At 36.2% G+C, this 101454-nt stretch overlaps 2 protein-coding genes across 4 annotated transcripts; one reads left to right on the plus strand and one right to left on the minus strand.

The window, feature by feature from the left end:
- Positions 1 to 29953: 29953 nt before the first annotated feature.
- Positions 29954 to 84973, plus strand: LOC116176159 (5-hydroxytryptamine receptor-like). The gene is made up of 5 exons (XM_031494635.1): positions 29954 to 29983; positions 31016 to 31182; positions 33560 to 33722; positions 83195 to 83304; positions 83361 to 84973. Exons 1-5 carry the CDS (start codon positions 29954 to 29956, stop codon positions 84439 to 84441), a joined length of 1551 nt encoding a protein of 516 aa, XP_031350495.1. The 3' UTR covers positions 84442 to 84973.
- A 6422-nt stretch (positions 84974 to 91395) lies between these two features.
- Positions 91396 to 101316, minus strand: LOC116176875 (cationic amino acid transporter 2-like). 3 transcript variants are annotated; one of them, XM_031495687.1, is made up of 3 exons: positions 101208 to 101316; positions 98827 to 99054; positions 91396 to 91806 (listed from the first exon to the last, which is right to left on the minus strand). In XM_031495687.1, the coding sequence occupies exons 1-3, from the start codon at positions 101293 to 101295 to the stop codon at positions 91607 to 91609; spliced, it is 516 nt and encodes a 171-aa protein (XP_031351547.1). In that variant the 5' UTR covers positions 101296 to 101316; the 3' UTR covers positions 91396 to 91606. The 3 variants fall into 3 exon arrangements, with proteins under 3 accessions (XP_031351547.1, XP_031351549.1, XP_031351548.1); XM_031495689.1 differs by lacking the exon at positions 101208 to 101316 and adding an exon at positions 99106 to 99217 and having other exon boundaries at positions 91398 to 91806; XM_031495688.1 differs by lacking the exon at positions 101208 to 101316 and adding an exon at positions 99247 to 99450 and having other exon boundaries at positions 91399 to 91806.
- Between the last annotated feature and the right edge of the window lie 138 nt (positions 101317 to 101454).

Here is a 101454-nt window from a genome sequence, read left to right on the forward strand (position 1 = left end):
GTGCAATTTTGGACAAATAAAAACATTAATTGGTAAAGATCTGATTTTTGGTATACACATTTATTGGGACTTTCTATTGAACATACTAAAAGTCCCTGTCAAAATCTGTTGCGCTCGAGACGCCATCTTGGAAAAACAGTACACTTTTCCAGTTTTTTGCCCATGTCTCGGCAATTATTACTGATACGAAGAAATAGTTTACATGAAAAATATAGTTTACTAAATTCCCTATAAAAAAGAGTATTTACATTTTTTTGTATCTCCAGTACATTAGCTGTAATCTCACGTTGAATATGTCAGAACGCGTTTAGGCCCCGTATCGTAGTTTTAGAAGGAGGCCGTCTTTTTTATGACTACACCGATAGCTGTAACAGAGCCAAATAATGAACAGAATCGTCGTGCGATACAGCATTCTAGCAATGACATAACATTTTTTTTCAAAAAGATAAGCGAAAATGTGTAAAAGTGTTGGAGCAACGAAATGATTTCTGAAGCTGAAGAACGCCCTTATCTGCATAAGTATAACGTGCCTGCTAGTAAGAGATATTAAAACCGACATCGTTATCAGACCTTCAGAATTACCTTAACTCTGTTCGGACACTGAAGGCTCCCAGTCCACACTCAGTGCTCACATTGAAGATGAAGTTCTATTGAGAGAGAGTTTTATGAGAAACCTTATTAAACGTGTCTCATACCAAGCTTGGGTGCGACGACTTCGCATATATAAGAAATACTGGTAGAATTTTCAATGAATTTAATGATTTGTAAAAAGTTGTAAAAAAATATCTGCGCGACTGTTTCGAGAGCTCAGGCTACTTGATTCCCTATTCGATATCGGATTATAGCTAAAGTATTGGACATACAAAAAAATGTTAATATGCTTTTTTATGGGCAATTTAATAAACTATATTTTTTATCTGAACTATTTTTCCGTATCAATAATTGTTGCCGATATATAGGCAATAAACTGAAGAAGTGCTCCTCTTTTCCAGGATGGCGCCTCGAGCGCAACATATTTTGACGGGGACTTTTAGTATGTCCAATAGGGAACACTAATGAACATGTGTACCAAAATTCAGATCTTTACCGATTAATGTTTTTATTTTTTTCTATTTGACTCGGACTATAGGGCATACTAATATGACACATTTACATCTACTGGGGAAAAGCAGAGAGCGCAGATGCACGAACTGTGACATACAACTTTCAGTCAACCATGTTTTGCTAGAATGTCCGTTATATGTAGAAGTAAGGCAGGAACTGGGTATGGCTCGTGAGTTGCAAACACTATTTCTAGATGACCCGATCTTCATCGGAAAACTGCTTAATTTCTTGAAAAAGACTGATTTATTAAAAGAAATATAGAAATAGTATGTAAAACTTAACAAATAGCTAATGGCCACAGTAGCCGACGCTATATAAATAAATAAAAAAAAAATAAGTCGTCACCTGTCATTTCAACCGCAAAAGCAAAAATTATGTTCCCCCATTCGCATTCGTACCTGCACTCCCCTAACGCACCCAGCAATCAGACACTCAAACTGTGGATATATTCAACGCAAAAACAGAACGTAACATGCTTCGTTTAATTCATCGATCGATACTTCGCACAAAACGGAAATAATAAAGATTATGCCAGCGCCTTATATTCATTGAAGTTCGTTACCACGAAGTAACTTGCTCATCTCAAATTTCATTTGCGTATTGTAACATGAGGGTCTCTTGGCCGTTTTCAAAAATTTGGTTTTGAATTTGTCTTTTGGTCCGCACAGGGAAATTTTCACATTTAGCGATCGTGAATTGCTGAAAGTACCACGCTTGGGATCTAAAAGTTTCTTTCCGTTCTGTTTAAAGCCGAGCACGTAAGAACACGATATGAAGAATCGCTTACGATTTTCAGTAGGGGAAGTTTTTACCACCCCGATCGCATTTGGTAATCAGGCTTTTAATCCTGCTCATATTCAATAGCACTGACCCTTGAACTCATAGAAATCGATTGGCGAAGGTTTCACATCGCGGTCTTTTTTCGTTCTCGAGTTAGGCGAGGGACAGATGGATACAATCATCACATACGGGGAACTCTTTATTTCGAAAAATTCCCCTAAAAATTCAGATTTACTATTAGTCTAAAAGTTGCGTTCAGAAAGGAAGGCCCGCGTAGGTATTTTTACCGAACGAGATTCAGCGAAAGAAGGATTCTTGCTTAAGTTCGCGAGGCGAAGCGTACTAGTAGTGGTCGATTATTTTTAGGAATTTACATACTTAATAATTTTGTTTGAAGCAATTTTAATATTCCTAAAGAATCGACCCATGAGTATCATTTCCATGAAACAGATTTTGTGTTTTATTTATTGAAAAGAATCGAATCCAAACAAAGGATTTGGGGTGTTTTGTTTCATTGATTGGAAATTTGCAATTTTTTAGCATTCAGAGTTGGGTGTATATTTTTGACGGTACGAGGCATTTATTATGTATAAAAAATTGACAGTTGAAACAAAGATTGTTTCTATTATTGCCACGTGATCTTGAGCCATTGCATTTTTACTAGCTGCACGTTAGAGTGCATTGGAGTACAAAATGACCCCCCACTTTTTGACGGAAATACACGTTTTGAAGCTCCAGGAATCCAAATCAAACATGTGATTATGTCGGTACGTCTGTCGGTCCGTCTGTACTCTCATTTCCGGCTAAACGGCTCAACCGATTGAAACCAAATTTGGTGCACATATTCTTAGACATAAAAGGGCAAAATCGCGCATGCGCAGGTGGTGGTATCTTTGCTTCTTACAGCAAATTTGTTTGTATTTCCTTTTATGCATTAAACCAATGATATCCAGGCACGTGTTAAGAAAAATGGAAATGGATCGCCTTTGTTTTTATTAACTCTCTGAACTTTTGTATATTTGTTGTTTGTCAGAAAAATACCACACGCAGCAATTCTAAAACAAGGCGCTGCTTAATTGAATGGCCATTTTTAAATTGACAGTGGTCGATTTGTCACACGGCTCTCGGTATCTAAATATCATGTAAATTCATTTCCACGCACTATTTTTTTATGATGTCGTCGTCGGTCCTCTTATTCCCGCGCTATTGTTATCAGTTTAAAATGGTACCTACTGTATTTATGGTCATAGATGCTATGATTAATGTACTTTGAATATATTTATAGTCAAATTGTTAAGTCGAAAGTGAGGTACTTACCTCACTTTCGACTTAACAATTTGATCCAATCATACGGAACCTAATATATAAAAATAAGAAGAAATGCTACAAAACCTATAACGGCAATGTATTTGATATTAGCAACTGGCACATTTTAGATTTGAATGATGATGGACTGAGCATTTTGAGAGACCGCGGAATAGCATTATAAATTTTTACCACGTTATACGAAAACGATTTTTCAAAATAACGGGTACTGTGGGTGGGAATATCTAACAGACCCCTATGTCGTAAAAACAAATTATGCACATCCGTGCGGTAACTTAAACGGTCAAGCAAGTATCCAGGAGTTTGGAAATAAAATAATTTATGATAGAACACAGATGAATGCAATATTCTCCTTTGATGCATATTAAGCCACCCTGCTTCCACAATTTTGTGAGAGATGTGATCCCTACGTCCGATACCGTAAACAAATCTTAAGCATGCATTTTGCTCTCTTTGGATCCTCGTCGCCGTGACTTGTTCAATACATGCCCCATAGACTACATCACAAAAATTAAAATGGGACAAAATCACAGAATTAGACAAATGCAATTTAATTTTAGGAGTAAGAATATTTCTATTGGGGTACAGTTTTCTTAGAGTCCCAAACGCTTTGCTCACACAGGCACTGACATGCTGTGTAAATTTAAGATCTGCATCCATGTTTAGACCCAAATTACGTGACATGTTCATTACAGGCAGCAGCACATTTCGGAGATGAATTTTAATAAAAGGTTCCCTAGCTAATTTACGACCGAAAATAACAACCGCAGATTTTGTCGAGTTAATGTGCAAATTGTGGTCTAGAGCAATATCAGCCAAAGTATTTATCTCCTTGTTCACTATTTCAACGGCTTCGTTCAATTTAGCAGGATTAAAACTATGATAAATCTGCGTATCATCCGCATATTGATGGTACAGATTACTACAAATGGAATTAGAATAAATAATATATAAAAATGGTCCCAATACGGAACCCTGCGGAACACCCCGTCGTATGTCAAGTGAAGAGGAACGAGTATTATTCACAAGAACGCTCTGCCGCCTACCTTGAACATAAGAAGAGATTAATTGTATAGCCGTAGAATGAAAACCGTAGTGATGTAGTATTCTAAGGAGTAGTTTATGGTCGATAGTGTCAAATGCCTTTGAGAAATCGAGTAAAACTGCTATTGTGAGCTTCCCTGAGTCAGTTGCCCGTATGATATCATCCGTGATATTTAGTAGTGCAGAAGTACAGCTGTGACCTTCTCGAAATCCAGATTGGAACTTAGACAATAAACGGTTGTTTTTGAAGTAATCACTAATTTGAGCCTTCATTACCTTTTCCAGGACCTTGGATAAAGTCGGCAAAATACTTATTGGTCGAAGGTCCTTGTAGTCTTTAGGGCATCGATTTTTAGGAATGGGTCTCACAAGTGCAGTTTTCCAAGCTGTAGGGAAAATATTAGAGGATAGGCAGACATTGACAATGTGGGTTATATAAGGAACCATGGACGGACAACACATCTGAATCATTTGAATATTGATGCCATCAGAACCAAAAGCTTTAGACTTAATCCCATTGAGTATAGTTAACACTGTTGTATCATCAATAGGAGTGAATGTAAATATGGTGGTGACATTAGGATGAATGGAGTTATAACCATTAGACGAGGTATGTATGTTATTCGAAGGAACAGAGTTAATGAAATAGAAGTTTATGTCATCGGGATTACTTAAGTGATGTGAATCGCATACGATTCTTTGTATCTTGTTATATGTACACCTAATTTCCTCGCAATTAGGTGCAAAAAGGCAATTTAAATTGAAAATACTGAAAGCCATTACAGTATCTGTCGCCACTGCGTTGTATGGTGCTTTATTATGAAAAGGCAAATTAAATCGATTGAGTACTCGCCGAAGAACCACGTTTGAAAATAATCATAAAAGCTTTTGCGCGAACATTTTTAGGAGAAAGTTTCATTTTGTCACAGAACCACTTTCCTTAAATGCTGTGTAACAAAAACTAGTTTACTTAAATGAAAACTGTAAACTGACATAACTGAAAAGTGACCCATTTTACTTGTATAACAGTTAAAACAGCACCCTACATCTCCAAAACAAAAAAGCATTTGGTTATGGATTGTATCATGATTGCAACTAATTTACCCACACTGTCATTTACACACACCATACTGTGTATTTAGTTTATCTTGGCGCTATAATGTGCAAAAATCGCTCCATTAAATTGCAACAATTCAAGCATACTGTCTTAAGCAGTGGGAACATTACCACAAATCATAAAATGCAACATTCAATTAATAAGTTATGTTGAAAGGAATAAAAAGCTATACGCTATAAGGAGTAGCAGTTTTAGATTTCCTCGCCGGTAGTAAGAAGTGTAATTTATGATAAAAAAAAAGTCGGTAAATCTGCACATGGCTCATATATCATCTTTTAAAATAAATGGTCTAAATATTAGAGAGCTAGGTCATATAGAGAAGACAAATTACGTTACATTTTATGATTACGTAGTGTTTTATATTAAGTTTGGGAAGTATACTCCTCCGCCTCGATTTTAAACTGGAAGCTATCAATTTATGTCGCATTTATGTACTTACTTCAGTTTCCACTGGGGAGTTTTAAGACTAGGAAACTCCACCATAAAATTTTAAATTAGTCCATTTGTGTAATAAGGAAGAAAACAATTTCTTATCTGTTCCGAACTTCCGATAAATAGAAATTTCTACAAGTCCGCCATGTTATTAGCGTAATAAAACACGGTTACACTAAGAAGACACTCGCAATAAAGTTGTATCGTGCGCTGTAAACATAACGTAAGATGGTTCAAATTTTAAAATGAAACTGGAGACCAATACGGCACAGACGTGCTACTGCTTGAAGATGTAGATTTATCTCATATACTTTAGTTACGCATAATTTAGCATAGTTTAAATGTCTTGTGGGGCTAGTGCTGTATATCTAACTAATTGCCTTTTATTTAGAAATATTTTCAGTAATATTACCCCATAAATTTGCTCTCCTTAACTCTTGGCAATATTCCTTGGGCACATTTGTATCTAATGCGGCCTTAATTGCGCATACTTTTAACTTAAAAATTGATTTACGACTTACTAAAGGCCGGGATGTACCGCATTTGAAATTTAATTCGGGGGGATGGCAGCTCAACGAAATTTATAAATTATATCAGTCTAATATGCGATATTAGGTTTGAAGCTTCTCGAATTGGGAGAGATGATACAACATGTATTGGTATAATCGAATTTTGACAGCTGCCTTTCAAAGTCTCGCGTCGCGGTGTTTGCTAAAATTGAAATAAATTCAAATCAGTTCCAGTTTATGCGCTTGAAAAGTATTTGAGGGTAATGCGCGGCACGCTAGGCACTGCTAAAGGATTTTTTGGCGTTATTGGAAAATGTGATTCCATCCCTTTTGCAATAACCAACAATAAGTCTCAGCAAGTTATTAAAAAAAAATGGCGACTGCTCTACCATCGGATCAAAATTTAGTCCACGGATATATATTAATAGCCAACTATTTCTGCGTGCGGATGTATGAAATTGAAAATTGTTTTTTCAACTTTAGAAAATATACAGGGTGCCCATTATGTATGGAATATCGTATATATATCGGTAAAAATCGAATATATACAACATTTTTCTATATGAAAGTTGTTTAACATTTTATTTCCCATAATAAGGCTGCATTCAGTTGTTTTTATTTCAGAAAACAAATGAGTAACGAAAAACAATTGAATTTATTTAAATGGCACTAATGGCACTGCACCTTTTCATTGAGCTCATTTGATAGTGATTTTTTTTCTTTTCGATGTAGTACCCTTATTTAAAAAAAATTTTCAAAAACATTTATTATAAAAAATTGCCTGAAATCGATCGGAAAAAAAGATTTTCTTATAGAATGTGGCCTGTAGAATCCATAATTTCAAACAGTTCCAAGATTGGGCTACTGGTTCAAAAGTTACAGCCCTTTGAATTTTCATTCGAAATTGGTTTCTAGTCCATAACTTTTGATTGAGAAGTCTAATCGAAAAAGTACGAATCGTTTTGGATTCCACGCCCCAAAATTAATAAGAAAAAGTGTTTTCCCGAGAAATTTTGGTGCGGTCGATTGTTGGTAAAAAAGGAAGGTTATATATACACTGCCTTTTTTTGAGACCCGAAAAAAAATTTGTCTGAGATCGACCGGGAAAAAAGATTTTCTTATAGAATGTGGCCTGTAGAATCCATAATTTCAAACAGTTCCAAGATTGGGCTAGTAGTTCAAAAGTTACAGCCCTTTGAATTTTTCTTTCGAAATTGGTTTCTAGTCCATAACTTTTGATTGAGAAGTCTAATCCAAAAAGTACGAATCGTTTTGGATTCTACGCCCCAAAATTAATAAGAAAAAGTGTTTTCCCGAGAAATTCTGGTGCAGTCGATTTTTGGTAAAAAAGGAAGGTTATAACTGCCTTTTTTTGAGACCCGAAAAAAAAATTGTCTCAGATCGACCGGAAAAAAGATTTTCTTATAGAATGTGGCCTGTAGAATCCATAATTTCAAACAGTTCCAAGATAGGGCTACTAGTTCAAAAGTTATAGCCCTTTGAATTTTCTTTCGAAATTGGTTTCTAGTCCATAACTTTTGATTGAGAAGTCTAATCGAAAAAGTACGAATCGTTTTGGATTCTACGCCCCAAAATTAATAAGAAAAAGTGTTTTCCCGAGAAATTTTGGTGCAGTCGATTTTTGGTACCCTCTTCCGATAATCCGTTCTGGAGATATAAGGGAATATATCCGATCATGGTAAGGGGTCGAGGAGGAGGGCTATGGTTGGTAGAAATTAATTCCTTTCGTTGAGACCTTTCATTAGATTACCATGAAGGATAAGAACCAGTTCCACCCCCCCTCTCCACCCCGTCTTTTGATAAGAGAACAGAAAGAAGGGCTTAGTAGAAAACGGTTCCTTTCGTTGAGACCTTTAATTAGAGTACCATGAAAGATAAAATTAATTTCTAACATAATAGCACATTTTTTCATTCATAAAAAAAATGCGCTAAAAATAATTTGGTGTTATTAAGCGGTAGAGCAAAGCGATGCCAGCTGTATAGGGGAGTCAATGCTGTCTGTCTGTCCGTGAACACGATATCTGGCAAACACTTGGCTCGATTCGGTTTAAACTTTCCACAGTTGACTTACATTCCACATGTAACAAGCCTATGGAAAATGGGTCAAATCCACTGACCCCGTACATCGAGTAGGAGGAGGACATCGAGGTGCTCTGCTCCTTTTTTATAATCCGCTTTAGAGGTTTATTATACATTACGTATATAAAATAATATGTATTTGGTACATTATTTTATTAGGTGATTATAATATAACATGCGGGATAACGTAGGATATACCTATATCTATCATATAATTATTGGTAATGTCGCTCTGTCTGTCGGTCCGTCTCTACTCTCATTTTCGGCTAAACGGCTGAACCGATTAGAACCAAATTTAAGTACTGAACATGTGTAAACATGCATTATTCGAGCATTTTATTTGCTTTCAGTAGGTACCTATAGTAATATTGGACCATCCTGTCTTTTTATTTTATTTTATTTAGAATTATTTATGTTTTGTTGTGTAATTTTGTTTAAATAATCGCCCTTTAATTTATTCATTTTGTTGTTCCGATGAATTCGCGTGACAATTTTATTTCATGTTATCTCCGGTCTTTGCGATAAGAATGTTATCATTGTGTGAACTAATTAAGTTTGTGGGTAAGCGGGATAAGGTGTTTAGTTTATTCGAAGACGCAGTTGGGAGTGGAACGAAAAGGTAAGAAGGTTTGGAGGAAGACATTAATCGTGACTTTTATGGTGATGGTTTTTTCTTGCCTGATCTAATTTCACCGAAGGTTCTCGTGGCTGTTGTCAAAACTAAAAACGGTAGTGTTTTTCCTGAACTAATGTCACTGAAGATCAAACCCGAGTTCTGGGTGCTCCCTTTAAGGTCGAAGACATTACTTGATCGTAAATGTGCTCGACGTCACTGAAGAGCAAACCCGAAGGTGAAATAAAGAGCAGAATTGAAGACGAAATAGAGGGAAATATTGAAAATGAAATAGAGGGCAGATTTGAAGGTGAAACAGAGGCTAACAAAAATTTTATTCTTTAAATTTTAACCAAATCATTTACACAAAACAAGTTTATTCCATAAAAATCAATCAATAAACCGGCAAGAAAAAATGCAATAAGAGCCTACAGACAATGCACCACGCACATCCAATCGATTGAAACAATTAAATATTTAAAAGAAAATCCTTTTTATCTCAATAAGTTAAGAGTCCGGCTGTAGCTACAATTATTTTTAGTCACGCACAGGAAAAAACACAAACACCAACTGGAGATATTTGAAATCTTCACTTCTTTTAATTTCAGTTAATTCTCGATTTACACGAATTCGCTTCGTTGTAATTACAGATAAGTGAGTGACTTTTTGGTGGTGAAACTCTTTAGAAAGTGGCAAGTAGCTGAGAGCTTAAAAGGAAGTTAAAATTGCCAAAAATACGGTTTAGGAAGCTACACGACAACTCAGCCACAAAATATTATGTAAATATGAGGGAAATAGATTTATTTCGAGACATATATTTTATATTATAGATATCATAAGATTGAGGAGCAGCAGGAAGACGGAATAGTTTAGGAATGCAGTTATTTATGTTGAAAGTTTAATATCGTGCGCTTAGTTTTTTTTAGATTAATTTGGTTATGAATTATTTGATAAAAGACACCGTTTAATTTACGAGAGCTCGCATGTTTGTGAATGTTCCGCTTTTACTTTATTTCTGCGATTCCCTTGTTGAGCTTTTTTTGAGTACAGACGCTGCCATGAATAGTAAGTAGGAGAATGCAGTATACTAAAATGCATTACGTGTTTTAGCGTTGTTTGTCGGTGAATTATTTCTAAGATTTAATTCGTTGTTAGTTTTTTATTTGTTCCTATGGATTGGAGTGCTTTCAACATTCTTCTTGCTGGTGAAATGAGTGCTTCAACACAACATTTCTTATTATATCTATCATGTTTACTTAGAAGTACCAGTTTGATTACTTTTTAAAGTAAAATGAAGGAGCAGGCGTTTTATCTCATTTTAATTCTTTCATTAAACCTACCTTACTTTTATTTTAGCAAGTGCTGCTTCAATGAACATATAAAGGAGTGTAGTTGAAAAATTTTCACTCAAGCTTGACCGGATTTAGTTCCTTTTAAAGGAGGTAACAAGAAGGAATATAAAATGATAAAGTTAATTTGCCACTTTATACTTGCTTCATTCGTAAGGCGATGGCGAGATGCTCTTCTGCCTTGAAAACCTATAACTATGCTTAATTTAAATTTAGCGCATTTAATTATTAATCGACAGAAAAGAACAATTAAGTCAAGCTTATGTTCAGAGTCGTCCTGTACGAATTTTTTATAATTTATATCAACATTACATATAAGCTTATCAAGTCAAATTTAACATAAAAACCATAATCACCATAAAATTTAGAGTTCGATTTAACACAAAATTGTTCATTGACACAATAAAATTAACAAAGCTAAAGAGAGAGAGAGAGAGAGGCCTGTTTACAGATACCACGCACGCAGACGTTCGACAGACAATAATTAAATAAAAATAATCTTAATTACTTACAGTTTTCAATAATCTCTTCGTTAACTGCAATTTTCTGGCGCACGAAGGACTAACACTCGCTGACCATCAAACAGTCAAACATTTTTATTTTAACAAAAAGAGAACCTTTCCAACAAGCCTTCGCTGTGCAATCAACCCTTGGTCGGCAGATACACTCGAACTATTAATTTTTCAGAATACAGACGAAACGATTTAATTTTCTCACGAACGTTAATAACTCACCTTGTGACGTTTGTCAGAAAATATATAAGTGGTAACATCATAATTTTATTTGTAAACATCCTATAGTATGTGTTGTAAAATTCGTCCGTTAGATGTCACCTGTTGTCGTCTCTATCTTTGAAATTAAATCCTGTCTCAATCTCCCACCTGTTTTGTGCTTCTCCTTGTCCCTATAAAAGTGTGATTGTTAAGACCTCGAGGAACTTATTTCCTGCATCTCTTACCGACCAGAAACTAAAACCAGATACCATACCCGAGCATTATTACTTTTATTATTTATTTATTTATTTATTTAACCAGAAACCATACAGAATAAAAATTCCAATTACATGGTACTGGGGCTCTGAACAAATATTAGGACTAGGATCTAATTTTATTTATTATTGAATTTAGGGGATCGTGAAAAAAGTCGATATCATTAACTGAGGATAACTTATTTAAAGCGATCAAGATCTTAATAAGTGGGGAAGTTGTGTTGTTAACTACAAAAATAGTATTATTTTGCCTTAGCTTAACAAATGGTACCTTAAGCTTAATTTCTTGAAGTAATTCGGAAGAGTATAACAAGTTGTGTAAAATTTTGAAGACAAAAATTGTGGAGGCAATGTACCGTCGGGTTTCTAACCTCGTTATATCTAAGCCGAAAGTACTATTTAAGTAATTAAGCTGGGTACCGTAAGAGATCAAATGTGGATAATTTTGGGTTGACCTAAAAAACATTACTCGGATGAACTTTTTCTGCACTTTTTCGATCATGTCTGAGTATTTGAGAGTTTGAGGAGACCAGATACATGCAGCATACTCAAGCTTGGATCTAATAAACGCATTATATAAGGTTAGCATTGTCTGTATATTCGTGAAATTGAGTGTATGCCTGATAACGAAACCAAGAAGTTTGTAACACTCATTTGTTAGGTATTCAATGTGTAAGTTAAAGTTAAGGTTGGTATTGAAAAACACGCCCAGGTCCTTAACGGAGGTGACTCGTAGTAAGACCTTTCCATTCATCTTATAGTCAAAAAGTAAGGGATTTTTCGATCTAGTAAAAGTAAGGACTTTACACTTATTGATATTTAGTTTTAGTTTATTTTTGATACACCACTTAATTACTGAGTTAATGTCCTCTTGAATATTTAAACAGTCACTTGGGGATTGGACTTTATTAAAAAGTTTTAGGTCGTCCGCAAATAGTAGTGCTTTCGAGTTTTTTATCACTCGCGGTAAATCATTTATGTATAAGAGAAACAGAAAAGGACCAAGAAGTGTTCCCTGGGGAACGCCTGATGAGGGATAAAATTCGGCTGAATTCACACCATTGAATTTCACTCTTGTTTTACGGAGAGATAAATATGATTTTAAGAATTTGACGGTCGGATTACTTACGCAATTTAAAACAAGTTTACGGAGCAAGACTTGATGGGATACTGTATCAAATGCCTTCGCAAAATCTGTATAAACACAGTCAACCTGGGCTCTCTCATCCAAGGCTCCTGCTGAGAAATGCGTAAACTGCATTAAATTTGTAATCGTTGATCTGTTCCGCGTGAAACCGTGCTGCTGATCTGCAATTATACTGCTGAGATGGGAATAAAGTCTAGTATAGATCACTCTTTCGAAAATTTTCGCTATTGCTGGTATAATTGCAATTGGGCGATAATTCTCAACTAATTTTCGGCTTCCACTTTTGTGAATTGGTGTTATTCTGGTGCATTTCCAAGCTTCAGGGAATGTACATGTTTGCAAAGCTAAATTAAATAGATGTTGTAAGGGGGTTACCAATAAAGATGCACATCCTTTCACGATGTAGGGTGGGATTCCATCTTCGCCTATAATAGCCGACCTCGGTTTCAATTTTTTAATTGCTTCCAGTATCTCGGATTCATGTAACTGAGTCAAGTGCAATTTGGATAGCACCAGGTCCGATTCCACGTCATCTTCCGGGTCATCGTTCCTCTCCATAGTGTAGACTGACTCGAAGAAGGATGCAAAGGCGTCCGCAATGCTTCTGGCGTCCGTTAACGAGGTGTCTTTGTACTCAAAAACTCCAGGTAGTTGACTATTCTTCCTCAACGACTTGATGTAGTTCCAGAATTTATTGGAATTCTTCCGCAGATCCATTTCAATTTGATTAATGTACCTCTTATGAGCAATGTGGATCATTCTTTTGAGTTCTTTTCTGGCTTCAATGAAGTCTTCCGATGGGCCCTGTAACCGAAACTTATTTTTCTGTTTGATTTTCTTAATAATGTCTATATTAAACCAGCTAGGATACTTATTGGCACTCCTAATTGTAACTTTGGGGACACATTCATCGAAAATGTTCATTACCGTTTGATTAAAGCTAGTTACTGCATCATCTACCGATTTGAAATTCTTCAGGATAAGAGACTCCTTCCAATTAATATCGCGAAAAAGGACGTACATTTTAAGAAAATCTGCTTTTTTGAAATTGAAGTTGGTTAATTTGGTAATTCGCTTAGCTGGTCTATGGACTTTGTAGACTATTTCTAGTGCAGGATGAAGTGGATTAATTTTATCCAGTGAGTCGACAGCAGATTTAATTTCCGCGTTTAAGTTAGTTAAAATTAGGTCAAGGGTTCTATTATTGCAGTTTTTAAGTTTAACCGTATTAATGAGTTTTAAGTTGTACATCGAAGCTATATTTTTAATTACTTTGCATTTAGCACTCGCGTTTTCGAAATTATACGTGGCGTCAACAATTTGTGGTAGGTTAAAATCGCCTGCTATTAACACTTCCGATGAATGCAACATGTTTTCAATTGTTTCTAAACTTTTGGTAAAACTCACGTACTTATCAATACCAGATTTCGGTTGAAAGTAGACAACACCAATAATGTATGAAGTATTATTAATTTTAAGTTTGACCCATATTTCATTTAGATCACTTTGAAATTCCAATTTTTCAGCATTCAAATCGGTCTTGACTGCGATTAAAACTCCGCCTCCCATGGTGCACTTCATTTCTTCGTAATTACGGTCATTGCGAAAGACCGCATATTGATTGTTTAAATACTCAGCGTCATGAAAATTTTCCGTTAACCAGGTCTCAGTCAGTAGAATAATGTCGTAATTTGTAATTGCCAATTTATTTTTGAAAGATTGCGCTTTCGTTCGCATTCCACTTACGTTCTGGTAATAGATTGAGAGCGTTGATCCGTACCTATTTCCTTGCTTGATTAGTGTTGGGGATGGCCTAAAAAATCAATTCTGCTTCTTTCTTGATCGAGTCGTTTTTTGTAGACTGGGCAATCAACACTCCAGGCCGGGTGCTGTACATCCAGTTTCATTTTTAGTTTCTCAACGGCGTTGGCACAGTTACTGCATTTGATTTCCGCGTCCGAAGCTTTACAGCTCGCTAGGTCATGGGCTCCCGCACATTTGGGGCAGGTAGTAGTTTTGCTACAGTCAGTTGCCTTATGTCCGAACCCATTGCATTTGTAGCATCTTCTAGTTGTCACAGCATCATAAATTCTGCAACGGTCCCATCCTATGTTAAGCTTTTGTTCACTTAGAATTTTCCGGTAACTATTACCGTCAACCTCAGCGTAAGCCAAATACCTGTTAGGATTTCTTTTATCTTCCGTTATGTGTACGACGTTTATGTACGCGGCTTCGTCGAGGAATTGATTCTGCGCGAGAATCATTTCCTTCATTTGGGTACTCCCGATCTTGTCATTGAGGCCTACGATTTTAATCTTCGGCATCTTCTGTTTTGGTAAGGAAAGAATGTAGTCGGATCCCAGTTTCGTTTCGGCTTCCTCCTTAAGTTTGGCTGCAGCTTCTTTATTTTTACATTCAACAACAATGGTTCCTCTACGTAGAGTTTTCATTCCGGTAACTTCTCGGGTAATTGGATCCGATATTTTCTTTGAGGGTGGTGAAGGTTTGCTTGGAGGGTTGGTTCGCGTCCTTGGGCTTAACAATGATAACTGGGTCATAGGTTTTCTGTTTCAACTTGTCCGCATAAGTAAGCTTCACTTCAGATTGAGTTTGGAGAACTTGCGCTAGATCCTTGCTGATGCTGACATTTTGGGTATTTACCTGGTCTAAAGTATCCTTTAATAGCTTCTCGTGGTTCATCAGTTTCTCGTGCTGACTTTCCATAACTCTATCCCAGTTCATCGTCACTTTGTTGATGTTAGTCAAGATATTCCTGAGGCTGTGTGATTCGTGGATAGCGCAGGGGTCACAGAACCAATTAAAGTTCTTTTTTGAGTTAATAAATTTAACTTCATCGTCACTGACTTTAACGCACTTCGTGTGAAAGTAAGTTTGGCACCAACTAGCACAAAGAATAACTTTATCTGTACGATTAAGATCCACCCGACAAACACCACAGATTGCAGTTGGCATTGCGGCGGCAAGTATGGGTGGTACTCACCCTCACGATTTGGTTTATATTAACAAATTAGTTCTATTCTTAATTGACACTTATAATCGCGATCGACCACTCGTTACGACGGCGCGCACTCGAATTACATCCGCGATTAAAAAACCCAGAATTCATTATTAATTTACTTCCGTTTTGTTTTCATTCACCGAGAGCTTTTCTTTTCATTTTACTATTATTCCCCAGACCTGTGAACTTGATAGCCAGGTTTGTTTTTCTGTCTTACCAGGTCATTATTCGCTGTAGGGCTAAAAACCCTAAGGGAATTAGGCTACCTGACACAGCACGGGTATCTTGCGGTCAGTAGATCGGACTTGAATTCAAGTATCAACATTTTGAGGACGAGTCGCTTGAGCGGGAGGAGTTTCCTTTAAGAGCCGTCGCCGTCGCCAGGTAAATCCTTACCGACCTTATCTGGGAACAGAGAGCTAATATTCTTTTCCGTAAACTAGGGTCTGTTGTATGTGCACTTGTGCCAGGGGCCATTTGGGCCAGTAAAAACCTGAAATTTACTACACCATTTTCTACACTACTTGCACTTGCACCACCTAAAGTTGGGATGTGAGGGTTTTGTCATTTCTTTTCGCCGACTGAGCCCTTAATTTTCAGAGTACTTACCAACGAGCGATAAATGACAGTACTCGAGATCCAAAGTCCACCGGAACGCGGAACTGGAGTTAGGGGATGCAATGTCCTGCATTTTACCGAACCAAAATTTGAAAGCTCATTTTTGGCCACAGCAACAGTTCCAGTAACATTTTCTGTGGTTCACAGAATCAAAGTCGAGGCTCTTTTTTGGTGTGACTGTCAACTGTAGTTAATCTTTACAACTGCCCTAATGCAGTTGAAAATTAATTAAACTAACTCTATGAATCAATAAATCAAGTTTTACAAGAGCAGCAAGGAAAACCAAACGGATTAATTTTAATTACTCCCAATAGATTGCAACATAACATCACAATGTCTAAATTAATTATTCCTGACCCTAAATCACGCCTCATCGCTAACATTTGTATTATGATTATAAAGGGTACTTCCAAAATATCTCTAATTCAATTGATTAATATTAATTGAAAAGAATTACATTCTAGTGAAGTATTCCGACTCATTATACGACGAAATTGCACCTTTCTTTTAGTAAATAAGTTGCCCGTTTCGACATCTTTCCTCTCTCAACCAACGGATATCTTTCACTGCCTCCTGAACGCTTTCTTAACAAGTTAAATATTCATTCCTTAAGAACAACGTAAAACAATACTAGGCATGGTAGAAATTAAAATTTTTCGCCTTTATTGCTTTAGTTTTATATCCGAATTCTGTTTATGCCCCACGTCATAAATTATTAGTCTATGTGTGTAAGATCGTAAGCGCTAAATCTGATTTGTTAAAAAAAGTTGCTTATACGTATATTACGCATTAGAAGTAATGAGGGTCTAACGTAAATTGACGTCTTAAATATCTTCTACAAGTTACAAAGCGCGTAGGCATTCGATATTTCTATTTTAAAGTTAAAGTTAAAGTTAAAGATTCTTACTGCCTAACCCTAATTTACAGGTCTGGGGTGGATTGCACCCCACAGCCACTTTCAATGTCCATAAGTTTTTTTTCTTTCAATATTTTGGCCTGGGAGCTCGAGTACCTTCCAAGTTTAGTCTTTTCTATCGTTTTTGGCGTTCTTAGGATTTGAGTTTTTATTTTATCACTACTTTTAGAAAAACTTTCAAGTTTACAGGTCTGGGGTGGATCGCACCCCACAGCCACTTTCAATGTCCATAAGTTTTTTTTCTGAGATTATGCATGGAAACACAGCGCGCAGGTGGCGACAGTTATAGTGGGATTCGTTCCACCCCACGCCCGTAAACTTGAAAGTTTTAGTGACCAGTAAACTAGGGTTAATTTGGGTGCGTAGAATCCAAATCAATTCGTACTTTTTCGATCAGACTTCTCAATCAAAAGTTATAGACTAGAAACCAATTTCGAAAAAAAATTCAAAGGGTTGTAACTTTTGAACTAGTAGCCCAATCTTGGAACTGTTTGAAATTATGGATTCTACAGGCCACACTCTATAAGAAATTTTTTTTCCGGTTCGATCTGAGGCAATTTTTTTTCGGGGCTCAAAAAAAGGCAGTGTATAACCTTCGTTTTTTACCAAAAATCGACTACACCAAAATTTCTCGGGAAAACACTTTTTCTTATTAATTTGGGTGCGTAAAATCCAAATCAATTCGTACTTTTTCGATCAGACTTCTCAATCAAAAGTTATAGACTAGAAACCAATTTCGAAAAAACATTCAAAGGGCTGTAACTTTTGAACTAGTAGCCCAATCTTGGAACTGTTTGAAATTATGGATTCTACAGGCCACATTCTATAAGAAAATTTTTTTCCGGGTCGATCTGAGACAATTTTTTTTTCGGGCTCAAAAAAAGGCAGTGTATAACCTTCCTTTTTTACCAAAAATCGACTGCACCAAAATTTCTCGGGAAAACACTTTTTCTTATTAATTTGGGTGCGTAGAATCCAAATCAATTCGTACTTTTTCGATCAGACTTCTCAATCAAAAGTTATAGACTAGAAACCAATTTCGAAAAAAAATTCAAAGGGCTGTAACTTTTGAACTAGTAGCCCAATCTTGGAACTGTTTGAAATTATGGATTCTACAGGCCACATTCTATAAGAAAATTTTTTTTCCGGGTCGATTTGAGACAATTTTTTTTTCGGGGCTCAAAAAAAGGCAGTGTATAACCTTCCTTTTTTACCAAAAATCGACTACACCAAAATTTCTCGGGAAAACCCTTTTTCTTATTAATTTTGGTGCGTAGAATCCAAAACAATTCGTACTTTTTCGATCAGACTTCTCAATCAAAAGTTATAGACTAGAAACCAATTTCGAAATAAAATTCAAAGGGCCGTAACTTTTGAACTAGTAGCCCAATCTTGGAACTGTTTGAAATTATGGATTCTACAGGCCACATTCTATAAGAAAATTTTTTTCCGGGTCGATCTGAGACATTTTTTTTTAGGGGCTCAAAAAAAGGCAGTGTATAACCTTCCTTTTTTACCAAAAATCGACTACACCAAAATTTCTCGGGAAAACACTTTTCCTTATTAATTTTGGTGCGTAGAATCCAAAACAATTCGTACTTTTTCGATCAGACTTCTCAATCAAAAGTTATAGACTAGAAACCAATTTCGAAAGAAAATTCAAAGGCCTGTAACTTTTGAACTAGTAGCCCAATCTTGGAACTGTTTGAAATTATGGATTCTACAGGCCACATTCTATAAGAAAATTTTCTTCCGGGTCGATCTGAGACAATTTTTTCTTCGGGGCTCAAAAAAAGGCAGTGTAACCTTCCTTTTTTACCAAAAATCGACTACACCAAAATTTCTCAGGAAAACACTTTTTTTATTAATTTGGGTGCGTAGAATCCAAATCAATTCGTACTTTTTCGATCAGACTTCTCAATCAAAAGTTATAGACTAGAAACCAATTTCGAAAAAAAAAATTCAAAGGGCTGTAACTTTTGAACTAGTAGCCCAATCTTGGAACTGTTTGAAATTATGGATTCTACAGGCCACATTCTATAAGAAAATTTTTTTCCGGATCGATCAGAGACACTTTTTTTTCGGGGCTCAAAAGAAGGCAGTGTATAACCTTCCTTTTTTACCAAAAATCGACTGCACCAAAATTTCTCGGGAAAACACCTTTTCTTATTAATTTTGGTGCGTAGAATCCAAAACGATTCGTACTTTTTCGATTAGACGTCTCAATCAAAAGTTATGGGCAAAAAACCAATTTCGACAAAAAATTCAAAGGGTTGTCACTTTTGAACTAGTAGCCCAATCTTGGAACTGTTTGAAATTATGGATTCTACAGGCCACATTCTATAAGAAAATTTTTTTTCGGGTCGGTCTGAGACAATTTTTTTTTCGGGGCTCAAAAAAGGCAGTGTATAACCTTCCTTTTTTACCAAAAATCGACTGCACCAAAATTTCTCGGGAAAACACTTTTTCTTATTAATTTGGTGCGTAGAATCCAAAACAATTCGTACTTTTTCGATCAGACTTCTCAATCAAAAGTTATAGACTAGAAACCAATTTCGAAAAAAAATTCAAAGGGCTGTAACTTTTGAACTAGTAGCCCAATCTTGGAACTGTTTGAAATTATGGATTCTACAGGCCACATTCTATAAGAAAATTTTTTTCCGGGTCGATCTGAGACAATTTTTTTTTCGGGGCTCAAAAAAAGGCAGTGTATAACCTTCCTTTTTTACCAAAAATCGACTACACCAAAATTTCTCGGGAAAACACTTTTTCTTATTAATTTGGGTGCGTAGAATCCAAATCAATTCGTACTTTTTCGATCAGACTTCTCAATCAAAAGTTATAGACTAGAAACCAATTTCGAAAAAAAATTCAAAGGGCTGTAACTTTTGAACTAGTAGCCCAATCTTGGAACTGTTGCAAATTATGGATTCTACAGGTCACATTCTATAAGAAATTTTTTTTTCCGGGTCGATCAGAGAAAATTTTTTTTTTGGGTCGATCTGAGACAATTTTTTCTTCGGGGCTCAAATAAAGGCAGTGTAAAAACGGTAGAAGAAGTGAGAATGAAAGTTAATGACACTCTAGTTCAATTCGACCAATGGTGCTCGCGGAACGGACTGTTAATCAACTACAACAAAACGACAATAAATTATCGAAATACTTCCCCCTGGTTTAAGCGCAAACTATCTCCAATTTAAATTAAAAAACAATTCGATCCCTAAAGTGCATAAGGCAAAATATCTAGGCATAATAGTCGATGAAAAACTGACATGGGTGGACCAGATTTCAGAAGTATGTAAAAAGCTAAATAAGTGCTACTACGTACTACTAAATCTAAAAAGCACCTTAAGACAAGATGCAATGTTAAACGCATATTATGCACTAGCATATTCGATCTTAAATTATAACATCATTATGGAGAAACTCTGTTTACTTAGACCGAGTATTCGTACTACAGAAGAGGTTACTTCGGCTGATATTTAACTTATCATACAATCACACGTGCCGCAATGTATTCCGTGACCACAACATACTGACCGTGTTTTCAATATATTTACACAACTGCCTTATCTACACGCAGCAAAACAAATCACACTATGACCTGCACAGTGATATTCACAATCATGATACGCGGAACAAAAATAAAATTTATTTGCTCAAACCGAAACACTCTTTTTTTAAAAAATCACCGACATACCGCAGTATATTATACTATAACTTATTACCCCAAACAATAAAAAGTAGCCGATCACTGAAGAGGTTCAAAACTAAAATACGACGTTTCCTAGCGGTCAATGTTATTTACAATGAGGGCGAGTACCTCTCTGTATGTGAAAATGTTATTGTCCATTAAATGTTTGTTAGTCTGACGTTGTAATACAATTGTGCATTGTTTTTTACAAAAATAAAAAATGAAATGAAATGAAATGAAATATAACCTTCCTTTTTTACCAAAAATCGACTACACCAAAATTTCTCGGGAAAACACTTTTTCTTATTAATTTGGGTGCGTAGAATCCAAACCAATTCGTACTTTTTCGATCAGACTTCTCAATCAAAAGTTATAGACTAGAAACCAATTTCGAAAGAAAATTCAAAGGGCTTTAACTTTTGAACTAGTAGCCCAATCTTGGAACTGTTTGAAATTATGGATTCTACAGGCCACATTCTATAAGAAAATTTTTTTTTCCGGGTCGATCTGAGACAATTTTTTTTTCGGGGCTCAAAAAAAGGCAGTGTATAACCTTCCTTTTTTTTACCAAAAATCGACTACACCAAAATTTCTCGGGAAAACACTTTTTCTTATTAATTTGGGTGCATAGAATCCAAAACGATTCGTACTTTTTCGATTAGACGTCTCAATCAAAAGTTATGGGCAAAAAACCAATTTCGAAAAAAAATTCAAAGGGTTGTAACTTTTGAACTAGTAGCCCACCACCAAGCACGTGCCGGTTAAAAGCCCCGAGATATTTTTTTCCGTTATCGCCAATGAATGTATAAACTTTCGTATTAAGTTACTGCACCGTGAGTGAAATAAGGGGATTTGAACTCCGTGTTTGGAATACGTAACCCTATAGTGATATCAATGCCCGCAATTAGAAAAGAAAACATTAATAAAAGTTAGAAGGGAATAATGTGCCGTTTAGAAAATAAATTTCTTCTTTTCCTCTAAATACGCACACTTATAGTTTCTCGCTCATTATTGAAGCTCCGATATTCTGAGATTTTGGACATTTGTAACCATTATTTTTATCAATATATTTGAAACCTTACGGAAATGTTATGTTTAATTTGGCAAGCAAGCTATTTAAGAACAAAATAACCATATTTGAAGTAAACTTCAGATAAAATAAGAAAAGGGAGAAGTTTTTCGGTAAGTGAGTAATTGTGCAATTTGCATTAAGGACTAACCGTGATTTATATACATTTATAATAAATCTCCATGTAAAAATCTCTATTTTAATGGAAAGAACCTCCTATACGCAAAGCCCATTGCAAATCCAAATACAGCAAGTCTAAAAGGGATACGATAAACTTACTTGAACATGGGGGAATACCCAAAATATTGTTTTTGTAAGAGTTGAGTGCCCTGGGGAAATAATTACATATCCATTTTAAGAGAAGGACAACACGAAAGAAAGTAAAAACTTTCTTCTTGATATGTGAGATTTATGTCCCAAACGTCATTACGATTAACATGTTAAACGACGCAACATGGACACCTTGTCAAACTTTGTGGCGAGCCAATAACTCGAAAATTTAATAAGTTGTTCGAAGTCTTCGGTTAGGGCACATCAAATAATAACACCTTAATTGACAACTAGAATGGCGTGTCTTCAAAGCTAATAACACCTTACTGAATAAGAAAAACGAAATGAACTCAATTTCATAGATCTTCTCTCTTTTAAATAAATTTCCGATTAGATAACGCAAGCAGCTTCTGCATAAATCTCCAGGTAATTTCTTCGCGATGTTTGGTTTGTAAACTACATTTGTCCAATTTTCCACGTTCATCTGTTTACACATTTTCCTCTTGATATGATTTAAAATGGGGAAATAAACGGTTGATGTTTACGATTTTTCGCTCGAGCAGTACTTTTTCGCTGTAAGGGGGTTGAAATAAACCTCGAACAATAAATTTTGAAAAATGCCGCAGCCGACTTGTTTGTGAATGCAAAACCTCCCTCTATACTGAATGGAAATGTTTGCTACACTACCATCGTACAACATAAATGGCTCTACTTCGCGCTTACTTTCGAAAATAAATTATAAATTATACTCGGTCGATTTCCTTTCGAGTGTGATTTGCATCGACGAGCTCGGCTGTCTTAATTTAGACACATCAATTTTTATGCGAGATAAGGTATTCCCTCTTCATGCCATATTTTGAAGTGGCTCGCTTTAAAAACAAGCAGCGTCTGACATTTGCATGCATAGTATCCATTTCATTTAGGGTAAAATATGGGAAAGAAAAGGCTATATATTGATATTATGCAAAGTTTATTTACATTTTATGATTTCATCACCACCGGCCCTTTATGTAGATACAGAACGATTTATGCTGTATCAAGTTAATAAAGTGATTCCAAATTTTTGAATTAAACGAGGTATGTATGCAATGTGTCTGATGCCATAGGAATATCTGATACTTATTCCTAAGGTTCTTATGCACAAAATTGACACTTTCTATAGCCTTTTATTAATCAAATTTGGAGGCAGTATTTTTATTTAAAAAAACTTTGTTGGTGCAACACCATGGTTAGGCTTGAAAAAAAATCCCCCATCTATATTCATGCCGAAACAGCTTCGTAAACCACTTCAAGTGTAATCTGTGTCAAAAGCTCTTTAAGGTGACTCAAATGGGAGCGAAAGTAGGCGATCCGGCTTAAGGCACTTACTACAAGAAGTACAGAAATACCAAAAAAACCTAGATTATTTATGTGAAATGTTTTAAAATTTTTCTTTTTCTTTGGTTGACGTCAAGCCAGATGGCTTTTGAATTTCTTCTGATCCACTACATTCAAGCCCGAGCTCAGTCGAGCTCTTAAGCAAGGTAATCAGTTACCAATTAGTTTTCCAGCAGGAAAATGCTCCTGAGATTTAAACTACTTTAGTAATTGCGAGTATGTGCAATAGTCTAATACTGTTAAACTCTTATTTTCAATTTTAAGCAATAAATGATTGTCCTGCTAGTAATCTAGCGATTACAAAAAAAGGCACAACTCATTCGCACACAATAATTAAGCAATAAGAATCTTTAACTTTAACTGGAATTTTAAAATCGAAATGTCGAATGTGTACTCACTTTGTACTTTGTAGACGAAAGTTATTTAAGACGTCAATTTATGTTGGCCCTTGTTATTACTAATATGCGTAACGTGCCTTTTCCGTATAAACAAGTTTTTTTAACAAATCAGATTTAGCGCTTATGATCTTACTACTAGACTAATAATGTATGACGTGGAGCATAAACAGAATTCGGTTATGAAACTAAAGCAAGGCGAAAAATTTACATTTCTAGCATGCCTAATTGATTTATGTAAGGAATGTATATTTAACTTGTTAAGAAATCGTTCGTGGGGTAGTCAAAGATATCCGTTAACAGATGAAAGATGTCGAAACGGGCAACATACTTAGTAAAAGAAATGTGCAATTTCGTCGTATAAAGAATCTGAATACTTCACTACATTCTTTGCAATTAACATTAATCAATTGAATTATAATTGAGGTATAATATTTGCAAGTAGCCTTTATAATGATAATAAAAATGTTAGCGATGGAGCGTGATTTAGGGACAGGCATAATTAATTAATTTTATTATTTATTGATTCATAGAGTTTTTTTAATTAATTTTCAACTGCATTAGGACAGTTGTAAAGATTAACTACAATTGACAGTGTAACCAGAAAAGAGCCTTGCCTTTGGTTTATTTTACTCAAAGTGTTAGTGAGACCAAAAATTAGCCTTCAAATGTGGGTTCTGTAAAGTGCAGGATGTCGCATCCCCTAATACCAGTTCCTTGTTCACGTGGACTGTCGATCTCGAAGACTGTCATTTGTTGCTCGTTCGTAAGTAGACCGAAAATTAAGGGCTCAGTTAGCGATTTATTTTAATACAGAAGTTAACCGCACAGAATTGCTTACTTGCCAATTTATTTAAAGTTTTGCGGGATCCCGCAAATGCCGCGATCCCGCGGGATTGACATCTAACAATCCCGCAAATACCGGGATTGAGATTTTGATGCGGGATTGCATTCCCTAGTAGTATGCATAGTCTAAATGGAGGGTTCGGATTATCCATTCGGCATTTCAGTACCTTCTGTTGGCAATCTACTAGCTCAGGTTTAATGAAAAATCGGGGCTGGACTTTACGGGTATTAAATTTCATCGTCAGCAAATGATCAATGTTAATGCCACTTGGCCAGCTCAGAAAATAAAGTCAAATTTTGTATATAAATGGCAATTTACTATTTCGTTTACTTATAAAATACAATCAAACGACAAAGTATTGCTGTGTGCAATAGCGTGAGGTCAACTACACCACCCACAAAACACCTGTCCAGATACCTCAAATAAATCAAAAATTGAAACTTCGAATTTTTTATTATCTCTCCTCGTACATCTCCGGCATTTGTTATAAAGCAAAATCCTAATAATGACTCAAAATTAATAATTTAGAAGACTTAGTAGCCTTCGAAAGTTCTCAAGAAATCAATTACACACCTGAGATCTTAGACACAAAGAGAAAAAATCTGAACACGAGATCTCTATCTGGATCAATAGCGTGAGGTCAAAGAAAGACACAATTAATTATTTGACAAAGACAAATTTATTCCGAAACTACGCAATAAATACTCAATCAAGAAAAACCTGAAATGAAGAGTGGCACGAGCCCGTTATATTTACTCCGCACCCAGGTGGTCAACTCAACACACATAAACAAATCTTAGATGTACGTTTTTCAAATAACAATCCCATAATCTGTCGTGCGAAATTTCGGCGCACTGACACAAAAACACTAACTGAAAGTTTCATGAAACGTCACCACTTTTTTTGCTACATTGAAACAATGATAACACTGGCACAGTTTCTAATTTTCAATGCTATGGCTGTTCAAACGGGAAAACGCTCTGACTTTTATTATACAAAAGAACCTTATAATAGTATTTCGTTATACACTACAAACTGCTTTTTCAAGAACAATGTAATTTCTTCCGTAAATGAACAAACCACATTATTTTCTCACAAGCCTTTAATTGCTTCTGCTTTTGTACTGTTCTTAAACAAACAGAAATAACAATTACAGCAGTGCTTACTTTGACAGTCGGCAGACTCCATATGGGCACGCTTAAACATTAATTGGTTAATGCTTTTGAATACGACCAATCCCAAACGGTTTTTTGCGAGACGAAGCGGCATCATTTAGCGTTGCTTTCATAACCTGAACAGTGACAACTAGGGAATGCAATACCGGGATTGCGGGATCCCGAAATACCGGGATCCCGCAGCATTTTTGCGGGATTAATCCTGCACATAAATGGAGCGGGATCCCGCGGGATTTGCGGGACTGAGGAGTTTGTCGATCAAGGGGGCGACTCGGTTTGCTTTGTTAATGAGAAGCATAAGGGAGAAATTATTTTTTAAATAATTGTTAAACTTTTTTCGTTAAAAATGTACTATGATTTTTGAGGCACTTTAGAAGTTCACCCTTTTGTGCTTTACAGGTGATTTTTTTGAGTTCTAAATTAGGCTGAAGGTACTTTTTTGTTGAATATTGTGATAATTAGCGATTTATTTTAATACAGAAGTTAACCGCACAAAATTGATTATTTGCCAGTTTATTTAAAATTTTGGGGGATCCCGCAAATACCGGGATCCCGTGGGATTAACATCTAACGATCCCGCAAATACCGGGATTGGGATTTTGCTGCGAGATTGCATTCCCTAGTGACAACCCTAATAAAAATCATGAAATCCGATACTAATTCGACACGTTGGGATTTTTCATATTCACATGAGACGGTACTATTTTTCCACTTGGGCTAATAATGATGATTTCAAAAAGCTTGCTAACTGGACCACGAAGTCGCTCTGAATTTGCTTAAACGATTTTCTAATCTCTCTGAAGTCATTTTTTTAACGCCTATTCGATGGCGGAATAGTAGTTGCGGCGATATTTTATTAATTTTCATTGGTTCAACCACCTTTCAGAACTGTATAGTGACATTCGCTTTTTACCAAGCTGTGCTTATTTTGCAAAGTTGCAGAAGTAACAACATGACCTATTTCAAGCGTGTAGTTCAAAACCAAAACCAGACAATGGGCCGACAGTTAAAGCAATTAATCCACTGACACACGTATCTCTGCTATTACAATCGACAAAATAGAAACTTAACTTGAGTAATATTTGTTTGGGAGAATGTTCTTGAAACCTCGACTACTTTTTAAACTTTCTCATAATTCAAAGGGAAAAATCGCAAAAATTCTACCCAAATGCTCTCGTTACACCGGGCGAATGTCTCCACCCCAATCTCGGACACCAATTTGAGAAAAGTTACCTGCGAAACCAGCCCTCGCCCAGTGATGTAAACACCCTTTAAGATTGAAAATCGCTTATAGTGTCATGGAAATAAGCCAACCGACACTGAAAAGAACAAAAAATGCATATAGGGACGCCACTTCCTTAATACCTAACAGGAAGTGCTGAACTAAAAACGAAGGTTGCAGCCCTTCCAATGTTACAAAGAATTGGCGAGAAGCGGCAGTACCAGAGGAATCTAAGCGGTATAAAGTGAATAGTCAAAATCAATGTTAATGTGTAATGTTTTTGTACCTTGAAATTCATGTATAAAACAACAACAAACAACCCGCCGATATAAAGGGGATCACTCGTTCGAAAAGGACAGACCTCAAAATATACAGGAATGCCTTTGATTAGCGGACTTTTATACCGCAAGCGGTGGAAATATTCTCTCTCTACACAGGGTTCGACTGAAAACGAAAAATTTAGTTATGGCCTCATACACGTATGTACCTAAGCTGACCTATGCAGTCTTTCCGTTGCAATAATAATAGTAAGATTTGTTAAACCAGATCAATTCGTGAGTAAAATACTACGGGCGAGAAGACTCACTGGGTTTGTGTTTCTATTGCAAATAGTGTGAACGATACGTAAAATGCATATGTCAACATTGTTAACTATGCAAACGGATCAATACAAGTTCCACCTGCCAATGATATTAAATAATAAAATTATGACGGTGCAGAATACAATTTTACGTTCAGACCGTTAACGTTCTCGTGCAATTTAAACCGTTTATTGATTTATGGCAGTAGGATATGTTAATAAAATGATAAAGATACGGCAAAATCTAAAATAAATAACATAAACGATTCAATAAGCATTACAATCTATTTTCAATCGCATAAAACACAACCGGCAAACAGAATTCAATTTCGAATAACATGATTACAATCTATATATCATTTTATCAATACCCTTTCTCAATAGAAAATGCCATAATAAAGAAGATCATGCAAATTTAAGAACTGAGAAAGGGCCAGATATCCCCACTTCATATTTAATTCTTTTAAGCATGTTTTCAGCACAAACATTTACTTTGTATACAGTGTACGTATTCTCCACCCGATGGTAAATTAGGTCAAATATTTCGGCGAAAGTTAAAATTTTGAAGCTGCAAGCGTGTTTAGTTTAAATGCAAATTTGATATACATCGCGAATGCACCTCGCTAGTTTATCAAATCTGCATATTATATACCTAGCCGTATTCGGTAACAATTACAATTAGTAGCAAACTCTAATGAAACTTGCAAGAACCCTTTGCGATGCCGACGTTTGCCCTTTTTGTGTATTCAGCTGGAATAACAGAAGCCAATTGTCTATTAACTCTGTTTCCATTTGTTTATGAGGGAAATTCTCAAAGAAAAGTTGCAAATTGTTCGCAGGTAAAACGTGGTTCGATTATAAATTTCCCCTTTGATTAATTTAATCGTTTCAAGGCGGTACGTTGATTGCCCTTTTATAGTTTCCCCTCGTCACGACGTGGAAAATCGGTGATTTTTTGTATTAACGAGCGGAGTTGTGTGCGTATGTGTGTTAATAGAAACACTAACAACCAATAACCCTGTAATTCATACTCCGTTTCTGCTAAATTATTATCCCACACCAATCTGCTCATTTGGTTTCGCTTACATTATATACAAGGAAGAAGAGGTATTTAATTACCTACACTTACGATCTTGCAACACAAATTTAGGGTAAGGAGGGGCGTTATCTCATCCCTTAACCAAAGATTGTCGGCTGAACTATTAAAACCTTTCAAAGGAAGGAAGATTCGTATTTGCTCTTTTATTGAAAAAGATTGTGGATTCTGGATGTCATTTTCAAATTCAGTGAGGAAATTCGTTTACGGCATCTCTATTGATAGTGTCACCTTCTTTCTATATACAATAAATAATATAAAGGATTTGGGGTATTGCAGGTTTCAAAACCTTTAAGTTTCGGAAGGGATGGTTATAAAGGGAAGATCAATTTATTTTGCACTCTTCAGTATCAAGTATAGACTGAAATCTTCTTCCTACTTTGTTCTAGAAACCCCACGAATTTTCTTTGTTTGTAGACACTTGACACAAAAGATTGAATAGTGACTGATTATATGGGCCTCGGGTACTGCCCGGGCTAAAAAAATTATAACGGATAGAACCCTAGCTACCCTGCGTTTCCTCAAACTCGCCGCATAAACGGCCTACTACCAAAACGAGCATTTTGCGGCGCTACGATTTGTGGATATCGGTGGTCGGCACAGCTTAGGCGTTAGTTGAGAACGGAATTTTAATTGCCATCATCCATATTTTATTAATCTCTAGCAATTGGATTAATTAAAGTGGAGATTCTAGAATAATTAGTGAACGGATTCGCCTAAAAACTCTAATAGGGAGGATATAATTGCGTTTTTCTTCTTTGTTGTTCGCCATCTGCATAAACAAAATAAGTGCTTGAGAATCCTCCACAGCGATAGATCGTTCTGGATAAAATGATCTTTGTTGCACCTACCAATTGTAGAGCGCCGCTCAATTTCGAACTTAATTCTCGCCATATGAAATTGATACGAGGGTAGTAAAAACAGTAAAACACAATTTAGGTACGAAAGGAAATACTGGTGTGTTCACACCAAATATCAAATCAAAAATAAACTCCACAGTAGGATAGCGAATTACCGAATTTTAACACAACTTTCTACAAATAAATTGATACTCCGGGCAAAAATTCGCACGTATAGGGCCAAGTATAAGTAAACATGTAAGATCCCGTTCATGACCCGGTGACTCAATTCCAGAAATTGGCCGCTCGTTGTCACAGGTGGAAAATATGTCTAAGGTGCTGGCAATCGCAGGCAAGGTGAGCTTAATCCAAGGTTATAAACTCCAAACTCGTCCGCACTTAAGCTGGTCAATTAAAACTAGATTTTGAACTAACACTTGAACCCTACGATTAAGACCCTAAAAGAAAATCAGTCTTTCTTAATAAACTAAAATGTACATATCTCTTTAATAAGATAGCTAATTATAACGGGCGATCAAAAATGAGTTGCTATCGAGTCGCCTTTGGAAGCTCAAGTTAAATACGACTTTCCATGTAAACAAAAATTTCCCAAGCGACTCGACGGCAACTCATTTTTGATCGCATCATCTAGAATGCAACAATAGTCGATGGAAATTGTATCAGCCGACACCTAAAGAAAAGGTACACTTCAATTACGGAAAATGCAGATGGCGAACGATAAAGATGAAAAACGCAATTATATCCTCCCTATTAGAGTTTTTAGTCTAATCCGTTCACTAATTATTCTAGAATCCCCAATTTAATTAATCGATTTGTCAGAGATTAATAAAGTAGGGATGATGCCAATTAAAATTCCATGCGTTCTCAACTAACACCTAAGCTGTGTGGACCGCCAATAACCACAAATCGCAGCGCAGCTCACTAAAATTGCGTGGTTGAAATTCCACCAATAGATTCAAAAGTTGCGACAATATTTCAAGAAGTGCCTATAAAAATATTGACTGCTCGTAATGGAGAAAGTAAATCGTTACAAATTACTTCATTGTGCTTTTGCATAGTACTTAGTTGAAGTAAATTTACTTCTTACCTTTTTATGACACAAATTTGACTTTAAAATTCATTTGTTCGCTTTTAATGAAAAAAACCTGGAAGACGAGCTCTCTCATTACAGACTTCTTTTAGTGCAGACATACTGGGAACCGAACGGTATTAGCTGCAATAGATGCCTCCTGCGTCAAATTGTTAGCGGAGGCTCGCACCCTGGCGGGACTTGTTCTTCGTTGCCATTCACGGCAATGTGCGACGACTTCAAAAACATTTTCCGTGTACTCCTCAAACACGTTAAATCCAGCACCCGATTTTTTGTAGATTACTGGAGTCGGCGTGTCCGTCCTTTCCGTCACCAATGCGCGACATCGCCAAATGGGACATATGTCAAACGCAATCGGTTATCACGTTGATACTTTCTTCAAACCGCACGAAGTTGCCGGTTTTCTGGATTTTCGTATACCATCAGAAACCAAATCTATTGGTCGGTAATTAACGGACCAAAAACTTAATGAGAATGATTATCTCTCTTCTTTCCCGGCAGGAGAGTTATTATATAAAAGGTTTTATGTGGTTGTTTTGCTATCAGGAATTTCTATCAATCAAATTTTAATTAAGGCAGGTGTTATCGCTCTTAAGAGATGCAGATGATGTGTGCATGATTTCGGTGTAAATGGTGACGTTCTTACGAAGCCGACATTATCAATTCTAATTGTGGTTCGTGCTTTTTTTGAAAATCCGGAAGGAGGAGCTTAATCTTATAGCGGATGTGGCGTTTCCTTATCGACGCGTAAATGTCGCTGTTGGTTTCGCAACGGTAAAAAAGGGTGTACGTTTTTTTGCGCTCAATTAAGGTCAGCCCTATTTGTTTTGTTAAAGACGCAGTTCGCCGGTTTCGAATGAAAGGGCGCAAAAGAAGTTAAGCAATCTTAATAAAAGGTTTAAGTTATCGTCAAGTGAAGTAGTCAAAGTTTGTGGATACTTTTTGTCCGTTGAAAAGGTTAGTTAGAGTGTGAATAAACAAAGCAGTTGTCTGCTTAGTGAAAGTTTTCTAAAAGTTTCTACCGCTCGAGCAGCTACCGAAGTTTTATTATCAAGTCAGTTCGAGATATTAAGTTCAGTTTAACAAAGAAGTGAAGTTTCCTGAAGCTTTCAGCGAGTGTTTTTGGGTCTTTGACAAATGCGCCTGAATATCGCAAACCTTTCACAACCAGATTATGTGTTTTGGAATAAATTTTTGTCATTGTCAATCAATTAATTCTGTTTACTCGAACCCATTGTGAGACCCAAATAGAGTTTATTACCTATTTATTACGTAGACACACTGTAGTAAGGTCTCTTTTTTAAGCAGATCCTGAAAACAGCAGTTGCGCACTTTATTTCGCAGCTGGCGTTAATAAGATTTGGTTTTGATAGGCTGTTTGGTTACGAGATCTTACAGACAAATTTTAAAAATTGAACACAGGAGATCCTTTAAATACGAGAAGACCGTGTCCTTTAATTTTATAGTGAATTGGTGTCTTGAAGAAAGTTCGTTGATTTAATTTGCTACGTCATTACGCGAATTAATAGTTTCGAATTAAAGTGTTTCAGTCATATACGGAAAAATAATGGTGTTTTTCAACCAAATTCAACAAAGGCAGTTCGTCTTATCAAGATCAGTTGTTGAAGCTGCCAGCAAATGTTTGTTTAGTTCTTTGCGCGCCAGAAAATCTCAGTTAAAAATCAGATTGCTGGTTTATTTAAAACTGTAAGTAATTAAGGTTTGTCTATCGATCACTTGCATGCGTGGTATACATACCTAAGGGCCTCTACATCTTTCAGCTTTGACAATTTGCATATATCCCTAATAAATGTTACCTTATTTATCAAGGGACAATTTTGTGTTTAATCGAACCCTAAATTTTGCGACCCTGGATTAGAGTTCTCTTGTTAAATTTGATATTCGTGGCCAGTAAATTTGTTTAAGTAATTCCTTGGAGTTGTTGATGGCTGAGAACTGCCGAACGTGCCTTGAGAAAGTTTATTTGAATGAGTTAGCTTGAGAGGTATTTTGTAGTTGGCTTAGTCACCGTTTGCACACAGCAGTACTAACGACTAATGTGCAAATTAAGTGAAAATTGCACTTATAACGACTAAAAGCTAGTTCCATGAATATCGTGTTCATGGTTACATTTTAAGATGGATTATTAGTTATTTTAAGACAGAGTGTTCCAATACTAAAATAACACTTGCAATAGGTCATCCTCATTACTTCACAATCTGCCAAAACTATCAAGACAGATTCGATTATACAACAAAAATTATGGTCTCTAGGTTTGACGTCGGTACACAGAAGAGACGTTTCATCAAAATGATATTATCCCAACCTGCAGTCTTTGCTTAAAACGGACAAAGCTCAAAGTACCACTCAATATGTACTTACACTTACGAAAATGGCCGTTAACATTATAGCATAGATAGAAAATTTTCTCATTTACCTTATCCGTAATTTTAGTCTGTTAGCGATGTTAATTAATACTAGCGTATTGTGGTGGGTATACAATTAGCGCTCGTATCGTATTAATAAAACTTTTAAGTGGCATTATAAAAATTATATTTAGCAACAAGCGCGGAAAAGTTGATTCGGTATGTGCTACAATTTCATTTTGAGTAACTTGCAAACAACCGAAAATAGCGCAGGGGTAGTTAAAATGTTTTCCGTATAAATATTTGCAGACTTGTTGGACGCTAACGTAATCTACACAATTGAGTACGATTTTCATTTACGGTTCGAAAAATACGTTCGAATCAATATTAAAATTCTGTTCTCGTTCCTAGTCAATTATTGCTGAAATGTGCTATTCGTATCATCGCATTTTGAAGTAACGCGAATTTTTTTCTGTTGTTTTCAGGAAACGTTTTCGTTATAGCCGCCATTTTACTAGAAAGAAATCTGCAAAATGTCGCCAATTATTTGATCGTGTCGTTGGCTGTCGCTGATCTTATGGTTGCTTGTTTGGTAATGCCTCTGGGAGCAGTTTACGTGGTAAGTTTTATACTTAAAATTCATGAATGCCGTATGAATCGATTCGGTTTCATAATCCGCAACGAATTGTCCGCCCCCAAATAAGGGGGATTTTAGTTATTTTGCATGACATGTAGAGAATGTGCAGTAATGTATATTATACAAGTTAAGTTGTACAAGTGTGTGCTTGACAAAGCTTTTAGGATTAACTGTCATTAGGATGAACCAAAGTTAAGAGATTTAGCAAATCTCACCACTCCATCATTGTTTTGCCATCTGTTACCGCCACCCTTTGCAATTGTGGTACGGCTAAAGTAATAAAAATGCTGCCACTTTTTTAATAAAGGGAAATTTAGGTAGGTGTCGTTGTAAAACGTTGACTTTTTGTTCAGTTTGCGCACTTTATCGACGGTTCTGCGGTGTTGTGGGCGCAATAATTTTCAGGCTTAAATTCGCAAGACCACTTGATTAAGTTCAGGGTCGACTTACGATTAAATGGAATGTAACCCTAAACGTTTAAATTTTGATTTTTAAGGGCACGTTTCTCTAACAAATTCGCCGGTACTAAATAAATCCTACAAGAGCACTCGCACCATGCATTTTTAAAATGAAATGAATGTTAGTGTAAATTTTATAAACCAATCTATATGCGTTCATTTAAATGCAAAGCAGTTATTCCTATAAAGTGCAATTATGGTAATTCCTGAAAGGTTCGCCACGGCAAAATTATGATTAATCTATTTTGGAAAATAATCACTCTCCCAGGGCACAGAAGAAATAACCACAATCGACCGGCATAGATTGTATTTTTCAGTCAAGTGGAAAGTTGGAAGTACGTTTCCCTATTCCATTTATTTCTACTTTCTGAGATTAAATTGAATTCGCGTTTAGGAGTGTGTAACGCGAGAGACGACGAAGAAAACTCTTCCTTTGACTAGCAATTACCGAATAATGCGTGCTTCCTGAAAGTGTAAGGATGTAAATCGCTTTTAGTCGATTCCATTGTAGAAAGCCTTCATATTTGATATCCTTTCAAATGTAATCACTTGTCAACTAGGACTCAATATCGTTATTGCTCTGAAAGGGCTATTATCATAAATAATTTCAAGAATAAGATTTGCCTTTAATTTTCTTTACCTAAAATCGTCCTGAAAATCACCTTCATTTTCTTGCCTACTTTCTACCAGGAACTTTTAGTTTCCATGAAAGAGGCAGAGCAGACTATACATTTCCGGCCGCTTGCCACGCTTGTTAAAGTTCTCAATTTTAATGTGTGTAATCTTGAAAGGAAATGGCATTTTTTCAATTAACATTAACAGTTAGCACTGGCGATAAGAGTTGGACTGGGTCACAGTGTCACTGGGTCAACTTGGTCACTGGGTCACTTCATACTCTCTTCAGTTGCTCAGATTGACCCATTTTCACCCTGTGACCCAGTTTGACATACAGTGACCCAATTTTACCCAGTAATCCAGTGACCCAATTTGACATAGTTGGCAGTAAGCTAATTTTATCCAATAATCCAGTTTTAGTCAGTGACCTCCTCGGTTTAAGTATACCGGGTGACCCAGGGAGTGACCCAAAAAGACTGTTCCTCGGCCATATCTCGGGAACCGTTCGTCGTATGAGTAAAAAAAAATTATTGGGTAAATCGGTCATGAAGAATCGGTGGAAAATATTTTCAAGTTCTAAAAATGGCCACCAGAGGGCGTAACTGCCATCTTAAATTTTAAAATTGCATTTTCTTTGAATTTCGCATAATAAACTAAACATTTTTTTTCACATTTTTAAAGAGAACCAGTTTATCTATCATTTTCATAAAACATAACTCAGTTATGTCAAAAACAAAGATGGTGTGTGGCGTATCAATTGTTTTTGCAATAACCTGCTTTAACTTCTTAACGGTTTGACCGATTTTAACAAATTTGGTATCGTTGAAAAGAGCATTCCTTGGGCAATAAGAATCAATTATAGTTAACTTAATTGAATCCTTCTCCGCCAGGGGGCTAGTAATTTATTTGAATCCTTATCCGCCAGGGAGCTAATTTTAACTCCATGATACCTATTTTTATAAAGTTTAGTATACTTTATTTTACAGTCAAATTATAAACACCACATGTTTTTTTTACATTTGTTGCTATTTTGGGCTACACCCCTACCATATCAACTCACATCAAGCCCTTACTCCCCCGGATTTCGACCGAAGGATAGATTTTGCCACATGGTAGCAGAAAATCCTCAATTTCTTTCAAATCTGTTGTGGACTGACGAAGCCACCTTCAGTAGCGATGGGCAATTAAACTTAATATGCACTTTTGGGCCCGAAATAATCCTCGCTGACTTGGAGAAGTCCAGCATCCATGAAGGGAGATATAGTGTAAATGTTTGGTGTGGGATAATTGGAGGGTGGCTTGTTAGTCTATTTATTTTGAACGGCGCACATACCTACATTTCTTAGAAAATATTTTTCCAATTTCAATGGAAGATATTCCACTGGGCGTCCGCCAAAATGTTTTTCCAGCATGATTTGTCCCGCCCATTATGCCCTTGCTGTTCGCCAGTATTTAGATGCCATCTTCCTTAACCGTTGGATCGCAAGAGGAAGCCCTTGGCCTCCAAGCCAAGTATTTAACACAAGAATCTTTAGATGTTGTCTTTTGGAATGATTCTGTTCATAATTCCGCACATATGAAAACTTAATGAATATTTACAGGTCTCCCGATTTAACCTGCCTTGATTTTTATCTCTGGGCAAGGATTAAGGATGTTGTCTTTGCAACAAGGCCAACTCCCGGCGAGGATATGATTGCAAGAATTACGAATGCCATCTTGAACATCCCAAGACCAGAAATAAAGACGGCTGTTCTTTCAACTCAGCAGCGTCTTCAGATGTGCATCCAAAATAACGGAGGCCATTTTGAACACCTGGTTCGTCATTCGATCACTTTCTTTTTCCTTTCATGGGCTTTATTATAAAAAGAATTCAGTAAACTAACTATAATATACCCTCGATTATACCTATAATATTAAAGTGACTGAATAAGTTCAGGATGCCCCTTGGGAGCAACATGAATGTTCTGATGATATATAATAATGATTTATAATTTTTAAATTCACAATTTCCTCTTTAACATCTTGTTCATTTTGTAGCTAAATTTTTAGTAGTTTTAGGAAATTTACCGCGTGATCCTTGGCCTTCAAAGATCCATTAATCTCATTTTCCCAATATTTGAGGTTAGGAACGAGATTTTGAAAAACGGTTTTTACCGGTCTCTTTGGATGTTATTTGGCTACTTTTTCATAAAGAAAAAGTCATATCATTCCATTTCATTTTTTGATTTTTTTAGGATTTTGGGACATGGTGTCAAGACTAGCTCTCTGGCGGAGAAGGATTCAACTAAAGTAACTATAATTTGGTTGATTCTCATTGCCCAAGGAATTTTCTTTTCAAAGATACCAAATTTGTTAAAAATCGGTCAAACCGTTAAGAAGCTAAAGCAGGTTATTGCAAAAACAATTGAACACCCCACCCCATCACTGTTTTTGAAATAGGTAACTGATTTTTTTAAGAAAATGAACTGGTTCTCTTTAAAAATGTGAAAAAAATTTTTTAGCTTATTATCTCATTTATTATGCGAAATTTAAAGAAAATGCAATTTTAAAAATTAAGATGGCAGTTACGCTCTCTGGTGATCATTTTTAGAACTTGAAAATATTTTCCAGCGATTCTTCATGACCGATTTACCCAATAATTATAGTGAGCGGAGTGTTAGCAATTTGTTACTCTTCCCACTCAATACACACTATACAATCACAAATAGCCATGCCTTACCTGAGATTCGAACCCAGGACCCTTGTAGCCAAAGTTAGAGCTACTAGCGTAAGCTCATCTGATCTACGCAGGTCGGCAATTTGGCAGCATCGGATACATTGAATGCCTTCATTGTCGCGTCCACCTCTCGCCCCCAGGACACTTAAAAGGTATCGCTAGTATGTACCAAGAGGAAAACAACTGCAGAATTCTGGTGTACAACCTCTTGGATTTCATGGAATTCTCATCGAATTCATGGAACCCGTATGTAATTCATGGAATTATTTTGGAATTCATCTGTATGTTTTGCACGGGACTAAATTCATTTCATCCCACACGAGACACTATGTGGAACGGCGTTTTTTTAAAGCGCATTTGAACGGAAATGTATTAAAATCGTCGATGTTTTTTTAAATTGACTAATGCACATGTTTAAAGGGTAATTTCTTGACTAGAAAATATTTTCCAGCGATTCTTCATGACCGATTTACCCAATAATTTTTGTTTACCCCTAAGTTATATGACGAACGGTTCCTGAGATATGGCCGAGGAACAGTCTTATTGGGTCACCCGGTACAGATATATTATAGAATAAATAAAATTGCTGAAAATAATACTCGGTTGCTTGACAAGTGCCATATCTGTGACATTAACGTAAAGAAACTATTCCATTTTCTTACAAGAACGGATAGAGCGCGCCTACGCCCTGAAGATCCCTAATGTGTCAATGTCCATATACATTATCGTGTAATTTGTGTGGAGCTGGAAAGAAACTATCTCTATTGTGTATTGTGTTTGACATGAGACACGAACTACTTATTTCGTATTGTTTCCATTGGACTGATTTTGACTCCTAGGTAATAAATTACACCAAACTTATAATTTAAACTGGGTCTAGTGTTTGAGAACCTTATAATCTCACAAGGATCTGATCCTTTAAGAGGTTTCATTTCCTTTTCAGAAAAAAAACCCGTCAATAATGTGAATATCAATAGCTTTCTAGACTGTGTCAATGTCCTTAAAAGGTCTCTAAGAGGATAGAGGATTTTACAAAACTTTAGGAATTCACTAAAGGTTCCTAGTTTTTAAGGGCTTTTATGAGTGTTTAAAAATCTTTGGGATTCATAGGTTTTCAAGTGTGTTCCAAGGGCCACCATGAGTCTTTTGAGAATACCTTGTTGTTTGTCTTCATCCCATATAAATGTTATGTATAAATAGTGCATATCCCATTGTAAATACCCTGGTGAATATTTAATCTCTGATATAACTGAGAATGACACTGCCTTCTGCTGGACTGCATTCTTTGTACTTCAACTGCAGTAATTAAAAAATGACCATGTAGGGGCCGGGGGGGGGGGGGTTATGCAACTTTTCAGAAATCAACGGTAAAATTCACAAATTTGTCTTCTATTTCGATTTCGAAGTTTTTTCTTTTCCAATTTTTTCAAAACTTTCCGTCCTGCTTTAATACCCACTCGACAGTCGAATTATTTTGCCAGTAACATGCCAATGACACCTTTTTAATAAGTAAAAGTTAATTTCTATGTGCCCTAATCATCTCATTCAACAGAAATTAAGTATACTTAGATAAAGTCTAGGACCAAAATGTCCTAGGCACAGATCACTAAAATAGACGTATATTATGTGCTTTTTGATCTTGGTTACTAAACGATTGATACTTAACTTTAGCTTTTATTGAGGTTCTGTGGCTTTATTGAAGTTTAACTAACGTCACCTCCCGACTTTCTTTCGTGTTAGCGTGCGCAAATCTCCAGTGGAATATTTTATGATTTTAACGCGGTAGTTCCATTGATCTGCGGGTAGCTATCCTTCTGATTGCAACCTTAGTGCATATTTTTTATTCTTGGATTTACGGTCACAAGTAATAATATACATTGACCCTTCAGGAAATAATTATTTAACCACGGTTTTAATATCAATTATTTTCTTTGCGGTTTGGTTTTAAAAACAGTTTTCAGACTCGAAAATGTTCCTTAGCGTAAATTTTACCACTCTTAAATAAATGGACTTATTAGGAATCAGACTGCTAAACAGTTTTTCTTCGTCCCGGAATTTACTGTAATTCGTCATAAAAATTGCGGGTTCGGAATTTGTATCAAGCCAGAATTTTTTTAAACTTTTCTTCACAACTTATTCGACCTTTCGGAGTGTTTAGTACTTAATATATTTTTACCCGAAGTTAAACTGTTAATGACAATGTTCACTCAATCAATGCACGTTTTGGTCCCTTAATTTCGACCGCAAATCTTCACAGATATGTCAAATAAATTCTCTTTCGTACACAAAATGGTTCGCGCGTGCTTTTAGAACTTCGCTGAGCATTCAATTTCAACGCACTTAAAATGGTACGCGATGGTTTGCGAAAATCAACTTAGAATAAATTTCTAACTATAGAAAAATTCATAAACGGTATATACGTGATCGCGCATTAATCTACAAATACCTCGCTCTCTCAAGAGAAAAACGTCCTTGGCTTTAAACGGAACGAAACTGTTACTCGTATTTACCAAGAGATCATGGCAACTACGCTCACTTAATCGCAATTCGTTTCTTGTTATCGCTTGGTAGCGCCAGACACACTTTCGTTCACGTTCGCTATGAAGCGATACACATGTGGAAATTTTCCTGTGTTGAATGAAATACAAATTCGAAAAGATACTTTTTGAAAACGACTGAACGACCACCTGGTACACTTTACATTTGCTCCGCCTTACTCAAACCATACAAGGCGTTAATGTCAAGGAATTTAGTGTGAGCGTTTGATTCTCATTTAAGCAAATTTACTCCACATTCGTATTCAGCTAAATTCGCCTAGAAATTCGCCCTACACTTTCACAGACACTACGCATCTCTCTGCTTGCTGTGCGCTTCTTCATTTATATTACGCCATAACGGAACCAACGAAATTGCTTCGGGGCGTCCCTCTTAAACCAATAGTAGACCAGCATCTTTTGTTTAGACTGCAGTTTTGTTTCGACTAAAATGGAACCACCGCATCGGTGAGCTTCGCTGCTACCTTGGTATTCACGCGTTCTAGATGCGTACTTTTATCGTTAATACTTAACCCGCGCCACTTATTACCCCTACGAAGCGGTACACGTGCAACTTTACTCATCTCTTCCTCCAAATCCATTGGTGAATGAAATTGTACGTTTTTTACACATATTAATCTTGAAACAAAGTATTTTTTCCAAACAACCAAATTGAGAGCAACAAGTTCGGAAGAGTTAAAAAAACGCACAACGGGTGGCTAATTAAATTACATACGCACAATATAGAAGAAAAAAAATCAAACTGAAAAAGTAAAAATTAACAAAGTAAACTAAACCACAATCGTTTCGTATTTATCTTTTAGAGAAGTTTCCTAACCGTCCAGATCAATGCTGATAATGTAACACTTCTTCTGTTTTAAAAGTCCATTTAGTTAATGGAATATACTGGCAAGGCACCGAGTCGATACCTATAATTTTCTGCCGGTTCCTGCATTATACATCAGTTTACTGATTCTTTGTTTAACCCGGATTGTGTGTATTTAGGTCAATAAGGTTCTTGTAAATTTTAGATAAGGCTAACGCATACTCTTATGGAACCTGGCAAAACGCTGTTTTAGGAAATGGGCGGGTTGGAATTGTGTGTTTAAAACTCCCTATAGCTCGTCAGCCCAAAGGGAAGTTTCTTGCTGAACGTGTATTATAAGAAGCGCGTCCGATAATAAGTTACGTGTGTAGAAAGCACGAAGGATTAAAGGGCGGTAAAAAACACGACAGCCGGAAGGCACGTCCATCCTTAATATTAAAATAAAGGAGTTGACACGTGATAATATTTTCTATCCGAATCCAATCCAATTTGCACTTAAATTCTGACCGGAAAGTAAAAACCGCTGCAATTTTCCGTCTCTTGGGAGGCACCTGAAATAACAACTTTACTACGAGTTTACGGCATTTCGATTCCCTTGCACGTCAGCTTCGAGGTACTAAATTGTGTCAATGAAATTAAAAATGAGTTAGTCAACTGTATTTCTAAGTCACATTTTTAGTTAACAAAAAATACAGGGCTTTTATATCTAAACAAGACACCTTGTATTTTTCGTAATTTTGATTAAGGGAGTCAAGTTGAATATGTCCAATTTGACAGAATCAGATACATTTAATGTCTTCATTGTTTCGTCCACCTCTCGCCCCCCAGGACACTTGAAAGGTAGAGCTAGTATGTACCAAAGGGAAAACAACTGTGGAATTCTGGTATACAATCTCTTGGATTTCATAGAATTCTCATAGAACTCTCATCGAATTCATGGAACCCATTGCCTTATTTATTCAATAAAAAGGTTTTAAACAATTTTTAAACAATCAAAGTTAGCTTTATATCGGTTATTTTGAAGTCCCCTGTACAGCTTTTATGGTAGTATGCCGGTTAATTAATAACTGTTTTGAACAACCTCGTACAAATGATCGAAAATAATGTAACGAGTGTAAAATTGTTGTATGTATAATCCAAAAACTGAGTTTTTTTGGCACTGCACCAAAAATCCAAAGGCTGTAAATAACCGAGTTCGAAAAACCGCGCAAATCACATAACGGAAGTGTACGTAACGCATTTTGAAATAAATCGGGGAAAAACCCGCTTTAGTGATAAAGTGTACGGAATGTCAATTTTGCTTATTTAAGGCTGTTATATAAGTATACCAGCGTGCAATAGTTTGGGTGATTAATACTATCAAAAAAATTATAATAGTACGAGTGGACTTTTTCGGCGAATAAACCAGGAGTTTAGACTAACAGTTTCAACAATTGAAAAATTCCACTTCGAAACCGAAAGTTTAAAGAAACAAATTACATCAGCTTCGGCATGGTTTCTAATGAATTGCACTACGAGAGCAGGAAGTTGGTTGAAAGTAGACGATGAAAACCGACGGTTCAATTGCCGATCAATTGCACAATTAGAGGTAATCGTGCAAAAAAATAGAAAAACTTGATCAGTATTCCTTCCGAAGATTTAGGTTTCGTTCTATAAGTATATGCTTTGAAAGACCATCTCTTTGAGAAAGGCACTATCGATTTGTACCATAGGGAAACCGTAAATTCAAGAATCAAGAGCGATCTGTGGGATTTACACCAGGGGAGACTCCGTGAAACCTAAACCTGGACCAAACGGCGCCAACGCATCAGACATAATCTTGCGATCAGCGATTGTAATTATACCTGGCCGTAAAGAACCAGCGACGCGTGCTCACCGGACCTTTGTGCCGACAACGACAGGATCAACGAAATCGTCTTCAGAACTTCGGCTCGACACAAAATCGTCTGGACCGGCGCGAGTGCCCTAAGAATATTTAGCAAGTCGCAGAGGACGCTGGACAGGAGCAACAGACTTGGAAATCTCGATGATGCATGTCTTGCGGGAACCGAAAGTCGACCAAGGCCAGCTGGCCATTGCGGACACTTGTCGATCGCCATCAACGAGGCAAGGTTGTTGGCAGCCACGTGGTTCTGCGAAACAAATTCATGTCTGACGAATCCTTGGACAGAGGGAAAGTAGGAGGCCCCCGAAGGGGTTTCGCGAAGCGCTACGAGACATCATCGGGGTCGAGTTTGGAAGCTCCGCCTGAAAAGAGGCCAGGCGATAAGGTGTGTTTGCTGTAGAAGTGGCTCTGGATCGCTAGAAGCTGCACCAAACCCTACAGCAGATCGGCGCGATTGCATCGGAGTCAGACCCCTCTATCTTTCGTATAGGAGCCGGGAGATATGTGACACTAATTGAAGGGTACATAGTCGATATCTTGATCGTACAAAGGCAATGTATGTTAATCGCAGGATAACAATAATCACTTCCCTTTGTGTGATTTTGCGATTTGCCATCTCAACAATAACAAAGGTAACGTAATTTTTTGATTTGTTCTCAAAATAGCTGTCGGTTCTCTGTAAGATAAAAATGCGAAAAATTAACAGTTTGTTATTACCAAGTAAAATTCATCCGATCTTTTTGAAAATCCGTATTTTTCTTTTGATAAGAAAACAATTTGACAAACCCGATCCCCGTAGGTTTAATAGTTATTGATTAATTAAATAAACAAGTAAAAAAAGGGATGCTTTGTCTTTCAAACTGGGTGACTACAAGAGCGTTCCCAATTTTTTTGTAAATAGTTTAACCCTAAAACAATCTTTTCCAATAATTATTGTCCCGATGATTCATGCAAATCGACGGACTGTAGAATTTTTTTTCGGAATTCGAAGAATTTTCTTAGTTAACAAATGGAACTCGAAATGGAATAACTCACTCAATATAACAAAAAATATAACTCTATAATAGGAAAGCTCTCGAAAGACGTACATTAAAAAAATACGTCCAAATACGATTAATAGTTCATGAGCACCAAAATGAACGATTTTTATTAATTCGAGTGCCAAGGGCCGATTATAGAGTTACTTTTCTTGTTAAATCTCGGAAGCTATTCAATTTGTTAGTTAATTAAAAAAATACCACAGTTCGTTGATTTGAAAAAATGATCTAGACAAGTATTGGAAAAGATTATTTTACGGTTCAACTATCGGGTTTGTCATATTGTTTTGTTATCAAAAGAAGTTACTAAATACTGATTTTCAAAAAGATCGGATGAATTTTACTTGGTAATAACAAATTGTTAATTTTAGAGATTAATTTTTCACATTTTTCCATAAAAAACAATAACAATTGAAACTCAACGTTCCGGACCAACTGTGTCTTATAGAAAATTTTATTCTAAACAAGTTCATTTCTGTTCATCCTTTCCCTCAGAGCAATAGTTAATGATGTCAAATGCAAAAAAACACGACATTTTCTCGTTTTTTGTTAATAACAGTATGTTCCGGCCGTTTCCGGCCAGGGGGACTATGATTTTCGGATTCAGCGGATCTTTTTACATAGGGTACGCTTGGTTACGTTGAGTGAAGTGACAACATCCAGCCCAAACCGTAATTTGACTGGACTATTATAAAGGAATCAATCAATAATTGTGTTTGAACTTTGGAAATTTGGAATGAATTTTCTTTTTTTCTTTGGAAATTGTCTTTTCAGTTAAAATCATTCATATAAATAAGTGTATATTTGTGAGCTATAATGTGATGTTCTTTTTCTTTCTATAAAATTGCCACGTTTATCACCGTATTTATCTATCATTTTTATTGAGAGTTAAATAGGGGTAAGTTCGAAAAGAAACGTGGTCACGGTATAGTGTACATTTGCATCTATACTCTGCAGTCAATCACCCCAAACGAGTTGCCAAGTTTTACATTTTCAGGACTAAAAGAAAGGGGCCAAACTTCCGTAAAGTAATTGCGTTAGGATTTTTTATTTGAGCTAGTCGGTAAAATAGTACTCTTTAGTCATGATTACAGTCAAAAGTTTATTGTAAATAGTACGAAGAAGGGTTTTCATCTTCTGTACTGTAACAAACAGTTACAACGGTACTTGGGTTTTTTAATATCCAACACGACTTTCGCTGGCGTTAATTAATAGGGTTTTTTAGATCATAAAACCTTTACGCTATGTTAGACTTCCGATGTAAATTTCTCCACGTCAAATTTGCGGTTTTACTTGCAATTTGAGTAGTAAGTATCAATTGTAGGGAAAGTGAAGACCTTTCCGAATTATTTTTAAGGTACTCTAGCCGCAGTAAAGTAAATAATGATGACTTTACTGTGACTGTGTCAATTTATACGGCAACGCGATGCTTTCAATGCCCATTGGTGTGCTAGCACAGAATTGATTAGAAATTTAAAAACACACTAGGAATATGTGAATCCATCTTGTGTGTTTTTCGAAAACGCAATTAGGATCATCTAATAAAGGTATCGGAGCAATATTACTTGGTGAAAGCTATGTTAAGCATATTAACAATATTCCTTTGGCGAATCGATCGACTAATTGTCAATATATCTGCTGATGTTGAGCAACAATTTGAACCTCAGCTTATTATAAAGTTATTTGTTATCAACTTGATAAAGCAACTTACTACAAGAGTGAACAGCAAATTGATTGGCTACATTAGATTCTGCCGCGGCGCTACAGTGTATGTGAACTATCATTGTTTTTGGGGCATAATTAATCGAGAAGTATCGAATCCAACTCCCTGAAGTCAGCTTATAGAACCCAGTTTAGGAGGCGTATTTTAATTTCAATTTTGACTTACAGTGTCCCTTTTGGCAAGTTGGCGCGTCCCTGAGCAGTAAGTTTCGTCGCTTTCGAACTATGATTATGGAATTTACAGCGAAAATCGCGTATTTTACTTTTAGCGACATTTTTGTGTGCAACATAATATGTCTTATCGAGTCCTCAACGGGACTTTAACTAATCGAAAACACCAAACAGTTCTAAGTATCAGAAACCGAAAATTAAATTAAAAATCCCGCGATTTCCGTAGATTAAAAAATTTACCACAATTCAATTGGCAATAAAAGCCAACATTTCGACTCGTCTTTTGTTTAAATTTTTGATATTCGCAACGAAAACGTTGATTGAATGGAAATAATAACCGCCTGAAAATTTCTAAGGAGCGTCGAGTTTTCAGATTTAAATTAAAATGCATTTCTACGTTGCCTCGTCGATTCATTTTTTATCGCGTTTGCAATATATCCCGCGACCGAATTTCCGACTAATTTATGACAGCCATATTGGAAAATAAATCGCAGTCTGTTTACGCGTACCATAATTTATATTTGACTGGATCAGGTATCTCTCACACGCTATGGTGGCTAATTTATGGATTTTGTTGCATCGCGTATTTTGCTCATTAGTATGCGTTTTCGGACATTATTGGGATATTTCTCATTGTAACGGGCATCGTATTAATCACAACTGAAAATAAAACAAATTGTTATTATTTACGTGCTTAACTAGTTTGGTCAACTGGTTACAAATTTAGGTTACTCTTATTTAGGTAGTTACCGAGCCACGTGGCGCAGTGGTTGCGCTAACTGATGCTGTTCAGGAGGTTGTGGGTTCGAATCTGGAAATTACTAATCTGTTCACAATGCACAATATGCAAAAGCGTTACGGAGAAATTATTTTCAAAGGAAAAGAGAACTCACATGAGATTGTAAAAATGCAAAAGATTAGGCTACGGTGCGGCCAATTAGCACCTAGCCTAATTGTAATTTTCCAGCGCAACAACTGTCGTTGTCTACACCCCGGCATGTCTGCAAGACTGATAACGTGTAAACAACTCAATTTGGAACTCGTTTCTAACCTAGTTTTCGCTTAGGTATTATGGGAATCTAAACTGCTTAATAATTAATTAACGGCGCTGAAATTTTAAAATATTAATTGACGTGCTTAGCGGCAGTACAATAAACACAAACTTGCTCCTCGAACAAATAATTAACTTCAGAAACCCCTTAGTAACGAAGCGCCAAACTTACAATGCTTCTCGATACCGGGCGTTCAACAAAGCTGGACGACTTCACAAATGTACGGTGCGGTCATAACTTCGGGTATGAACTTCGGGGCGGAAAACGGGTGCTTCCTTACACCATAAAATAAGAAAATACGAATCATTACAACAGGTTAGATCACGGAATAAATTAAACAAATTCTGCATCTTTGATACTGCACATTTTATGCCATCTCTCTTTGGATTAGATCTAGATTACGTTGGTAGAGCAAAATCTTCATTTATCCATTTCGTCGGAAAAACGAGAAAAACATGGTGAAAAACTAAAACAAATGCGCATTCTGCCACAAAAATAAAAATCAGTGCTTGTACTGTTTATTACTCACGTACTTATCCATTGATATACTCCATGTATACAGAATGTAACCCCGTAAGAGGAGCATGCCACGCCTGTTGAGTATTGAGTCGCGCTAGCAAATATAAATACATTTATATAATATACAGTAGAATAAAATGTACAACTCATAACTCAAAATGCTTTTAAAAGACTTTTAAAGCTTTATTTAATTAGAACTCAATTAGTACAAATAATTGGCACAAAAACGATTCTGCTTCATTTCCCTCCATTCCAATTAGCGAAGTTACATAAAGAAAGTAAAACTATCTTCGAAATCCCATCTTCCTTAAAAGTTTCAGTTTTAGAGCGGCATAATTACGTGAGATTTTAGAATCACCAATGAAAATGTGCATGTACGCTCGAGAAAACTAATTTGTGGGCTTAACAAATTTAATAACCACCGTATACTGCCTTAGATGAACTCTTGTTAGTCGGTTCATCTTTCAAATTAATTATGTAATAAGTTTATAACCTTAATTATAGATTACGCCCCGTAAACATTAATTAGCAATTTATACATTAGGGATATATGTAATTTCAGTTGCGCGTTGACGCCCGATCTCACCGCCCTCGTGAGTTATTTTAAATAATTAACTCGGGAATAGTTTTTATTCCCCACCATTTATTTTCGAACTCATGTTTCAAGCGTAATTATTTCGGAATGTTTCGTAAAACGCTAATCGTGTGCAATTTGTTTCTATACAAAGGTTCCTTTGTAGCGACGCTACAAGAAATGAGATAGGGGGATAAAGAATTAATGCCTTCGTTTTACTTTTTTTGTAAGGGTTTAATTAAACGCATTGTGTTTTCCTATCACAGACTGATTCGAACACAAGCTTTGTCTCGTTGCCAGCATTAATTAGAAGCATTACGAGGCGAAGCTTTAATACTGGAGCTTGTAACTATTGACGGATAATGCTAATGCATTTCGGCACAACGTGCATGTGCTCAGAAATTTAGCTAATTGATTTCTTTTTCAAAGCATCGTATTCCCGTGCAAGTTAGTACAATCTTGACGAGCTCACATGCGCCGGCTTTTAGTACTTTGCAATTATAATCTCCAAATTTACACACGGTGTAATGGGCATCATTGACCGAGACATTTTCGCTAAAATTGCAGTGGATATACTTATTCCTTATTCATCATCGGTGGAAGAACTGAATTTTGGCTCATCTTCGGAAGACACTGTGTTTGGGGTGGGGATACACTAATCTCCGTGTTACATTCAAACTATCTGAAGAGCTTCGTCAGCGCATGTTGAAATCTGAATCAATATTCACATATCCGCGAGCATGTTCTCACTAAGTCTTTCAAACTATAGTTTCTACTTCCAGAAGATTGTGATTGACCACTTGACATCCGCTTTTTATTTCTAAGGTTTTCAACCGTTCACTTGTGAAATCCTGCTAATAATAAATAACAATTAAGTAAAAAGGTCATCGAAGCAGGAACTCTATAACGAGGAGAAGCTTAAAATCACAAAAAAATTCAATGAATTGCGCTAGACATTTTCATGGAAAAAGTAAATACGAATTCCCGTAATTATGCTGCTGTCCATGTTAATACAAATTTAAACCTCTTCAACAGACTGCGAACGGTATTTGAAAACCATTTTCTTTTCACGAGAGATCTGATTTGCAGGGGATGTCGGTAGCTGGAACGGCTTGCTTAACCCAACTATCTTTATCCTTAATTTCTCCTTATATATCTAGGTTATCTCTCTTTAATACCCGCAAGTTAGAAGTGACAGTTGATGTCATTAAACATTCAGTTTGTTAGAACTGTAGGCGACGCAAAGCAGACAGTCAGTTGTGAGCCTCGCATATACGTTCACCACGTAAAGGAAAGTCTTTAAACACTCACTACCTTTCTTCTACCCAACTTCTACAAACAATTAAACAAAGCAGACTGTGACGTCCACCACCAAAAAAAGCTTGAGCGAAAGGCCACGATTAACGCCCGGTTCACTTATTTAAAATAATTTTTCTTTCTTTTCTACTTTCTTCACTATCTCTTCCTTCTTATGAGATTAATCTGCTCACTTCGGCGATAACACGTGCTTGAAACTAATTAGCTTACGGGGCGATAACAAAACTTGTTATCTACTAATGGAGATAAACATGACCAATTGCAACCCAAATAGTTCCTAACTTGATAAATCTAGTCCTTTAACACGGAATTTAAATTTGCAATTACCAAAACAAAATAAACAAATAAAGTATTCAAACAAAAACGAACATCAAGTGCTCGAATTCAACTGATATGATCGAGATTGTGCTTAATCCCACCGTTACTAGATATACAATGTCGTATCTGGACCAGTTCAAGGTTTCTTTGTGGTGCCACATACGCCAAGTTTAAAGTAGGGCAAATTGAAACACTGGTCCGTGATCCCCTGATCATTTCCCCCTCTAAGATACCACATGGTGGTTTCGGAAAATGAATGATCAGTCGTTGACCGTAAATTTGTCCCCCAATTGATAATATTTCATTTTCTAATTCCGTATTTCCATCCATCTTCTCGACCCGACAAATCGTTATGATTTTTATTTGGTTTTCAATGTTCTACGGTCGTTAATCTTTAGACTATTTAGTTTTTTAAAGTTAACTTCAAATGACATTGACACTAGAAAATCGCCTTATGGGATTTTACGTGGAGTTGAGTTAAGACCGGCCCTATGTGGCCTACAAACAGTGAGTATTACTGTTGAAAATAAAATATAATACGATATAACACGAAAGGAGTCACTTACTTCCAACATGAAATATGACACAAGGGACATCGACCCTTAATAATTCTAGAAATGGAATATGCCACCACAAGAAATTGAGGTCATGGAACTTTGATGCATTGTAACTACAAAACCGGGGCCATTGGCTTCTGGTTGCCTTAAAAATGATATATGACAACAAAATGGCGTCTTCAACGCCGACCAACTTTTGGACTTGAAGCAGTGAGCAAACTTTGGACTTTGAATGTCGACCAACCTTTGAACTTTGAATGGCGACCAACCTTTGAACTTTGAACGACGAGCAAGCTTTGAACTTCCTGGTCAGGAATCATACATGGAGATGATTTATAATATCCCTATATCTGTTTCTTTGGTCATAAGTGATCAGCATAAGCTATCCATGACGTTTTGGTGCGCATAAATGCAAGGGCTGTATTATGGCCGAGTAGTTCTCCAAGGTCATTATTTAAAGGGCACATAGTGAAAATTTAACGGTCCTTTGTATCTTAACGGTCTTAGCGTAATTACTTAAATAACCAGAAATATTTGATGCGCCTTAAAAAATGACAACCCTAACACTGGACAACTGCCAAGAAAGATTGCATTTTTAACTTAAAAAATTCGTAATTTACAAACGACTAGGGGCTGCATTTTTATAACCACTTATATAGGGTTGTTGTTAACCCTTTTAGCGTAATTACTTAAAAATACAGAAATATTTGATGCGCCTTTAAAAATGACATATGTACCTCATCAGTAACAAAAATAGAGTTTGTTGTGCAATTTCTCAATCAAAGGTGAAAACTTTACAAGAAAGTAATTACTATGATTTTAAGTTTTGGTTTTGAACAATACCAGCCAATTTACTGGCAACGGCGATAACAGCGCGAAAATCGAAATTTTGCGATAAATTTATCGCGGTGTTGCGCGCAAGAAGGACGAACTATCAAACAATGCAAAATGGTACTACGGTAAAAATTAATTTACACCTTGACAAAAATTAAGATTCACATCCGGCTCGAAGAACCATAAAAATGTATTTTTAAGTTAATTTTTTCTTATTCACTGGAATGAAGGACTATACGTTATATAAATTTTTGGTTAAATGGTAATTTTTGGTCGAGTCATACAAATACAATTCCGCGAAATCCACAGTTGGGATTGAAAAAAATATCCGCTCGGATCACTTTGTGCAAATGAAAAAGGTGTCTTTGGATCGTATCCTTTGCGGGAAGCTTTCACAAACGCACGTGGTTTAGAGTAGGTACCTATGCTGCCAAATCTGTTCCACTTTCTAATCGCAATATTGATTGAAGTTTTGAATGAATGCAGCGAAGGGTAGAAGATTTAAATACCTACCTTTGACATCTCCTTCATATATGACGATGCATTTAAGACCTTGTTTGAAAGATTCTTCCTATTAATCCACGCCAACAGTTTTTCATATATTCTTTATAATAGGCTTTTGCATTTGGATCTGACAGGTTCTTCTGCCACTGAATAGACGATGTATTGTCTTCTTCAACCGAAGTCATTTCATTTACAAAGAAGGTGATTTTTATTATACGCAATCGTCAAGTGACATTTCTATGGAAATCATGGAATGACAGAATCAGCCCACTTAATTAGAAATGTATTCGAGTATAACGCCAATATGATTTCATTTTATTTTCCTTATTTTTAAATCATATTGCAGGTATAATAAAAAATATTCCGCTGCGCGTCGTGCCCTTAAACTCGTTGCGCGTGCTTTAAAGACTTACTTAACACTTGCTTCTTAATATACTATTTCCATTTACGTGCGTTATTTAAACGTTTATTTGGAATAAATAAATAATCTCGGAATTCTTTTGACAGACCTTGAAAAGAACTTTAAAAGAAAAGCTAAAGAGAAAAATGTCATGCAAACTCTAGATTCTTAGAGAACTTCAGTTCAGAGTATTGTCAAAGGGTTTCTATATATGACTATGAACAAATTTATATACACAAATCACCTAAATATTTCAACTTCACAGACACAGCACCCCCGCAGATAATAAATTTGTTGACATCATTTTTTTTGCCTAAAATTTGCATGGCGGCAGATGTTCACGAAGAGTTTTTTATCGCCAATCGGTGAGGTTGTCACTCTGAATTATGCTATAGATAATCAGCATTCTACCAATATAACGGAAGCATATCGTTTTTGTTGTACAAGTGAAACCAATTGCTCTAGAGTTATTCTCCAATGTGTGTTTTTAACACAGAAATAATCGCAAATCATCAATTGAGTAAGGTAAAAAAATACAAACCTTCATTTGAAAAAAATGAGATAAATCGTTTTAGCGTAAAAGTGTCGGACAACAAACCAAACGTGATTAGATATTTAGACTGATAGACCAAGTCAATTTATCAGTGTTTAACTTTCTTATAAAGCGGAACTATGTAACACTCACTCTTCTCGATATTTTTCCCATTTCATTTCGTATATTTTATCTGGCATCTCATTTATCTATCTCTCTTTTTATAGCCATAGTTAACCCCAATTTATCACAAACTTTAACATACATTTTTGGAGTATTTTTTCGCCCGTTATCGTGCATAAATCGCGCAACGCACGAGGCTGATTAAAGAGGCGCAATAAATTCTGGCCATGAATTGGTAATAACCAAACAGGGGAGAAACGTTATCAATTAGAGGGGGCTATCGACTCCTAGGCTCGCTTTAAAATTTCAAAACCGCCGTTTCATTTAGCTCGTCTCTTTGTGCGGCGCTGTCAGATTTGTTAGGTTGGAAAAGGTATCTTTGAAAGCTACCACACTCCACTTTCGTCTAATTAGGTTTAATTGGACATACGAGGTCTTGCTTTGTTCCGCGTTACATCTACCCATTTTCGAAGGAATGACATTTATCTTTTTTACTATATAGGTCTGAAATAAAAGCTACGGACTGCGCCTCCGGAACGTGCAAACTAATTGAATAAGATGCTCACCGGTAGCTGATTGAGGAATGCGTGTGAAAAGTTTCACACTAGGCGAGCATTGTCGAAAGAATAATTCAGTGACAGGTCCCATAACTCAAAACTGATCTCCAGGGTTTTATTTTCAATAAATTTTTTGTCATACATTTATCTACATGGCCCTGCAATTCCTTCCATTTTTAACAGCACATCATTAGCGTGCCAACTTTTCATATAATCCTTTGATTAGAAAACGCAGTGTGTGTGAAATTTATTACGTTCAGTTTGTGCAGTGGGGCTCCTCTCCAACAAATGATGTTATGTAGTGTAATAAATGGTTTTTTATATGTATTTCTAATGTAATATCGAGGAAAAAAGTAATAAAACTGCCGACGGGGGCTTTGAATAATTAAACGATCATAATACTCTTTGGACAGTTCTGTGAAACTCTTTAATCTCCTGTCGAAAGGAAACTTTGCAAACATTAATGTAGATACGAAGTAAGGCACGTGGATCGTGGCGTTATTAGGAAATCCGTTCCAAATAGACAATGCTCTATTTGAAAAATTTCGAACAATGTACCTAAGCGTGCTTACGTCACGAACTCACTCAATTAGTAAAGATTCAAATTAATTTTTAAGTAAATTTGTAGTTTCAATTATGCAAAACTGCTTTCCATTCAATGCACGTTAGTAATTTAGTGCACTTTGGAATTGCGACTAGGGAAAATTCAATACTCCTTCGGGGTTAAAATCGTCAAAATCTGAAAAGAAAAGAAAAAATCAGAACTACCGGATTTGACGCTTGGTACCCCCCATTTTTAGGAACAAAGTTACTGGATTGATTCTTCTTGTGTTATATTTTGAAAGTATGTCAGGCGGCCTTTAGCTGCTTATGTGTATAGAGCCCCCTCTGGCCTCTCCATTAATCATTTACCAAGAAACATCGATAAATATAATAGCATATAGGTATGTCAACTTTTCTCTAACAATTTTAAAATGCAAGGGTTCATTCAAAAATTCATATCTCTTAAACTAATAGCGCAATATCCACCCGATGTAGGCACACAGAATGTTCATAAAAGTGGCCATAAAATTTACCTCTACACTCGTTGCTGGCGTTGGAAATAGTAGTTGCAACTTGCAATTTGAAAAATTGAAGTTATTGACATTTTTGGTAAATTTAAAAAATCGTAGCAGCTCTGAAAACTTTTTCAAGACTTTCGGCGGTTACTCAAAAAATTCCTTAGATTTTAAGGATTTGAGTATTAAATAGGACGATCACTTATGTTAAACGGTTTAAGAGATGAATTTCCGAATGGACCCTTGCATCTTCAAATTTTTTGAGAAAATTTGACATATGTCAAAAACTATGACAGATAGGTAGGGTAAAGGTAGTTAAATTTTAATTTCGTTGAATTCAGAATAAACTAACGCATTTACAAAAAAAAATAGAAAATGTGGAGGGGGCAATTTTTTACCCCAATTACTTACTGACGTGCGGGTGGTAAAAAGTGTAGACGCACCCCCTTCCGATGAAAGGATGTACATCATATAACTTTTTTCCTTTCTACCATCTAATCTACAAAGTTTAATAGGTCCCTGCGAGGCTCGAATAAATCCCTACTTAGCATCTTGGGCTCCCCTACTACAAGTCATCAAGCGAAATGGAAACGAAGATCTACTGGTCAAACGAAATAAACACGCTTTATAATTAACCAAAGGAAAATATCAAACGCTTGCCTTTAGAAGTAATCGGCTCGGTAACAGAAATCGACGAAATCCTAAGAAAGCGCCCAAAAATTAAAACTTTTTGAATTAATTTCTCGGGTTCCGTTCATAAAAATCTAAGACTAGCCTTAAAATTCATATTAATTAAGCGCACTTCATTTGACATCAAACGTATGTCAAACGGATGGTGCATACTACAACACATTTAATTAACCACGGTTAATTATACTCACTTAAACTAAAATTAGTTAATAATAAATGAATGGATCTGAAATCATAAAATAATAATTCTCTCAACCTCTGACACTCGAACCTTTTGGATACTGCAAATCTAAATATCTCCACGGGAACGGTTACAAACGTTAAATTAGTTACAGCATCTGTATTTCCTTAACGGTGGCTTAAACACGACGCTAGAAATCAAAGCAAATACCTTTACCTTCGCCTCACAAAGAACTACATAGGTTCAGAAGCTACAGTGAAGTGCCCCAAATTTATATCACGTGTTTCTATACCGTGCACTCATGTACCGGGTGGTCATCAAAGCTGGTTTATCTCATAGCGGATAGTGGGTGCTTCCTTACAAGTGTGAACCATTCCGCACAGAATGTTGGGTCATTAACTAAACACTTTCTGTTTTACGCGCAATTGATCGTGGTTCTCGCTTACATGGACTATAGTTTCTCGCGCAACCTATTTTTTGGGTCGGGCTTTGCACTTTTCGCCTTTTTGTCTTCGCGTACAGTCCCCGGAATGCCCGAAAAACTTTAATTTTTAACCACGAACTTGACATACTCATAGTTCGCGCTGCATTTTTAATTTTATTTATTAAGTTCAGGACATAAGTTGATATAAACTATTCTCCTTACACCCGAGGATTCGCACCCTGTATTATCGGCACTCAATTAATTAACACCCTGTATAGCAAATTGAAGCGTGTCTAATGACAGTTCCAAAATCGATACCGAAGTTATTAGTCTTGAAATTTCTCTCCTTAATAATTAATTGTAAATAAATAAATCACGTAATTAATTTTACGTTACAATAATATGTCTATTGCCTTAACAAGCATTAACATACTTAATTTATATGTCAATTTTTGTGCTTAACTTAAGAGTAATGTAAAACAGCTACAATGGTTAAAAACGGTAGCGTTAAGATATACGCACAAACCACCACGGTAAACCCGTGAGGACGTAACCAAACAAAAAACAAACCAGCATTTAGGGGTAATCATATAATAGATATAAAACTAAGATTCATTTAAAATCGAGGTTTCCAAAAATCAATACCTTAACACATACAAATGATAAATTAACAGAAAGGCAACTAACAAAAACAGAATTCGTGGGCAAACTTAAAACTGTAACAGAATAGAAATGCAATTGAAATATTAATTTATATGGCAATAAACACGTTATTGTTTTGAGTAATAAACTTCCATTTTCTTTTCTTGGTCTTTCCAATATTATATGCTACGTAATACGTTTCTGTTCACCTTAGATGAGAAAAATAAGTGATACGTTACGCATGTTTGTAAGCGGTCGACACATTCGCATGCAATTCATCCTACCCACAGCTATTTCGGAATGCGAACACACTTTAATCACGATTGCAAGGGTACTCGGCTTGCAACCTGGAGGCTCGGGTTCGATTCTTTGCATGAACAGTTTTTTTTCACAAAAATGCGCTCCCCATTCAGCGGAGTTGGCTTAATATTACCTTCTCTATTTTATTTGAAAACCAAACTTGTACAAAGATGCTGTGTAGTTTTCCGATAACGCGTCTGCCATTTACTAATATGGGGACGGTACGGTCTCAAAAAGTCGTGCAATATCACTTAAGTAATTACTTAATAAAAATAAATGTACACTACACCATTAAATAATTGGTACAAGCCTGCAGCTGGAACAAATGCGGTTATATTATCGATCCGTATAAATGCCCCCTGGTAACGCGTAATAAATATCCCGGATTGCCTTATTTCGGCCGAATTGATTGCCACCAATAAAATTAAAATACATTTCGGTTTTGTTCTCTTAAAACAAAAACGCTTTTCAGCTTTCCCCTCCCCTTCCCTTTCTTTCCTGGAGGATATAGGCATCGATTACCTATTGTAGGTCAGTATTGTTATGAACCCTTGATAATTCCTATATAAAAACTCATGGCGGCTCGAAGTTCTTCAGATTATGATCGAAATTGCCGTCTTTCGAGTGTTTCCCGTTTCCCTGTAAAATTGAATTAAAACGGCATTTCGTTTATGTTCGATACACACTTGCAGATACACGCACGCTGTAATTAAAATTTGATCTCGGTGTTATTAAATTGACGTAAATTTTTATTCGGTATAAAAGGACTTTAAATTGATAAATTTATGTGGTGCTTTCAACGTACAGCGCAGATAAAATAAATTTTATCCACTTAGATATAATATTTTTGCTATTACGGTCGTTGTGGCTTTAACAGTGTTGCAAATTGCAAATTTTTATAAATCAGCCAGCGTTTCCTTTTGACAAGAGATGACCCCTTTGGCACGTAAAGTACACTCATTCTCGTTGTCGATCAGCGAAAGCAAATTGAATTTGCGATATTTGTTTGGATAATCTAATCACGTTGTATTGCACCATTATCAAAGTTTAAATTAACAATGCCATCCTATGTATGACAATGTTTCTGCAAATCAAATTATGCGAAAATACAATCCGTTGGTCCATTTATGTTTAATTAACATATCGTGGCACAAAGACAAAATTACTCGCGTGAAAATAATTTCGAACGGATGTTTACTATACACAATTTAGTTTTAACTACTGTCCCTTCCAACCTACCGTGTATAAACGTAATCATCAAATATTTGGAGAGACTTCCGTCTCTGTACCGAACTCTAATACATTAATTTAAAAAATCCATCGAATAATTACTAATAACGTCTATCTTCGCCAGGACCAGTCAACGTAGACGTTCAGCCTGAATCATTCATGTCTGTTATATATTCATTTAGTTTAAAACGTTTTTCATAGCTTACATAAATAAACAAAATGGGGAAAATAGTGACAAACCGAAGGAAATTGCAGAATTATTCAATGAGCATTTTGCAAGTATAGGAAAGACACTCGCATCGCAAATAAGTAGCACAAAACAAGATTGAGGAAGAGGATAGAGATTCAATTTTTCTAGATCCAACATATATAAACGAAATAAAAGATGTAGTTCGAGGTTTAAGAAACAACTGGACCAGATGGCATAAGTAAGAAAGATCTCACCTTTCTATTTGAACTTAGTGAACCTAAAATTGTTGAAATGGTAAACAATACAATAGAAAATGACATTTTTCCAGATGAAAATGAAGAGGAAATAGAGAACACATTAAATGCTGATCTAGGGAGATACTATGAGAGGTTGTGCACACACATAAACTTAGTATTAACATACAAAAAACAGTGTATATGACATTAAAACAGAAAGGGAAAAAACCTCGTAAATCAGTAAATAATCTCTGTATGAAACCATAGAGTCTTGGTCTCAATTTATCAAATAACCTGACTTGGAGTACACACATTAATTCCATAGGTATGTATAAAAAATTACCCCAATCAATGGAGCTGCAAAGGCTACTGCTATAATATAACAGTGTGATCTAACCCCACCTAAGATACCTTATACCCTGCTGGGGCAACACAATTAGATCGATTTCAGCTCAAGTATCTACAGAGAGCACAAAATAAAGCCATAAAGACTACTATTCGTCAATTGCCTTTCTGCCTTAAGATTAAAATCCTTTGAACAAACAATAGTTATTTGTGCAACCACTTATTTTATTTTTGATGTATATTTTTTATTTACTTATTTATTTCTCCCTCTCTTGTTCTTGGGCCTCAACAGGCTTGCGCCCAATTACAGAGTGGCCCTCACAACGCCTTTTTAGAGGTACATCTGCAGAAGCTCTTAAGTTGTTCTATACTACTCCGGTATTTATCTCACGAATTGGGAAAACTACAGGAACACCTAATTCGGAGTAGCCGTCAGAATGCTCGAAACTGTCTAACCACTTGCAAAAAGAACTGTTAGAACTATAAGAAAAACTGTGCTCAGATAAAGCGTCAAATTTAAATATTCCATCATGATTAGGCATGGGAATTTTTTTCGATATATCGATAGGTATCGATAGTTATCGATATATCGAATAACAATAGGTAGAGCTAAAAAAATCGATATATCGATAGATCGATAACTATCGATATATCGATACTTATCGATAAGTATCGATATATCGATAAGTATCGATATATCGATACCTATCGATATGTCGATAACTATTGATATATCGATATGTCGATAACTATTGATATATCGATATGTCGATAACTATCGATATATCGATATGTCGATAACTATTGATATACCGATATGTCGATAATTATCGACTATATCGATATGTCGATAACTATCGATATATCGATATGTCGATAATTATCGATGTATCGATATATTGATAACTATTGATATATCGATATGTCGATAACTATTGGTACGATAAAATTATGTTATTGTTGAGATTTCAACGAGCGCTACTATTTTTATTAATAAAATCCATTTTCGGGTTTACTCTCGTGTAAATTTACTATTTTTAGTTGCTCGACGTTTCGGAAACTTAACTTTGCTCCCTTTCTCAAGAGAAGCGCTACGTCACATCATCATCCATGCCAAATAAACGCAGTAATAAAATCTTTAGAAAATAGATCTTTTCGTCTTACTGACGATTGCTCAAAAAAAGAAGCACTTCAAAAACTTGAACAAAATGTTGCATCAAAATGGCTACTCTTTAGATAAAATAAAGAAGACAATCAAAGGGTGTAATCATGGCCTATGTATCGGTATCTGATCTGATTGATGGTTACAGAGGACCAGTCACAAAAAAAACAGAAAAAGCTAAGAACACTTCAAATTTAGATATACAGTTTCAATTGATTGACATTTACGAAATCTAACAAAAAAACTCTTGATAAAGGTAGCAAAGAAACGTCGAGTAACTATTAATAGTCACTTTACACGAGAATAAACCGGAAAATGGATTTTATTAATAAAACTCGATAAGATAACTATCCCTGTCGATAACTATCGATACGTCGAATATTTCTCTCAAATGAGACGTGCAATTACCGCTTAATTACAGGGGTAATTGCATTGCAGAAAGCTAAAGAGCCCTGCGATAATTGCACAGTTAATATGGTAACTCCATTAAAGTTGCAAGAACTGCATTCGGTTATTTTCATATTTTGTTAAAAGAGCCCTCTTGTCTTGTCGGGCTCTTTCGCCAAAATGTAAAAGTAAACTCATGCAGTTTTTAGACACGCTTTCAAAAAAATTATCGGTAATATTATATCGATACCTATATATTAAAAACTATCGCCATAACGAGAACTATCGATATACCGAAACTTATCGATATAGCGGCAGTTATCGATCTTTCGATAGTTATCGGTGTATCGATAACCATCGATATTTCGATAATTATCGGCATATCGATAAGTAAAATATATCGATAAGTAAGTACCCGATACTTATATCGATAGGTGAAAACAGTTATCGCCCATCCCTAGCGATAACTATCGACATATCGATATATTCATAACTATCGACATATCGATATATCGATACCTATCGATAGTAATCATATATCGATAACTATCGATATATCGATAACTATCGATATATCGATAACTATCGATAACTATCGAAATATCGATAACTATCGATATATCGATAACTATCGAAATATCGATAACTATCGATATATCGATAACTATCGATATATCGATAACTATCGATATATCGATAACTATCGACATATCGATAGTTATCTATATCGATAACCATCGATATATCGATAATCGATATTTCGATAATTATCGGCATATCGATAAGTAAAATATATCGATAGGTAAGTACCCGATACTTATCGATAGGTGAAAACAGTTATCGCCCATCCCTAATCATGATCCAAATCGATACGTTACCTGAATTATACCTTTAAATCAATATACAGGGTGGTGCCTAGCGCGACGGAGCATAGAGATTTCAATTGTAATTTTTTTTATAGTCAATTACTAGCTCCCTAAATTATTTTAGAAAAAAAAATACTGCATCTGTACATACTAATTTTCCGTTTTTCAAAACCGTAGAAACCGACAAAATAAAAATGTTCATTTTACAATAAATCAGATATTCCTTGGAATTACCTAAAAACAGCGATCACGTTTCATTATTTGCCTTTGTGGTTTATTAAATGTATACTTGCTTACAAATTAGTTCATCATAAAATTGTTTATCGTGTATTTACTGAACAGAAAGTGGAAATGTTCAGAATAAGCTGGAAATAGTGCCCGCCAAGTAACGTCTTTATTTAGTGTGAAGTACCCCAAAAGGCCGATTCCCTGGCCGATTCTAAGCAGTAGACAGAATCGTGCACAAGTTTTAAAGAAGAATTTACATTTTTTTCAATAGTCTTTGGTCCTAATTATACAATTGACCAGTCTGCTCCCGATCTTTCTCGCAATGATTTTATTCTTTGGAGACATTTAAAGTCTGTGATTTACTCGGGACGAACATTTGAAAATATACTCGTAGAAAACCTAAAAGCTTCCATTCGAGCCGAATGTGACAAAATATCACATTTTCAATTAGCCGTTAATTTTTCTGAATTTATGTTATGTTTGCTTCGTTATGTTATGACGTTATTAATATCAATTCTTCCTCAAATGACTTTCTTTTTCTTCGATTATGTACTCTGGTTCCGGAAAATCATCCGCAAACAGTATCTGATGCAGATGCAACATTACATTCTCTAAAAAAATATTACCCCATAGACGCTTTTCTTGCATCGGCGTCGGATAGTTGAAACAGATATAAATAAAACAAGTTAAAAAAGTAATCCTAAACTATTTACAAAAACCGCATTTCCACTTGCATTCATTTCCCATTTGTAAGATGCAACTTCTGTTAAAATCGTAAAAATCCGGCCACAAATATGAAAGATAGCATTGCATAGGGGCAATCCATTTTTAACGTGCTACTTCAATTTCAGTTTATAAGAAGAATTTCATTTCGATGCTTTCTTAAATAAGAAAGTTGACACTGCGCATGCGCAAACCTAAATTTTGAAACCAACGTTAGATTTTCCTTTGTTCCAAGTGACTATGTATGAAATTTTATTTAAATACTTTTATAAATAAAAAAGTTTGCAATTCGGTTTATAAATGGTCGAGATGCGAAAAAGGCATTGTGATTTTTGAATCGATTCGACTCAACTTTTGGCATTGTATGGTTGAAGCTATGCCCATATTGAATTTCATACAATTCAGTTAATAACTAACGGAGATGTAAAAGCGATCGGGCATTAACAAAGTTATCGTTCACACGGGCAGATACATGGACCGACAGACAAAGGAACAGACGGACAGAGCAACAGACAGACGACAGACAGCAATACAAAATTATAAACGATCTCTAGGATCGTTAATAAACGACAAAAGTGTAAAATTATGGAACGTGTAAAAAACGGTTTTTGGTTTTTTTTACAATGCAATAGACGCAGAAAAAATTCCTTCCTTGGTGCAAGCCTCGACACCATAACGAACCAAATAGCGAAAAAAGTAGAACAATAGCTCTTAAGATAAACAACCAGTATGAGCGAACGAACGCACGGACGGACAAAGTGGTCACAATAGCGCATTTTTTTATTTTTGTGGAAATCCGCTAAAAATCGTTCGACCCCAAACAACGATAACTTAATAGTAGATGTGATGCGCCTGTAGTTTTTTAAAAGATTCCAAACCATCACTGATTTATGAAATATGTAATTTTTTATTTTATCGATTTCTACAATTTTGAAAAATTGATAGTATGAACAGACGCAGTATTTTTTTTCTCTAAAAAACGTATTTAGACTTTTTCTCTAAAATAATTGTGACAGAAAACTATAACGACGACAAAGGCAAGGTTATTACAACGAAGGCTACCTTCCAATCTTGCATCCTTTTTATAGCAAATCGATTGATAGCGAACAACGAAACCTTTACATGCAAATGACTAATTTTGCATAAAGTGGAAACGTTATATAGGTCAACCTCAAAAACTCTTCTATACTGGTCGGTTGGCATTGAAAATTGTTTCTATTCGTTGACCAATATTGTTGATGTGTTATGGAAAAGCACTCTTGGAACAATATTACCACTTTTTCCACCAAAGATTAATTAAATAGACGCCACATAAAAAATACGTCAAGCGTATCTTGCGTACTTCACGCATCTCTCTTATTGAATACATGTGTGCACACGTTTCATCTTTCCCCCGAAACTGAATCGCCTGCCTAAATTCGTTTTAAATTTAAATTACAAATGAAAAATATATTATTTTATTCACTATAACGTTTGGTATTGCAAATTAAAATACATGGTAATTCAAAAATATATATTCGGCACCATTCGGTTAATCTCCTGTATCGAAATCATGATTTTTTTTCTATGAATCTAAACTAGCAATTTGGTGTAAGAGTGGCAGAATTTAGAAATATTTGTTAAAAAAAAGAACTTTTTTTTGTATTCGCTGGATTACTTCTACAATGGTTTTGAACTAACATCAACGCTCAGTTTTTTAAACTACCGTTTATACCGACCACTCGTTGCTTTTTCTCTCTATCGTAAATCAAATTATTGCTTTCCATTGCATGTTAATTACGATTATTCGTGTTCAAGTTACGCGACGTGTCAACCTTTTGTTTGTTTCGGGTCACGCCACCACTCGCTCTCTTGTTTTTTGCTTTATCTTATTGCAGATTATTGGCAGAAGGCGCCCTTCTGAGCCCGGTAAGGTCTCGGCTACAACAAATATTTTATTTCGTTGAAACTTCGTGAGCTTAAGGGTGGGTAGCTTTTTGGTTGTCGATAGATTCGCATTGTAATTAATACTGTTAAACAACGTCATGTATACGTTATTTCTCTCTAAACACCAAAAGTAGTGAAGAATGTTTCAATTTATTAAGTAAAGAGACTAGAAATTTAGAATTCAGATCGGAGGACGCAAACCACGAATGAAATAGAAAGAGTGTAGGACTTTACCTATTTAGGAGTGAGCTCATCCAACATTGGAGGAGAGGAAAAAGAAATAAACGAAAGATTAGTAAAAGAGAACAAAAGATCCTTATTGTGAATTTTCAAATCAAATAGTGTATAGCGAAATGTCAAGATCAGACTCTATTAAACAGTAGTGCGGCCAACAGTAACGTACGGCAGTGAAATGTGATCTCTTACCAAGGCAGAAAAAAAAATGGAAATATCGGAAAGGACAGTACTTAGAAAAATATTTAAAGTCGAGAAGGTAGGAGATTGATTCTAGTATTATTAGGGTATTAGATTTAGATTTATGACTTTCAGGATCAGATTATCAAATGATTTAAATGTTACGTTAATGTGTCACCTTAAACAAATTCTAATTTTACCATTTTAAGCCAAATCTTCGAAAAAAGTGCAGTTTCTATGTTAAAGGTTTTTTAATACGCCCAGTAATCAATGACAACTCATGAGAGCGTGCTCGCAAAAATGTTTCATTTAACGTTTGCTACGGGGGTTCCTTTTGGATTTGAAAATTCCCATCGGTTCCGCCCGGCAAGGCAAACCGTCTTCTTCTTAGGCTGCTCAATCGATAAAAATAAATGCTCCGGCTAACTCAAATCGGTGGGCTTTTAACTCTTTTGAAACTGCGTAACAAACCTTGACCTGCCGCCTACCAATCTCCTGCCTCAACTCCTACTCCTCCCTTTCCTTCCCCTCGTTCTTCGTTAAAGACATAGGCACATTGGAACCAAATAGATAATATATTGAAATGATATTAGAGATACAAACAATTTACAGGGATCTAGCAGTTCTTCTCTCCTCCTTGTAAAACCACTAGCTTAACAATGACAACTAAACTAAATAAAAAATCCTATCAGGTGAAAGTAATTTACTCAAGGGGTGGCCATCCTCTACAGTTTGAAAATTGCAACAACAGGTAATCGTTTTTTAATCCAGCGTGGGCTGGGACTTATTTAAATAAACACAAAAATTTATCCTACTCTTTGGTAATCGTTCATTGGACTTTAATAAACAATCAAATTAATAGTTATTTATATAACAAGAGCGCGAAGTTCAATTTCGCAATAACTTCGCGCTAGCGTTATATACAATATTTTTTCTACAACTGAACCGATTGTTAATTAAATTTGCTGTTTAAGTTCAACTTTGTCACGTGCGCGAAATACTTTTTTTCACTGTTGACGATTTCGCGCACGTTGTCAATAGCAACCTTACTTATTAATTAACCGTTTAAAAATCTAGTACTTCGCGTTTCGAAATCCGTCAGAAAATGACAGGTTTTTTTGACAGTTGTAGAAAAAACATTTTTTTTACTATAGCTTAATTACCAAAAAGTGGAATTTTACAGAATGTTACAAATTTAATTAGACTAACCTTTACAACATTTGTACAGCCGATCTTGTGAACTGCTCTTTCCTCTGGTACAGGGTGGATGTGATGAAACCTGACACTTAGGTCTCTGTGACTTCCTAGGGGTGGCTTGAATTTAACACACGGAAACAAAAATCCACGGTGCCTATCCTTCCTCGGAACGAAAGCAAAGTTTAGCGTTTGAACTGAAACTTAGTCCAGGAAATCCTTCGCGTGGCGAGTGGGAGACGGCTAGTTGCCAAAGTTTCTACCCAGCACGTGTATTTAATTTTATTTTATTAGTTTATTAGCTTTGACCGCCTGCGGGAGACGGATTTTTGAGTTAGCGGTACGGCAGAACACAAACTTTTATGATCACTATCCGACGGTAAACCGCGATGGTTCGACGTATTATTTCACCAGCTCTTCTTGGGGCAAATATCTCTCCGAAACGCAGCGCTCCTTCGACAAATGACCGTACGGCACTAGTAGGAAATTCCACCTGGGGCGGATCCCGAAATTCTGCGCCTTGAGGACTAGGGCAGCACTTTGACTTATATATCCTCGAGAAATCACAACGTATCCTAACGCGATTCACTGCATCCAAAGTAAACTGGGGTGAAGCTCAAGGGTTCGCCAAAATATCACCTGATTGGAACCTGGGTCTTCTTCGCCAAAAAATCAACGCGAAAAGAAAATAACACTTCGAAACGGGTGCAAAAAGCACGCAACTGCGAGCAACCGAAATAAGCCGGTGGCTCAAACCGCCAAGTGTACCAAAACGATCGCTCAAGGTACGTGTTGACCGCTTGACGTACTAACCGCGAGTCTCTTCTAAAACGCGATCACTCAAAGTACGTGTTGACCCCTCGGCGTACTAACCGCGAGTCTTTCCAAAAACGATCCCCTTCTTCAGAATTGAAATGAAAAAACCACAAACAAATTACCATAAAACAAAAATGGCTCCCGCTAGAAATTCTCCCATTGGTTTAGATAAAGAAGACTTAACCCACTCTAACTTCGTCGTCAACCTCCAGGAACTGCTGAATAAACTGATCTCACGGTTTTCTGCTGACGACGTGAAAACTCCTTATCTCTTGATGGCTCGGTGCTATATCCGCTCCTATTCTCGGTCTAGACGGCGCCAAAGTTGATAAACGAACGACAAAAAACTCGCATTACTCATGATGACGTCAATCAGCTTTGCACTCTTCCCACGACGAAATTAAATCTGAGCGAAATTAAATCTATCGGACCATAGTCTTGAGCGAACCGAAATGCCCAAACACAAAATTTCTAACCGGAACAAATAATGAAATATACAGGGTGACCTTCACTATCATGACAAGAAATTTCGAAATTTTTAATGAAATTTGGCGCGAAATAGAACCACTCGTTACACGTTCGTAAACAAGAAAACTTTAACTTGAGCACCCAAGACATTCTCTGCGTGACTTATACGAAAGAGCCCTAATCTTAAGGCGCAATTAAATTTGGCTGCGAAGTTGCTCCACATGTACGCGTAGAAAGCCTAAGTAAACATGAATGTATAAGTTAAAGGGATAATGTCGGCTTTCGTCTATTTTCCGTTCGTCACTTACCAAATTGAAATGTTTCTAATTAACACCACTCGAAATTCATACGGCGTTTTACAAAATTGCACCATTTAGAACGTTCATTAAAGTAGATGGCCAGGAGATATTTTGGATATTAATTCCAGAGGTCTTGTTGACGTATTTCAGAGATAAAGAATTTTTATAATATAAATTTAATCCGAGATTAAGTTATGCGGATGCTTATTGATTACGGGTGGGACGGTGAAAAGGGGACTCGTGAAAGAATTCATGGAGAACGCACTTTCGGGATAGAATCCTCTCGCTCAATGAATTCAATTTGCTCCTGAGAACTTTGTCGTCTTTAGTGTTTCGCCAATACGATACTCATTTAAAGTAGAATTCCCTTTACCTTTGGTTAACGAAAAAAAAAAAGTTAAACTAAATTCAAACTCTTAATTTGTTTCATTGAAACTTCCATTTCAGCCGAATTGTTTGCATTCAATTCCATTTCGGGGAGTTTAAGCAAAAATTAGATTTCTAATGGAGTGAGAATACCCCAGAAAAGTTTTACGTATTTAAATGCTCATAAAAAAATAATTCTTAATTGTGGTAAGGCAAAAGTAATTCACGAATGGAGCACCGTGGAGGCATGAGATGGGGTGGAAACCACACGACACCGTGAAACGTCATTAATTTTGTTTCCTTCAACGGTACAGATCGGAGAATATTAAATATCTTGACAGGTTTATAAGTCGTTTAGTTCGAAAACAGATTTAAATAGATTGCTGTAACGTTTTTCAAGAATGCCGGTTAGGAATCGACAAATGACAAATCAAATTTCTAGATGCCTTCTCTCTTCAGACATAATTTATCCGAAGAACGCTATGAATTTGATGACGGGAGAACGATATAAATAAAACAACGTAAAAAAGTAATCGTAAACGATTTACATAAAGCGCATTTCCACTTGCAATCCTTTCCCATGTTGTAAGATGCAACTTCTGTTAAAATCGTATAAATCCGGCCACAAATTAGAAACATAGCGTTGCATATGTGCAATGCATTTTTGACCTGCTACTTCAATTTCAGTTTATAAGAAGAAGCCTAACCTAAAATTTTAGCAGAATTGGTCGAATGTGGTTCTGGGCACGCGTAATAATTTATTGTGTAGAGCTGCGTATTCTTATGTTCTATTAGATTAAAGCACCCTTTCCTGTAGGCAAATTATAACACTAAAATGCGTCATTGTTGCTTGCGGTATATTTACTTGTTGAAAGATTCTCGTAACTTTTGAATAGATGGCTCTCTCTATTGTTGGAGTTTAACAACGCAATTTTACCGCGCGCTGGTTGTAGATTGTCCACTTTCATTTTCCTCTTTCTGTCCAGTACCGTATCCAGTTACACTTCATTTAATCAAACAGCTGACAGCGTAAGTCAGAACGCATGGAATTGTAATTGCCATCATCTATATTTATTAATCTCTGGCGATTGGGTATTCCGCGGTAATTAGGACTCCAATACTCCAATAGTGAGGATTTTAATTGGATTTTTTCTTTCTTATCGTAAGTGCCACCATTTGCGTGTACCTATACCTCCTCTCAAACCAAAATAACCTCTTAAAACAAATGAAGATCTGTGTTTTGCGAACTTTCTGAAATATTATTCTCGCAAGAATGATTAAATAGCGATAATGTTCTTATAAATTGTAACATGTTGTTTTTGTATAAAGATTTATGTCTTCGGGTCTTCCACACAAAAGGGAAAATTGCGAGCAAATCTTTACCCCCCATTGAAACCATAATTTTAACCTAAACCTCAGGGAGTGTGAATTTATAAAATCGATTTATCATCCCTTATGCGATAATTGCTTGGCAAACAAAAGTAAAATTGAAATGCGAGTAAAATGTATTACATTTACTGGAGATTAAGCTTCTTGGTCGCGTAGCAACGAACGTAAAGCGAGCAGAATGCTGGCAGCCGCAGATTTCCATTTGCCATTGGAGAATGGAGATTGGTAGTCATAGCCGTATGGGAAAAGGAAAAGTGCCTACAACCCGAGTGCTCCATAATTTATATTACTTTACCGTCTCGTGTCCTTCATTCGATGTGTTAATATTCGGATCCCAGTATTTTAAATAAATCACAAGCGTAAATAATTCACCTCGTGTGCATCATGCGGCGATCGAAAAAGACGGCGCAAGAGAATTTTCACCTGATCATTAATTCAGATACAAGAAGAACGAAACGGCTACTTTCGATAAACTACAACTAGAATGTAACATCATCTGCTAGGTACATTATAAAAGTTCCAACTCGAAACGGCTCCCGAAGGACACAATTTTCTGCAGCATCATTCCTAATTACGCAATTTATCCATCTTACTAGGTATTCTACATGACCCGTAAAATATTTACGCCTTCGTTGATGAAAAAAGGTGCTTAAAGCCCTATTTTTGTATGCCCTTTTTTCATCTGCTAGCTAATTTCGTTTAATGCCTACCTGATTTGTAATTTTAAACTGCAAAGCCTCCCTTAATCCGGTGATGAGCTTGTGAAAGTGTGGTATAGGATTAAAGAAAACCATACTCGCATGTTTCCATAATACTCTTACGCTCGATTAAAATACAATTATTGCATACGTAATTTGCGTCGCTACCTGAAGTAGTAGTTACGATTTTTTCAACAAATTTCTCCTCGCACACTTCCGGCACATTATTATGCTACTATAAAGATCCAATCTAGACTTGAATTCAAGTTTTAAAAGACTCAGTGGCCTCCATTAAAATTCCAAATAATTTATTATAATAATTTTTATCGACACCTGAAATAAATCCTGGATACGTGAAAGTAAATCTGACATAAAGAGTCTATTCGGGTCGCACAATGGGTTTGAATAAATGCACATTTAATTGATTGGCAAAGACAAAAATGTATTCCAAAAGACTGAAAAAGAAAATTAAAATTCATGAAAGAAAGAGAAGACAAATTACCCCGCACCCTCTTATCGCAAAACGACCAGATGCATCTACATTAGGGCATTACACAATTCCAAAATGGAAAAACAACTACGGATATGCAAATTCAAATGAAATACACCAATTCTGTGCTTGTTCGTAAACAACCCCCTCCCCCCCAAGATTTACTTTACAAAATTGAAATACTTCTCATGTACAGGGTGTCTTGCCATTATTTCAGGCGTTTAAATCGCAATACCTCCTAGAAGAGTGTACAGAAAAATATAGTCGGGATTTCCTTGGAGTCGAATTTAGAAATTTTGTTATTCCGATTTTTGACGATTCTTCTGGAGCCGAATGCATTACATTATGGGCCTGTATTTTGCAACAGTGCTCCATCCTTCAGTACATCGTCTGGTGATGTCGAATGATTAAATGTCGGCGAAATCTTCCATTTTCAATTCTTCTAAAAATTCGCGTTTTTTAGATAATAATCTCCTCCTTCATATCTTTTGTAGTTGCTGGACGCCCATTATCTTAGCCATTATGGTTATTGCAGAATAATTTTTGGATACTCTGGGTACATATTGTAACGCAAATGTAATTATTTAGTTGTATTTATTTACCATTAACTAACCATCAATGTATAACGGTCTTCAAATAGATTAATTTATAACGGTAGGTAATTAGTTTTTATCACTTAAAATTTATAACATAACACAAGCGCATCGAAATTGGAACTGAACCCACACGCGCCAGAACGTTTCCAGAAGATTAAGGAAGGTCTTGGAGCGTGGATATCAGATTTCACAGAACGAATTCTGTACAATTCAGGATTACCGCCCGTGACCTTTGTTGGCGCCTCCATGGTGGATCGCGGGTATTTAAAATTGAGATTAGTTCTGAGGTATTTAATGGCAAACGGTCACTAAGCCACACCCACAAAACTCGCCGTTGGGTTCGATTAAACACGCAGTTAATTAATTGATTCCGAAAAACATGAAAGAACGTAAAACAACAATGCTTGAAAAAAGAAAAGCATTCAGAGCTTGTTTTTACAAATACCACGCGCACAGGCGTTCGACAAACAATTAAATAAAAAAAATCTTAATTATTTACAGTTTTTTAAATAATCCAATACGTCTGGTCGTAAAATTTTGCGATATTCAGGCGCACCTAGAACGAACACAAAAACTCGCTGACAGCTTCAGGAAATTTCACTTGTTTTTTTTATTAAATTGGATACAATGACACGAACTGGCTTATTGAATTGAATGGTTTTTGGGATAGTTGAACACTTTTACTACTTTTAATAAATGACAAACCTTGTCAGATGGCCTCACGATCAACCAACTGCTTGGTTTACCCACGCTCGAACTAACACTTTGTAATGATCCTAGAGATCTATCAAGCCGACACAGTCAACAACTCACTACGAGCAGAGTCACCTACCTTTCAAGTCGAAACGATAATAAATAAATAAATAAAAGAACTTATAAATATATTACGCACACAGCAAGACCATACCAGGGAAACCTTTTAAGGGACAAAAACCCCGGCATAGGCCACACATATATTCATGAAATAAATCACCTACAGCAACGAAATGCAAGACAAAGTACACATAAATAAAACATCTCAAATTGTATGATAAATCTCAGGTAATCGAATCAAATGCAATTAAACAAATTCATAAAAACGAAACACACAAGACGTCATAAATGCAGTGGAAAACATGATAAATCAATGTAGTACAAAAACACATCAAAATACATGTACAATCAATTGAGATAACACAACTCGTAAAAAGTTGGCCTACAAATCGCAAATTTCTATTGGTCCGCAAAAAATAAACAGAACATTAAACTTGCACAAAACATTCCCAAATGGTAAAACGGGGAAAGATGCTTCAAAATCCTAAGGAACCTAAAATTTGAAAGTAGTTAATTTTCTAACGAAAGTATTATGCCGTGCCGTATTTCATTCAAAGAACAGTGAAGTATAAATACGTTTTTCTTTAACTTGGCGCATGAGGTGCCCTTTTGATAAATTTCCATGAAAGGAGCGCCTTAGATGTGTTCTGTATGTAAGCATTATTGTAGAAAATGAGATTTGACAGCACTTGACATTTATAACTGCAATTTTTATTTCATATTTCACATTTGATGTTATTATCTTTCACTTGGATGATTCTTTTCCCTCATGCTGAAAACTCAAAGAAACAACATTTTATATTGTACCTATGTTTACAAGGGGCCATGTGCGCAGACGTGTTTTCAACGTTCGAGTATTAGCAATTCTTGATTATACATTCTTAAAGGGTATTATTGATGAAATACAAGAGTTCCTTTTCCAATACCCTTTTGTGTAGATCGTTAAAAACCAAAGTTCATAAATAGAGATAATATCGGCTTTCTTACGGTAAACAAGAACCTTAATAACTTCTGCAGCTACTAGCCTCGTTATTTTAGCGTTCGGACGATAAATTTTTGTTTTTCTCTTCCAAAACGTATTCTTAAAACCAAAACAATAATAAAACAAATACTGTAATAAACTCTGCTAAATTATCAAAGGCATAACCCGTACTAATTGACATTTTTACACGATCGGCATAAAAAGTTTCCCTAAATACAATTCTGTCGCCTTTTCTCTTCATTTTATTACAAAAGAGTTCATTTCTAAGTTCTGCGTAATAAAATTTTATGGTGACGGCTCTATTAACTTTAGTCATGTTCTCCACTCGGTGACAGCAATCGATATCAAATTCATTAGCGTCCCATTTAACTTCGAACGGCGTAAATCTAATAATAAATTTTGAGATTTGATCATACCTACGCAAAAGTATAAGAGAGAATTCGCCGCCCGAAAATCGGGAACCTATCTAGACTTGTTAAAAAGTATCGAAGGGGAAAACGTCGTAATGACATCCCCGTAACGATAAAACGTTGCGTATCAAACGGTAGTTCGAATTTTTCGAAAATCTAATATACGATTGAGTTATATTCGTTTGTATATTAAGCCGCGGTAATATTCTGAGCATGTCTTAAGGGGATGTTCTCCTATACTTACGGGATTATCGTCGAATTTAAGGAATACAAGGGGCTTTAACTTGTTCCCGATGAAAGAGCGCCGAACGTGGATGACGGTTCATCAAAATTTGTGCAAGGTTTTCGCATATAAGGGAAGAATACTGAACTTCCGGTGGAGCTGTCTTTTCAGGCTTATATCGATTTCGAACATATAAAACCAGATCAGTCATTTTAATGGTGGATTAAATGTACGACCAAATTAAGCAACGGGGACAGTAATTCTAATTGCCAATAATTTATTGTGATCCTCCTCCATTGTGTACAAGCGATGTTTGGCAGATCTATGAACAGCTGTGCATATCCATTACAAGCAGTTCTTTGCCGTTAACCTAGCAAAGTTTGGTAATTGGTTTAATCCATTATGTTGGTGATTCAAACTAGCCATTATTTCGTCTAGTTCTTGGAAAGTAAATCCGTATATTGCGTACCGTATATAACTAGATAGTGTGACATACAGGGTGATTCCTATAGTACCTGCCACCGTTTGGGAGCGTATAGGGGGTGCCTAGGGGAGTATTTTGATATAGGACACTTGGGGTCGGAAATCTAAAATAAGGGCGCCAGAACCAAATTTATCTTCTGAAATTTCACGCCTGTATGTAGGCAACCCAACCGACCGACGTTTCGCGCGGAGCGATGCAGAGCGAGTTAGCGCGAGGAAGCGACATGGGAGGGAAGGAGGGAAAACGACAGTCAAAGCAATAACGTTTACAAGTGTTCAACGTGGCCACCGTTGTTCTCAAATCTCAATGCACTTCCTACATCTAGCCAACTATTATTATACTATTGCCATAGTGTTTATTCACTTGATACGCGTCGTTGCAGACGGGATTTCGTGGGTTTAAAAAAAATTCTGATCAAGTGTCAGCCACACATCGCCGCCTGAGATCGCTCCGTGTGCACCGCCGGCCGGTTGGGTTGCCTACCTACAGGCGCGAAATTCCAGAAGGTGAATTTGGCTCTGGCACCCTTATTTTAGATTTCCGACCCCAAGTGTCCTATATCAAAATACTCCCCTACGCACCACCTACACGCTCCCAAACGGTGGCAGGTACTATAGGAATCACCCTGTACGTACAGTGTACGTTTCAGATGAAACGATCCAATCTTAAAGGTAGCCATAGACATACAGTTTTTCCTTAAGGCAAAATCGCAGTTTTGAGGATTTGCTTTAAATGAGGATGCGCCACACACGGACTAAAATTAAAGTTTCCTCGTCTTAAACGTTAAATCATAGGTTAATTTTTTTAATGTCTGATACTGCCACACACGCCGAGTTTGGCCTGTTCAGATCGATCTGCGCAATTACTTACGATGGTTTTTCGAATAGGCGAAAAATGGCGAACGGCCACTGAAACCACCCACAAGCATCTGTGCAGTTCGGTCAAAATCAAATCTTTAAACGAAAATGTTGGTTCTAAAATCTCCAAGGCACATCTGATACTGCACACAATACCACGCAACAAGCGATCGATGGAAAAAAATTTAAATAAAGTTAATAATCCTTAGCATCCGATCGACTACGATTATTTTTAAACAGGCGCATAAACACAGTAGCGATACGTATTAGTAAAATCTCTCAGATCACACAACTAACGTTCTTCTATTGCAACTTTACAATCAGCAAAACTGCCATACACTCAAAATACACCCACCAAAAAGCCCCGTTTTCCGTCTGCTTTGCCTACATATAAACGACTCTTTCCTTTCCGTTTCCTTGATATTTCGTCTTTGGTAAACTCCCACCTGGGTTTTCTTACGGCGAAAAAACGCCTGATAACGAATCTCTTATTGCGATGGGTGCATTTAAAGTGTTATAATAACACAATGCAATTATTTCCAGATGTCCCTTATCTTTTAACACGTAATTTCTGAACAATAAAAGAAACAGAACACAAGGTGATTATTTAAACAAAAATAAAAAATCGAATAATCCCAATAGAAAACCACATTGACTTCGAATTCAAAAAATATGATCCATATTGTGTTCAATCCAATTCAGCGACCACATTTAATTGAAATTCGCTTTATGCAGCGTGACACATCGTTATTATATGTGCTGATACCTATAAAAGCGTCCGCACGAAACATAATACAAGAGAAACAAGCAAAAGGGAATAATTTATTCTTTCAGATAAATTAATATAATTTCAAGGGCTAAATTATAATTATTAATAATAATAAACTCTGCTCTACGATCGAGTACCATTCACTGAACGCATTCTCTTCACTAAAATGGATCATTTTAGTTACTATAAATCATTTACGCCCTGCTACGTGTAGGTCGTAAATATATTTCATCAATTTCTTTCATGAGCTAAGATGCACCCTTCTTGTTTTTAAAACCGAATAACAAAAAATTGTAATGGAACAAGGAAGCGCATTAGTAATATCGAGCATCTAAAAATAACTTGGCTACGAACCCACAAACAAAGGGTTTTGTCCGATTTTTATAATTTTGACAGGACTTATTGCTTATTTAATTAAACTGGCCCACGAAAGTACCTAATATGGTACACTGTGTATGGCGCAAAACAATTTTAGTGTACGCGGCGCTATTATTACATAGAAACTTTTAACATAGAATTTAGAATTTTTTCTGAAATAAAAAAGTATATGATTAATAAAATGCACTGTTGTGTAAACTACGTCATGCTGACGTATTTGGTATCAGCACATTTAAAAATGATAGGCCACCCTGTATGTGTCTAATTTCAAGTATTTGAAACGTTAAATGTGGTCGTCAGTTTGAGATTGAACACAATTTCGATATCGTATTTGAATTTGAAGCAAATGTGGTTTTGCTTAAGAATTGCTTAATTTTGTCTTAGTAGTCGCGCTGTATTTTGATTTTGTGTTCTTCATTTAGAAAGATTGTGGACAATCGTCGATCGTTGCGTTAAGAAACTTATTATATCTGCATAAGCTAATCAATTTGGAGGTAAGCAGGTTTTGCCGATAGGAAAACACATGTGTTTAATTTCGAAGACGCAAATTCAAGTAGAGGAGAGGCGAAAACTGAGAGGAGAAAGAAGGTGTTAAATAGAAGAGACAGATGTGAAACGTGACTTTTTTGGTAGTCTACGTTAATCTTTCCTTTGCTTTTTGGTGAAAGTAGCGCATATTATTTTGGTTTTTGCCAGTTTGGGTTATCGAAGTTCTTTGAAAACAGTCAATCTTGTTGAATTGTAAAGATTTATGTAATTTATGTAAGAAAGCTTATTAAGTCGCCCTGATAAAAGTGAATGTTTAATTCGAGTTCAAACGTATTTGTATGCGTTTAGGAAGAAATTAGTCGGAGTGTTGTGTTTATCGAGCAGTTATCGCTTATGTGAGACCATTCTATAAGGTCTTTACGTATCAGTTATACTTTCTACCATCAAAGAGTCAATATTACATCTGAAATTACGACGAACCCAGTGTCGTCTAAATCAAAATTTAGGTCCCGAAGTAACATTATTTAGTTTTTGGTTTATTTGTGCGTCATTTAATGAAAATCACAGTTACCAACGGATATTTTGAATTATTAACACTTTAAGCTAATTAAGATTTTTTTAATTAATTGTTTCAATCGATCGCTTGTGGCGTGGTATTTGTACTATGGCTCTGACTCGTGATTGACTGATTTTGTGGAACAACTTTAGTTTTTGTCTGTAAATAATTTATTGTCGGAGCTGACTGGGTATGTGGTTTAGTGACTGTTTCCCATTGCACATAATTTAAAAATTTGTATCACCGGAATTCTACTGCGCCAAATATAATATTACACATTTTCGTGACAATGTAATCACAGTTAATCTATCGTAATATGTTGTAACAATACGTTCATTTTTTTTTCGATTTTGTATGCGGGCAAGTGATTCCTGAATACTGACATGATTGTGAATGCGTATGAAAACTTAAGTCTCCGAGAATTCGTGCGATGTGACGCAAAGTGTAGTTTAGTTCAGATTACAGGAAGGTTTTGTATATTTTGCATCCGTCGATTTCAGGCTTGTTCGATAGAGTGTTTTTTATTATTAAATCCTTCAAAAGGTAGACAAGAATGTCGAGTAAAAATAATGGCGTGTATTTTTACAAGTCAAAAACGAACCGGTTCAACTTTACTCAAGCGTTCAGCTAAAGCTAGGGACTGTGCGCGACCCTTAGCGGAAGAATAATAAACTATGATATAAACTCGATCTAATTTGCAGAGAAAATATACAGATGGCGTAACTGGTATTAAATAAACCGTAAATGGTAAATGGATAGAAAAAAAACGTTACAAAGCACCCCTGGGATTAGGGCGCAATTTATCCTGTGGTATGTCGGTACCAGGGTCGGTACATTTTTGTACTGGTTACAGGAATACCAATGTTGAAGTACAAATTTCATAGAATCTTGTTTCATGGAATGAAGATATCTTGTAATGTTACGATTATTATGGTGCGATAATTACTTTAATTCTGAGGTTTTTGTACAAAATGACTGCAGATGTGATTATTGGAAAACCTCCAAAGAAGCCACATCAAGACAACGGTTGCATCCCATTCAAATCCAAAAAGATATATGGAAAAGGGTATAATTACGAGTGTATAAAATATTGTGTAAGAACCATTGGAAGGTACTGAGTAGTGTCATTTTTCGTTCTTCTCCCTCCGAAATGAAAAATGGGGCAGAAAATACCAAAAATTTAAGCGATTGTTTGCTCCCTTGATCGACGACGGCCAAAATATGACAAATTGTACAATTATTGTATCTTAACACAACATTTTTTTGAGAAGCTTTTTATGGTATCTAAAAATATAAAAAGTTTACTACCAATGTACGTACTTTAAATTTGGGGTCAGTGGGGCACATCTGCATGGTCAAGGGAGCTTTTTGTTTTTAATGGCTACTGCTAGTTTTCATTACATGTTATCAAAGAGTACACTTTTTGGATGTAACAGCATAAAACATTACATAATGAAATTGAACAGAAAAACGTAAATTAAGAATTAAGGAAAATAGTTATAATTTTACTAGTTTGGTCATGTTTTTTTTGTCTCTTACTTCTGTAGACGCACGCCACTGAGTCCACTGGGAGTGAATGAACAACTTCCGTCACAAAAAAAAACAGATTAAGTAGCCCAGGTGCAAAATTAAATACGAAATAAATGTGTTATTTCAAAACAGTAACGTAATCTACACGTTTTGGAAAAAATGGTATCTACGTCGTAGGCACTTTGTAAAATCCGTTATTTTATTAAACGTTGATAATTTGACGTGTGTGGTGGTTTTCCTTCCCCTTTTAGATCGATAAGGCCGATAAGGGATACCATTTATCGCTCTTGAAGGAGAAGGGAACGCAATAGCTTAGCCCAGGAAAGTACACTGGGGCACAGTTTGTTCGCGTTTTATAAACTGCCTAGGTATTTTACAAAATGACGGGTTTTACAAAATGCCTAGGACATCTATTATTATTATTAGAAGTTACTTTTTGTGACTTGCCTGTTTTTCAAACAACGAAATAATGTAGGTATGTACTATTCTCGTAAATTGTAATAGTGTGTGACTTTTTGGAGTTTATAAATTACAAGAAGAGGTTTGCAAGTATCCTACTAAATTTGAGTAGGAATGGGATCACCTTATTACAGCTCATAAAAAATGAAATTACCGACACCTCTAAAGGACAAACTTGCTCCCGATTGTTAAGCTTAACTTCTCACCAGACGCTAATGAACCGAAGATTGAGCGACATCGCGCATACATTACAAAACGGAACGATAGTTTGTAACTGAAAACTTCAGCAGTATACTCTTTGAAAAGAAAATTAATTCAAAAACTTGTTGAGCAAAATTTTAGTGGAAGTGTCGTAAATGGGAAAAAGTGCTCTTATCACGCTTTAGAAGAGAACATTTCGCAAAGTTTTGCGCAACTTTTACAACCCATAATTTATGGCGTCTATACTGCTCGAAAAGTTGCGGGTGAACACGTACGGAAATGGGTTATAATCACACTTACATAACATTTAACCTTGATATTTATGGCATTTATTAAACTAGGTTTTCGATGTAATTGTGGGGATGGAATGGGGTGTAAAGCGTGATAAACAACCGTTTTATAGTTTCGCGTGTATCATAAATATCATGTGTAAGCGCAAATCATGTAATGACCACTCAAATTGGCGGCTTTAAGGCTGCTACGTCATTTATGTACTAATAAAGTGGCTCGGTTTATTGCTACTTCGTACGGTATAATGGGTTCTTACATATTATCTATTGGGAGAGTACCTACTTACAGGCCTTAATTTAAAGGGTCGTCCTAAATTGAGAACTTACGTCAATTTCCTAATATAATAATGGCCACTTGATCCATAAATAGGGAAAATGGTGGTTTGCGGTAACAGAGATGGGCAGAATACTGTGCAAAAATATTTGAATACCTACTTTTGTATCCAGCCTGAGCAAGTGCTAATTATAAATACTTTGAAGAGCAGTAGAAAAATTTTCAATTTTCTTTAACATAATTAAAATAATGAATAAAACATTAGAAGAATAAACTAATACAGCGAAATATCGAAGCATCGTTTAGTCTTATTCATTTTTTTAACCCTGCTGGCTATGATCCAATACGCATATTTTAATTGTTTTATTAAACAATCACGCATTCATTTTAATTTAACGAGTGGGCAGTTTGTCAAACCAGTAGGGTGGGGTCAAATGGCCCCTAATTTGAAAGTCGATCGATTAGTTATCGCGAAATCGCACTTTAAAGTTTAAAAATGAATGGAAGTCCAAAAAGGTTTAAACTAACGAATGTGCTCAAAATACTCTCAACTAGCTTCCATACAAAATACGATCTCTATTCAAACCCAAATCTTCCATTTCTTAAAACCTCCGGAGTTAGGGTCCGTCAATGGATTCGAATTCAAAATTCGAATACCCACAATTTGTTTATTGCTGAGGATAAAAATTCATTCCGAAACACACTAAAGAAATAAAATGCGATCCTTTGCAGAAAGACAACTTTAAAAGGCTTGTTTGGACATATTACCCCGCACAGACGGTCGACGATAAGGTACGTTTCCTACGAAGCGTCTGACGCGTGCTTCTGACGCGGTGGGGCTGAAGCAATGCACCGCCTCAATAGAAAGCAATGGAAGCATGTTCCAACCTACATGCGGCGGCCGTCTCCAGTTACATGCCTAAAAGCCATACCGCGTCAGACGCACGCGTCAGACGCTTCATCGGAAACGTACATTTAATAATTACTGTCGGTTTTTTTTTCTTAGTAATCCAAATAATATGTGTTCCCTAAAACTGACAAAAACACTCCCTCGAAGCTTCCGAAAACTGCAAAAACAGAAAAAATCAGAACTAGATGACAGGTAAACTTGTTTGATGAATAAGATGACAAATTTTCGGTGACTGTTCAGACGGTAGAAACTTTTAACTTTTAAGAAAAGAACCTTAAGGAAAAGCCGCCCTTTACTACAACTGCTTGCAATTCGACAAAACTTTTTTAGTAATTGGACAACACGCATTAAATTTCTTACACGACGTCTACTCATTTCATTCTTTAACAAAACACATTGGGCTAACTGTCCGAGAAAAAAATGTACACGCTCTTTCATCGTCGCGAAGCTAACAGCAGCCTCGTTTTTACATTAATTAGCAGCGCATTGTTCTTCTTTTGCTTGCGATTTGTTTGCGTTCGTTCATAAAGAAGGGCTTAGACTATCTGCATGAACAAACTTTATTGTTACCTCTGTTAACGATAAAATGTGCAGCCAATATAATAACATAGCATACATTTTTGACATGCCCTGATGACTAACTACGAAGTAAATAATAACATGATATATTATTATTATTATATTCCCACCGGTTAGATTGGATGTCGTAGTATTGGACTCAAGTGTGTAGCGAACTTCGAGAAGAAAAAGGGAGTTAGCCACGGCTAACCAGGGGAAACGGGGTCGTCCAGTGAAACTGCCACCAAAGTTTAGCAGAGCCCAGATAGTTTTGGGGGCTAGGCGTGAACAAGTCACGGCAAAAAATAAAAGTAAAGTAAGAATACAAGCTGTGTGAATTCTCAGGCAACGAGAATTAATGCCAAGAAATGTACACAACAGAAAAATTCCCTACCATGTGACAGGGGATACAGTTCAGAGTAGGTGAACCCCTGAATGTTTTATTTAAATTTTGAATGCTCACGGAAGTGTCCAAAAAAGTTATTTGACGACTTATCTGCGATGGCTCGATCCTGAAATTTATTTATTACCGACTACAGGATCCGATTTGTTATTGGTTGAAATCATGGACACCCCTTACTACAGTTTTGTAAGTGAAGAGGTCAATATTGGAAGATGGACAAGTTTCTCATTTTTGGTATGCTACTCTTAGTATGCCTTAAGAATTGTTTCTTCACTGCAAGTAATCACTTGGCCCTTATTTAAGTCTAATTAATTAATGTCTTAAATTGTTTCAGTTTTGTTGCAATTTTGCGACGAAGTTCGCGTACGAATAGCATAAAAACTAAAGAATATGATTGTCGGAATCAAAATTAATATTTAATTAAAAGAAAAATAAATAAATTTACAAATGACTGATCAGATCAACAGGCCAAAGAAGCGGCTGTGGGCGGCAACCTGGATGTGATCTGGGGCGAAACGGACGGACGGACTTAAGCGCCACCAGAACATTTAAAAGCCATGCTTTTTGGCCAAAGTCGGAGGTTTCTTCAGAGATTTTGCGGGCAGCGGCAGTCGGCTTCTGGCGAAGGATCTAAAAACATAATTACGGCATACGGGCACGGTAGCGATTGACCTAAAGGAAACGTAAGCAACAAAGCATAAATAAATTACCGGTAGCTACGAGAAATCAAATGCGTGAAAAACAAAGCAATACTCAAACTCTTTTTTTTTCAGTACAAATTAATTAATTAATTAATACTCAAACTTTTCCCTTCAAAATGTAATGGAGCGGAAGAAAAGCAAAACAAAAACGATTTTCAATGCACGCGACCGGCGAATGTGCAAAACGGCAAAAGATCGATTATTTAAATTGCTCAAGTAAATTTTCGGAAATGCTCACGGTACCTACAAACGTAACTTGAAGACCCAAAGGAAGGATCACCACCAAACAACGGCTTTAGCTGGCACAGAATTTGGCCATTTCATCGAGGGAACGATGGTTTCCCAGCCAACGTATAAGAATTAGAACTTCTTCAATTAATTGTGTGGCCTTCTGCGGTCACAAAAATCTGTAATTGGTATTAAAGAAAAAGAGTAAAAAGAGCACTTTTTTGAGACTACTCATGTCCTAATCGGATGCTGTTTACCAACTGATTGAATTAAACGCGGTTAATTATACTTAACTAAATGGCCGGATCAACGGTAGCCCAGTAACGCCCATTGCTACGTAAAATCTCATAAAATTATTCATCCTTGTCATGGCAAAAGCTTTCGAACGTTACAAACCTAACTTAATTATTCCCCTGGGAAAAAGCAAACAAAACAATTAAATACGGCCTCTGATTTTCCTTAATGGGCGGCTCTACAAATTAAAACCACTACTTTCTACTCGAACTCCTATAACATAAATAGATATTTTCGGAGAGGCAGTCTTCGTAACGAAGCGCCTGTAGATACCGGGTGTTCAGTAAAGCTGGTAGATTTGAAAAATTTACGGTGTGATTATTACATCGGGTAGGACGCTGAACGTTGAAATATATCTTCCAGTAAACTGCATAAGTAGAAGGAAGGCCCCTTTCATGTTCTTTCTAAATACAAAAGCTAAGTGAGTGATAACAATAAGATTCCTAGGATTTGTTTGGGGCTCATCTTGAGTTTCATTGTTTACTTCTACTTTCCGACTGTCAGTCGGAAATAAGTATTATTAATCAAATGAGAATTAGATAAAATAACTGTATTACGTATGTCACTGGGATCCTAGACGGGATCCTTGTCCCGATAGGTATCCTTATTAATCGTTGTTAACATGGTAGGTAAATTCCTCAACGTTTTATATTTAAATTTTGAATGCTCATGGTAAAGTAAAATTTTTCTGCCCAAAATGTATCCACGGCTAGCTCACCTTATTACATATTATTCATTTCTCATTCTTTTCATTATTGTCCCATTTCCTCCAGTAAAATGGACTTATTTGCTTTTTAGTTAAAAACTACCAGCTCCTATTCCCCCTACACGTCGGTAGAATTGCAACTCGTTTCCTGTGAATCTAAGCTTATCTTCCGCCAAACTGGAACCTGATAATGTTATCGCGTTATTAAAACCAAAGAACAATTCTAGGCGCTAATTTTCATAGGCGAATATTGTGTACGGGCGCGAGTTTTCAGAGACTCGAATGTTTTCGAAAAGCTTTATTAGACGACATGAACTTTATGTGTTATCAGAACAAAACCTACATTAAATTTACACTGTTGTTTCCCCAGATCAGCAACAACTGGATAATGGGACCAGAATTGTGCGACATGTGGACATCGAGCGACGTACTCTGTTGCACGGCTTCCATTTTACACCTTGTCGCAATTGCAGTCGATAGGTAAGCATCGAAATACTTGACCTTAATTTTTAATTATCCCAATACCGTGCTTCCAGATATTGGGCGGTGACAAACGTCGACTACATCCACACCCGCAACAGTAACAGGATAGGTATCATGATTGTATTGGTTTGGGGTGTCGCTCTAATAGTCTCGGTAGCGCCTCAAGTACCCCAATTTGGCTGGAAGGATCCGGACTACCTTTACCGCATTAACGTTAAAAAGCAGTGCTTGGTTAGCCAAGATGTGGGATATCAGATCTTTGCGACTTGCTCTACGTTTTATGTTCCTCTACTTGTGATCCTCGTTTTATACTGGCAAATATTTCAAACGGCGAGAAAACGTATCAGAAGAAGACGCCAGCAAAAAAGTCAGATAGAAGAAAAGACGAAAATCAGTAGTGGTAGTAAAATTAAGAAAAACTTTTTAAGTAAAAGAAAATTTTTACGTATGAAACAGTGCGCAAATAAGAAATCGTCTGCGACCGAGGCGCTAATGGCCTCTATGGTTATGGTAGAGGGTCAGTCGACCACAACGATGGAGGTGTTGGAGGAGCAAGATGAGCGTGAGATTAACGGGACGGGGGAGGAGACCACCGCTTTTACGATTTCCAAACCGAAAACGCAGCTGATCCCTTTGCAGAACAACACTCATCATCCGATCTCAAACAACGTTTCGCCCGAAAAATCCTCAACGGGAACCACAAATAACGGCTCCGCCAGCCATCAAAGTCACATAAGCGACATCAGCCGTGTCGAAATGATTGCGCGAGAAATAAAAGACGCCCAAATAGGTTCGTCGGCGGCCGTACCGTCCCGAAGAGATAAAAAGGAGAGTTTAGAAAGCAAGCGAGAACGTAAAGCTGCTAAAACACTGGCAATCATAACCGGAGCTTTCGTTGTTTGTTGGCTTCCATTTTTTATTCTCGCACTGCTCATGCCGCTGTGCGAATCCTGCAATATTAGCGACTATATTATTAACTTCTTCCTCTGGTTAGGGTACTTTAATTCCACTCTAAATCCCGTGATTTATACAATTTTTAGTCCCGAATTCCGACAGGCGTTTAAACGAATTTTGTGCGGAGGACACGGAAGGGCGCGCGGTGTTAGAAATTTTCGATCGGGAAAACTTAGATAAAACCAATTTTCCCCGCAACACTCCATTGTACATAATACAGTTAATGGTTGTTATATAAATATCAAAGTACTAATACGCTACAATGTCTTTCCACATTATAGCCATATCTCGCTGCAAGGCTAATCTTGCAAACGGTTATGCCTCGCCACTGCGCGTTCTTAGATTAATTTTAAGTTCGATTCTCCTTTTTTTTTGTACCACAAAGTGACTTTTGTCATATATCAAAGTATCGATGTATTTCGGTCATACGGGATTTGTGTAAATAGTCGGTAACATTGTACATCTCCTTGTAGCACACGTCGCGTCTGTATATTGAATTGTGGATAATACGAGGTGATGAGTGTAATTTAAAACAAGTAGGTAATAAAGCAGTCATCTCGTTTTTACCATGAAAGTGTCGAAAGTAAACCACCTTAATTAATTAAGGCGCTTTATTACCATTTTCCCTCCAGTAATATACATATTCACCCCTCGTTATCCTCTTTTGTTTACTACAAGGAAGATAATACGGGAGCGTCCTTCAAAAATATACGATATATAATTGAGCCTATATATACGTATATTGTTTGATAGATATTTGTTTAGATTATTTATTTATAAGTATTACATTAAAAATAAGCGAATCGCAGGGTGCGAAATGTACGTAAACTATCATGTACATACTTTAGGGTTTAGCGTAAATGTAAAGAATTTCTAAAATACTCTATTATAAATGTTAACCTTACATAGGCGTTGTTATCGTTTACGTGAGAAATGAAGTGATACACTTACCCAAAATACCAAGACCTACGACACGTTTACCTATTTTCCGGCTTAAAGCGCATTGAACATTAATCTGAACTCATATTGTGATAACGTACTAAATGTATTTACTATTGTTAGTGTATAAATACAAGAAACTATTTTTTCGATTTTAATTTGAATGTTATATGTGTGCCGTACAGAATAATGAGGATGGACGGTTTGGCCTCGTACATCTCATAGTTAGATATTATACTTTAGGTATAAATATTGTTGGTTGATCCAATCAGTAAAAGAGTACTCCAATTGATTTGTAGGGTCTATATAAGTTTTGCTCTATTTTCGCCTATATTAGGCTAAATTGTTATTCAAGAGAAGGAGTAAAGTCTTGTTGAAATGTTTTCGTTTCATATTATTGTTCATCATATAGATATGTTAAAATATATATGTCAACGAATTTAATTATAAGTAGTTTTCCTTTGTACCTTTTACAGGAGCCCTTGAAGAGGATCAGTGTTTAGCAACAGAGACTGTGATTTAAAATGTACGCAATTTTAAAACCGCTGGGGATTGATTTTTATATTCGAAACCCGATGTGCGGTAAATTTTCCTTTACTGGTACAAGTCCACAGGCACCTCCAGTTCCACGTCTAGAGCATTTATCTCACTGCTAAACAAGACCAAGAATGCCTTCGCTCCAAGAATTCCCTTGGGCGTGAGGACATGAAATGGCGACCTTTCAAATGCTCCTCCATGAGCTCAAAATCGTGGAAATCGCACGGAGACATGTTTGGGCTGAAGTCGGGCCCCAGTCGTATGGGCACTGTCATGCAAAATAATTACATTCTCCAGAGAAGACCCGGTCGTTCGCTCTTGATTTTCAGCTTCAGAGTGTCCAGTATGCCAGTACCTCTCTAGATAATTAATGCTAATAATAAATAATAATAATAACGCCTTACGGTAAAAACTCAACCAGCAGCCGTCCACGACATTGGAAGAGAAAGATCAATGGGACCTTTCTTCCATCACACACTTCGGCTTTCATCTGCTTCGATGGTTCCATTCTCGCTTGTAGTCCCTCTGGATAATCTCATCATCATCTCATATCCAGTAACAATGCGAAGCGGAAATTTGTCACTTTCAAGTTAATGCCGCAGAATGAAGTTCCCAGCTGCATTTTACTACATTTCCCAATAGTAAGCCAGGCAGAGTAAGTCAAATGCTCGGTTTCGAAAATAGTGAAACGCTCGTAGGGGAATTAGTGGAGTGAGCGAGAGCACGGGTTCCCCTACTCCTCATACCCGCACTTCTGTTCTGTGTAGTTCCTACCCATAGTTGATTTTTTTCATATGCGGCGGATACCGAAAGTATGTCATATATACCTATTGATAAACACGATGTTAATGACTAAAACGTTAGGTAGCCACAATTTCTGTTGTACTCGATCCAGTCTGTTTTAATAAAACTAAATATTTTAGGAAACGTAAAGAAACAACTCAATTTGCAAAGGTATTCCAGGGAAACAAGAAAAAGAAACCTTTAATTTAAAAGAACCACATCATCCGGAGGGTTTTTTAATAGTTTGTTCTCAGTTCTCAGTAATTTCTGTGAATCCGTTGGGAAACTCCATAAATTAACTGGACATGTAGTAGAGTGTAGACTAGAAGAGAAGGATGAGCATGCGCACTTGCCACGTGGTGAGAAGAAACAATTCAAGATGAGCAACAACGAGATGCCTTATGAACCATTTGCACATCAAATGGTATTTACTTCCGCAATTTCTTTATCGCCCCTTTGACTACACAGAACAGAAATTAAAACTGCCGAACCCAAAAATCGAATGCGAAGAAACGATGTTTAACCACACGCTTACCGCGTTATCACCCGAGATTGCCGTGGAAGTGACGAATTTGATAACATCGCCAAGCTGAAGAAAGTTATTGTAAGGCGAACAGCACTTTCCGATTTCCAGAAGGGGATTTGCCGATAATATGAAGCCGTTGACCAGATGAACACAGAGATTTTCTATGAGATGATGGATATAAGCGGGCTTTTGAAGATCTTAAACAAGCTTTGCTTACGACTCCGGTGCTCAGCTATCCTTCCAAAAATTATTCTTAAAGCAATGTTGGGGTTGATTGCCCATTTCAACTATTTACGAGTGGTCAAATTTTTTTAGACATGGTCGAGAATCACTAGATGATGACAGAGTAAACGTGATGGTCACCGTCTAGGGTGATCAACTCTGATGTGGAAAAAACCAAGACCTTCGCTAGGAGTTTCAGAAACTACGGTTTTCAGAATTTTACACGTGTATCTTGGAATGGCAAAGTTTAGTGGAAGATGGGTTCCGCGAATTCTTTCGCCATTCCAAATGCGTGTCCGCTTGGAGACCTGTGAATAATTCTTGGCGCGCTGTGGAGATGAACCAGACTAATTATCAATCAACTTGCCACTGGATATGAAACCTAGATTTATCATTATGACCCTGAATCGAAACAAGAGTCGATGCTGTGGCATGTTAAGGGCTCCAACCCCAATTTCAAATTAATGTGGTGATTTTCATTTAGAATTTAAATAAATTAGAGAAAACGTCGTTGTGAATGAAACACACGGAAATTAATGTGAAAATTACAAAAGTGCGATTTAATTCAAACACACAAAAGGAAAATGATAGACAAACATAAACAAAAATTACCAATAGACTCAAATTAAGACTACTTAAATTACTTGTCCGGGAATTACATCCAAATAAAGGTATCCGTACACGATTCACCAAAAATTACAATTTTCAAAGAACACACGTTATACTAACGACCGAGTAATCCCAGCATCGTCCCGTCGGGTAGACAAGGACGTTCCAAACAAAAAAACTCAATTTCTGAGTCACGTTTAGAACACACTTATGGGGGTGCCAACAAACACCTCTCCTTGCAGCACTTTTGATGGCCAAAACTTCAAAATGTAGAACAAAAATTAGCGGCGAATTCGGATTCCGGCTACGCAAATGGAACAAAATGTAACTCGGTGCTGCACGTGGCAAAAAGCCGCTTTCAAAACTTGAACAAACGTAATACTGCGTAAACCCTGGCAAAAATCTGATTTAAATTTTCAAATAAACGTAGTTTTGCGTTGACTGTGGCAAAAAAAACTGGTTCCAAATCTCAACGAAACGTAGTACGGCATAAACTCTGGCTAAAAGCGACGCTTTCCTTCTTCACGTCCTATTTAAGGCGAAAACCCTTCTTCCGAAAATCAAAATTATAACAACCAATCATAGACAGTTGACAACAAAGACTCTTCCCTCAACTTACGTTAATAGACCAAAAAATAGAGGTCGAATAATTTTTGTAAATCAATTTGTTATTAGCAGGGGGTAAACACCAGGGGAAATAATTGTACAGAACGGAGGAAGTTATGAGGAAGTACAGGGAAGTTCGGGGAAGTACGGTGAAGTTCGGGGAATTACTGGAAGTCCAGGGAAGTACGGGGAAGTTCGAGGAAGTACGGGGAAGTATATGGGAAGTAACGAGGAAGTACTCATTTGTTCATAAGATGCGTAATGTGACAGAAGGTGACCGGAGAGGTAAAATCTGGTAAACACTTGAAAAGTAATAACGCAGTTATTTCTGAGTGCATAAATCCCGCCTCGTTCCAAAAAAGTGAACACCTATGATTGTGATTATCTATATAGATACCTAAAATCAAAACCTATTTTTTCACTACTAGTGTCTAATAACATGATTTTTAACCCTTTTTCCACTTGTAAAGCAGGCTTTCTCGCCAGTTGTTCAAAGTGGTTAATAATGTGGTCATTATTAACCAGTAGTCAATAATGAGAACTGTCACGCTGTCACTTTTAGAAATCACAACCCGAAATTTCGCTCAATAAACGTTCAGATAAGTTCTCTAAAATGAATAATTGCCACCATCCGCCATTTCAAGAGAAATTACATACTTACAATTATCACACTTTGAAAAAGTTTGTACGAAATTACTCTTTGAAAATATCTCAATAACAGAAGAAAATACGGCCTTCTTGACTGTTACTTCCACCCACGTAATTGACATGTTAAATTAATAAACCAAACATTCTGTTCAACAGCTCCAAGATTGGGCTACTAGATCAAAAGTTACAGCCCTTTGAATTTTCTTTCGAAATTGGTTTTTAGTCCATAACTTTTGATTGAGAAGTCTAATCGAAAAAGTACAAATCGTTTTGGATTCTACGCACCAAAATTAATAAGAAAAAGTGTTTTCCCGAGAAATTTTGGTGTAGTCGATTTTTGGTAAAAATGGAAGGTTATACACTGCCTTTTTTTGAGGCCCCAAAGAAAATGTCTCAGATCGACCGGAAAAAAACATTTTCTTATAGAATATGTCCTGTAGATTCCATAATTTCAAACAGTTCCAAGATTGGGCAACTAGATCAAAAGTTACAGCTAGGTTTCCAGGTTAATTTCCACCAATGTAAAGTATTTGGCCAAAACATGGTGGATCTCCCAACTACCAATAAAAATTAACACCATCGTATGACCTGCACACGGTCTCTATAGAGTCACTGTAGTTTCTGTGGACATATTCTTTGATCTGCGTGCTCACTCCCTGTATTAAAGATCACATTCGACTTGTAGGAAAGAAAATCCCGCTGCAATCTTTACTGACAAACTGCGTCATTACCTTTAATAAGGGTTTGAATGGCCGTGTGATATTTTTGGTCAACTTTACCCAACCCTTAATGGTTTCGAATGTTAATGTGTTGCTATGAGAGAGAAAGTAAATCAATAACAGACTAGAAACAGCAGCCCCTACGGGCCTGTGTGTTATGCTGCGTCAACGGTCAGCATTAGTCTGGCGAAATGTAGCAATGCTAAATATATAAAATTTAAAAACATTTGCATCGATGAGGAATCGAACCCGTGCCACCCGCGTGGCAGCTACGATTGAACGAACGACGAGGACGACCCGACGGCTAGCATCTTAAGATGTTTGGATATTGATTAAATGTCATGTTGACTTTTGCCATGTTAAATTAGATTTGTTTTTATCATTTGTGTTCACTATTCAATTCGTGCAAGACTTCTTTATTTTTTCAACCACAGATCTCATCAAAACTGTCATTGGTTTATGTCTGTTTTGTGCTGATATTTGAATTAATCACCATCACTAAATTTTAAGTTTTTATTTCACCGTAAAAATGGTGAGGATGGAGTAAAAACTTAAAATTAATTATAAATATGCACAAATTGCAGTATTGGGTGCATAGAGGAACTTAAAAATTAAACTTCATTTAAAAATCCCCTGAAAAGGTACCAGTAAAAAAGATTTTTCTCATAAATAATGCTACAATTATATTAATTATATATAATTATATCATTTAAAAGTGTCGGATTTCGGTGGAATAAACTTAAAAATGAAGTCCCAATAAAATCCAAATGACGGTTACTGACCAATGAATAGGAACCCCATGGACTCTTACAAAAATATGCATTCTCTTATCGTAAAAGATACAAAATCGAAGCAAAGGTATGACATAAGTTTTTAGTAATTTCAAAAATTAAGGCGCACAAACTTGGAAACTGGCACTCAAACCAGCAAAAATGATTACTTAGGTTCCAATACCCAAATATAGGTATTATTGAGGAATGATTTAATTAGTTCTACATGCTTAGTAATAATAATTAATTTTACTGGCATCCTTTGTTAAATAATGCATTGTTGATTTGCGTTCAATCCAATATAGCCCTCTATTTAATAAAAGAAAGTTAATTTTCAAAACAAAATTTTAACCCACTTTCCTCATTTAATCAAATCTCCATCTTTAGTAAGCAATAATGTCACTCAATCTGGGGCACTCTGTATTTTGCCAAAAATAAAAGTTACGATTTTTTCATCGAAGAACATACAACTGTATAAAATTAGCGGAGTGGGTAAATTGGTACTTCTTTCGCACACAAAAATTGGGGGTTGGTATGACAGTACTCCGAGAGTGGCGATCCTATAGTGAAACCTCAACCGACCAGGGCACAGAAATCAAAACGAACAGAATATTTTGCAAAATATGGTTCCCATCTTGTTGAATCTAATTAATTATCATGCACCTTTATTACTAAACCTTTCACGTATAACGACAGTACCCTCGTTTTGGGGACTTTCCATCAGCTTCTTAAAAAAACTGTGAATCCCGACTACGTTATTTATACATTTCAAACGGTGCTTATTATTTTCTCCTTGGTTTCTTTAATGTGACGATATATTTATTCATTACAACCAATTACCTACACGGAAAACACGCGGTTACGTAGTCAATTATTTCTTATGCGATGCATTACCATTCCAAACATTAGTCTTACCTTCAAGCAATTTGGGGCGAATTAATTTAATAGGTACCAGTTTTGCCGAGAGATGCAGTAATCGACCGTCATTAAAATTTGCATACGCGAAAAAACCCATAAATGTTTATTTTTACTACCCGACGAAAATTCGCAAACCCACCTATGACGTATTCCAGAATCAGATTCCAGCCGATGACAAACGCCACAAATTCGCCAACGCTAACGTAGCTGTATACGTAAGCCGATCCCGCTTTCGGTACCCTCGCCGCAAATTCCGCGTAGCATAAACCTGGAACAGAAAATTACAAAATTAACATTCGCAACTTTGCAGAGAACTTTTCAGGAAGTTTCAATTGAAAATTTTCAGTTTTCGCGACCGTGTCAAAAAAAGATGTTTTTCTCCTTTAATGAAAGCGATCCTAAATATTTATAAATTTGTAAGTTTATTTTACAGTTTATCAACTTACATTATCTGTTTTTTTAAAGTAATTTTTCGATTTTCTATTTTGGTAGTGGCATAGGAAGATTTACGCATATACCACTTTATAGCGAACAGAAACAAAATTACGCCTGAAAGTAAAAAGGCGATAACATGGCGTGCATATTCAATAAAAGGTGATTCCCGTGCCTAATAACAATATTACGTATTATTATTACACGAATTTGGAGCTGGTTTGTTGGAGTGCACAATACGTATGGACATTTTTGTTTCGCATTCACCACGAACGTTACAAAAAGTGAACAGCGGTTTATTTCCATATTCTTAAAGGGGATCTCATCCACGTCAGTTACAGTAAGCTTGATTTTTTTTACATTCTATAAATTAGTGGTCGATTATTATTAGGAATTTGCATATTGAATTTGAGTAACTTTGATATTCCTGAAGAAGTCGACCTATGAGAACCATTGTATAAAAAGATTCTACGTATTGTATTACATTCATTGTTAAGAATGACATCGAAGCAAAGGATTTCGGTTTTGTCTCAGAGAACTGAGAAAGTAATAAGAAATTAGATGAGAATAATCGCAAATTTGATCATATGAGGATTGAGAGTAATCGGAAATTTGAGGGAATAGAATTGGTGGAAATGAAGAGTCTAAAAGAAGAACTGGTCAGTGGCGAATTGGGGTGCGGAATGTACAAAGAGGGATGGAAAGTTATCGCTAGGGGGTTTGGATGTTGTACACGATGCGAATGGACTTTTACAACAATTTGAAGTGCCTTTTTGGCAATCATGGACTTTTCAAAAGGTTAATTGCATTGAGAACGTATTTTTAGGACAAATAAAGAGAGATGAGTATACGCATACACTTACAACAAGGAATACTGAAGTATATGTTTTCGGAGGGTAAGATTTTAAAAGAAAAGGTGAGTGAGGAATGTCAAAAGTGAAAAGGAATTAGGGAAAGGGGGGCGAATGGAGGACACAGAATAATGAAAGTAGGTGTTTTAAAAGAGGGATAAGATAAGAAAAAAAATGCATAGAGTATAAATTTGCCCAATACGCTGAAATAAAAAAAAAATTGTTTGTAATTATAGTTTAGGGAAAGGAGGGGGGGGGGGTGATACAAAGCATAATTTTAGTTTGCATGCTATAAATGGTTTGTTTTTGATAAATAAAGTGAATTTAGGTCATTATTAGATAAAAATGCGAAACTATTGCTTTTATTTAATTTGATAAGATATAACAAAATGATAAAGTTGCAGTTCCTTCTTTACGCTCAAGGACGTATTGGCTTGTACCGGTATAGTCTGGCGTGAGTCAGATTCGTGGTTATTAAATTGAGGCTCGACCCACCTCGTTTTTTTTTAAATTAAATGTGCGGAAGATCATCATCAGGGCCACAAATTAACAAGATAACGTCTGAATTCCGCTCAAGATCAAACATTTTTTTTATTATTGTCGTTTGTGCTGTCTAATCGCAAGTGATCCTAATTGTTACAATAAATGTTGCATACAGAAAAAATCACCATATCAAAAACTATCGCAACTTCAAGGAGACACTTGAACGATGCCCCCTCAAGAAAATAACAAACAAAGCGAATTGCGCTAAACAGCTTAGAGAGATAACTGTACCCAATACGCAATTACATTTAAACAGCTAATTCATTGTTGATGATTCTAGTAATTTACGAATCCAGATATTATGGTAATTCGTATTAGTCAAGCATGATTAACGCTCTAACAAAGCAATAATCGCATAACGTCATTAAATCGGAAATGGTTACATATTGTAGTTTAATTAACTTCTCCTGAAATCTAAATTGTTCAATTAATTTAACCAAAATAGTACCCTAAATATTTGTTCTTCCTTAAGAGAAGTAGATCGGTCACAAACTTCTGATGTATGGCAGGTGGAATAAAAGGAATACGTTGCGAAGATGGCCCAGGCACATATTGTGAAATTTAAATATTTTAAAAGGGAATTTGCGGCTACCTCAATTAAGCAAAGTAGTCCATTCATATTAGGATAATACCTAGAAGTAATTCCCTAAAACGGAATACTTTGCATATGATTACCCAGTAGCGACATGTAAAATATGAACACTCGTGCTTGCCGTGCTACGGCAGCCATCTTGCAAAATGGTGGCTGATTTTCATTTAAAAATAGAAATTCGTAATAAAATCGAAAAAATTGATAATATGACTGATAATGGTACATGAAGTATCAAATTCACTCAAAAAACCACGAATTTTGGAAGGTACATCGCAAGCCATAGCACAATCAACAGTGATTAGAAAAAATTAAGATTTGTAGGAACGATTTGCCATCTAACAAAAGTAAAAACCATAATAGCCGCAAGCAATTTCTAAATCCTAAAGTTTTATCAACATAACGGAAATATTTTAATTTTAATCAAAATAACTACCCACGTAAAAATAATTACGGCAAGTCAAGGCAAAGTAACATGTTAATATGTTAATGTTAATAATGTAAAAAGAGACGAATAATGCGGAATCTTGTATTTGAATCTTTTTGTTTTTTCCAAACAAATATGATTGCAGCCAATATAACATGCGTCGTCTCTACATAATCATGCTGTATGGGCTTTTTGTTCCTTAGTGGTTTTAGGCGTCAAGACAGAGGTGATCTGGTAAAATTCAGTCGTTTTTTTAAGTTAGTACTCCAGGATTGTATGTCTGTTGTAGAGGAAAGGTGTGGATACAACCTTGGGGTTGAAAACTGCACAATCTGAATGTTTGAATTGCGTGGGATTTAAAAAATCATTTGGGATTGGTAGTGCACAAAGATATTGTTACATTCAGTAACAATACATTCGCTTGTTAGTAAAATTAACCGCGAGTTTCGAGCCGACTATTTAGAAGAAGCTACCGCCAAATTCACCATCTGCATCTCTTTGAAAATTGAAGAAACCTCTGCACAACCTTTAGTGGCAAAACAAAGAACTATTGTAATAAGAACACTTAGAACAACTTACATCTAACTAAACTAAACTAGTCGGTTACAAAGAAAATACCTAGATGGTGTAAGAATTTAAATAACAAGAGTAAGAATACTAAATAAGAGTACGAATCGTAGGTTACGGTAGTTAAATCAGGAAAATAACATTACATAATTTTATAATGTTTTTTTACAGAAACTTGAAACTAACAGTCGTAAAAGTAGTTAGACAAACCGACAGACGGACAAACTGTCTACCAGTTACATTTCCCATTTGGAAACTGAACTTATTTAACAAAATTTGTGCTTCATGGACCACTTATAAGGTACTATTAAAAAAAATATACAGATTTATATCAGAAATAAAATACGTACTCAAAGTTTACGTACATAAAACGGTTTTCCAATTTACTTAAAAAAGTAAATATATGAGAAAAGATTGAAAGCACGTTTTCTTTTCGGATTAAAGTGTTTATAATCAAAACGTTGCGCTTTTATGGTCAACCATCACAACGAACGCGCATCAAAAAATCAAATTGGTCATTAATTCTTACATCAATATCGCGAAAATACACCAAAAGTCACAGAAAAGGGGAGAAAATCGCAAAAAATAAGATTGATTCGATTTTCTCGGTTTTACGGTTGTGCAATTTCTACAAAGATGTTCGACTTCTAGCGATCGACCATGTAATCGTTTAGAATATATCTACTCGCCGTTTGATAAAAAGAAACAAAGTGGCACAAAAATACTAAATAATGCTAGTAGCTGCTTGTGCCATCAATAAACATTTTTCAGAACTTTCCAGACGTCGGATTCATCAACCTACAAATAAAGGATTAAGTGGTTTAAATACATGGGAATTACGACAATCTAATTGTAATAATTACGTTATGCTTATGAAAAAACCATTTTGTAGCATAAAACGTGATCATTATTAATTCTTATGCTTCCGGATAAATACCTACGTAAGAAAAGCCAGTTAGTCACGGGATGACATTGCATTCTAATGTTAATTTTTTATAGGTTTCCTGCACACCGGAAATGTACCTACATTTTGATCTTTTTACGTCATACATTTAGTACCTATTAGGAATTCGTATGGTTTTTTTTATTATTTTTTTATGGTTTAGTGACAATTACAAGTACCTATTTGAGTGTCGCAAATTGATGCTAGAACTTGCACACTTTTGCATAAAATTTCGCCTTCTATAAAAACGTCGACTAGTTTTCGGATTTTTGAAAAAAAAATTATTTTGCCGAATTTTACGTGGTTATAAATTTTGGGATAGGTACCTTGTACACTTTTGAGACACCATAAAATATTTCGTAGGGGTGGATATCCTTGGTCCAGTTTGCTGTGATATTTGCACTTTTGTTGTAGCAAGTTCCTGGTAAGGGGAGCTTTCCTTCAAATTTACAGAAGGGAGTTTTGTTGGAAACGAGCCTAAATTCGCTGGAAGCATCGAATTTACATTTTACGTCCAAAAGTTATCACAAAAATAGAAGGATACTCTGGAATTGAATGCATACGAGCTGTTTCAAATGTTATTTTCCTTAAAAAAATTCTTTGGAATGGAGCTGCCCTGAGCTTGAACCCTCCTTGGAGCAAGTAAGTTGGCAGCGGAGTATTTCGGCGGAGACAAATACTAGCAGAGGTGAGTGTTTCGAGGAAAACTAAAGAATTACATACCCACTTCAGTAAAACCCTAATGAAAACGAGGGTAGAAGGAATTCCTTTTTGAAGAATCTTACAGTAAAGTAAAGGTTCATTGTGTGACGGTAACTTTTTATTTTGATTGGTTCGCAGAAATAATGAAAATGGGAATTTTCAAGTTGAAATGTCATTGGTTCGAAATTATTTTCAAAATTACTCACAATAACCCAATAAATTGGCCAGGACAAGAAATATGCGATGTTCGGCGAAACACGCACTTTAACACGAATTTGACACTCTTCTTAGAAACAAAAACAGCTCACTTTTAAAACGCCACAGCTGACTCGAAGACATAACACTTAACTTTGTCGCTTCTCGGGTGGTAACACTTTTCTTCTTGCAAGACATTTAATTTGTCTCCGCATCATTTATGTTTCAAATTGCATATCCGGATGAACTATCGTTACCAATTAGAGTTTCAGACAAATACGCTCTCTTTCAAAATAACCCGATAGTTATCCGTTTGCTCTTCATGCTTCCTATTTGAGCAAAAATATCCGCCTCTAATAAAATCAACGTCATTATTCCCGACGACACTTAAAATTCCACCTATGTCGCCATAAACTGTTGAAACACCTGCATCGCTTATCTCGCACGTGACTTTGTCGGTCGAAAAACCAATTAATTCTTATCCGATAACAACTTTTGATCAGCACCTGACCAGAAAAAACTTTAAACTCGCGGAAAAAATTCAACGTTCCTTAAGTCTTCAGTGTGAGTTAACGTTTATATTACGCAAGGGTTAACGTCGGACTCAGTCCCTAATTACTTTTTTAATTAAAATATAAGTTTATATATTCAAAATATATAGAATAATAATACTAATACAATAATAATAAGAAGAAGAATACTGGCTACAGAAACATAAGATAAGTCATCGGAGTTGCGATCCTGTGTCTTTTCGTTTCCATTATTGGTTTCATTCTCGGTCAAAACACCGTGATACAGTCGTAGAAGGTGTTCTTGCTCCGCAATTACCTTTAACTCAATAAATTTACCAAAGTTTCCCGTTTTAAATTTATCGTACAAACTAAATACAACAAATAGAATGAAGGGAATTAAACAATTATCAAAAAAATTTACAATAAGAAACTAACGAATTATTAGGTCTTATGAAATACATGCACGGTATCCTGACTGCTATTTCCGATATTCACACTACAAGGTGGCTCGCTCTCATCTTCTATTTAGTTGGACCGAAACCGTAACCAGTTGATTGATCCATAATTACAACGGTGACAGAATTGATAAATTACACACGTTTTGTCCACTTTGTTTATTCTATATGGTTTACCAACTTCGATAAGAGATTCGTAATTAACTAAACAATTGTGGTAATGCTAATAACAAACCGTGAAACGAAGGACGTAGAATATAATTTAGTTATCAACTAACAGGGACTATTTTTCTGAGCCATAAAAGTTTGAAATCACGTCTATAAAACTCTTCAGGTTACGGACAGATGAAGGATTAGGCGAGTGGTATTTTGCCATAGAAGAATTGTTACTACAAGTAACCTCTAACCAAAATTTCTCCTCCAAAAATGGACTGAAAGGCAAATAATGCCTAGTTGCTATTTCCACTTTGATAAATTCATAAAGGTTTGACATCTTCTTCATGTCTATTCGTTTTTTCCTCTGGGGAATCACAAACATTTTCATTGATTCTTCTAGGGTAGGTACTTATAAGTCATTTTTCAGAAATTGTTCAACAATTCGTCAAGTTTTTAATATTTACCTATCTTGCCTTGCGACCAGCGATGCGAAATACTTCAATTTCCCACATTATGTTTTCCGCTACGTTAGCTATGCAACACGACGTGTAAAATTTCAATAAATCCTTGTGATAAAGGCCCATGGTCTCAATGCTCAATCGTCAAGACTACAGAAATTAGCTACATAACAGTTTTTTTTGTTCAAAAAGCAATGTTACGCGTAAATGGCTTACTTTCTACTGTTGAATAATTAATGAAATGTTCCCTCTTTGCCATAGTAGATACTGAACATGTAAATATTTCTAGTCCATTACGTAAACACACCGCTAGTGATAGGTAAAAAATGAAACGTCAAATTAAACCTTGATAAATAGTGTAAATACATTTTTAGCAATGGCATTGAACGTTTTCATAGTGAAAATTCCTACACAATTTTATTACCTTGGTGATATTCACAATGTCTAAAATTGCCTACCTGCAAATGCTGATGCTATAGCCGCGATTAAGAAGGAAATGCAAACTGCTGGCCCGGCTACGGTTTTTGCAACGGATCCTGCCAGGACGTACACACCAAGTCCGAGCGTGCTTCCTATGCCCAATCCGGTTAGATCGAGCAGTGTCAGGACTCTCGCCAATTTACTCTCTTCGTCGTTGGACACTAACTTTTTTCTCGACAAGGCGCGGAAGAATCGGATGGCCATCGCTGGAAGTAAAACAAGGTTTGAGTACTACACAAATAAATTTTGACATTAACGTCAGTTCACTGAAACAACGTCTGCTTGCAGTAAATATCGCAAGGGAAGTGTTTGGGTGTTAGCAATCTGGAAATTGGGATAATCCACATAAATCCAGACCGGTTTTGATCTTTTGCGCGCCGCGTCTGAGGATTACATACTAGATTTCGCATCCAAAAACACAACAAAGTTGTTTATTGGAGTTGTTTCGTAAGGGTGCTTTCGATCATTCTTTGTCTTGCTGAAGGTTAGAGTGACCAAATGACACCAAACGTTTTCTCTTTCATTTTTATTCAAACTCCGCGTAGTCTATTGATTCTCTAAGCTCGCAAAGATTAGATATCACAAAAGTTGAATGAGCTAGCTCCAAGGCTATGAGCTACTGTGTCAACACAGATAATCTAGGGCAGTAAACGTGTGTCAAAAACAAAATGTATTACTCGTCAAAACATTGTAGTACTCAATTACTGCCATAAAGAAACAATGATGCCCATATATTGTATTTATCTATTGCTTCGAAATCCCTGAGCACATCAGGTAATTACAATACATAACGATGGAATCGGCAATTAAAAATCTGCCAGTCGTTTATTGGAGACTCCTCGTAATCATATGAATATGCACTCTGTCCAAGATAAGGATCTCCGAAACCATAGAAAATGCGACAATGGTGACTGTTGGTTTCAACAGGATGGTGCACCAGCGCACATCGCCCGAAGCATGCGAGAATACCTACCGGACATATTTTCCATTTTCTAGGAAATTTGTCCGATAGTTATTCTCGTACGATTAGGGCGTTGTGAACGGGTGCACCATCCTGTTCAAACTAACAGTTTCCAACTTTCGTTTCCTTTGTGTGCAGAAAGAAATAAAAATGAAATCGGCAAATTTCGGTTTTACTGACGTATCTTCGGAAGTAATCGTCATTTTTTGGTTCTCTTTAAAGCATGATAACCGTTTAGTTGCGCATATTTTCTATAATTTGACCATTGTCGTACCTTCATTAGAGATTTGATCATATGGATATGCACTGTGTCCAAGATAAGGATCTCCGAAACCATCGAAGATGCGACAATGACCCAACAAACCTTGGTGTTAGAGATCCTCATGATAGACATGCTTACTTTGGATACAGTGTATAATGTATATATTGATATCTGCAAACAATTTTTCCAATCCAGGAACGAACACAAGCTTCAAACGCAAAGCCACTTCCCGTTCCTATCCAAAAGCAGCAGTGATGTACCCATGTACCTCTCTCTCCCTGTCTAAGACCCTAGAAAATAGAGTCCTTATGACAACTGGCGCGGTCCGCAATATTGCAGACAACTGCTCACGGTTTTGCAGAATATCCACACTAAAGAGACGGTAATAGTCGTTCTCATAAATAGAAACGGGACATCAATTCCCAATTTAGAGGATGTTTTTCTTCACTTTAAAAAACAACAGGAAATAGAAGTTGTTTTACTCGAATTTACAACTGAATATATCATCAATAGAATTTAAAAAGCGCAGCAGATTAGTAATCACGTTTAAATTGGCTTTCAAATAATGTGCCGTTTGCCATAGGATTCCATTCAAAATTTTAGGGGTTAAGCTCCCTACGTAGAGGGGTGAAGACTTGGGTTCGTGATTTGTATTCCAAAAGTTCTCCCCCTCGAATACAAAATTGACGTGTTCGAGGATTTTGCGAAATTTCTAAATTTAATACCCTAAAAGCCCTCTGTATACTTCTCGTTGGGCCACTCTGTATAGTAATTTGCAAGATATAAACTTGTGTGTAGTCTGATATACATAAATACAACACATGAGGCATTGGTCAGGGATGGACTTAATAAATTAGAGTTAGGATTGACATTTGTGTATGTGCGTTATTATTATTAATGACCATTTTATTAAGCTGCACGAAACTATATGCCTTTGGCTGTCAATAATTTCTAATTTGATGGTAGCAAGTGTGTCAATTACGCAAGGAGATAGTAAATTATATTTATGTTGGGTTTATACAAATACTCGGGGGCGAATCTTCAAAGGTGAATCTTACAGAGGCGTATTTTCCTGGGCTAAATTTTCTAGGGCGAATTTTCCTACGATAAATTAAATACACTAACAATGCACCTACACCTATTCCTTATGGGGAAATGGTTTATACCCTTTTTAGGTCGGTACACAATACAAATTGGCAAATGGAACGTTCGTTCAAAGATCATGTAGTATGATCTTTGGTTCGTTGCACCAAAGTCCGGTTTCAAACCACTTTTTTGCAGTTTCCTCCAATATAAGTACTCCGAGCACACTACACTTATTCCTAATGTTCCTTTTTGTTACACAAGAATTTTAATTTAATCGAATATTGGGATATAAAAGTA

Source organism: Photinus pyralis, unplaced genomic scaffold (genome assembly GCF_008802855.1).
Source record: "Photinus pyralis isolate 1611_PpyrPB1 unplaced genomic scaffold, Ppyr1.3 Ppyr1.4_LG7, whole genome shotgun sequence".
Classification (NCBI taxonomy): Eukaryota; Metazoa; Arthropoda; class Insecta; order Coleoptera; family Lampyridae; genus Photinus; species Photinus pyralis.

Coding starts and splice junctions, on each gene's coding strand:
- LOC116176159 (XM_031494635.1), top strand. CDS start 29,954: ATGTCTAAGGTGCTGGCAATCGCAGGCAAG. Junction 33,723..83,194: donor CTCTGGGAGCAGTTTACGTG/GTAAGTTTTATA, acceptor TTGTTTCCCCAG/ATCAGCAACAACTGGATAAT. Junction 83,305..83,360: donor GTCGCAATTGCAGTCGATAG/GTAAGCATCGAA, acceptor CCGTGCTTCCAG/ATATTGGGCGGTGACAAACG.
- LOC116176875 (XM_031495687.1), bottom strand. CDS start 101,295: ATGATCTTTGAACGAACGTTCCATTTGCCAATTTGTATTGTGTACCGA. Junction 99,055..101,207: donor TTTCCCCATAAGGAATAGGT/GTAGGTGCATTG, acceptor TTTTACTTCCAG/CGATGGCCATCCGATTCTTC. Junction 91,807..98,826: donor TATAGCATCAGCATTTGCAG/GTAGGCAATTTT, acceptor TTTCTGTTCCAG/GTTTATGCTACGCGGAATTT.